Here is a 121,896-nt window from a genome sequence, read left to right as displayed (position 1 = left end):
AGAAATGCATCTTTGATAAACCTACCGTACCGTTCCTCGGATACATAATCTTGGATTCCGGGTTGCAGATGGATCCACAGGGTCTTCGTATTATACAGCGCTTCCTTGGATTTTCTAATTTCTATCGTTAGTTCATCCCGAACTTTTCATCTCTTACATCTCCGATCTCTGCTCTTACTAAGAAAGGGTTGAATGCCAGAGACTGGACTCCTGAGGCGGAGGCCGCCTTCGTCCAATTAAAAAGGTCCTTTGCTTCTGCATCTGTTTTGCGTCATCCCGATGTCTCCTGCCAGTTCTTTTTAGAAGTGGATGCCTCCTTCATAGGAGCCGATGCTGTTTTACTACAAAAAGGTTTCAAGGGCAAGATGTTTACATGTGGATTTGTCTCCCAAGCTCTTCGCCCCTGCTGAGAGGAATTACTGTATAGGAGACAGAGAGCTTCTGGCCATAAATCTTGCCTTGGAGGAGTGGCGTTATCTATTGGAGGGGCCCAGCATCCAGTGATAATCTTTACCGACCACAAGAACCTTACATATCTGCAGATGGCCCAGCATCTGAACCCTCGCCAAGTTTTGATTTTGAGCTTCACTTTCGCCCGGCCGAGAAGAAGATCAAGGCGGATGCTCTTTCTCGGTCATTTGATTTCTCCAACCGGCAGGTGGAGCCCAGGTACATTGTAGATCCTGCTCGCTTGATCACAGTGGCTCCTGTTCTGGTAAAAGACATCACTCCCGGGAAGACATTCGTGCCATATGCCAAGAGAAAACGTATTCTAGCTTGGGGGCACAACTCCAGACTGGCTGGTCACCCAGGGATCTGCAAGACCACAGAACTTTTGTCTCGCCACTACTGGTGGCCCACACTGTCTAAGGATGTGCATGATTATGTGTCTGCCTGCACCATCTATGCTCAGAATAAAGTCTCCAGGACCAAACCACCCAGGCTGTTGTTACCTCTTCCTGTTGCTCCATGGCAACACATTGCAATGGACTTTGTTACAGATCTGCCCTCTTCTGACGGATGTACAACTATCTGGGTGGTCATGGACCGCTTCTCTAAAATAGCGTACTTCATTCCTTTGGCTGGACTGCCCCCCACTGCTGAACCTGCTAAACTGTTCCTGAGACACATATTCCGCTTGCATGGTCTACCTTGCCATATTGTTTCCGATCGCGGAGTCCAGTTTACCTCTAAGCTCTAGAGAGCTCTTTGCCGGTTGCTGAAAATTGAGCTGGACTTCTCTTCCGGTTATCATCCCCAGACCAACATTCAAGTAGAGAGGGTCAATCAAATATTAGAGAACTATCTCCGGCATTTTAATTTAGCCCAACACGACAACTGGGTACAATTGATACCTTGGGCTGAATTCTCCTATAACAACCAACTGGAGTTTACAGGATCCTCTCCACTCTTTGTCATTCATGGACAACACCCTCGTACTTCTCTCCCTGTTCCTACATCTTTTGGGGTACCAGCTGCGGATGCCTCTTGTAGGAATATTTTTAAGATTTGGTGTGACACCAAGGATTGCATCAACAAAGCAGTGATCTGCATGAAAGCGAATGCAGACAAAAGATGAAAACCGCCTCAGTTGTCATCTGGAGATAGGGTATGGCTCTCTTCTAAAAACATCCGCTTAAGTGTTGCCAGTTTCAAATTTGCTCCTAGGTTCCTTGGACCCATTGAAGTATTGAGGATGATCAACAAAGTGACATATAAGTTACGTCTGCCTCTCTCTCTGTGTATTCCTAGTGCCTTCCACGTGTCCTTGCTAAAACCAGTAGTCCTTAATTGCTTCTTGACGGCTCCTTCTACTCCAACTGCGGTATCGGAAGATTCTGATGAGACATTTGAGGTCAAAGACATCCCAGACATCAAGAAGTGTGGTAAGAAGACCTACTATCTTGTGGACTGGAAGGGCTTTGGTCCTGAGGAGAGGTCTTGGGAACCAGAGGAAAACATTCATGCTCTGAGCCTGATTAAAAAGTTTCTGTCTCATTGTGGATGAGTACTGTAACACTACAGATGGGTACTGCTGTGCGCCACTGTTCCCCTGCTTACCGCCACAGTCCCGGGCGCCGTGTTCAGCGGTGATCTGTGGCCGGTGCTTCCCATTCACCACTGCAGTCCTGGGCTCTGACTGTGTGGGTGCTGTTGTTCTGGTATCCGCTCCACAGTTTGCTCTCAGCCTTGGCCACAGCATGCTTGCTGCTTGTTTCCTGCATCACTTCCTGGGCTTTATGGGTTAGGTCATGTGACCTCGCTGACCTATCCTAGCCCTCCTGCGCATATATAAGTGGCTCAGACCCCTTCCCAGATGCCTCAGTGTCAAGATCCTTGTGTCCTGCTAAGGTTCCTGTCTTCCACTAGTGTTCCTGTGTTCCTGACTTGTATCTGTATTCCTGGACTATACTAACTGTTAGATCCCTATCTGCTTACCTTGACTCTCCTGTTGCCAATCCGGATTGCCTGACCTGTACCTGTGCTCAGAAGTGACTGGGCCCCACAGCAAATATTTGTAAGGGCCCCCCTCAGCGCGCTTCGCACCTCCCTCCTCCTGAGTAAACCCCACTCCTTTGGCACAGTGTAGCGGTATACTGTATATTGTAGGGGACAGTGTAGAGGTATACTGTATATTGTGTGGCACAGTGTAGAGGTATACTGTATATTGTGTGGCACAGTGTAGCGGTATACTGTATATTGTGGGGCACAGTGTAGAGGTATACTGTATATTGTGGGCACAGTGTAGAGGTATACTGTATATTGTGGGGCACAGTGTGGAGGTATACTGTATATTGTGTAGCACAGTGTAGAGGTATACTGTATATTGTGGGGCACAGTGTAGAAGTATACTGTATATTGTGGGGCACAGTGTAGAGGTATACTGTATATTGTGTGCACAGTGTAGAGGTATACTGTATATTGTGTGCCACAGTGTAGAGGTATACTGTATATTGTGTGCCACAGTGTAGCGGTATACTGTATATTGTGGGGCACAGTGTAGAGGTATACTGTATATTGTGGGGCACAGTGTAGAGGTATACTGTATATTGTGTGGCACAGTGTAGTGGTATACTGTATATTGTGTGGCACGGTGTAGAGGTATACTGTATATTGTGTGTCACAGTGCAGCGGTATACTGTATATTGTGGGGCACAGTGTAGAGGTATACTGTATATTGTGGGGCACAGTGTAGCAGTATATTGTATATTGTGTGGCACAGTGTAGAGGTATACCGTATGATGTGGGGCACAGTGTAGAGGTATATCGTATATTGTGTGGCACAGTGTAGAGGTATACTGTATATTGTGGGGCACAGTGTAGCGGTATACTGTATATGGTGTGGGCACAGTGTAGAGGTATACTGTATATTGTGTGGCACAGTGTAGAGGTATACTGTATATTGTGGGGCACAGTGTAGCGGTATACTGTATATTGTGGGGCACAGTGTAGAGGTATACTGTATATTGTGGGGCACAGTGTAGAGGTATACTGTATATTGTGGGGCACAGTGTAGAGGTATACTGTATATTGTGGGGCACAGTATAGAGGTATACTGTACATTGTGGGGCACAGTGTAGCGGTATACTGTACATCGTGGGGCACAGTGTAGGCTATATGTGTATAACATAAACATATTTCACATGAAAACTTACAATTACTTGGCTTGGCCCTTGGGGGTCTCGGACACCACTTCAACACTTTGGCCGCGGGCTCGGCGGAGCTGATGTTGTGTTTTATCCTAATGAGAAAGATTTCATAATAAGGATTTGGAGAAGGGGCAGAGGGATAGCAGAGCAGGGAGAGGCTGGTGCTGCTACTAAGGGGTCATACCATGGGGGAGTAATAAAGCCCACTATAATGCTCCTCTCCAGTAGTAATAATTCTCCTTATAATGTGACAGTGCAAAAATACCCCCTTGTAATGCCCCCAGTTGAGCTAATGTCCCCATAGTGGCCCCCCCAGTAGTAATAATTCTCCTTATAATGTGACAGTGCAAAAATACCCCCTTGTAATGCCCCCAGTTGAGCTAATAGTGCCCCCATAATGTGCCAGTATAAAATACCCCTATATAGTGCCCCCAGTAAATTCCCCCATAGTGCTCCTCTCCCCCCTTCCTGCTAGTGCCCCCCATAATGTACCAGTATAAAATGCCCCATATATTTATTTATATATGTATATAAAATATATATATATATTTTTCAATCACTTGTAATGCAGCCTTTATGGCTGTGTAGGTTAATGCTTTGCCTCTGATACACTGATACATTGGAGGTTGTGGGTTCGAATCCCAGACACACCAGGAGACTTTAGCAGACAGTAAGATTAGATAACATTAGCGGCTGCTGCTGTGAAGGGGGCCCTGAACACAATATTTAACTAACTTGAAAATAAACTGTCACACACGCTGCTGGGGCGCCGGGCCCCCTTGGCAGCCCGGGCCCCGAAGCAGCTGCTTCCCCGGTAGTTATGCCACTGCCTGCTCTGACCTTTTGCCTGTCTGACTACACCTCTGCCTCATCCTTCGGTCCTGCACCTCTGATATTTTTCTCAGGTACCTCTGTGAACCGAGAGCAAGGCAGGTGGTATGACTCCGCAACCAGAAAAGAGTGCGTACGCAGAAGTCAAGATTAAGAAAATTGCATTTACTATAAATTAATAAAAGCAGGTTAACAGTGAAGTACAGAGATAAAGACAAGCTTAATATATAAAACAGTATGAACAATTCAAATCAAATACTACAACAATTTCCACCTTTGCTGTGTCCGTGTTCGCAGTGCGGACACTAAGGAATAGCAGTCCCAGGAACTATCCCTAACTGACCCTAACTTTCAAGCGGGTGCGCACCCCCCTTATCCCAGTGGTCCAAGTGGACCTCTTACAGTTTGTGGAAGTGCACGGTGGGGCCCGATGTCGTCCTTTTCCTTTATAACCAGCGCAGGATCCGCAACAAAGAAGTCCTCCTCAGCAGGCCGGAAAACCAGATGGATATAATCCAGAATTTTACAGTGACTGTCGGTACCTCGACAGCACTGTGAGTCTCTTTACTGTTTGGGGCAATCCACTCAGCCCAATGTCGGCTCCACAGGTTAGCTGCTGCACACAGTCCTTTTTAACTTGGCTTCACTAAATGCACGGTCTCTTTATACTCCATCCGTCTCTAGACTGAAGTTCACACAGCTTGGCTGCACAGGAACGTCCTTTAGTATCTCCACACACGTCTTACACAGCACAGAACTTGCTTTCTATCCAGCCAAGATGGCAGCCGTTATAGTTTCAGTCCCTCTTCCTCATTCTTCCTGCTCACACTGAGGCAGGCTGACATCATAAGGGGCGTGTCACTTCAACACTTAACTGCTGTTTTAAAGAGCCACTACCACATTAATACACTTTCTCTATGGCAAACTTCAATGCAAATTGGTCCTATGCTGCCATCTACTGACCAAACGAATACTGCAGGCATTTACATTTATCTGTATTACTAGAATAGCATTATACATTAAATTTTAACACAGTTTACCAGGATAACGAAACTTAGACACATTACATAACTGTTTCTTACATATTCCCCCCCACTTTAAGATTGGCAGTCCCTGCCAATGACTGAATATCCAGAGGGCTGTACTCTTATATGTAGAGTGGTAATGTACCGTTGTATGGCAGGCCAAATAAACTCGTCCTGCGCATACCGAACAGGGGGAATGCCAGCATTTGGTCTAGTGGTGCGTCTGAGAACCACTGGTATACTCTGGGGTACTGTAGCCATAGGCTGAGAAGGACCAGCAGACTCCGCATCATAGGGGGCACAGGCTGGGGGCACACTAGTCACAGGTGGAACATCCTCAGGAGCGGGGATTGGCCAACAATCATCCTCATCATCGTAAGCCCATTCCACACCACCAGTCTCGGACTGTGGGAGCTCGTTGACATTATCAGTTCCATCACAATTTGCTTCTTCAGATTGACACAGGCGCAACATATTTCTGTGAAGTACTCGGACACAATCAGTTCCTTCCTTCTGAACTTCGTACACAGGCCCATTTGCATACTTGCGGGCAACTACACGATATGGCACAGCCTCCCACCTGCTTTCCAATTTTCCTTGAGGCTTCTTGACACGTACCAGCACCAGGTCACCTGGCTGCAATGGTGCCCTTTGCACCGGGGTCTTATCAGGATGAGAATTTTCTTGCAGACGCTGTCGCACCAATCGATGAACTGTCTCAAGTCTCTGCCGGTGTGCTCACACCCAGGAGGCTGGATCTCTTGGAGGGAACCCATCCACATCATTTAACTGTAACTCTCCGACACTTCGCCCAGACCGTCCAAAGAGGAGAGTATAAGGAGAATACCCCGTTGTAGAATGGACCTGATTGTTATAGGCCCACACCATCTCAGACAAGAACTGAGGCCACTGTAACTTCTTGTCCTCCTCCAAAGTCCGCACCATCTGTAGCAAAGTTCTATTAAATCGTTCGCAGGCTCCGTTTCCTTGGGGATGGTATGGAGTCGTGTGCGACTTCTTTATCCCGTAGATACGTTGAACTTCTTTCATTACATGTCCCTCAAAGCAAGCCCCTTGGTCAGAGTGGATGCGTTGTGGACACCCGTACACTCGGATGAAATCTTGGCATAGGGCTCGAGCTGCTGACTCAGCGGTCTGGTCCTTGGTGGCGGTCACCACCGCAAATTTGGTGAAGTGGTCCACCATTACGAGGCAGTACTGGTGCCCACTGTTGGATGGGCCCACCATTAGGTAGTCTATCATGACGATCTCCAAAGGTTCCTGGGTCACTATGGTTTGCAGGGGAGCTCTTTGTTCTATTGCCTTATGGATCTCACAAGTTCGACATCTATGACATACTTGTTCGACCATTTGACGGAGAGCTGGACAGTAAATCAGTCGCTGTAGCCAACGAAAGGTCTTCTCATGACCAAAATGTCCATTCTTATTATGAGCCTCAAGAGCCAATGATTGAGCCAGTTCACTAGGCACTACGATTTGGTAACAAATGTCGATTTCAGAAGGCAGATATACCTTTCGGCATAGCACTCCATTTTTCATCTCTAACTTTTCCCACTGACTCAGGACTAATAGCATTTCACGGGTCAGTCGTTCTCTTTCCTCTTTACAGGGCTTCTTGCCTTTCTCAACACACTTGATCATTTTCGCCAGCCCCTCATGGGCCTGCTGTATTTGCACCCATTCCTGTAGTGAGGGGCCAAAGAAAGGAGCCGTTTCGGTCCCTTCCACTGCACACTGCATAGCAGTGACCAAGGCTTGTGAAAATCTGCTGAAGTCAGGCATCTCCACATGCTCCAACTCATGATCCACGTCTCCGCTGGGGGCCTGGGTAGTTACCCTGGAAAGTCCATCAGCATTTTGGTTCTCCGTCTTGGACCGATACTTAATGCGGTAATTGAACTTAGACATTCGGGCTATCCACCTCTGCTCCAAAGCCCCGAGCTTGGCATTTTCCAGGTGAGCCAATGGGTTGTTGTCAGTCAGTACTAAGACTTCAGCTCCGGTCAAATACTCAGAGAATTTCTCAGTCATGGCCCATACCAGTGCCAACAGTTCTAACTTGAATGAACTATAATTGTCAGGGTTTCTCTCAGAATCTCGCAAGGATCGGCTGGCATACGCTATGACACGCTCTTGGCCATCCTGGAACTGAGATAGCACCGGCTTGCATCGGTATATAGCTGGAAGGGCAAGTGGTAATCAGCATACGCTAAGATTGGGGTCGTTGTAAGAGCATCCTTCAATGCCTGGAAGGCGTGTTCCTGTTCAGGGCCCCATTTCACAGACCAGTTCTTCGGACCCCCGGCGGTGCCTCGTACGAGAGCATTAAGTGGCGCTGCTACTCTAGCAAAGTCCTTAATAAACCGTCGATAGTAGCCGGCTACTCCCAGGAACGCCCTCACTTCTCGCAGGGTAGTTCGGTGTCGGCCAGTCTTGAACAGCCGCTATCTTGTCCCTTGACGGCCTCACCCCTTCTCCTGATACACAATGACCCAAGTAATCAATTTCAGATTGAAACAACCGACATTTACTGGGTTTCAGTTTGAGCCCATGTTCCCGCAATCGTTGAAATACTTGTCCCAACTGGCAGAGATGGTCCTCAAAGGTTGCAGAGTACACTATAATGTCATCCAAGTAGATGAGAGTGAATTCAAAGTTGAAGTCACCAAGACATTTCTCCATCAATCGTTGAAACGTTCCAGGTGCATTTGTCAATCCAAAGGGCATCCGGTTAAATTCGTATAGTCCCATGGGCAAGATAAAGGCTGTCTTTTCCTTATCTTTCTCGGCCATTGGCACCTGCCAATGCCCACTAGCCAGGTCTAGTGAGGAGAAGTAGCGGGCTCTTCCTAGTGCTGAAAGGGACTCCTCAATCCGAGGTAAGGGGTAGGAATCTCGTACGGTGCAGGTATTCAACTTTCGATAGTCTACGCAAAACTGAATGGACCCATCTTTCTTCCTTACTAGTACCACTGGAGCTGCCCAGGGACTTTGGCTTTCTTGAATGATCCCATTCTGCAGCATCTGGGTCAACAGTTCTTTCACCTCCTGATACATCTGTGGAGGAATTTGTCGGTAGCGCTCTCTGATTGGAGGGGTGTCTCCTGTGGGAATCTCATGGTAGATCCCTGTCGTACATCCAAAATCTTCAGCATGACGTGCAAAGGTTGTGCGGTTTTCCCATAACAGTTCATCTACCTTCCGGATCTGTTCCAGAGAACACAAAGAAGTCTCTATCTTCATCTGTTCTCGAATTGCACCGCCATTCCATTTAGGGGTGGGGTTCTCGCCTTCCCCCATAGACACGGTTACGGCCCATTCACCTCGTTCAGCCGGCCTCAACTGCATCGGGGTCGCTTTCCTCACTTCCTCCGGAGTCACATAGAGGTTAGCCAGCAGCCTTCCTGGGGCTAGGTCTACACTCTGATCCTGAGTGTTCACACATCGGAGGGGTACTCTCCCATTGCGGACTACTGCCAAGGAACGGGCTACTAGCGGATCAACACTTCTTCCGACTGTCGGCAGTGGTTCTATCAACACAGCTATGCCCTCTAGTTTCCTACAGGTGCCTACAGGCATGGACACTATCATCTCCCGTCTGGGTGGCAACGTAACTTTTGTATGCAGAGGGACCGAAATTCGAGCAAGAGGACACTGTGCATCTGAACTTTTCTGTAAGCCACATGTTCGGACCAGCCGCTGGAAGGCCGTTTGAGTAGGCCGATGGCTAGTGGTTTCTCTCCAATAACCGTGACCTTTCTTTTCAAAGAGAATCTGATCCAATTCTTTTAACACATTCATCCCCAAGATGACAGGGACCTTTACTTCATGTGACTCCTGTACTACCACAATGCCTTTCTTGCCTAGATCTTGGCCACATAATCTGACATTCATCCAGGCCACTCCCACCACCGGTACTGGTAACTGATTAGCTGCGACCACTCGTATGAATGTATGGGGATCATATTTCACATGTCGCTGAAAATACCGTTCGTAACAGTCTCTACTCAGGGTCGTTACTTGGGAACCCGTGTCAATCATCCCGGTAACCAGAATACCTTCCAATTCCATCTGTATGATGGGACTTGCAGCGATCAGATCCTCTTCAGGGCATTCTCCTCTCATAATCTCCTTCTCAGTTTCCCCTACTGCCCGCCCTACTGCAGCAGGGGATTTCAGTTTAACGGCGGTCTCTCATAAGCTTGTCGCTGCTCTGGACATCTAGCAGCAATGTGGCCCACGCGTCCACACTCCCAGCAGCGTACTTCCCGTCGCTCTGGCCATCGGTTTGCGCCCCTTCGGTAAGCCCCATCGTTCTCTCCTGAGAGTTGTACTACATTATTGGGACCCCTTCGGTAGGTCCTATCCTCATCCCTCCAGTAGGGTTGTGGGTGATGCTGACCTTCTTGGTATGAACGGCCCACCCCTTCGTCTCTAGTTTTCTGGAGGCCTGCAATTCTCATAGAATTCTCATTACAATTGGTTTGTAGGTGTTCCATTTGCTCTTGCAATTTCTGCATTACTGTAAGTATCTCTTTAACTGTCCCTTTTTCCACTGTTTCTGGGCCAGAGCTAGCCCCCTGCGACAATGTAACTCCAACTGCGGTCTGAGGCTTCTGAACCATACTATTGGCACGTGAGATGGCCTCCACCTGTACGTCATGAAATTTAGCATCAGTCTCCCGTCGTATAAAGTCCTGCATAGCAACAGTCAAGCTGCCATCACGGATCCCCAGAACAAACTGGTCACGGAGTGTCCGATCAGGGTTACAGAAGGCTGGTGAGCCCCCTCTTTCCTTCCCTTGAATATCTCGGAGCAGTTCTTGTAGGGCATTTGCATACTGAGGGAGACTTTCATTCTCCTTTTGTACCCTCTGAAAGAACCGTGCCTGCAGGGACCCCAGCAATGCGGTTTCTCCATAAATAGTTTCTAGAATCTGGACAACTTGCTCAAATGTCTGTCTTTGTTCAAATGGCCGCAATATCACTGTAGTCTTAGCATCTCCTTGTAACGTCAATATGGCTAGCTCTACTAGTACTCCTGGTGCGGTCTGGTACATGCGCTGTACCATTCGTATCTGCTCTGCCCACACACTCACAGACATATTATTGCCATCAAACTTTGCTAACTGACTCATTACAGCCCCTGCTGGCATTCTTCCTCTAGCACCATCCCTCCTAACGGGTGCGTCGCCGTCCATTCTGGTAGGCGGATCCTGCCGACTACGCCAATTTGTGAACCGAGAGCAAGGCAGGTGGTATGACTCCGCAACCAGAAAAGAGTGTGTACGCAGAAGTCAAGATTAAGAAAATTGCATTTACTATAAATTAATAAAAGCAGGTTAACAGTGAAGTACAGAGATAAAGACAAGCTTAATATATAAAACAGTATGAACAATTCAAATCAAATACTACAACAATTTCCACCTTTGCTGTGTCCGTGTTCGCAGTGCGGACACTAAGGAATAGCAGTCCCAGGAACTATCCCTAACTGACCCTAACTTTCAAGCGGGTGCGCACCCCCCTTATCCCAGTGGTCCAAGTGGACCTCTTACAGTTTGTGGAAGTGCACGGTGGGGCCCGATGTCGTCCTTTTCCTTTATAACCAGCGCAGGATCCGCAACAAAGAAGTCCTCCTCAGCAGGCCGGAAAACCAGATGGATATAATCCAGAATTTTACAGTGACTGTCCGGTACCTCGACAGCACTGTGAGTCTCTTTACTGTTTGGGGCAATCCACTCAGCCCAATGTCGGACACAGTCCTTTTTAACTTGGCTTCACTAAATGCACGGTCTCTTTATACTCCATCCGTCTCTAGACTAAAGTTCACACAGCTTGGCTGCACAGGAACGTCCTTTAGTATCTCCACACACGTCTTACACAGCACAGAACTTGCTTTCTATCCAGCCAAGATGGCAGCCGTTATAGTTTCAGTCCCTCTTCCTCATTCTTCCTGCTCACACTGAGGCAGGCTGACATCATAAGGGGCGTGTCACTTCAACACTTAACTGCTGTTTTAAAGAGCCACTACCACATTAATACACTTTCTCTATGGCAAACTTCAATGCAAATTGGTCCTATGCTGCCATCTACTGACCAAACGAATACTGCAGGCATTTACATTTATCTGTATTACTAGAATAGCATTATACATTAAATTTTAACACAGTTTACCAGGATAACGAAACTTAGACACATTACATGACTGTTTCTTACACCTCCTTGTCCGCCTGGAACAGCTGCCTCATGTGCCTATCCTCCTCAAGAGGTAGCGACCTGGTGTTCCCCTCGGGAAAGTCTATCCCCACCATCAGGGGTACTGTGAAGATCCAGGGGTTCACTTAGACAACGCCCTTAGAGGAGGTAGGACACGTGACACAGTGGGTTCACACCCGCTGGTTTGAGACACACAGAATACAAAGACCAGTATTAACAATTATACCACTATGCAACTACACTACATAGTGACTGAATAATATCGCCAAACTGCTACTAAATATAATCCACTGGACAAAGACCAATAATACCACCATATAGTGGTAGACATTAGGTTTACAAAGCACTCTGCAGATCATATAAGTGAATAAAGTACAGTAATATCCAATGACTCATTGTTGATGTGTTACCAGATTGAAATTGCTCGTTTTTCCTGTCCATCTGGCACAGATCTCCATGACAATTTCTTACAGTCACGACTTTGCAACAGTGAAATCTTTGGCTTCTTAATTTTCCGACACCCTCCTTACCTTGTTCTAACCTACACAAACTCCACATCCTGCTGATAGCTCTAATTCTGTGCCTGCTGCCCCATCTCCTCTTCTAACTGTATATGCATCATGTCCCCGAATATTGTACTTCAGAATTAATTTTGTTATAATTAGAATTAACTTCCCAAAAAGTTTTGTGAAAACAATAGTAATAGTAAAAAAAAAAAATGTGCCAGATACACAGTGCCCCATATTATGCCCTGCGCAATAAAAGTGCCATCTTCCCCAACTCACAGATTCATGATCTTATTAGTGCCCCATCCAGGAATACTGCCCTCTTTGTGCTCCCACACAGTATAATACCCCCATAGTGTCCTTTACAAAGTACCTATGCCCCTTTGTACCCCAAAGAAAGTAACAATACTTCCCCTTTGCCCACCTTGAATGATCAGTGACCCTTGGGTGTCCTTTAGAAAGTAATAATGCCTCCTGAGTGCACCCTAAAAATAATGCCTTCCTGAGTACTCTCTTAAAAAAATAGTGTCCCCTGAGTGCCTTCTTAAAAAGTGCCAATGCACACAGTGAATCCTGCTGGAGACGGGGCAAATGACAAGTAAAATTAAATCTGTCCTATAAAATTAAAGGATATGTCCAGCCTGCAGTTGTTGAGTTGCTGGGACTTGTAGTTTTACAAAAGTCAGACAGAGCCACTGTTCTGTCTTAATACACGTTCACACAGTGTGCAGTCTGACATTCAGTATAAACCATTCCGGTCTTCCAAATAGGAGGACTGTTTTCTGTAGTTTAACTTGTTTATTGGCAAAACAGGAGCATTTGATGTGATTGATCAATTGTGGTAAAACTATAAGAATACAAATAACATGTATAAGTATAAAGCATAACATGTATCAGCAGAAAGCATAGAACAGCATGTATTATAACAGTACATTAACACTGGGCACATGTCCAAAATGGCTGCCTATACATGGATTGCATGTCTAGCATCTAACAGTTACAACCTCTTTCCCTAAGTAACACTTATACCTAGCTAAACAGCCCTGCATAACACAATATCCCTGAGACAGAGGTAGAATTCTTACCAGATATGCTGGCACAAGAATGGTGGAGTTTAAGAAGAAGATATGCAGCAACTCTGCTGATGTCCTGTAACATGGAGACTGGAGAATGGGCTTCTCCTTCCCAGGATGCATACAGTCCCACAATACTTTGCACTACCCACAAATACAATAATCTTTATTAACAGAAAAAAAAGTGTAGTACATTTTTAAGACCGCTAGATGGTGCTGTTGCCAAACTAATCACTACAGAAATACGAAAATTGCAGTAGAAAAAATTAGAAATTAAATAGATGTGATCTGTAATAAATCTCCCTGTCCTGGGGCAGAACAGCCACAGATTAGCGACCGCGCAGCATTGCCTCCAGAATATTTTTCCTTTTAATAACTTCCTACAACAGTTTTGTCTGCTTTCTGAAAGGTTACAGTGACCCATGAAAGGCAAGTAACTTTTTACATTTTTGATACCAGATACCAGACTAAAGTGAGTGGAATCTACTATAACCTCCATTAACCAGTAATATATGCAGTGTGATTCTGGTGTTGTCACGCAAGACGCGACATCTTATTTTCTGAGCTAATGGACAGGAGAGACCGTTTGTCGTAGAAGGCAGTATTCTGACTGGGTTAGTGTCCCAGTTCTGTTCAGCTTTGTCAACTGCATTATATAGCAATGAATATATATAGACGTCGTCCATTATTATTATGATGATTATTAATATTATGTATCATTAGTCATTGTCTGAAAGGGTACCTCTAGTTATATTGGCGACTGTGTCTTCCACCAAAAGGTCAAGGGCGCATCCACACCAGATATAAATTTAGCATTAAAATAAATCCACCATGAATTTTGCTGCAAATTCACACTTAAAACCCTCCCACAGGTCAAATCCATATCCGTATTTAGGCCGCTTTCCACAGAGATAAGGTATAATGCAAAGATTTGCTCCGGTTCCATATTTGTGACCCGCACCTGGTTTTGGCTATCAGTGATGGAAATAACTTATTCTGTAGAATGCAGAGGAGATTTGTTTAAATCTTAACCACTTGGCTGATACTGTAAGGCCAATTTCAAATCTGTGGCCAGCTGTTCTGGCTGCCTGATCTCTGACGGACCCCACTATAGTCAGTGGGCAGGTGGCAGTATCCGGCAATACAAGATCCGGAGAACTCTACTGGAACAGCTTGCCAGAGGCTCTGGGGCAGATGTAAAACTAGCCTAAGACACTGCTAAATTTCTGCCCACATAATCCAGATAGTAACTCCACAGAAAATACACCCTATGTGAACATACCCTAAAAGTAATGGCATGAGAGCAGTCACCAAGTTGCTTAGGAAAGTTTATAATGCAGGAGCCCTCTCTTGCAATAGCTCCTTTACAGGGGCAACGTTTGGTGTTGTACAGTCTCCTAGGCTGCTGGACTGCTACCATCGAAAATGTTAAACTTCTAGAGGGGGAGATGCACTGATGAGTTCGTTCATTGTGAATGGCAATTGGTAACCACATCATAATACCCAGCATATTCATCATTATTACTGGAGAAGCATTACTGTTGCACTCACACAATGGGAACATACATATGGAGAAAAGTATTGGGACACACCTATAATTTATTGAATTCAGGTTTCTCATTCAGTACCATTGCTACAGGTGTATAAAATCCATTAGGACTTACTGTGAATCTGCTGCCTGTTCTGTCTATACTCCATAGCTGAAGGACCTGCGATGACATCGTAGTCATGTGACCTTTTCAACACTGAAAGTGGTGGAAGGACCTGTGATGAAGTCACTATCATGTGACCAGTGCAGAAAAAGGCGCTCAGCAGTGGAGACCTATGATGCCATGGAATGAATGTGAATGCCAGAGAAATGCTGGGAGATGTGGTTCTCCCCATTATACATCCTCCCTGCTTAGGTGGAGGGAAATATGTTATTTAACTGGGACTGTATGTTAGAAGGGCTGAAGGGAGGGGAGGGTTGTTGGTTACATGGGACTGTATGTTACAGAAGATTGGGCGAGATGACTGGTGTTATTTACATTGGACTGGATATTATAGAAGACTGGAGGGTAAGGAGTGATGTTATTTACATGGGACTATGTGTTGGAGGGGCTGAAGGAGGGGATTTAAGTTATTTACATGGGCCTGTATGTTAAAAAAGACTGTAAAGAAGAGAGGTTATTTACATGGGACTGTATAATATACAGTTGCAAGAAAAAGTATGTGAACCCTTTGGAACGATATAGATTTCTGCACAAATTGGTCATAAAATGTGATCTGATCTTCATCTAAGTCACAACAATAGACAATCACAGTCTGCTTAAACTAATAACACACAAAGAATTAAATGTTACCATGTTTTTATTGATTACACCATGTAAACATTTACAGTGCAGGTGGAAAAAGTATGTGAACCCCCTTGACTAATGACATCTCCAAGAGCTAATTGGAGTGAAGTGTCGGCCAACTGGAATCAATGAGATGAGATTGGAGGTGTTGGTTACAGCTGCCCTGCCCTATAAAAAGAAGAAGAAGACCTACGATTAAGAATTGTTCACTTGCATAAAGCTGAAAAGGGTTATAAAACTATTTCCAAAAGCCTTGCTGTTCATCAGTCCACAGTAAGACAAATTGTCTATAAATGGAGAAAGTTCAGCACTGCTGCTACTCTCCCTAGGAGTGCCGTCCTGTAAAGATGACTGCAAGAGCACAGCGCAGACTGCTCAATGAGGTGAAGAATCCTAGAGTGTCAGCTAAAGACTTACAAAAGTCTCTGGCATATGCTAAAATCCCTGTTAGCGAATCTACGATACGTAAAACACTAAACAAGAATGGATTTCATGGGATGATACCACAGAGGAAGCCACTGCTGTCCAAAAAAAACATTTCTGCACGTTTACAGTTTGCACAAGAGCACCTGGATGTTCCACAGAAGTACTGGCAAAATATTCTGTGGACAGATGAAACCAAAGTTGAGTTGTTTGGAAGAAACACACACTATGTGTGGAGAAAAAGAAGCACAGCACACCAACATCAAAACCTCATCCTGACTGTCAAGTATGGTGGTGGGGGCATCATGGTTTGGGGCTGCTTTGCTGCATCAGGGCCTGGACAGATTGCTATCATTGAAGGAAAAATGAATTCCCAAGTTTATCAAGACATTTTGCAGGAGAACTTAAGGCCATCTGTCCACCAGCTGAAGCTCAACAGAAAATGGGCGTTGCAGCAGGACAACGACCCAAAGCATAGAAGTAAATCAACAACAGAATGGCTTAAGCATAAGAAAATACGCCTTCTGGAGTGGCCCAGAGTCCTGACCTCAACCCGATTGAGATGCTGTGGCATGACCTCAAGATAGCGATTCAACCCAGACAACCCAAGAATATTGCTGAACTGATACGGTTCTGTAAAGAGAAATGGTCAAGAATTACTCCTGACCGTTGTGCACGTCTGATCTGCAACTACAGGAAATGTTTGGTTGAAGTTATTGCTGCCAAAGGAGGTTCAACCAGTTATTAAATCCAAGGGTTCACATACTTTTTCCACCTGCACTGTGAATGTTTACATGGTGTGTTCAATAAAAACATGGTAACATTTCATTCTTTGTGTGTTATTAGTTTAAGCAGACTGTGATTGTCTATTGTTGTGACTTAGATGAAGATCAGATCACATTTTATGACCAATTTGTGCAGAAATCCATATCATTCCAAAGGGTTCACATACTTTTTCTTGCAACTGTAGAAGACTGGTGGGAGAGGACTGGTGTTATTTACATGGGGCTGTATTGTATAGAAGACAGTAGGAGAGGACAGGCATTCTAATTTATGGGGGCACTACAGAGAACATTATAACTATTGTGGGCATTTTAATTACAGGGGGCTCTGCAGGGAACATTATAAATATTGTGGGCAGTGGTGGCGGGCATTACTACTGAGGGCTCCATAGGAGTCTCTTATAGATTGGCCTTATTTCTATTAAGGGTGCCTTATTAGTACTGATGGCACTGTAGGGGTACTATGGGGGAGGTGGGCTTCAGCCTAGCAGTGAGCTTGGTGATGTCACCGGCACTGATGGACGGGCTTTAGCGCTGCCTTAGCCTGTAAACCCACCGATCAGTGCGTCAGCGGGAACACTGCTAGAGCTGTAAACAAAACAGCCCTTGCCCTACGCTTTACAGCGCAGGCCAAGGGAGAGCATTGGAGTATGAAATGTCAGAGGGGCTGAGTGGGGGGAGAATAGCACCTGTCAGCAGTTTTGAACCTATGAAACTGGCTGACCTGTTACATATGCACTTGGCAGCTGAAGACATCTGTGTTGGTCCCACGTTCCCATGTCCCGCATTGCTGAGAAAAATGATGTTTTGATTTATGAAAATGAGCCTCTAGGAGCAAGGTTGCTATTACACCTAGAGCAGCAGTTCTCAACCTAGGGGTCGCGACTCCTTTGGGGGTCGATCGCCCTTTCCGGGGGGTCGCCTGAGGCTTCCTATTGTGGGTCGCCCGCAGAACGGCAGCGGCCCCTTATCCTCGCGCACAGGAAGTGATGTCCTATCACTGCCTGTGCTTGAAGGAGCCTGACGTCTGGGCGGGTAAGTCGGGCCGCCTGTCTGCTGAGGTCTGAGTTTTTTCGTTAATGACTCCGCCGCTGAGCACCACTGCCACCAATGATTTAATTGAGCCTGGCTAATTTTATTTTAATTATTTGGCTGAGCAAGGCTTAATTTATTTGGGGGGACATGAAGCACCGCTGATTTATTTATTTGGGGGACCCTGAGCACTTCTGATTTATTTATTTAAGCAGACCTGAAGCACCGCTGATTTATTTATTTGGGGGACCCTGAGCACTTCTGATTTATTTATTTGGGGGACCCTGAGCACCATTGATTTATTTATTTGGGGGGGGGGGGGACCTGAAGCACCGCTGATTTATTTATTTGGGGGACCCTGAGCACCGCTGATTTATTTATTTGGGGGACCCTGAGCACTTCTGATTTATTTATTTGGGGGACCCTGAGCACCATTGATTTATTTATTTGGGGGGGGGGGGGACCTGAAGCACCGCTGATTTATTTATTTGGGGGACCCTGAGCACCGCTGATTTATTTATTTGGGGGACCCTGAGCACTTCTGATTTATTTATTTGGGGGACCCTGAGCACCATTGATTTATTTATTTGGGGGAGACCTGAAGCCCCGCTGATTTATTTATTTGGGGGACCCTGAGCACTTCTGATTTATTTATTTGGGGGAGACCTGAAGCCCCGCTGATTTATTTATTTGGGGAGGACCCTGAGCACTTCTGATTTATTTATTTGGGGGAAACCTGATGCACCACTGATTTATTTATTTGGGGGTACCCTGAGCACCGCTGATTTATTTATTTGGGGGACCCTGAGCACCATTGATTTATTTATTTGGGGGAAACCTGATGCACCACTGATTTATTTATTTGGGGGTACCCTGAGCACCGCTGATTTATTTATTTGGGGGAGACCTGAAGCCCTGCTGATTTATTTATTTGGGGGACCCTGAGCACTTCTGATTTATTTATTTGGGGGGGACGAAGCACCACTGATTTATTTATTTGAGGGGTACCCAACATTTTGTCTTTGTGATTAATTACTCTGCTTTAATTATGTTCAATTTGTAGCAATAAAAATACATCCTGCATATCAGATATTTACATTACAATTCATAACAGTAGCAAAATTAGTTATGACGTAGCAAGGAAAAAAATTTAATGGTTGGGGGTCACCACAACATGAGGAACTGTATTAAGGGGTCACGGCTTTAGAAAGGTTGAGAACCACTGACCTAGAGGCTCCGGTTTCTTTGCAACTGCCGCTCCCTGCCTACTTTAACAGGGCCTGGCAGTGAAAATGTCATCACAACTGGCCATGTCAAAGTGCAGAGGGTGTGGCAGTTACAGAGAGAGCGGAGCCTCTAATTGTAATGGTAACGCCCCCGTTTGCATATGATAAAACATCATTTTTCTCAGCAATGCGGGCACAAATCTGGGCATAACTACTGTGAAGGGGGCACATATTTGGACATAACTATTGTGAACGGATCACATATCTGGCATATCTACTGTGCAGGGGGCACATATTTGGGCATAAATACTGTGAAGGGGGCACATATCTGGGCATAACTACAGTGAAGGGGGCACATATCTGGGCATAGCTACTGTGAAGGGGGCACGTATCTGGCCATAACTGCTTTGAAAGTGTGCATATCTGGGAGTAAGTGCTATTAAGTGGGCATCTCTGGGCATAACTACTGTGAAGGGGGCACATCTGGGCATAGCTACTGTGAAGGGGGCACAGTGTGGGCAGTACTACTATGTGCAGGTACAAAGGGGAAATAATTACTATGTGGGGGCATTAAGGAGACTGGTTGTGTATAGTTATGCTTTGGGCATAGTTAGAGGCGTGACCTAGTATGAAAAACAAAATAATATATATATTGTAAACGTATTGACCCATATTCACAAGATGTTTTTTATTTGCACGTATATGTTTAAATCTGTATGTGTGGTTTGGGGAAGGTGGGGGCAGGTACATTCCTTGCACAGGGGCCCTCTGCTGTCTGTGTCCGCCCCTGGCCATACTTGTCTGATAGACATGGGTCCAACTTCTGAGACTTGTGCCTATGTGGAGAACACAGGTCCCCTTACTCTCCTGGTTAGCTAAATGCCGCATCCAGGTGGAGAATGAATGGCCATGTAGTCATCACCTTAGAAATTGTGCAGATCATCAGGAAGGTAAGGGGACCTCGTTCTCCACAGAGTTGGGACCGACATGTATCAGACATTAATAGCATATCTTGCTTGTATGCCATACATTTCCAAGGCGGAATACCCTTTTAATATACCATGAATAAATGTATGTTATGTACATTCTAAAATATTAATTCTTTATGCCTTATGTAGATTGGACTCCTTACAGTGAAGTCCACACCTTTAGAAGACCATAGTCTAACGCAATTTTGGCTGTTTATCTCAGAGGTTTCACTGTCAATGAAAATGTTTCTACATAAGTGCCAAAAATGACAGCTTTAAAATAAAAAAGTGCAACCTCTCCTTCAAAAAACAAGGCCTCATACAGCTACGGCGACCTAACAAATAAAAATCTACGACTGCAGGAATGCCAAAAGGCAAAATCGAGGGGTTGGGGTGTCAGGCTTCTTCCATTACATAGACATCTATGAGTAAATCTTTTTTTTATATAAACCCGGAGAGAATATATTCTACCTGCTTCACCCCTCTTTACTGATCTTGATTTTAGGGTTTGGATACAGAAAATAATCAGCATGTTTCCTGTCCAGGAAGCTCTTGAGGTTTGGCAGATAATAGGACAAGAGCCAGTGTGGTATGGGAGGGGGCACAGTCATCATTGGCAGTGAGTAAACCCCTTGTATCTATGAGGTTTTTGCCAGTGAAGCATTATTCTCACCTCATTATTCTCACTATCCCTGTAACTCCACATCTGGCCAGCAGATGGCACTGGTTTTCTAGTGGAAAAAAAAGGGGGGGAGGTGTGGCACAGGAGAGACAGAAGACAGAGGGGAGGGAGAAGCAGGGAATTATAAGCTGTCTGTGTATGTAGAGGAGAAGGAAGAATGGAGGGGTGATGAGTGGGAGGCATGGGGCGAGCTGTGGATTTAGGGATGCCTTCTGGGGGGCTCAGGAATCCTTGGTTGGGCCTGATGATGATGTGCTGCCTAGGCTGCCATGCAAAATCACTGGTGGAGCCCCCAATGCCTCAGGGTAAGTCTGCAGGATGGGAAGACAATGAAATGGGTGGTAGCATGGGTCAGAGGATGTGCATGGAGCTCTGCTAGGAATACACTGCATGCATTTTGTGATGAACGGCTGTGTGCATGATGCCTGCTGGATCTGGGGGTGCTTGACTGCAGGCTCTATTGTTGACATTTCTGGGGTGAGGGCATTTGAGAATTTAGGGAGCCTGATCTTTGATTGGAGGGGTTGGTTCTGATCTGTGATAGGTAAGAGGCTCCTGATTTTTGATTGGCTCTGACAGATCAATTAGAATGACCCCATTCTGTGGATGTTGATTTCAGGAAGACTTCATTCATTTTCTTAGGGCGTCATGTGGATGGAGTAGCTGTGGGCTAGCTGGAATACTGGAGTAAGACAGGGGAGGGGGTTACAGTCTCCAGGGGTATTGTAATGTGTGATGTAATGGGTGGGGAATGGATTTGGGGTGTAGAAACTGCTCGTCTAACCGTGGATGAAGAAAGGAGTGTTTTTTTCGTGACTGATGTTACCTTGTATGCGGCCCTTGGAGAGAAAAATGCTACATTGTAACACTGCTGCTTGTATCTGACGGGAAGGTGGGCATAGAAGGGGCAACATTTTGCCAATCATTGGCTTCATTTGCATAGTGACTCACAGCTTGGTGGCATGTGGATGAGGTCATTCATTCGGAAAGAAGCTAAGGGGTTAATTGCTTTGATATCACATGACGCCTTATCCTGGGGGTGAGGGAGACCCCCCTGGCACACTCACATGCTTAAGAAATGTACTGTAGGTGAATGCGATTCTCCAGGGAAAAGTGTGTATTAGCAGTCTGTATTTGTAGTAACTCCCAATATCAGCTGTCTCAGCTCCCAGCTGTCTTCCTGGCAGACGACTGCTTGCAATTCTCTTTCAAGGGGCATCTGTGCCTGGTGAAAATTAGGATGGTCACCATTTTAGTTATTCACAGGATTACAGCAGTGATGCAAATGTACGAGTGTAAGAAAAAACTGAACAAAAGAAGACACATAAATGCACTGAAGACCTTCCCTTTTAAGTATAGGGTGCCATGGTGCACTGGTACAAATCTGCTAGGCATCATAGCAACCAATCAGGATGCAGCTTATAGCACTCCGGCGTTCATGAGAGCGGGAGCTCAGTGGTTGCTATGCACTGTAGTCACTGTATTTTAATAGTATACATGCAGATGAGGGTAATACATGGTTGGTATATAGCTGCCCTGCCTGCTCACATCACTGCCTGGGCCTAAGTATGATGTAAGGTATATGGCAGAATGTAGGAATATCATGAAAGTACTGTTATAAGGTCTGATCTCTAGACATCCTGGAGACTGTTAATGCACCTCAATTTTATTTAAAAAAATTGGGGTTGTTGTCCACTCGTAGCTTTGACAGTTCTCCAGTTGACTCCTAGGATTGCTTCCAACTCCAATACAGTACTAAAGGTTAATCTCATCACTTTTCAGCTAAAAGCCCAAAAACCTAAAGGGTAACACCATTAAAATGCAGTTTGTCATGTGATTGTAAATATTCATTTGTGAGACTTGCATAACATAGACAAGAGTCTCACTTACGAGGTAGTCCTCACCATAGTTTTGGCTTCTGTTCTTCAGGGGACAGAGGGAATCCCATAACTAAGATCTGATTGGTGCCAGGTTTTGCCAGTCAGAAGGGACTGGTGCTCATTCCAAGACCTCTGGCCTATTCCCAATCCACTTGTTTGCTATCAGTGTCTTCTCCAGGGTAGTTCTCTAGAGGGTCTCACACAGTATCTAAGGAGAAGGAAACAACCAGGTCTGAGCCCCTTCTTTCCAAAGTCCCAATAGTTGCCTTTATGATATGTACACCCTTGAGGCCTGTCGCACATAGGTATCCACTATTGATCCAGCATGGTTACCTTCTACTCTGAATGTAATTACGGTACATGATGAGTATTAGGAGGATTTGAAGTATTGCGTAATGGGGTAAAATCAGTGGCGTAGCTAAAGGCCCACGGGCCCTGGTGAAAGAGTTCAGCTTGGGCCCCCTTCCCTCAGTGCTTTATGGCCGGGGCAGGAAAGCACATAGCCTTCGTGCTGCCTGAGGTAAAAATTGAAACAGCACCCCTCTTCCTGCCAAATTCTTGACCTAACCCCTTCCCTCCAGCCAGTGGTGTACTTTGACCAGCATGCACTTTCTATACCAGTGTCTTCTTATGTGGCACAAGGGTCCTTGGCCCCCCTCAGGCTCCTAGGCCTGGTAGCGACTGCTACCTCTGCACCCCGTATAGCTACATCCCTGGGTAAAAGTATTTGATGAGAAACCTTGTGCCCCCTGTTAACACTACTAACCCTACAGTACCAGTTTCCCACCATGGTGATAATGATCTCTGTGATATGGTCCTGCATTGGTCCTCTCACCTTGGTTCTCAGACAGGCGGAAGTTGCTTCTCTCCTTCACAAAGATTCTGACATTTTTTGTGAGAAGAAAAGAGCTGAAGGCAGAGCTTTTTGCCCTATTTTTTGCAGCAGTGGTTTTCAGACAAATTTTCCAAAGAAAATCCACAGCAGACTTGCTGCATGTGGCCGTATCGTACCCTTTAGTTATGTAGGTGCTTGATTTCCACCCTTGATCTCTATCAGCAGGGAAGAGTAGATCTTACCTTTTTTGGAGGGAGATACTCCAGTCATCTACTGGTAGTGAAGCATCAAGACAGTACAGGCCTAGGTAACTACTAAATTCTCACTATAGTGGGGTAGCTGTGTCATATAAACATGTCTTCCTGGTCTACAGAATAGAGTTCCTGTGATGGTGGCTGTCTTTAGCCTGCAGACAGTCCTGACACAACATGTGACCACAGTTAGGATCTGCGTGAACACTGCTGGAAGTCTCCTGGGGTCTCTGTGTTAGTTGGTATCTGGGGATCAAACAGCGACGTTCTGTGTGTATGAGACGCCTGGGCTCCGGCATTATCTCTGTAAGATTTCCTCTTCTCACACAAAGTATATATTGTGTCTAGTGTTTCTAGCCACATGTTAATCATACTTATCTCCTGCCATCTCATTGCCTATTTCTTTTTATGTCCTTTCCCCCTTTTATATAGTGCTGGCTATATCAATAGTGATGAGCGGCAGGGGCAATATTTGAATTTGCGATATTTTGCGAATAATTTGTAGAATATTCGTCATATGTTCGAGAATTCGAGATTACATTCTTGATTGCGAAAATCGGCATTGTAATATTCGCGTAATGCGTGCAAAATACAGGCGTAGGTCACTTTTGCTACATTTTCCAAGCTGCTCGAAGTTTCCTGAGACTGGAGAAAATGGTTGGCACGGCAGAACATTAGAATAGCTTTATATGCATATAGAGTGCTCCAATATAATTGCGATTGCATTTAATGATGCGCATATTTTTTTTGCAATACGTGCAACTTGTGACATCACAGCACTATGTCTGTAGCATGTATGTATGGACAGCTACACTATAGAGCAATCTGACCTACAATGAGTATCTCCCCCTAACTATCTGAATTATCTATATAAGTTAACTGTCTAATGTAATATAAGAAATCATAGAGCACAGCAATGACATTGCTGTCTCTTTCATAACTGCAATAAACTTTAGAAAATGGCTGCTGGGGAGGTTCTTATATAGTAAGGGGTAGGCAGCTTTTCTATTGGTTGGTAGGGATGTTGCTAAGCTGTGACAAAGCCTTCTCATTGGCCCACAAGCTAGAAGATAGGAGGGATGATCACCTGATGTGTACTGTGGTAAAAAAAAAAAAGAATATTCGTCATTACGAATATATAGCTCTATATTCTAAATATTAGTGAATTCTCAAAATGCCGATATTCGCGATAAAAATTTGCTTTTCGAATATTCGCGCTCAACACTATATATCAACAGGACTTCTGGGAAATTACCAAGATATCTATAGCTTTTAAGCTTTTACTATTATGTCTCTTGTTGTCCACAGGATAGATTTCTATCTTCAATTACAGTAAAGGAACAATATGGCCAAAACAAACTGTTATGCCTAATGCAGGGCCCGAAGGGGCGGGGTGTGACAAAGAAAACCACAGAGGGAAGTCCACACTCCTTCAGGCTCTGCACTAGGTATAACACATTTGGGGAGATTCACTAGTCGTAGGGTATGGCCACATAGGCTATTTTACATGCAAATTTTCAAAGGGTGAAATCTGAGGTGGTAATCTGCAGCAGAATCTGACACACTGCGGATTTAGGGGCACATTTATTAAGGCCGGTGTTTTAGACATTGATCTTAATAAAACCCTAAACTGGCGGTAGATTCACTTAAGTTATGAAGAGGCGCAGGCCTCCCCATAATGTTGGCGCATCCAGCGCCAGTTCTTAACGTAAGACCGCTTCTGAGTGGTCTTACATCTAGACCTTTTTCTACATCTAAAAAAAAGGCGTAGAAAATGTTGAATGAGACGGGCCTGCCAGCCCTTCCCCGTCCACTCCACTCCCACAATTTTAGACCTGGCAGGAGCGGGGCTAAATCGCACATAGCGGCGCAAGTAACCGTTTGTTTTTTTTGCTTGTACTGTAAAACACTGCAGATCTGCCGCATGCAAATCCACAATGTATCAGTTCCTTGTGGATGCACCCAAAATGCAGTACATATTTTGGACCTGGTTTATCAAAGGAAACCTGTCACTATAAGAATGGAGAGTAATCTGTCAGCCGTATGTAATAGAGCAAGAGGAGCTGAGCAGAATGATATATAATTTTATGGGAAAAGGCCTCATGCACACGACCGTTGTGTGCATCCGTGGCCGTTGTGCCGTTTTCCGTTTTTTTTCGCGGACCCATTGACTTTCAATGGGTCCGTGGAAAAATCGGAAAATGCACCGTTTTGCAGCCGAGGCCGTGATCCGTGTATCCTGTCCATCAAAAAAATATGACCTGTCCTATTTTTTTGACGGACAACGGTTCACGGACCCATTCAAGTCAATGGGTCCGTGAAAGAACACGGATGCACACAAGATTGGCATCCGTGTCCGTGATCCGTGGCCGTAGGTTGCTTTCATACAGACGGATCCGAAGATCCGTCTGCATAAAAGCTTTTTCTGATCTAAGTTTTCACTTCTTGAAAACTCATTTCCGACAGTATATTCTAACACAGAAGCGTTCCCATGGTGATGGGGACGCTTCTAGTTAGAATACACTGCAAACTTTGTACAAGACTGCCCCCTGCTGCCTGGCAGCACCCGATCTCTTACAGGGGGATATGATAGCACAATTAACCCCTTCAGGTGCGGCACCTAAAGGGGTTAATTGTACTATCATATTCCCCTGTAAGAGATCAGGGCTGCCAGGCAGCAGGGGGCAGACCCCCCCCCCTCCCCAGTTTGAATATCGTTGGTGGCACAGTGTGCGCCCACCATCGCCCCCCCCTCCCTCCCTCTATTGTAATAAATCGTTGGTGGCACAGTGTGCCCCCACCATCGCCCCCCCTCCCTCCCTCTATTGTATTAAATCGTTGGTGGCACAGTGTGCCAACCACCATCGGCCCCCCTCCCTCCCTCTATTGTATTAAATCGTTGGTGGCACAGTGTGCCAACCACCATCGCCCCCCCCCTCCCTCTATAGCAGTAACATTGGTGGCAGTGTGCGGTCTCCCATTCCCCCCCCCCCATCATTGGTGGCAGCGGAGTTCCGATCGGAGTCCCAGTTTAATCGCTGGGGCTCCGATCGGTAACCATGGCAACCAGGAAGCTACTGCAGCCCTGGTTGCCATGGTTACTTAGCAATAGTACAACAGTAGAAGATTCATACTTACCTGCTTGCTGCTGCGATGTCTGTGTCCGGCCGGGAGCTCCTCCTACTGGTAAGTGACAGTTCTTTAGCAATGCGCCGCACAGACCTTTCACTTACCAGTAGGAGGAGCTCCCGGCCGGTCACAGACATCGCAGCAGCAAGCAGGTAAGTATGAATCTTCTACTGTTGTACTATTGCTAAGTAATCATGGCAACCAGGGCTGCAGTAGCGTCCCGGTTGCCATGGTTACCGATCGGAGCCCCAGCGATTAAACTGGGACTCCGATCGGAACTCCGCTGCCACCAATGATGGGGGGGGGGGGGAATGGGAGGCGGCACACTGCCGCCAATGTTACTGCTATAGGGGGGGGGGCGATGGTGGTTGGCACACTGTGCCACCAACGATTTAATACAATAGAGGGAGGGAGGGGGGCCGATGGTGGTTGGCACACTGTGCCACCAACGATTTAATACAATAGAGGGAGGGAGGGGGGGCGATGGTGGGGGCACACTGTGCCACCAACGATTTATTACAATAGAGGGAGGGAGGGGGGGCGATGGTGGGCGCACACTGTGCCACCAACGATATTCAAACTGGGGAGGGGGGGGGGGTCTGCCCCCTGCTGCCTGGCAGCCCTGATCTCTTACTGGGGAATATGATAGCACAATTAACCCCTTTAGGTGCCGCACCTGAAGGGGTTAATTGTGCTATCATATCCCCCTGTAAGAGATCGGGTGCTACCAGGCAGCAGGGGGCAGTCTTGTACAAAGTTTGTAGTGTATTCTAACCTGAAGCGTCCCCATCACCATGGGAACGCCTCTGTGTTAGAATATACTGTCGGATCTGAGGTTCACGAAGTAGCTCATATCCGACAGTATATTCTAACATAGAGGCGTTCCCATGGTGATGGGGACGCTTCAAGTTAAAATATACCATCGGATTGGAGAAAACTCCAATCCGATGGTATAAAAGAACTCCAGACTTTACATTGAAAGTCAAAAGTCAATGGGGACGGATCCGTTTGAAATGGCACCATATTGTGTCAACATCAAACGGATCCGTCCCCATTGACTTGCATTGTAATTCAGGACGGATCCGTTTGGCTCCGCACGGCCAGGCAGACACCAAAACAACTTTTTTTTTCATGTCCGTGGATCCTCCAAAAATCAAGGAAGACCCACGGACGAAAAAACGGTCACGGATCACGGACCCCGTTTTTGCGGACCGTGAAAAAAAACTGTCGTGTGCATGAGGCCAAAGAGTGAGTATAACTTGTCATTTATACATTTATATTCCTGCTCATATCGGGCTTTGACATCAAGGAGGCGGTCCTATCAGTGATTGACAGCCTTCTCTCTATGACTGTGTATACAGAGAGAGCTGTCAATCACTGACAGGACCGCCTCATTGACTGCAATGTCCAGAACAAGTAGGATTTTTAATGAATGAAATATGGGTTATAATGACATAACTCCTAAAAGTCCCAGATGAGGCAGGACAGTCTCATATTTCAGCAGCTCTCTCGTGGTACGGGGATGGCTGAGCTATGTCCCAAATTCAACTGTATCTATGTTCCAAGGATGCAGATATCGTTGAACGCACAGCTGCCCAGCTGGGGAATCAACCTATCCCCTCTTCAGCTCAGCAGACGCAATGACATCACCACATCACGTTTGCTGCTGGGGAGAACATGATGTTCTTTGTGCATCAGGGGAACAGGTCTAGGTGAGTATTATTATTTTTAATTTTGTTAACATTACTGTGATGGGAGCATAACTACTGTGTAGGGAGAATAATTACTGTGTGGGGGCACTAAGCGGACTGGGTGGGATTGGGTGTGTATAGATTGGGAAGAGTAAGGATACTTTCACACTTGCGTTCAGAGCGGATCCGTCTGAGACGGATCTGCTCATATAATGCAGACGGTGGCTCCGTTCAGAACGGATCCGTCTGCATTATATTGTTAAAAAATTTCTAAGTGTCAAAGTAGCCTCAGACTGTTTGAAAATTGAGCCATAGTGTGTCATATTCAAACGGATCCGTCCCCATTGACTTACATTGTAAGTCTGGACGGATCCGCTTGCCTCCGCACGGCCAGGCGGACACCCGAACGCTGTGTCCGCCTGCTGAGTGGAGCGGAGCCCAAACGCTGCCAGACTGATGCATTCTGAGCGGATCTGCGTCCACTCAGAATGCATTAGGGCTGGACGGATGCGTTCAGGGCGCTTGTGAGCCCCTTCAAACGGAGCTCACAAGCGGACAGCCGAACGCTAGTGTGAAAGTAGCCTTAGAGACATGTTATTTTCCCTTCTTATGTTTTTTAAAAGTTGGAAAGTATGATAATAAATTTTTTCCAACAAACTTTTATATATGAATCTGCTCAGTTCCTCCTGCTCTAAAACCAGCAGTCTGCAGCTCAGACACCATGTTTAATGTGACCGATTCTCTTTAAGTGTTTTACACATTTTTTTTTGTTTGCTTGACATTCGATGTGCCAACGACATGCGCCAAACTTTCAGACATATTTTTCAGCAAAATTCTGGCATAAAGTAAGCCAACTAATATAGTATATACCGTAGTTAGAATAGACAGTGTAATGGTGTGCCAGTCTTTTCATCCAGCATCAGCCACTGTGATAATTACTAAACTGTATTCCTAAATCTCCTCTATTTTATATGGAGTGTTCCTTTAAGGGTACTTTCACACTAGCGTTAGAGGAATCCGGCAGGCAGTTCCGTTGCCTGAACTGCCTGCCAGATTCGGAAATCCGTGTGCAACGGATAACATTTGTTTGCGGATCCGTCCGACAAATGCATTGAAATACCAGATCCGATTCTCCGGTGTCATCCGGAAAAACGGATCCGGTATTAATTTTTTTCACATTTTTAAAGGTCTGTGCATGCGCAGACCGGGAAACCGGATCCATTTTTCCAGAACACTTGGTACCGGATCCGGCATTAATACATTCCAATGGAAATTAATGCCAGATCCAGCATTTCGGCAAGTTTTCCAGAATTTTGGCCGGAGAAAATACTGCAGGATGCTGCGGTATTTTCTCCGGCCAAATACTGTAAAAGTGACTGAACTGAAGACATCCTGATGCATACTTAACGGATTCCTTTCCATTCAGAATGCATTAGGATAAGGCTACTTTCACACTCGCGTTTTGTGCGGATCCGTCTAGTATCTGCACAGACGGATTCGCCCAAATAATGCAAACGCTTGTATCCGTTAATAACTGATCCGTATGCATTATTCATTCAAAAAAAGTCTAAGTCAAAATGGATCCGTCTTGACTTACATTGAAAGTCAATTGGGGACGGATCCGTTTTCAATTGCACCATATTGTGTCAGTGAAAAACGAATCCGTCCCCATTGACTTACATTATTAGTTTAGACGGATCCGTTAGGCTCCGCATAGGCAGACGGTCACAAAAATGCTGCAAGCTGCCTTTTAGTGACCGTCTAAAAAACGCAACGGAGACCAAGCGCAGCCAAATTGATGCATTCTGAACGGATCCTTATCCATTCAGAATGCATTTGGGCTGAACTGATCTGTTTTGGGCATCTTGTGAGAGCCCTGAAACGGATCTCACAGGCGGACCCAGAAACGCCAGTGTGAAAGTAGCCTAAAACTGAAGCTTTTTTTCCAGTATTGAGCCCCTATGACGGAACTCAATACCGGAAAACTTTAACGCTAGTATGAAAGTACCCTAAGACTTTACACCAAGATAGATCCTATGTCACGTTCTGTTTTATGCTTTTGAAATAAGTGATAAGTCGCCTACAGCAGCCTGCTATACACAAGACTTCTGTGATCTGAAGATTGCTTGATTGAGATGCAGAAACTTTAGTTCCCCCTCATCCACCAGGACATATGTAAAAATGTACTGTCTTGGTGTTTTAGTGCAAAATATTTCATTGACTCAGTTTGTCAAGTCACTGTAATGCAACTGGTGTTAAGGGGGTTGTCCAGGTTCAGAGCTGAACCAGGACATCCCTCCATTTTCACCCTGGCAGCCACCTGTGACATGAGCATCATAGTAGTTCATGCTCCGATGCTCTTCTTTGCCCTGCGCTAAATTGCGCAGGGCAAAGCCATTTTCTGGAGTTCTGGTGATGTACCGGGGCTCTCCATGGGGCTGCCAGGAAGCCCGGTGACGTCACCGGCTCTCAGAATATGCACAAATAAAATGATTCAAAAATCAAAAGAAAAAAGTCTCAAACCACAATCTTGTTTGGAGCGCAGCTGGTCTATGGTGAGGTAGGGTCACATTCACACTTAGTCCTGAATTTCATAGAAGAGACTGCGCAGCTCCTAGCCATCCATAGGAAAGATGGTAATGAAAAAGGTATGCAGAGAAAGTTCCTTCAATATGGTCGATCACTGGATCCAAGGTACGGGCTTTTCCCACAGTCAAGGATTCTCTTTTTTCCTAGATGTTATTCAAGAAAACTTGACATAGTGAACCACCGCCAGACTGGTATAATTCACGCTTGTTTTAATATACTTACAAAATAGAAATCACAAATCGCGTTTAAAATCACATAAGTTCACAAGCATGCCCATCTGAGCCGGTGACGTCACCAAATACAATGCCGGGAGGAAGCTTCCGCCCAGCAGTGTGTTATTGTAAACAAAAGAGCCCGTGCCCTGCGCGATGCTGCGCAGGGCAAGGGAGAGCATCGGAGCATGAGATGTTCCGATGCCAACATTAGGGTGCTGCCTGGGTGAAAAGAATGTAACTTTAATGTAACTCAGACCTGTGATGTAGTAGCCAACCAATACTTATAGATACTTATGATATGATACTTGCCTGCTCCTCAGTCCTTGGACAGACTTGCCATGTCTCTGCATCAATGTCAGAACTACTGGTGTTTAGTTTGGCTCTTTTGGTCGTCAATAATGTTGGGTCTCTTCTTCATTTCCTCCTTCTTCATTTCTATGCCCATTTGTTAGCCAAGCGGATGTAAATGAGGTTGTTACCAGGACAACGGAAGCTTGACTGCCATCCCTTTCACAACCACTGAGTACTGGGAGACTGTCCCAAGACCTGTCACCTTGTCACGCTACCCAACAAACAGAAACTAAAAAGAAATAATACATACAGGAAGAAGGCACTAGAGATAAAGATAGCTTCTTATTGCTAGTATCAATATATGGAGCAATAGGGAGAGGCCATATGGAGTAATAGGAGGAGACATAGGGAGAGGCTATATGGAGCAATAGGGGGAGCTATAGGGAGAGATTATATGGAGCAATAGGAGGAGATATAGGGAGAGGTTATATAGAGCAATAGGAGGAGATATAGGGAGAGGTTATATAGAGCAATAGGAGGAGATATAGGGAGAGGTTATATGGAGTAATAGGAGGAGATATAGGGAGAGGATATATAGAGTAATAGGAGGAGATATAGAGAGAGGTTATATGGAGTAATAGGAGGAGATATAAGGCAAGGCTATATGGAGTAATAGGAGGATATATAGAGACAGATTATATTGAGTAATAGGAGGAGATATAGGAGAGGTTATATGGAGTAATAGGAGGAGATATAGGGAGAGGTTATATGGAGTAATAGGAGGAGATATAGGGAGAGGTTATATGGAGTAATAGGAGGAGATATAGGGAGAGGTTATATGGAGTAATAGGAGGAGATATAGGGAGAGGTTATATGGAGTAATAGGAGGAGATATAGGGAGAGGTTGTATGGAGTAATAGGAGGAGATATAGGGAGAGGTGATATGGAGTAATAGGAGGAGATATAGGGAGAGGTTATATGGAGTAATAGGAGGAGATATAGGGAGAGGTTATATGGAGTAATAGGAGGAGAAATAGGGAGAGGTTACGTGGAGTAATAGGAAAAGATATAGGGAGTTTATATTAGGGCTGCAGTAAACAATTATTTTAGTAATTGATTATTCTAACGATTATTTTTTACAATTCATTGAGTAATCTAATAAGAAAATTGATTTAATAGACTGTTTTCCTTTATAAAAACTCATCAGACCCCCTGTCATCAGTCCCCAACACCCTTCGTTCCCCCTGTGCAATCAGCCCAAGTGTATCAGTTCCCCCCAGTGCCAATAGTGCCGTTCCCCCAGTGCCATCAGCTCTCCCCCACCCCAGTGCCTTCAGCTCTCCCCCACCTGTGCCATCAGCTCCGTTCCCCCAGTGCCTTCAGCTCTCCCCCACCCCAGTGCCTTCAGCTCCACTCCCCCTGAGCCATCAGCTCTCTCCCGCTCCTTACAGGCAATGCAAAGCCAATGTTTGCGGCAGCTCTGAAGGGTTGTTAGTGGGGAGAAATGCCCACATACACCTATAGATCTCATCTATAGACCCTGGCGGTTTCATTACAGGACACATCTTAGAGTAACCTTAAAGAATGCAAACACAACCTGTGATCATCTGAGGGAATGCAATCAGTAAGTCCCAGGGTATCAGTACCAATCAGGAGAGAGGGCGACAGGGTGAAAGTATCTACTGTGGGTGTGTGGGGGGGTTCTGTCAGGATGCGAGTCTATTGTCACCGGGCAGGGGGGCTGTCATGGCCGGTTCGCACAGGCAGGGATATGTTATATGGAGTAATAGGAAGAGATATAGGGATACATTACATGGAATTATAGGATGAGATATACAGAGAGGTTATATGGAGTAATAGGAGAAGATATAGGGAGGGGATATATGGAGCAATAGGAGGACATATAGGTAGAGGTTATATGGAGTAATAGGAGGAGATATAGGGATTTGTTTTGAGCTAAGGGATAAGATATAGGTTGAGGTCATATGGAGTAATAGGAGGAGATAGAAGGAGTGGGATATTTAATTATGGACAAGTGATACTGCGAAATAGCATTGTGAATTATTATATGCTGTACTCTCTCACTTGTAGATTTTCAGCTTGCTGCTCATGGTGATTACTGTGAGTATTGCTTTAGGCCATTTGAAGGAAATTGTTTGAGTCCAGATGAGTAATATAGACCACCCCTGTAGAATTGTGTTTAGTTAGCCTTTCACAGACCACTGCTAGATTATATGGGTAATTTTAACTATTGTGACCATAGACTTGCTTTCAGTATTATCATATTTATATGTACTGTGTATGTTACTTATTATTTAGAGAGCTGATTCGTTTCTGTGATGTCCCACAGAACAGCAAATGAAACACTTTGATTCTTGGTCTAATGCAGACCTACATGGTTCAGTCTTTATAGACATTTTTTCCTCACTTTGTGGCAGCACAGACACGGCAAGGATTAGAAGAACATGAGAAGAAAGTTGATGAGTTCAGCATAGACATTATTGTGGCATGCTGGGGAAAGTGAATGAAAGACTTTCTTATTGCTTTTGTGCTTGCTGTCAGTGGTGGTTTACTAGGACGTTATTGGGGCCTCCTCCATTCAAGGACCACAAATTACATTCAACGTCCATCATCTTCTATTTGGAGCAGACGGCTGTAAATATCTGGTCATTAGACTATGGGAGGTACATTAGCAGTAGAGTTGAGCGGACACCTGGATGCTCAGGTTTGGCAGGTTCGGCTGAACTTGAAAAAAAAATTCGGGTTGGGGACCCGAACTTGACCCCGAACCCGAACCCCAGCCCCATTGAAGTCAATGGGGAACCGAACTTTTGAGCACTAAAATGGCTGTAAAAATGTCATGGAAAGAGCTAGAGGGCTGCAAAAGGCAGCAAAATGTGCTTAACAAATGTGGATAGGGAAATGAATAAAAAAAACATAAAAGACCTTAAAAAATAAAAATTAGGAATGGTGTAGGAGGAAGAGGTTGAGGAGGCGGTGAATGGGTCGATGTGGCCGTGTAGGCTCACGTGGTGGTCTAGGTGGAAGCGACGGCGAAGGAGGAATAGGTAGCCAACACAGATCTGTGTTATTTAGCATTTTTACATAGGGGTATCCCCCAAAATATTGGGACATATAAAAAAAAATAAAAAGGAATAAGTGCACTTGAGTACAAGGATGGATGGTTGAGGCTGTTAGAACTGTCTATTCTGCACAAGGTACAGACAAGTCCTGAGGGATCCAAGCCAGGTTCATTTTAATGAACGTGGGCTTGTCCACGTTGGCTGTGGACAGGCGGCTGCGTCTGTCCGTAATGACGCCTCCTGCCGTGCTAAATACACGTTCAGAGAGTACACCGACTGCAGGGCAGGCCAGCACCTCCAAGGCATACAGGGCAAGCTCTGGCCATGTGGACAATTTGGAGACCCAGAAGTTGAATGGGGCAGAACCATCAGTCAGTACGTATAGGCGTGTACACAGGTACTGTTCCACCATGTTTTTCAAATGCTGCCTCCTGCTTACACGCTCCATATCAGCAGTCGGGGCCGGTTGTTGCGGCGAGGTGACAAAGCTTTTCCACATGTCGGCCATGCTAACCCTGCCTTCTGAGGTGCTGGCGCTGACAGAGCTGCGTTGGCGACCTCTTCCTCCTCCCCTGCCTTCTCCATGTGCTTCCACTTGTCCCCCGGCGTCAGTCGGGAATGCTCTCAGAAGCGCGTCTACCAGCGTGCGCCTGTAGTCGCGCATCTTTCGATCACACTCCAGTGAGGGAATTAAGGACGGCACATTGTCTTTGTAATGGGGATCCAGCAGGGTGGCCACCCAGTAGTCAGCACAAGTTAAAATGTGGGCAACTCTGCTGTCGTTGCGCAGGCACTGCAGCATGTAGTCGCTCATGTGTGCCAGGCTGCCCAGAGGTAAGGACAAGCTGTCCTCTGTGGGAGGCGTATTGTCTGTGTCCTCCGTATCCCCCCAGCCTCTGCTTTGAATCTGGCCTCTGCTGTTGCAAAAATCCTCTTTCTGAGCCACTTCTAAAAGACTGGCCTGAAAGTGTTAGAGATGACCCCTCTTCCTCCTCCTCGTCCTGGGCCACATCCTCTTCCATCATTGCCCTAAGTGTTTTCTCAAGGAGACATAGAAGTGGTATAGTAACGCTGATAACGGCGTCATCGCCACTGGCCATGTTGGTGGAGTACTTGAAACAGCGCAACAGGGCACACAGGTCTCGCATGGAGGCCCAGTCATTGGTGGTGAAGTGGTGCTGTTCCACAGTGCGACTGACCCGTGCGTGCTGCAGCTGAAACTCCACTATGGCCTGCTGCTGCTCGCACAGTCTCTCCAGCATGTGCACGGTGGAGTTCCACCTAGTGGGCATGTCGCATATGAGGCAGTGAGCGGGAAGGCCGAAGTTACGCTGTAGAGCAGACAGCCAAGCGGCGGCAGGATGAGAACGCCGGAAGCGCGCACAGACAGCCCGCACTTTACGCAGCAGCTCTGACATGTCAGGGTAGTTGTGAATGAATTTCTGCACCAACAAATTCAGCACATGCGCCAGGCAAGAGATGTGCGTCAAATTGGCTAGTCCCAGAGCTGCAACGAGATTTTGCCCATTATCGCACACAACCAGGCCGGGCTTGAGGCTGACTGGCAGCATCCACTGGTCGGTCTGTTGTTCTTTACCCCGCCAAAACTCCTGCGTGGTGTGGGGTCTGTCCCCCAAACACATCAGTTTCAGAACGGCCTGCTGATGTTTACCCCTGGCTGTGCTGAAGTTGGTGGTGAAGGTCTGTCGCTGACCGGATGAGGAGGTGGTAGAAGAGGAGGAGGAAGCCGAGTAGGAAGAGTAGGCAACAGGAGGCAAAGAATGATGCCCTGCAATCCTTGGCGGCGGAAGGACGTGCGCCAAACAGCTCTCCGCCTGGGGCCCAGCCGCCACTACATTTGCCCAGTGTGCAGTTAGGGAGATATAGCGTCCCTGGCCGTGCTTACTGGTCCACGTATCTGTGGTTAGGTGGACCTTGCCACAGATGGCGTTGCGCAGTGCACACTTGATTTTATCCGATACTTGGTTGTGCAGGGAGGGCATGGTTCTCCTGGAGAAGTAGTGGCGGCTGGGAACAACGTACTGTGGGACAGCAAGCGACATGAGCTGTTTGAAGCTGTCTGTCTCCACCAGCCTGAATGACAGCATTTCAAAGGCCAGTAGTTGAGAAATGCTGGCATTCAGGGCCAGGAATCGAGGGTGGCTAGGTGGGACTTTACACTTTCTCTCAAAGGTTTGTGAGATGGAGAGCTGAACGCTTCCGTGTGACATGGTGGAGATGCTTGGTGACGGAGGTGGTGTTATTGGTGGCACATCCCCTGTTTGCTGGGCGTCAGGTGCCAACATTCCTCCAGAGGCAGAGGAAGAGGCCGAGGCAGCAGCAGAAGAAGGAGCAGGAGAGGCCTGAGCCCTTTCTTGGTTTTGAAGGTGCTTACTCCACTGCAGCCCGTGTCTCGCATGTAGCTGCCTGGTCATGCAGGTTGTGCTAAGGTTCAGAACGTTAATGCCAGGCACAGCGTGAAAACCACTCGGGTCTTGTCGTCAGCACATTGTGTGAAGAAGTGCCATGCCAGGGAACTCCTTGAAGCTGCCTTTGGTGTGCTCGGTCCCTGGTGACGGTGGCCAGTAGCAGGCGAACTGTTTTGCCGACGGCTGCTCTGCTTTTTCACCCTACTCCCGCTTTTGCTACGCTGTTGGCTTGGTCTCACCACTGCCTCTTCCTCCGAACTCTGAAAGTCAGTGGCACGACCTTCATTCCATGTGGGGTCTAGGACCTCATTGTCCCCTGTATCATCTTCCACCCAGTCTTCCTCCCTGACCTCCTTTTCGGTCTGCACACTGGAGAAAGACGCAGCAGTTGGCACCTGTGTTTCGTCATCATCAGAGACGTGCTGAGGTGGTATTCCTATGTCCTCATCAGGAAACATAAGTGGTTGTGCATCAGTGCATTCTATGTCTTCCACCCCTGGGGAAGGGCTAGGTGGATGCCCTTGGGGAACCCTCCCAGCAGAGTCTTCAAACAGCATAAGAGACTGCTGCGTGACTTGAGGCTCAGACAGGTTCCCCGATATGCACGGGGATGATGTGACAGACTGATGGTCACGGGTTTCAGGCGCCACCTGTGCGCTTTCTGCAGAAGACTGGGTGGGAGATAATGTGAACGTGCTGGATCCACTGTGGGCCACCCAATTGACTAGCGCCTGTACTTGTTCAGGCCTTACCATCCTTAGAACGGCATTAGGCCTGACCAAATATCGCTGTAGATTCTGGCGGCTACTGGGACCTGAGGTAGCAGTTTCAGTAGGACGTGTAGCTGTGGCAGAATGGCCACGTCCCTGCACCAGAGGCTCCACCAACACCACCACTGCGTCCCTTATTAGATGTTTGCCTCATAGTTAGCGTTCACAAAGCAAAGTAAAAAGTGGTTAAGTCTGTTAAAAATAATTAACCGCCAATAAAAACCCTGATGTAGGATATTGCACTCAAATGTATTTTTTTAAACTCTATATGACAACGGTATTTGTGGCCTAAATTTCACAGTAACTTATGCACGTCTAATCCCAGATGGTCAGTATATCAGAGGGTTTTTTCACCCCAGTAACCAAAAAGCTGTATTTCTGGCCTAAATGTGACAGTCACTTATGCACGTCTAATCCCAGATGTGCAGTATATTAGAGGGTTTTTTCACCCCAGTAACCAAAAAGCCGTATTTCTGGCCTAAATGTGACACTCACTTATGCACGTCTAATCCCAGATCTGCAGTATATCAGATGATTTTTTTCACCCCAGTAACGAAAAAGCTGTATTTCTGGCCTAAATGTGACAGTCACTTATGCATGTCTAATCCCAGATGTGCAGTATATATCAGAGGGTTTTTTCACCCCGGTAAACAAAAAGCCGTATATCTGGCCTAAATGTGACAGTCACTTATGCATGTCTTATCCCAGATGTGCAGTATATTAGAGGGTTTTTTCACCCCAGTAACCAAAAAGCCGTATTTCTGGCCTAAATGTGACAGTTACTTATGCACGTCTAATCCCAGATGTGCAGTATATATCAGAGGGTTTTTTCACCCCAGTAACCAAAAAGCCGTATTTCTGGCCTAAATGTGACAGTCACTTATGCATGTCTTATCCCAGATGTGCAGTATATTAGAGGTTTCTTTCACCCCAGTAACCAAAAAGCCGTATTTCTGGCCTAAATGTGACAGTCACTTATGCATGTCTAATCCCAGATGTGCAGTATATTAGAGGGTTTTTTCACCCCAGTAAGTAAAAAGCTGTATTTCTGGCCTTAATGTGACAGTCACTTATGCATGTCTTATCCCAGATGTGCAGTATATTAGAGGTTTCTTTCACCCAGTAACCAAAAAGCCGTATTTCTGGCCTAAATGTGACAGTCACTTATGCATGTCTAATCCCAGATGTGCAGTATATTAGAGGGTTTTTTCACCCCAGTAAGTAAAAAGCTGTATTTCTGGCCTAAATGTGACAGTCACTTATGCATGTCTAATCCCAGATGTGCAGTATATTAGAGGGTTTTTTCACCCCAGTAAGCAAAAAGATGTATTTCTGGCCTAAATGAGACAGTCACCTATGCACGTCTAATCCTAGATGTGCACTGTATGAAAAAAAGTTGTTGTTTTTTTTCTAACTCCAGTAAGCAAAAAGCTGTATTTCTGGACTTGCAGACATGCAGATAGCCTGTGCTGGTGCACTATCGTTGCATAAAATGGCTGCCGATTATGTATTGACATTGACAAACTGAAGTAAAAAAAAACTCTTTTACAGCAGTAGTTGGCTCAGGGCAGGCTTAAAAAAATTGTGCACCGCACCCACAAAACACATTTGCTGTAGATCGCTGAGTAAAAAAAAGCAGTTCTTGATAAGATTTCTCCCTGATCTCTCCCTCACAGCAGCTGCAGCCTCTCCCTACACTAATCCAAGCAAAGTGATGGGCGGCGCTACGTGACTCCAGCTTAAATAGAGGCTGGGTCACATGCTGCATTTGGCCAATCACAGCTATGCCAATAGTAGGCATGGCTGGGATAGCCTTTTGGGGCAAGTAGTACGACGCTTGTTGATTGGCTGCTGTGCAGCCTTTCAAAAAGCGTCAAGAAAGCACCTAACACCGAACCCGAACTTTTACGTAAATGTTCGGGTCCAGGTTCCGAAAAACCTAAAGTTCGGGTTTGACAGCTCTGCTTAGCAGCCAAGTGAGGGAGCTTAACAGGGTTAGCCCATGATTGATGAAAGAAATGAAAAGCAGACATCATATAGAACATAATCTCCGTCTAGCAGGGCTAGAACCAGCCCTGTACCTCACATGGTTCCATAGATCTCCATATTCATTGTTTCAAGTTGCTCCGCTAGATTCTTTCTGTAACTGTTTGAGTTTCTCACAGGGGTTTTTTGCCTTCCTCTGGATCAACTTGCAGGATGACAGGCCGAACTGGATGGACAAATGTCTTTTTTCGGCCTTATGTACTATGTTACTATGTTAGATATGGCTGTTGGCAATTAAGGGATGGAACTATCTGTGACCACCTCAGTATTTGTATGTGCTTTCGCGATATTTCGATTGAATATTCGTCGAAATCGAATATTCGTCATTATTCTATTTATCGCGAATAATATGCGATTTAATTATTTGCGTATTGCGATTTTCTTTTAAGTGTATAAGGCAACTTTCCTATTGGTTGGCTATGGCTAATATGTGTATTTTACCAATATTCGCTATATTGCTATAACTTCATTTTTTAGAATATTCGTAATATTCTACAAAACTAAGTTATAGCAATATAGCGAATATTCGGAAAATACACATATAGACTGTAATTTAGCTAATATAGTGCTATAATCTTTTTTTTATAGTCAAATTTTTTTTGTCTCTTCTGAACTTCAGTTTTGGAAAAAATTTAACTATAAAAAAAAATAATATAGCACTATATTAGCTAAATTACAGTCTATATGTGTATTTTACGAATATTCGCTATATTGCTATATATTCTTGTTTTAGAATATGACGAATATGACGAATATTCTGAAAAACAAAGTTATAGCAATATAGCGAATATATTCGTTATTTAGAATATTCTTTTCTTTTTTTTTTATGTGTACTGTTATTCCACTTTGGCATACTGCTCCCCGACAAGCGTCCCCGTCATCATGGGAATGCCTATGGGTTAGACTATATCATCGGATCTGAGTTTTCACGATCTCAGGGTAAACTTAGATCCGATGTTATTTTCGAACCTACAGGCGTTCCCATGGTGACGGGGACACTTGTCGGGGATGAGTATGCGAACAACTGTACAGATTAGAAAAAAAATGTGAATATTCTAAATAACGAATATATTCACTATATTGCTATATATTTGTTTTTTAGAATATTCGTCATTTTTTTTCCATATGAAAACATGATTCCTTTCTGCTTAAGTTGCTTGTGGGCCAATGACTCATTGACCCACAAGAAAGAAGCAGGGAGGAATCATGTTTTCAGATGTTAAAAAATGACGAATATTTGAAATAGCGAATATATAGCACTACAGGGAGTGCAGAATTATTAGGCAAGTTGTATTTTTGAGGATTAATTTTATTATTGAACAACAACCATGTTCTCAATGAACCCAAAAAACTCATTAATATCAAAGCTGAATATTTTTGGAAGTAGTTTTTAGTTTGTTTTTAGCTTTAGCTATTTTAGGGGGATATCTGTGTGTGCAGGTGACTATTACTGTACATAATTATTAGGCAACTTAACAAAAAACAAATATATACCCATTTCAATTATTTATTTTTACCAGTGAAACCAATATAACATCTCAACATTCACAAATATACATTTCTGACATTCAAAAACAAAACAAAAACAAATCAGTGACCAACATAGCCACCTTTCTTTGCAAGGACACTCAAAAGCCTGCCATCCATGGATTCTGTCAGTGTTTTGATCTGTTCACCATCAACATTGCGTGCAGCAGCAACCACAGCCTCCCAGACACTGTTCAGAGAGGTGTACTGTTTTCCCTCCTTGTAAATCTCACATTTGATGGTGGACCACAGGTTCTCAATGGGGTTCAGATCAGGTGAACAAGGAGGCCATGTCATTAGATTTTCTTCTTTTATACCCTTTCTTGCCAGCCACGTTGTGGAGTACTTGGACGCGTGTGATGGAGCATTGTCCTGCATGAAAATCATGTTTTTCTTACCTTGCAGACTTCTTCCTGTACCACTGCTTGAAGAAGGTGTCTTCCAGAAACTGGCAGTAGGACTGGGAGTTGAGCTTGACTCCATCCTCAACCCAAAAAGGCCCCACAAGCTCATCTTTGATGATACCAGCCCAAACCAGTACTCCACCTCCACCTTGCTGGCGTCTGAGTCGGACTGGAGCTCTCTGCCCTTTACCAATCCAGCCATCTGGCCCATCAAGACTCACTCTCATTTCATCAGTCCATAAAACCTTAGAAAAATCAGTCTTGAGATATTTCTTGGCCCAGTCTTGACGTTTCAGCTTGTGTGTCTTGTTCAGTGGTGGTCGTCTTTCAGCCTTTCTTACCTTGGCCATGTCTCTGAGTATTGCACACCTTGTGCTTTTGGGCACTCCAGTGATATTGCAGCTCTGAAATATGGCCAAACTGGTGGCAAGTGGCATCTTGGCAGCTGCACGCTTGACTTTTCTCAGTTCATGGGCAGTTATTTTGCGCCTTGGTTTTTCCACACGCTTCTTGCGACCCTGTTGACTATTTTGAATGAAACGCTTGATTGTTCGATGATCACGCTTCAGAAGCTTTGCAATTTTAAGAGTGCTGCATCCCTCTGCAAGATATCTCACTATTTTTGACTTTTCTGAGCCTGTCAAGTCCTTCTTTTGACCCATTTTGCCAAAGGAAAGGAAGTTGCCTAATAATTATGCACACCTGATATAGGGTGTTGATGCCATTAGACCACACCCCTTCTCATTACAGAGATGCACATCACCTAATATGCTTAATTGGTAGTAGGCTTTCGAGCCTATACAGCTTGGAGTAAGACAACATGCATAAAGAGGATGATGTGGTCAAAATACTCATTTGCCTAATAATTCTGCACGTAGGGTATATTCGAAATATTTGCGAATTAGCAAATTAATAACACTAATGAGATCCTTGTGTCTGTGAAAGCCTCATGAAACTAATTCAATAAATAATAACAGGACAAAGCAGAAGTAGCAAAATTCCTTTAGAATTGTTAATAATGCCCACATAAAAAAGGTCAGGGATTGATCATAAAGTTAGGAATCTGGGGTCTGAAACTGATATATACTAGTACACCAATATTGCACAGCATCATGAGCGTGCTTTGCTGCCTCATGTGCATGCTACAATGTGGGGCCACAGATATTGCACTTACGAGCTGACAGTTGCAACCTCTGCTCTACATTTAGAAAAATGTGATTGAAATATCCATCTGTCTTCTGATACCAATTTCTGCATTATGCTATGTGTCCTCATTATTGGTCTTTCATTTTACAATTCTCATAATATACGACATGCTTTTCTTGGTGTAACCAACTGTGCCCCTATGTGTCTTTGGCAGAAATCAACCTAAAAGTCCAAGTATACGAGAATGGAGACCTGTCACCCCTGGCCTCGGCTGTGGTGGACATATTTGGGAATCAGAGTGGCCTGGCTTCTGGAGTCACCGATCAGGATGGCGTGGCCATGCTGGGCATCAGCTACAGACTGGGGACCTGGGTTCTTGTTACTGCTAGCAAGAGAGGCTACGTGACCAACTCTGTGCCCTGGCGGGTGGATAGACTTCCACGTAAGGATTGTGAGACATACCATATGTATGTGTATATCTGTGTGTTGTGTCTGGTTCTCTGTTATGTGCTCCAATGGAAATTCTTTGGGTAATATATCACCGGGTCACTGATTAAGTAAATCCTTTGCAGATTACTGTAAGCTGGTACCTGTTTGGGTTCAGCATGGTAAATGTCGGGATCACTCTTCATTGTCCCATTTTTTTGAGAAGATTGTTTTATTAACTATTTATCTTAGATCATAAAGTAGGCGATAAGGGTGATCCAGTTACAATTAAGCGTTTGGAGAGGGCACTTGTGGTTATGATTTATTTGAAGCCAATGCTTCATCAGTCATAGAACACCTTCAAAAAGTGGGATCAGCCTCAGTCATCCCCAAGAGCTCCACCTGAGGGACTAGGACTAGTTATTAAAAGTAGGTTCAAGATTTTATGCTGATTAATTTCATAATAATATATGAATAGGGGATCTCTTGTTTCTGACTAGATGAAGTATATTAGTCTGGTTGTATGCAGCCACTACTAGAAGAAGTGTATCGACTGAGAAGCCATTTTTGACCTTAATGGGAGCTGTATAAAGCAGTATGCAGCACAGTGAGCTCTATTGCCATCTGCAGGTACCGTTGAAGTCATAAGTTTACATACACCTTAGCCAGATTCATTAAAAATCAGTTTCTCAATTTAATCCATCTCAAGGCGGTCATGCCCATTTAATAGCTGTTGGCTGAACGATCGTTCAACCATAAGCTATTTCTGCAGACTCTCTCCCGACTTTGTCTTGGCTGAACATGTACAGTATGTTTATTGAGTAGGGAGAGTGAAGAAAGCCATTGACAGACACTTCTGGCAGCAGCCTATCTCCCGGAAGAACAAAAGGATCAGACGAAAATATTCACTTCACCCTATCCTTTTCTCATCTGACATCATCTGTTCGGGGAGAGTTGGGAGCTTCCCACACACATTAGACTTTGGCTGAACTTTCCAGGTTCAGCTGACAATACCCTAATGTGTATGGGGTCTTGTAGAATCACTACTATATTACAACAAGAATGTGAAATGTGAGAATAGTACTAGAGATAAATGATTTCCCAAAAGTTTACATACACTTGGTTATCATTTGTTAGCTTTGCTTTTAAATTGTTTTACATGGGTCAGATGTTTTGGGTAGCCTTCTACAAGCTTTTCTCAGTAAGTTGATGATATTTTATCTGATCCCTCCTGAAATAACTGGTGTAACTGAGTCAGGTTTGTAGTCCTCCTTGATCACACATGTTTTTTCATTTCTCACTACTGTACAGTTGCGCTGCCAAATTGGAACCCCCTCTCCCCTGTAGAATGACACCACTACGTAGGCTACCCACCACGGCCTGTATCAAGAACCCCCACTGCAATAATCTATCACAGTGACAACCTGCGAGCTAAAATCCTAAGGCCGGTTATAACTGTACAGATTGAGGATGTGCAGTGCTGGTTAGTCGACTAACCTGCAGTACACTGTGTTGTGATTGTCCGGTATCCAACCTCCAGGGATCGTGACCATAATGGTGGGTAGCTTATATAGTAGGGTCATTCTACTGGGGGTGTTCCAATTTGGCAGCGCAACAGTGGATTTATGATTGCTTATTTTCATACTTTGCAGTGTACGGGTACCGTTTTGTACTGTCGGCAGTAGTGGGTGTAAGTAATTGAACGTTATATCCTGCTACCCCATTGGTATTATTGCTTATACCCATCATCTTTTTGTTGATGCTTGGTCTATATACCCTTATAATAATGTGCTTTTTCAGCTCTGCCCATAACTTTTCTATGGGATTGAGGTCAGGGCTTTGTGATGGCCTCTACGTTACTTTTACTTAGCTGCCCATTTGTCCACAAGTTTGGAAGTATGGTTGCTGTAATCCTCCATTTAGAAGACCCATTTGCTTGCAACCTTTAAATTCCTGGCTGACGTCTTGAAATGTTGCTTCAATATCTCAAAATAATTTTGCCATCTATTATGTGATGTGCACCAGTCTCTCATGCAGTACAGCACCCCACACAATGATGCTGTGACCCTGTGGTTCACAATTGTAATGGTGATGTGTGGTTGGCAAGACTTCCGCTTTTTCCTCCATATATAACAATAGTCATTATGGCGAAACGGTTCCATTATTGTTTCATACTAAGATCTTCGTCAAGATGTGCAGTTGCAAACTGTATCCTGTTTTTTTTGTGGTGTTTTTTGAGCAGTGGCTTCTTCTTCTTTCTTCATGTCGATATAGTGCACATTTTACTCTTGATGTAGATACTTTTGTACCCCTATTCTCCAGCATATTCACAAGGTCATTTGCTGTTGTTTTTGGATTGATTTATATTTTTCACACCAAAGTACATTCATCTCTAGGAAACGGGTCGCTTTTGCTTCCTGAACGGTATGATGCCTGCACGATTTCATGGTGTTTAAACTTGTATATTATCAATTGAACAAACAAATTGTTACTTTTAGGCATTTGGAACTTACTCTCAAAGATGAACAGTCTTGTAAAGGTCCACAATTCTTTTTCTAATGTCTTTGGTTGATTTCTTTTGAATTTTCCATGATGCCAAGTAAAGAGTCAAGTGGGCGTTGAAGTAGGCCTTAAATTACAACAACAGGTAGACCTCAAATAATGTTAATTAGCCTACCAGAAGCTTCTGGAGCTATGGCATCATTTTCCAAACTATTTAAAGGCACAGTCAACTTGGTATATGTGAACTTCTGAGCCACTGGGAATGTGATGAAATGCATACAAGCTGACATTTTTTTTTTCTCTAGTATTGTTCTGACATTTCACATTCTTGAAATCTAGTAGTTATCCTAAATGAATTAAGAAAGGGAATGTGTACCAGGATTAAGTGTCAGGAATTGTGAAAAACAGTTCTAATGAATGTGGCTATAGTGTATGAAACATATGACTTCACCTGTAGCTTCTATAGTAGTGTAAAAACCTAGTATATGAGGACGTACAATGTCTGACTCCATTCCACCATGAGCTCCATAGCATAGCATATAGAGAAAATGAAATTGGTGGGATTAAGACACCCAATAGTGACGGTTTCTTTACAGTAGGACAAGGCCATTAATATTGTGTCATTTGTAGATTTACGCTTTTGGTGGAAAAGTTAAGAAGACAGGCCTTGACAGTAACGAAATGTATCCCAACTCTCCCTAGACAGACACTTTACCCTAGTCTCCCAGGCTCCTACTTTCTCCACTAGCTCATAAAGCTGTCCTCTGAACTGACCTGTGTGACCCTTTTAGTTCTTGAATACTTTCTCCAGGATCCTGGGTGGACTGGGGGCCTGGCATCTGCTGTTGTTTTCATACTGGAAAACTTATTTTGCCACCTGTCCACACTGGTCAGATATAGTGGAATTCCTGGCAAGCTCATTCACAGCTGTGCCTGGGAGTGGTCACAGTGCTGACTTATGCACTACTTGCCTTTAATATACTTTAGCCTTAATGTAGATGTGGCAAGTACTGTGGAGGCAGTGTGAGCTAAAATTATGTTTAGTGCCTCACTTCGCTGGGGTTTATTGTGCCTCATGCTTCTCAGTCGTTCATTGGTTGTATACATGTTTCAGCTTCCAGTACGCTATTTTATTCATAACAGAGCACATATTAAAATCATAGGACCCTTGCTACTTTATTCCAAACAGCAGAAAAGACGCCGGCAGCACCTAACCTCGTTCAGGAGCTCACATTCTGAGATTAGTAGTTCCACAATTTGTATTTAATGTGAAAAAAGAAGAAACTTCTAAATAGTCCATATGTAGAAAAACACAAGCACACCAGTACTTCAAATTCCAATCTTTATTTGCTTCACAGCAGGTTTACACGGGTGGGTGAAGACACATCGATTGGCCTGGAGAAGGCGTGTGTGTGCGCAAAACGGTTGTAGACCGATCCATATGTCTTCACTCACCTTCTGTCAAGCTAATGAAGGCCGCAATTTGAAGTATTGGCGGTTTCTCTACATATAGAACATTGCTCTTTATATCAACATTTTCTTGCCATATGAGACTTTTTGGACATCCTTTATGTTGAGTATTGTCTCTATACCATTGTTTGCTGCTTTCTCTTCCTCTCCCGGTCTTGCAGGATGTATCTTGTTTCCTGTCTCTTATCCAAGGTCACAAAAAGAAAAAAAAACATATAATTTCTGACACAATTGTCTTTCATCCATCTCCTGGTGTTTTCCTTCTCCTCCAAAAAAATCCTCCTCTTTATATTACTTTTTACATATTTCCCATCTTCCTAAACATCTTGAAATAATAAGCTACTTGGCTGAAGGTTCCTCCAATTAGATGCCTAAAACCCAATGTACAGATTCCATAGACAAACATTAGTTACATAGTGAAGAACTCGGTCACTTTTAGCATGGCATTGTCACTTGTCTGACCACAAGGCACTATTTAACGATGTGACAACACCTGTTGAGGCAAAAAATCTAACAGAATGAGACCACCACAAGCAGAAATCTTGTGTGTTTAGAGAGGCTCAAAGTAAGCTGCATGGATTGGGTTTCCATGACTTAGCTCCACTTGCTCACCATATGGAAGTAGGAGTAGTATCAAGCATACCACCATTGCCTCAGTGGAAACCCATTTATGAATCTGGGTCTGCCAGGTGAACACTTCCTTGGTTTAACCATCCCAAGACCGCCACACGCAGGATTGCGTCCTGGCGGAGGCCCTGTTATTCGCATCTCGCGAGAGGCGGTTCCTGATACCACACATGTGGTATTGCCGTACTCAGCAGAAGTAGGGCAATGTGTTTTGGGGTGTAGTTTTACATATACCCATGCTGGGTGAGAGAAATATCTCTATCAAATGACAACTTTGTATAAAAAAAAATGGGAAAACTTGTCTTTTAGAGAGATATTTCTCTCACCCAGCATATGTATATGTAAAATACACCCCAAAACACATTGCCCTACTTCTTCTGAGTACGGCGATACCACATGTGTGACACTTTTTTGCAGCCAAGATGTGCAAAGGGGCCCAAATTCTAATGAGTACTTTCAGGATTTCACAGGGCATTTTTAAGCATTTGGATTCAAAACTACGTCTCACGCTTTAGGGCCCCTAAAATGCCCGGGCAGTATAAATACCCCACAAGTGACCCCATTTCGGAAAGAAGACACCCCAAGGTATTCCGTGAGGGTTATGGTGAGTTCATGTAAAATTTTATTTTTGGTCACAAGTTAGTGGAATATGAGACTTTGTAAGAAGAAAATAAAAATAAAAAAAATAAATCATTTTCCACTAACTTGTGACAAAAAATAAAAACTTCCATGAACTCACTATACTCATCAGCGAATACCTTAGGGTGTCTACTTTCCGAAATGGGGTCATTTGTAGGGCGTTTCTACTGTCTGGACATTGTAGAATCTCAGGACAGGTTCTCAGAAAGTCAAAATTCACATTTTTGCACCATAGTTTGTAAATTATATATAAAAAATAACTTTTACCCAAACCAATAAATATACACTTATTGCATTTTTTTGAATCAAAGACATGTAGAACAATAAATGTAGAGAAAAATTTATATAGAAATGTAGTTTTAATTTAAAGTGAAAGTGAAAAATGTCCTTTTTTTGCAAAAATTTGGGTCAATTTCGATTAATATCAAAAAAAGTAAAAATGTCAGCAGCAATGAAATACCACCAAATGAAAGCTCTATTAGTGAGAAGAAAAGGAGGTAAAATTCATTTGGGTGGTAAGTTGTATGACCGAGCAATAAACCGTGAAAGTAGTGTAGTGCAGAATTGTAAAAAGTGGTCTGGTCATTAAGGGGGTTTAAGCTAGGGGGGCTGAAGTGGTTAATTGAGAGGAAAATATAATATAATATATGTTATATGTATGTTTTAACTTTGAGGTAAAACCTTAAGAAAAATGTCCTATTTGTGCATGATGATGCCTCCTGTGTTAAAAGTAAGGTCCATAAAATGACTTGTTGGGTTTGAAGCACTTGACTGGTCAGAACAGATTTCAGCCTCACAGACCAGTATGAAAAGTCACTGCTGATGAACCCCAATGGAGAGTAAACATCTTTAGGCTAAACCCTAAGAGAAGTTCCTCTTTACCCATTACATGGAGCCATCTAGACCCATCCATTTCTTTACTTCTCTTCCTCACTTAATATGTTTTTATTGCAGTGTACGCCTCTGTTAGCCTGTACTTGGTTCCTGAGCGACCGGCCACACTCATCCTCTATGAAGATGTTGTGCAGATTCTGCTGGGATCACCAGGTACTACATCTTGCATATCAGTAATCTATAATAATAAACTCCCTGTGTCAGTGCGCTGTGTCTGTGTGTGTGTGTAACCAGTTTTGCCCTGGCATGCGCAGCAGGGCGTCCAATCAGGATACAGCGCTCCATAACTGTTTAACCCCTTCCATGCTGCCAGGGGCGTCGCTAGGCACCTAGATCCGGCAAGCATTTTGCCCCAAACCTCTGGCCAGCACTTTCTCGGTTGCCCTGCACCGAGCCACCAGTGTGGAGCTGCGCGGCAGCTCCGTATGAGTTTAGCAAGAGACACACTAAACATATAATTAGCAGCTCCATTTACTGACAGTCTAGTGTAGGCGAATGAGTCAGCAGCCCCGCACTGGTGGCTCAGTATGGGTCTATGCAGAACGTCCTGTAGTTATCCTGGGCCCTTAGGCTACTTTCACACTAGCGGCAGGACGGATCCGACAGGCTGTTCACCCTGTTGGATCCTTCCTGCCGCTATTTCGCCGTGCCACCGGACTGCCGCCTGACTATAATGGGGACGGGGGGTGGAGCTCCGGCGCAGCACGGCGAGAGGCAGCCGGACTAAAAGTACTGCATGTCCGACTTTCTAGTCCAGCGGCCTATAACCGTGCACTGCCATGCTGCGCCGGAGCTCCGCCCCGTCCGTATTATAGTCAATGGGGACGAAGCGGCAGTCCGGTGGCACGTCGAAATAGCGGCAGGACGGATCCGACAGGGTGAACAGCCTTTCGGATCCGTCCTGCCGCTAGTGTGAAAGTACCCTTAAGCAGGTCTAGCAGCTGAGCACCGCATCCCAAACAGGACAAGCAGATTACAGAGCTGCTGTGTCCTGTCCCCACCAGTGCTGGTACCAGTAAAAGGGATGTGTAAATTGCCCATTGCCAATGTGAAGGAGCACAGAGAAGTGCCAGCAATGCAGGGAAGCTACGTGTAAGTCCACTTTCATCCATGTCTGTTTATGGGCCCATCAGTGTGTTACACTATAAACTGCTTCTAGGAGCTGTGCACATATACTGTATACTGTGGGTGGAGGAGCTGTGCACAAATACTGTATACTGTGGGTGGAGGAGCTGTGCACAAATACTGTATACTGTGGGTGGAGGCGCTGTCCATATACTGTATACTGTGGGTGGAGGAGCTGTGCAGATACTGTATACTGTGGGTGGAGGAGCTGTGCAGATACTCTATACTGTGGGTGGAGGAGCTGTGCATATACTGTATACTGTGGGTGGAGGAGTTGTGCATATACTGTATACTGTGGATGAAGGAGCTGTGCAGATACTGTATACTGTGGGTGGAGGAGCTGTGTATATACTGTATACTGTGGGTGGAGGAGCTGTGTATATACTGTATACTGTGGGTGGAGGAGCTGTGCATATACTGTATACTGTGGGTGGAGGAGCTGTGCAGATACTATATACTGTGGGTGGAGGAGCTGTGCAGATACTGTATACTGTGGGTGGGAGAGCTGTGCAGATACTGTATACTGTGGGTGGAGGAGCTGTGCAGATATTGTATACTGTGGGAGGAGGAGCTGTGCATATACTGTATACTGTGGGTGGAGGAGTTGTGCATATACTGTATACTGTGGATGGAGGAGTTGTGCAGATACTGTATACTGTGGGTGGAGGAGCTGTGTGTATACTGTGGGTGGAGGAGCTGTGCGTATACTGTATACTGTGGGTGGAGGAGTTGTGCGTATACTGTGGGTGGAGGAGCTGTGCAGATACTGTATACTGTGGGTGGAGGAGCTGTGCAGATACTGTATACTGTGGGTGGGGGAGCTGTGCAGATACTGTATACTGTGGGTGGGAGAGCTGTGCAGATACTGTATACTGTGGGTGGGAGAGCTGTGCAGATACTGTATACTGTGGGTGGAGGAGCTGTGCAGATACTGTATACTGTGGGTGGAGGAGCTGTGCAGATACTGTATACTGTGGGAGGAGGAGCTGTGCATATACTGTGGGTGGAGGAGCTGTGCATATACTGTATACTGTGGGTGGAGGAGCTGTGCATATACTGTATACTGTGGGTGGAGGAGCTGTGCAGATACTGTATACTGTGGGTGAAGGAGCTGTGCAGATACTGTATACTGTGGGTGGAGGAGCTGTGCAGATACTGTATACTGTGGGTGGAGGAGCTGTGCAGATACTGTATACTGTGGGTGGAGGAGCTGTGCATATACTGTATACTGTGCATATACTGTATACTGTGGGTGGAGGAGCTGTGCATTTAACTGTGGGTGGGATAGCTGTTTATATACTGTGGGTAGGGGGCGCTGAGCATATAGACTGAATGGGGAGCTCAGTTTTGCGAGGGGGGGGGGGCTTGGGGTAGACATATGCCTTGGGCTCATGCCCCTGATGTTATAAGACCCTTGCAACACCCCTGCATGCCGCGGTCCTTAGGGATGCTTGAAGGGTTAAGCTCCCTCCATCCCCACTGTGTGCAGCTGCAGCTGCCGCTGGCCACCAGTGAGAACAGAGAGGAGTAGAAGGGAGGGACTGTGGCCACTGCGCCACCAATAAATATAGTTAATACTTGAATACAGACGTAGCCTACGTGTGCCGGCCATATCCCATACCCATACCCATACCCAGCCCCCGGCCTCTATGTCGCTGCGATCCGCCTCAATTAACCCCTCAGGTCCTGAGGGGTTAATTGCGGTGGATCGCAGCATGCAGTCATAGAGGCCGGGTATGGGATATGGTCGGCACACTCGGGCTACGTTTGTATTCAAGCATTAACTATATTCATTGGTGGCGCAGTGGCCACAGTCCCTCTCTTCCACTCCCCCTCTTTTCAGTATTATATTAAAAGTTTAACCCCCCTCCCCCAAATATAGAAAATAATATATTGCGATATATATCATTATCGCACATGCTTTAAATTATATTGCGATATAGATTTTAGGCCATATCGCCCAGCCCTAAGTTCAATAGACTGCAGTACACTATACAGGGAGTGCAGAATTATTAGGCAAATGAGTATTTTGACCACATCATCCTCTTTATGCATGTTGTCTTACTCCAAGCTGTATAGGCTCGAAAACCTACTACCAATTAAGCATATTAGGTGATGTGCATCTCTGTAATGAGAAGGGGTGTGGTCTAATGACATCAACACCCTATATCAGGAGTGCATAATTATTAGGCAACTTCCTTTCCTTTGGCAAAATGGGTCAAAAGAAGGACTTGACAGGCTCAGAAAAGTCAAAAATAGTGAGATATCTTGCAGAGGGATGCAGCACTCTTAAAATTGCAAAGCTTCTGAAGCGTGATCATCGAACAATCAAGCGTTTTATTCAAAATAGTCAACAGGGTCGCAAGAAGCGTGTGGAAAAACCAAGGCGCAAAATAACTGCCCATGAACTGAGAAAAGTCAAGCGTGCAGCTGCCAAGATGCCACTTGCCACCAGTTTGGCCATATTTCAGAGCTGCAACATCACTGGAGTGCCCAAAAGCACAAGGTGTGCAATACTCAGAGACATGGCCAAGGTAAGAAAGGCTGAAAGACGACCACCACTGAACAAGACACACAAGCTGAAACGTCAAGACTGGGCCAAGAAATATCTCAAGACTGATTTTTCTAAGGTTTTATGGACTGATGAAATGAAAGTGAGTCTTGATGGGCCAGATGGATGGGCCCGTGGCTGGATTGGTAAAGGGCAGAGAGCTCCAGTCCGACTCAGACGCCAGCAAGGTGGAGGTGGAGTACTGGTTTGGGCTGGTATCATCAAAGATGAGCTTGTGGGGCCTTTTCGGGTTGAGGATGGAGTCAAGCTCAACTCCCAGTCCTACTGCCAGTTTCTGGAAGACACCTTCTTCAAGCAGTGGTACAGGAAGAAGTCTGCATCCATCAAGAAAAACATGATTTTCAGGCAGGACAATGCTCCATCACACGCGTACAAGTACTCCACAGCGTGGCTGGCAAGAAAGGGTATAAAAGAAGAAAATCTAATGACATGGCCTCCTTGTTCACCTGATCTGAACCCCATTGAGAACCTGTGGTCCATCATCAAATGTGAGATTTACAAGGAGAGAAAACAGTACACCTCTCTGAACAGTGTCTGGGAGGCTGTGGTTGCTGCTGCACGCAATGTTGATGGTGAACATTATCAAAACACTGACAGAATCCATGGATGGCAGGCTTTTGAGTGTCCTTGCAAAGAAAGGTGGCTATATTGGTCACTGATTTGTTTTTGTTTTGTTTTTGAATGTCAGAAATGTATATTTGTGAATGTTGAGATGTTATATTGGTTTCACTGGTAAAAATAAATAATTGAAATGGGTATATATTTGTTTTTTGTTAAGTTGCCTAATAATTATGCACAGTAATAGTCACCTGCACACACAGATATCCCCCTAAAATAGCTAAAACTAAAAACAAACTAAAAACTACTTCCAAAAATATTCAGCTTTATATTAATGAGTTTTTTTTGGGTTCATTGAGAACATGGTTGTTGTTCAATAATAAAATTAATCCTCAAAAATACAACTTGCCTAATAATTCTGCACTCCCTGTATAGTGTACTGCAGTGTATTGTAAGCCATCAGACCCACTGGATCTTCAAGAATCAAGTGGGTTTGGGTCCAAAAAATTTATAAAAAAAGTGAAAAAAAATAAATAAATAAAATAAACCTTACTATATACACACATAGTTGGTAAAAAAAATAAAAAATAAAAAACATTAGACATGTTTGGTATCGCCGCGTCTGTAAGGACCTGATCTTTAAAAGGGATCGTGTTACTTTTACCACATGGTGAACACCACAAAAAAAAAACTATGATGGAATTGCAATTTTGCCCACCACACTTCCCAAAAAATGGTATAAAAAGTGATTAAAAAAGTCATATTTATCCAAAATTAGCACCAATCATACCGTGACCTCATCCCACAAAAAATGAGCTCCTACATAAGTCAATCGTACAAAAAAATGATAATATATATATATATATATATATATATATATATATATGTATACAGTACCGACCAAAAGTTTGGACACACCTTCTCATTCAAAGAGTTTTCTTTATTTTCATGACTATGAAAATTGTAGATTCACACTGAAGGCATCAAAACTATGAATTAACACATGTGGAATTATATACTTATCAAAAAAGTATGAAACAACTGAAAATATGTCATATTCTAGGTTCTTCAAAGTAGCCACCTTTTTGCTTTGATTACTGCTTTACACACTCTTGGCATTCTCTTGATGAGTTTCAAGAGGTAGTCACCTGAAATGGTTTTCACTTCACAGGTGTGCCCTGTCAGGTTTAATAAGTGGGATTTCTTGCCTTATAAATGGGGTTGGGACCATCAGTTGCGTTGTGGAGAAGTCAGGTGGTCCTACTGAATAGACTGTTAGAATTTGTATTATGGCAAGAAAAAAGCAGCTAAGTAAAGAAAAACGAGTGGCCATCATTACTTTAAGAAATGAAGGTCAGTCAGTCCGAAAAATTGGGAAAACTATGAAAGTGTCTCCAAGTGCAGTCCCAAAAACCATCAAGCGCTACAAAGAAACTGGCTCACATGCGGACCGCCCCAGGAAAGGAAGACCAAGAGTCACCTCTGCTGCGGAGGATAAGTTCATCCGAGTCACCAGCCTCAGAAATCACAGGTTAACAGCAGCTCAGATTAGAGACCAGGTCAATGCCACACAGAGTTCTAGCAGCAGACACATCTCTAGAACAACTGTTAAGAGGAGACTGTGTGAATCAAGCCTTCATGGTAGAATATCTGCTAGGAAACCTCTGCTAAGGACAGGCAACAAGCAGAAGAGACTTGTTTAGGCTAAAGAACAAAAGGAATGGACATTAGACCAGTGGAAATCTGTGCTTTGGTCTGATGAGTCCAAATTTGAGATCATTGGTTCCAACCACCGTGTCTTTGTGCGACGCACAAAAGGTGAATGGATGGACTCTACATGCCTGGTTCCCACCGTGAAGCATGGAGGAGGAGGTGTGATGGTGTGGGGGTGCTTTGCTGGTGACACTGTTGGGGATTTATTCAAAATTGAAGGCATACTGAACCAGCATGGCTACCACAACATCTTGCAGCAGCATGCTATTCCATCCGGTTTGCGTTTAGTTGGACCATCATTTATTTTTCAACAGGACAATGACCCCAAACACACCTCCAGGCTGTGTAAGGACTATTTGACCATGAAGGAGAGTGATGGGGTGCTGCGCCAGATGACCTGGCCTTCACAGTCACCGGACCTGAACCCAATCGAGATGGTTTGGGGTGAGCTGGACCGCAGAGTGAAGGCAAAAGGGCCAACAAGTGCTAAGCATCTCTGGGAACTCCTTCAAGACTGTTGGAAGATCATTTCAGGTGACTACCTCTTGAAGCTCATCAAGAGAATGCCAAGAGTGTGCAAAGCAGTAATCAAAGCAAAAGGTGGCTACTTTGAAGAACCTAGAATATGACATATTTTCAGTTGTTTCACACTTTTTTGTTATGTATATAATTCCACATGTGTTAATTCATAGTTTTGATGCCTTCAGTGTGAATCTACAATTTTCATGGCCATGGAAATAAAGAAAACTCTTCGAATGAGAAGGTGTGTCCAAACTTTTGGTCTGTACTGTATGTATGTATATATATATATATATATATGTATATACCGTATATGGCTTTCAGAAAATGGAGACACAAAAACATGATTTTTTTCAATCATGCTTTTATTGTATTAAATAAAATTTAAAAATTGCACATATTAGGTATCGTCATGTCTGTAATGACCTGCTCTATAAAAATAGCATGTGATCCAACCCATCTGGTGAACACCATAACAAATTAAAATATGTGGCAAAAAAAAATCCATTTTTTATCACCTTACATCACAAAAAGTGTAATGCCAAGCAATCAAAAAGTCAAATGTGCTCCATAATAGTACCAATCAAACCGTCATCTCACCCCGCAAAAAATGAGAACCTTCCTAAGATAATCGATAAATCGATAACTCTATAAAAATAGTATGTGATCCAACCCATCTGGTGATTGTGTAAATCCAAAATAAAATAAAAAAAATTGACTTATTAGGTATCGCCGCATCGTTACGACCTGCTCTATAAAAATATCACATTATCTACTCTGTCAGGTGAACATTGTAAAAAAATAAAAATAATAAAAACTGTGCCAGAACAGCCATTTTTTGATTACCTCGCCTCATAAAAAGAGTAATATATATATATATACACACACACACACACACACAATGCACAACTTCCTCTAGCAAAATATTTCTATACTGCAGGAATAAACCTAATAATAACACGCTCCCGCACCAGCACGCCGACCAATCAGAACACCACGCTCCACATGCTGCCTGCAGCCACCAGTCAGTGCCAGCAGTCTCAGTCACTAGCCACAGCCAGCAATCTCAGCCACCATCCAGTGCCAGTAGTCTCAGCCACAGCGACCAGTCAGTGCCAGCAGTCTCAGCCACATCCACCAGTCAGTGCCAGCAGTCTCAGCCACATCCACCAGTCAGTGTGGTAAAGTTCCTTTGCCATTTAATCTAGATTGTTCCTACTAATGTTTATGCACTACTGTCCTAGTGCCCGTTATTGTAATGGGCTTAATGTCTAGTAGTTATATAAAACGCAAGAGTAGCTTCCATGTTATGTGATGCAGTCTAGTCTTGTTAATGAACCTCCTGAAATGGTGCTACTCTCCTGCTTACCTGACCGTGTCACCCATCTGGTTCAGTGAGATAGAACTACAAAAAACCCAAACCAACAGCACATCTTTAACCCCTGGCCAACTAAGGCCTATCCTAGCATTGATTGTACGTTCCTATGGAATGTAAACTGCAGCAGGAAAATTTGTTAAAAATACGCATTAAAATCAGAAGGAGTTAGGCTAGGGCTACACAACGACATTTGTCGCGCGACATTTTGTCGTACCAATGTCGTGTGACAATTTTTCTAATTATAACCTATGGTGTCGCACTGCGATATGCTGCGACTGTGACACGGCAGCCACAAAAAACCCATCCAAATGGATCTTTCTGAGACTTTCACAGTCGCAGCATGTCGCAGTGCAACACCATAGACTATGTTGTCGTGTAGCCCTAGCCTTAGGCCTCTTTCAGACGGGCGTTGCGGGAAAAGGTGTGGGTGTGCTGTGGGAATATGAGCGATTTTTCCCGCGCGAGTGCAAAACATTGTAATGTGTTTTGCACTCGCGTGAGAAAAATCAACATGTTTGGTACCCAAACCTTAACTTCTTCACAGAAGTTCGGGCTTGGGATCGGTGTTCTGTAGATTGTATTATTTTCCCTTCTGTCACATGATCTATCACATGAACTATCACCATGGTAAAAGATCATGTGATGGATCATGTGATGACCGGAGTGACGACACCACAAGTCCTGTTCCTGCACACAGCACAGAAGACAGACAGAAGAGATGCCGGACTGCGCGATCAAGTGGACTAAGGTGAGTTAAATTATTTTTTTAACCCCTCCAGCGCTATTTTACTATGCATTCTGTATCCAGAATGCTATTATTTTCCCTTATAACCATGTTATAAGGGAAAATAATAATGATCGGGTCTCCATCCCGATCATCACCTAGCAACCGTGCGTGAAAATCGCACTGCATCCGCACTTGCTTGCGGATGCTTGCGATTTTCACGCAACCCCATTCATTTCTATGGGGCCTGCGTTACGTGAAAAACGCACAAAATAGAGCATGCTGCGATTTTCACGTAACGCACAAGTTATGCGTGAAAATCACCACTCATGTGAACAGCCCCATAGAAATGAATGGGTCGGGATTCAGTGCGGGTGCAATGCTTTCAACTCACGCATTGCACCCGCGCGGAATACTCGCCCGTGTGAAAGGGGCCTTATACTTGCACTTTCTATTAAGTTTACTTAAGATAATTACTGCGGAATTAAAAATCATCACCCAGGATAATTTACTGAACAGATTTTTTCCACTGCATATGGCCTCATGCACACGACCGTTGTGTGTTTTGCGGTCTGCGAATTGCGGATCCGCAAAACACGGATGGCGTATGTGTGCGTTCCGCCATTTGCGGAACGGCACGGACAGCCATTGATATAACTGCCTACAGACAAGAATAGGACAGGTTATATTTTTCTTCCAGACCACGGAACGGAGCAACGGATGCGGACAGCACACGGAGTGCAGTCCGCATCTTTTGAGACCCCATTGAAGTGAATGGGTCCGCATCCAAGCTACAAAAACAGCGACTCGGATGCGGACCACAACAACGGTCGTGTGCATGAGGCCTATGGATGAGATTTCTTACAGTCTCATCCATTTTGCTGCTATTGTAAAGCCTGTGTATTTTCCACTTGCAGTTCCATGCGGTAAATCTCCTGTTTCTCCGTTCTGTGGGAACGTACCCTAAAGCTTCACGGAAAGAGAGAAGCCTGTATACTGCACAAACCAGCTTAAAGCCTTTTCACTCTATGCCATGATCATCATTGTGCCTGTTAAAAACTAGTCTCCAGTGTGCCCTTTACTGGTCTATAGACATAATGGGGCCCTGCTCACACAGGACACTGGAAACCCCGTATTTACTGACACTGTAATGCATAAATGCGATCCCTTTTTATTTGGGGACTCTCTGTGCATTATGTAGAGATCTGGCCGCTCAGGCTAAGTGGATTGACAGCTGGTTTGCTCCTAATGACTTCACTCTTTATATAACTGTCTGGAGCACAGAGACTAGACACTGGAGCAGATCTGAAGGAACTGTTCCTTTGTACATTGCTAAATTAGCATATGCTGTGATTCTGGCAATTTTACATAATCCCCATATGAAAGATGGAAGGTATAATATATGCACAGAATGCAGGGCTCATACCGTGTGCTTGTGAAAAAATACTGTATGCTATTTCATGGTTGCTGTGAACCCAGCCTAAACTAAGGAGAGAACATAGAGACATTGATAGGCAAAAACTCCTGACAGTGCGCTCAGCTCCTCACCCATATTATGTGTGTGACATCATATGAATATATAATTCTGGTCTATCTTTACAGGCGTCCGCAGTCAGCCCTTGGTTCAGTTCCAGAGAAAGTCTGCTCGCTTACCCCGATCCTCCACTTATAACCAACTGTCCTCTTCACTCACCACTGCAAATAACCTCCACCAAATGAGAGGATTCCCAGCATTTATTGGAGCCGATCCTGAATCCAGCAATGGGGGTAGGAATGAAATAGGGTGGCAAGTGCTGCTGTAATGCTGAAGATTAGATTTCCTCTAGCCCAACACACCCTATCGAGAAGATATTAACATGATGGTCTGCTTGAAGCAACTTCATGTCCCATTAAAGAATGGGCCAATTTTGGTTTTGTGTATTCATTTTTGTTTCCCCACAGGACAAGTTGTATATTTTTTATGCCACCATTTCATTTTCCATATCTTGTAGAGAAAAATGTGAAAAAAAAATAATTCTGGGGTTAACTGAAAGTACACTTTCACTATGTATTTTTGTTTTTTGTTTTTATGGCGTTCACTGTTTGCTAAAAATGACATGATGACCCTATTCTTCAGGTGGGTATGATTATGGCAATGCCAAATTTATATTTTATATATTTTTATTATGTTTTGGTACTTTAAAAAAGTAAAACCTTTAAAAAATGTTGTTGTTTTTTACATTGCCATATTCTGTCACCCATAAGGTTTTATTATTTCCATCTACAGAGGGCATGTTTTTAATATTTTACAAAAATATTTTTACTGTAATTGTTATTCCCCTTAGAAGACCTGAACATGTGATCTTGTGATTGGTTGTACCGTAGACTGCAATAGAATACTATTGCAGTCTATGGGATTTTGACAGGCATTTTAATAAGCTCTACTGCAGGCAGGACTTAGTAGGTATTTTACTATGGCAGAACTCGGAGCCTTTACAAGGTCATAGTAATGGATTGAAACCCTGTGATTTGGCTGAGGGGGCTCTTACTGTTGCCTCCCTCTGTCTGAGCCCTCAGATGCGGCAGTCGCTGTTGACCGTGTATTGTGATTGTCCATATATTCTCCTTTGCTGGCTTGATTGATTTTTCCATTACATTATACACTGCTAATTTCCATGGTTATGGCCAACCTGCAATCCATCAGCGGTGGTAGTGCTTGCACACTATAGGAAAAAGCACGGGCCTGTGAAAACTCCTGGGGTCCCGGCCACCAGAAAGGCCAACACTTTTTCCTGTAGTGTGCAAGCACCGCCACCACTGATGGATTGCAGGGTGGTCATAACGAGCCGTGTATAATGTGATGGAAAAATGAATCCAGCCAGCAAAGTAAGTGCCTTGTATTAACTTTCTCTATATGATAAGTGGCATTTGCTAAAGCGAGACAACCCCTTTATGGGATTAACAACCCATGTTGCATAAAATGCGGAATCCACAGTACATTAACTAGTGGGTGCGGATTTTTAATTTAGGCTACTTTTACATTAGCGTTTTTTTGCGGATCTGTCATAGATCTGAAAAAATGTTTCCGTTACAATAATACAACCACATGCATCCGTCATGAACGGATCCGGTTGTATTATGTCTTCTATAGCCATGACGGATCAGTCTTGAACACCATTGAAAGTCAATGGGGGACGGATCCGTTTTCTATTGTGCCAGAAAAAACAGATCCATCCCCATTGACTTACATTGTGTGCCAGGACAGATCCGTCTTGCTCCGCACCACATCGCGGACAGAAAAACGCAGCTTGCAGCGTTTTTCTGTCGACGATGGGGACGCAACCAAATGGAACGCATTTTGGAGCATTCCGTTTCCTTCAGTTCAGTTTTGTCCCCATTGACAATGAATGGGGACAAAACTGAAGCATGATAGATCTCAATAGCGGAATTGAAAACCCTCATGTGCAAGTAGCCTTACAAGGTGTAAATTTATGCTGTGGGTTTTCACAGCAGAGTTCACCCTTTGCAATGCATATGGTGAATTCTGTGGCAAACACGCTGCACACGCCATAACAAATCCACATGTGACACATGCACATTTTGCTTTGGAATCATTGCGGACTGTGCGATGGAATCGTAGAAAATTCTTTGGCAGGAAATCTGCCCTATTTGGCTGTACCCTAAATCTATTGTTTTATCCTTTTTTTAAGGAACGGGGATCCCCAAAATCTAATAGGTTGCCAATTACTGGGAATGTTGAGTATGATATCCTTCATATTGTATGCAATACTAGGATATAGGTTGAACTATAAATGGAAGATGTAAGCTAATTCTTAAGGAATATATTGCGTTCTGCAGGTCTGGAAAGCTACCCGTCATGATGCCTATGGTTAACATCTTTCCATTGAGCTAGTGGAGGTGCCATCATAATCATAGTGGATGTTGTATCCCTTACATAAACCAATATTCTGCTATGGTTGAGCACCATTTGGACATGTCTATGTACAGTCTTCTCCTCTGAAGCCATGTCTGGGAATGCCATTTACAATGCTGCCCATAAGAAGCCTATTGTGAGCCAAGGGAGATGGTTTAATGCTCATATTATTAATTATTTATAGAATCTTCATATCTGCAGCACTTTACAGATTCAAAGTAATAATTGCAGCATAATCTCATCCAGGGCCCAGATACTGAAATCTTTCAGTCTATGGGGAGTCTTATAAGGCATTAAGCAGCAGAAAAGATTGCTCTCTGCTATCTCCGAAGTTATTTTGTGGTCATTGGGCACAGATATTAAGAGTCACATCGATATTAAATTGCCATAAAAGATTGTTTTTTTTTTAAGGGGCTTTCTACACACATTACTTACACCCTCCATTCCCAAGGTTGCCTTTAAATAAGCTTCATTCTACTTGTGTAGCCTGATTCCTTCTCCGCAGTTAAGTTTATATCTACAGAAAAGAGGAACACAATAAACAGTTAAGACCTTCCAATGCTCAACTCCCAGAACCAGAGATTGGTGCCTGGTATCCAGCTTAAAAGGACATGGGGAAGCGAGTTCTGTTGGTCAACAGCCCCAAACAGCATTTCTGAGGACACTCCCTGCAATGCTGATTGGGTGAGAGCAGCTGACTGACGTGCTCACATAGCTCCTCCCAAATGTCCTTTTCATCTGGATGCCAGGCAGTGAAGTATAAACTGAAACCTTCTGGTATTTCCTCCTCTATTCATGCATCTTTTGTAGTCTTTATTCACTACTGATGGCTTAGGTTCTTTCTTCACTCGGCTATTGTCTTCTTCTTTCTCTTGTGCTTACAACCAGGAAACTCCAGCTGGGTGGAGCTACTTCCTGTTGCTGCAGTGAGTGTCCATCTCTTTACGGGGAATGGTTCTGAAGTTCATCTAACTGGCCCTGCTCAGCTGTCTCTTCCCATTCCCTCGGACAGTGGTCTCGCACCTTCCAGCAGTATACCTGCCTGGAAATTTGAGCCAAAGACCGGTATGTGAACTCCTGGGTCACACCCAACAAACTCACCTTATGATGACTATGGCCCAGATTTACTAATCCCATAGATGGTGTAAGCTTAGACAGGCCATCTAGACCTGCACCAGATTTATCACAGGGCCTCAGGCTGGATGATAAATGTGGTGCAGGGACAGACACTTTTCTCTGACTCTATACCAAATATTGGTTGGCTTACCAAGAGACAGATCTTTACACCAGAATTGTGGCAAAATTTTTGTGCAAAATGGCAGATCTTAGGTCCCTTTCACACGAGCGAGTTTTCCGCGCGGGTGCAATGCGTGACGTGAACGCATAGCACCCGCACAGAATCCTGACCCATTCATTTCAATGGGTCTGTGTACATGAGCGTTGTTTTTCACGCATCAGTTCTGCGTTGCGTGAAAATCGCAGCATGTTCTATATTCTGCGTGAAATATGTTCTATATTTTTACGCAGCCCTGGCCCCATAGAAGTGAATGGGGCTGCGTGAAAAACGCCTTGCATCCGCAAGCAAGTGCGGGTGCGATGCGTTTTTCCCTGATGGTTGCTAAGAGATGTTGTTTGTAAACCTTCAGTTTTTTAACACACGCGTGAAAAACGCATCAAAACGCATTGCACCCGCGCGGAAAAAACTGAACGCAATCGCAGACAAAACTGACTGAACTTGCTTGCAAAATAGTGCGAGTTTCACTGAACGCACCCTGAACGCATCCGGCCCCAATCCGCAACGCCCGTGTGAAACCAGCCTTAAGCTCCAACGCTTTTCCACTTTCTGCTCGGTCCCTTCCATCCCCTTTTTGCTCATAAAGGGAAAAATATAGAAACCCTAGATTTTTACAGATTTCTGGCACAGATAGAATAGTACATCTGGGTCTATGTCATTTTTTTTCTTCTTGTTGTATTGACTGGCTACTTTTTTCTGTTTAAGGTCTGTGGGTACGTGCTGGTATGGGTGTGGTGCGAAGAGATGGACAACAGTTGTACTGGTCGTTTTCCTACCCAAAACTGGGTTACTGGGCAGCAGCGATCCCATCTACAGGTCGTGGTAAGACCTTCTTTTTCTCTTTACCTCCTACGTATAATTTCCTATTTGAATCAGTGGTAATTTTCTATCAGGATTTCAGCTGCATCTGATTGGTTATTGATCTCATTTCTGAACCGTTTGTTCTTTTCTCAGGTATGATGTCACTTATGAGTGGTGTGGACATCGCTGGGTACCATACTATCTTCCTGCTCTCTATTCTGGGTGCACTTACACTCCTGGTCCTAATCCTACTTTGCCTGTTAATATATTACTGCAGGTAAAAGCTCTATCTTCTTTATGGCATTTGTTTTTTTCCCAAATAAATATTTATTGAACCTTCTCTAGTCCGGAGATTTGTACAACTGCACAATCATTTACTAGTGTATGCTCCTTTTAATTGCCTCCACGTTTTTGTTACATAATTAGTAAGGGCTCATGCACACGGCCGTGGCCGTATTGCGGCCCGCAAACAGCAGGTCCGCAATACATGGGCACCGGCCGTGTGCACCCCACATCACAGATGCGGACCCAGTCTCTTGAATGGGTCCGCAATCCCGAGGTTTGGTGCGGAACGGAGGAACAGGTTTCTGTCCATGCACTACTTTCTTGCGGTGCGGACCGTTCGATGCGGATTGCGGACCCCTTTCAATTGAATGGGTCCGCGTCCGCAGGCAGCGGCCCTACGGCCGGTGCCTGTGCATTGAAGACTGCAGCACATGCCTGGCCAGCACACGTTCGTGTTCATGAGTCCTAAGATTGAAAAAAGACATACAGGTCCTTCTAAAAAAAAATTAGCATATTGTGATAAAGTTCATTATTTTCTGTAATGTACTGATAAACATTAGACTTTCATATATTTTAGATTCATTACACACAACTGAAGTAGTTCAAGCCTTTTATTGTTTTAATATTGATGATTTTGGCATACAGCTCATGAAAACCCAAATTTCCTATCTAAAAAAATTTGCATATTTCATCCGACCAATAAAAGAAAAGTGTTTTTAATACAAAAAAAGTCAACCTTCAAATAATTATGTTCAGTTCTGCACTCAATACTTGGTCGGGAATCCTTTTGCAGAAATGACTGCTTCAATGCGCCGTGGCATGGAGGCAATCAGCCTGTGGCACTGCTGAGGTGTTATGGAGGCCCAGGATGCTTCGATAGCGGCCTTAAGCTCATCCAGAGTGTTGGGTCTTGCATCTCTCAACTTTCTCTTCCCAATATCCCACAGATTCTCTATGGGGTTCAGGTCAGGAGAGTTGGCAGGCCAATTGAGCACTGTAATACCATGGTCAGTAAACCATTTGCCAGTGGTTTTGGCACTGTGAGCAGGTGCCAGGTCGTGCTGAAAAATGAAATCTTCATCTCCATAAAGCTTTTCAGCAGATGGAAGCATGAAGTGCTCCAAAATCTCCTGATCGCTAGCTGCATTGACCCTGCCCTTGATAAAACACAGTGGACCAACACCAGCAGCTGACATGGCACCCCAGACCATCACTGACTGTGGGTACTTGACACTGGACTTCAGGCATTTTGGCATTTCCTTCTTCCCAGTCTTCCTCCAGACTCTGGCACCTTGATTTCCGAATGACATGCAAAATTTGCTTTCATCCGAAAAAAGTACTTTGGACCACTGAGCAACAGTCCAGTGCTGCTTCTCTGTAGCCCAGGTCAGGCGCTTCTGTCGCTGTTTCTGGTTCAAAAGTGGCTTGACCTGGGGAATGCGGCACCTGTAGCCCATTTCCTGCACACGCCTGTACACGGTGGCTCTGGATGTTTCTACTCCAGACTCAGTCCACTGCTTCCGCAGGTCCCCCAAGGTCTGGAATCGGTCCTTCTCCACAATCTTCCTCAGGGTCCGGTCACCTCTTCTCGTTGTGCAGCGTTTTCTGCCACACTTTTTCCTTCCCACAGACTTCCCACTGAGGTGCCTTGATACAGCACTCTGGGAACAGCCTATTCGTTCAGAAATTTCTTTCTGTGTCTTACCCTCTGGCTTGAGGGTGTCAATGATGGCCTTCTAGACAGCAGTCAGGTCGGCAGTCTTACCCATGATTGCGGTTTTGAGTAATGAACCAGGCTGGGAGTTTTTAAAAGCCTCAGGAATCTTTTGCAGGTGTTTAGAGTTAATTAGTTGATTCAGATGATTAGGTTAATAGCTCGTTTAGAGAACCTTTTCATGATATGCTAATTTTTTTAGATAGGAATTTTGGGTTTTCATGAGCTGTATGCCAAAATCATCAATATTAAAACAATAAAAGGCTTGAACTACTTCAGTTGTGTGTAATGAATCTAAAATATATGAAAGTCTAATGTTTATCAGTACATTACAGAAAATAATGAACTTTATCACAATATGCTAATTTTAGGACCTGTACGTCCATCCTGATTCAGCCAAACATTATGAGGTAGAAGCCAATTTTTCTCAATACCCATCTCCAGTAATTTAGTAACTCTAAGGGAGCCTTCACACAAGGCAAATTAGGTTGAAATTTCTGCGATTAAACATCAGTTCCGTTCACCTAAATGGAGTTTGAAGAAATCCATGTGCTTGTTGCCAAATAACCCCATTCAGATGAATGGAATTGATTTCCAGTCATGTAAATTTTGTAACAAAATCTGACTCATGTGAAGGCACCCTTAATGAGTTCACCATCTCAACCTTCTCTAGCAGACACTCCATAGTTTATCTGCCCTTAGAAACCTTGTCACAGTCCTGGGTATAAATAGATGGGAGAGATCTCCCCTCAGCAGTCTTTAAAAAAAAAACTAAAAACTAAATAACCCTAATTTTGATAATCTTTCTGCGTACTGTAGTCCACCCATTCCAGTTATTACTTTAGTTGCCCTCCTCTGGACCTTCTCCAGCTCTGCTCTGTCTGCCTTGTTTACAGGAGCCCAGAACTGTACACAGTACTCCATGTGTGGTCTGACTAGTGATTTGTAAAGTGGCAGAACTACAGTATTTCCTCTTTTGATGCACCCCATTAATTTATTGGCATTAGCAGCAGCTTCCCGACATTGGTTTCTACAGCTTAGTTTTCGGTTCCCAAAAATTTCTAAGTCCTTTTCCATGTCAGTTTTGCCCAGTGTTTTACCACTTGGTATGTACTGGTGACATGTATTTTTCCTTCCCATGTACATAACCTTACATTTATCAGTATTAAACCTCATCTGCCACTTCTGTGCCCAAGCCTCCAATGGTTCCAGATCCATCTGTAGCAGTATACTGTCCTCTTCTGTGTAAATTATGTTATACATACTGTGCAATTCTTCTACAAGAAGAATAGGAGCCAATACTGCCCATTTTGGTGCCCCAATAGTAACAGTAACCCCTCCGGTACCTCACTAGTAAGATGTCCAAATCTGAGAATGTACTGTTAATAACTACCCTGAGCCACTAACATACACACATTTTCTTCCAGTCCAAGCCTTCTCATTTTATGTACCAACCCTTTTATGCAGCACAGTATTAAATTCTTTGAAAAAAATCAAGATATATGACATCCAACAATTCACTTCGGTCAAGTCTAGAACTTACCTCCTCATAGACAATTTCTATCACTGAGACTTGAGTCCTAGTGCAATATTCTTACAATCTATTCTTTTGGCAGGAGGCGATGTCTCAAACCAAGACAACAGCATCACAAGCTGCAGCTCTCTGGCCTCAATGAGCCCAAACGGGACCAGGCAACCTCGACCTCCCACCTTAACCTTATCAGTACCAGCCACTTGGACAGCACCTCTACTGCTGACAGTGACCTTAGGACTCCAGTTCTGCGCTCTGCTTTTTCTTCTCGAGAGGACTTTTGTAAGCCTGGTGGACGTTCCTCCATTCAACATTCTACAGATACTCTCCCATTAAGACCAGGTCCTCGAGATGATTACCCATTAAAATCTGCCCGCTCTGGTGACTTACTGGATTCAGAAGATATGAAAAGAGGCTATGGCACTGGTGGGAAGGGGCAGCAGAGGAGGAGAGGAGGTAGAGGTGGCACCAGAGACCCTCCGCCATCCCCTCCTCCGCTTCCACCACCTTTCAAGCATGTGATAGGGGACTCAAAGCCACCTGATTATTTGATGACACAGTCTGCAGATCCATTATCACGCCCTACATCTTTGACGCAACCTGGCCAACTAATATTTTGTGGATCCATTGATCACATGAAAGAAGGGGGGTATAGACATGCTATGCCCACACTAGTCATTCCAGCTCATTATGTAAGATTATCATCGGAAGAAAATCCTAGCGGACAAGGTGAAGAGCAGACAGAAAGTGAATCAGGATCCACCCAAGTTTTACATACTCATCATTTTGCTCCTCAAGATCATGCCCAACGTCAACAATTACTTCAGCAAACTCATAACTACCAACAAGGGGCATCTACTGGCTCCTCACAAGACCAAGAAGGAAAAAACTGGGGTAATCATTCTTCACAAATGAGTGGTTCTGTCACCATTCCTGTAGTTTTTAATGAGTCCACAATGGCACAACTGAATGGAGAACTTCAAGCACTGACCGAGAAGAAACTTTTAGAACTTGGAGTCAAACCTCACCCAAGAGCCTGGTTTGTGTCACTAGATGGACGTTCTAATGCACTGGTGCGTCATTCTTATATTGACCTGCAGGCTGGAGACAAGACACGTAGCAATGATGCCAGTCTGGACTCGGGTGTGGATGTCAATGAAATTAAAGTGAAACCCGGGCCAGACGAAGGGAGAGGTGGGAGGTCACAGCATCAGCCTTCTAGCTTGACCTACTCCAAATTGGTCTTTGCTGAAGAAGGTGAACAGAGTCTAAGTGAGAGTCGGACTGCTGGTGGCTGCTCCCCAGAAGACAGCTCACTCACACCACTTCTTGATGAGGCCTCTGACACTTGCCCAGTCATGAACAGGAGAGGGCGCAGCAGAGGCGACAGTTCCCGCAGCAGCACCAGTGAACTAAGAAGGGATTCTATGACCAGCCCAGATGAGGACCTTAATGACCAATCTGAAGGTGGGGATGACCAAGATAAGAAGAGCCCCTGGCAAAAGAGAGAGGAGAGACCACTGATGGTGTTTAATGTAAAATAATGAGGGATTTCTCAATTCTCATTCTGTGTATAGGATATACCCCTCAAAGGACTTCGGGGAGAAAACGCAGGGATATCCCTTGAATCCGAAGCATGGGGCTTGGAGAATGACAACATCCTGCCCCCAACTCTCTCCTATCTTCAAGGCACAGCCCCAGCATTGGAGAGATCCCTGTGTGTAAGGCCAGAGGCACCATGACACAAATATCTACACACCATATATAAACACACATACGGTATATATACAGTACACACATTTACACAGCACAACAAAACAAGAGTTAAGCAGTCCCTCAGTGAACTGGGAGTCTATGACACTGCACAGTGAGACTCTCAGTGGGACTAGTCCCCTCTTGTTGGGAGGGACAATATTTTGGATATGTACCCTTGATTCTTCTCTCCTTTCCTGTTAACATAGTCATACAAGGACAAGAGGTGCAGGTTCGGTCGGCTCCGAATTGCCATTGGCTCAGTCATTATCATCACTGCTATGGAGATGGTCTCAGCACCTGTCCAGCAGGGTAGGCAAAGCTCAGTAGAAACATGACATCTCTTAGTAGCTTGAACATTGTGGTCCTAGTGTTTTGTGTGTGTAAGGTGTGTGAAACATCATAGCTTGCAATGCATTCTGGTCCTTCAAGTTCTCATGTAGGGAGCCATACAAATCCTACAGATTTTTCTTTTCTACTTAAATGGCTCCACTCTTCACTGCATTGTGGTTCCACCCACCCCTTACCATGGAGGCCACAACTACCTGCCATGATGCATTAAGAGCCTTTTAATTCTCAGACCTATAACATGCCTGGCTATACATTGTACTCATTGTAACCCCCACTACATCTCAATATTAGCCAATAACATGTAATGCATTCTGGTCAACATAGTATTAATATATGATAGAAATACCATGTTCCTCCTTTTTTGCAATGCATTATGGTCTTTTGAATCAGACATTCCTAAGGCTATTGAGACTGATTTCATGATGCATTCCGGCACGTGATTAGGTTCCTTGTGGGGAAGCTATTTGTATTGCGAGAAGCCAATCCCTTGAAATTTCCCAAGGTGAACAGCACAAGAGAAAGTGTATTTGTCATGTTACTGCCGTTTCCTACAAACATTACTAATAAAACATGAAAGAAAAGTTTGCAGTGCAAGTTAGTGAAATTTCAATGGCGGTTAGAGACAGCATCGACTAGCACTTTATGTACTTTGATACGCAAAATCGCCAGCTCATCTGTACAGTGGTTTGAGCGCAGTTTTCTCAGACACAGATCTCCAACTCCCTTGCATAGACAAAGATCTGAAGATGGAATGTTTGCTGCCTGCAGCCACCACTAGAGGGAGCTTACTGTATACAGGTTATGAAGTTAACACATCAGTAATACAGTAAGCTCCCTCTAGTGGCACCTGCATTGTACCCTCCGCTTTTGTTGCACATTTCCTAGCAGAATATCCTAACACTGTGCCATGATGAAAAATACAAGCGGTACAGACAGGTGAACAGTACTTACTAGATACATTAGGAAGGATCCCTGCCTAAAAATACATTGGCAGAGCAGAGGCCGCATGTCAGTGAGTTAGGGCAGTGTTCCTCAACTCCAGTCCTCTGGACCCACCTGCCGGTCATGCATGCAAGTCCTTATGCATTGACACCAATTATCACCTGTTCAGTACTAAGGAAATCCTGAAAACATGACTGGTAGGTGGGACCTGAGGAATGGAGTTGAGGAACACCAACAGGAGCTAGTGAGACTGGATAAGTCAGATATTACCCTTAGGGCTCATGCACACGAACGTATTTTCTTTCCATGTCCGTTCCGTTTTTTTTGCGGACCGTATGCGGAACCATTCATTACAATAGGTAAAAAAAAAAACAGAAGTTACATTCCGTTTCAGCACGTCCGTATTTCCGTTCTGCAAAAAAATAGAACATGTCCTATTATTGTCCACATTACGTACAAGGATAGTACTGTTCTATTAGGGGCCAGATGTTCTGTTCTGCAAAATACAGAATGCACAAGGAGGTCATCGTTTTTTTTGCGGACTGCAAAATACATATGGTCGTGCGCATGAGCCCTTAGTCAACGTTTTTCTGTGGGGAAAGGGTAGTAGGCCTGGCAGATTTTTTTTGCACAAGTTTGCATGACTGAAAATCAGTTTTATTCATCTGAATGGGGCTGTTTTGGCAGCAAGCACATGGATTTCTGCAGTTTCTGTACATGATCCGCTGCATGTGATTACTCTCTAATGAATAAGGGTGTGTGTGAACAGATTAAGCTCGTAATAGTTTGCAGAGGCTGTTCCCAATATTCATAAAGTCTGGATAAAAGTCCTGGGCCAGGAATAGGTGGTTTGGGGGCAGGGTTTAAAAGGTCCTAAATTTACTTACTACAGTGTTGTTAAAGGGATTAGGGTCCATTCACACATCCGTAGCGTGTTTTGTGGATCCACGGATCTGCAAACCACACACACCGGCAATGTGCATTCCGCATTTTGCGGACCGCACATCGCCGGCACTAATAGAATATGCCTATTCTTGTCCGCAATTGCGGACAAGAATAGGACATGTTCTATTTTTTTTCGGGAAAGGAATTGTGGACCCGGAAGTGCAGGTCCACAATTCCGTATCTGGGCAGCACATCGTGCAGCCCCATAGAAACAAATGGATCCGCAATTCCGTTCTGCAAAATGCGGAACGAAATTGCAGACGTGTGAATGGGGCCTTATCCTGAGTTTCCTCAGGATAAATCATCAATATCAGATTGGCAGGCGTCCTGGCACCCCCTCAGATCAGCTGTTTGAAGGAAACGCAGTGCTCGTACGACAAGCAGGTGTAAATACTCTCCTCCGTCCCATTCACTTGAATGGGAAGCAGTATAGAATAGGACGAAAGCGCTGTAATTACACTGCCTACAGCTGCAATGTAAACAGCGAGTAGGTAAACCATGTAGAATGTAGCACTTAGATGAGCGCCGCATTCTCTTAAAATAGCTGATCGGCGGGGATGCCGAGAGTCAAACCCCTGCAGATCTGATATTGATGAGTATAGGTCATCAATTTAGGAAACCAGACAATCTCTTTAAAGGGCATCTATCAGCAGATGTCTACCTATGAACCTGACTGACCTGTTACATGTGCACTTGGCAGCGGAAGGGATCTGTGTTGGTCCTATGTTCATGTGTCTGCATTGCTGAGAAAATTAAGCTTTAATATATGCAAATGAGCCTCTAGGAGCAACGAGGGCATAGTCATTACTCCTAGAAAATCTGATTTCTCTGCACTTTGACAGAGTAAGGCGTTATGATGTTTTCACTGCCTGTTCCTGACCAGCTGCAGGGGATGCAGCAGTTGCAGAGACCCGTTGCCCCTAGAGGTTCATTTGCATATATAAAAACATTTTTCTCAGTAATGCCAGCACATATGAACAGATGCCATCAGCTGCCAAGCGCACATGGAACAGGTCAGCCAGTTTCATAGGTACAAATCTGCTGACAGATGCCCTCTATGTATCTATCATGGTAATTTGTTTTACTCTTTACCACAATTCTACTATCCCAGTACAGACCCCTCCTATTCACTTCATCCCAGACTTGCATTGCTCATCTACATTAGTCATGATAGCAACTCATTGGAGGACCAGCCCTGTTATCACCTGTCAGAGTACCTACTTCCCCCACCACCCACTTCATTATGCACCTCCCTACAAAGTGCCGATTGGGCACGAGTCCAGAAAAACTGCTGATGGCATGGTCCAGTTTATTGGACAGTTGCACCTCTGTAGTGGGCGACTTGGCGCTCTCATCTTTCAATGACAGTTCAGAAGGCATGCAATAAGCACCTGGGACCATAACTGACCCTAGAATGAGATTGAGGCTGACCTCACATTAAGGACTTTAAGGTTCTCATTTGACAGACCTGATGTTCTACATAGTAAAGTGTGTCACTTAAAAATCCTTAGATGAGCACGTTACAGCCATTAGACACTGGTCACCTGGCATTCAACCTGATGCAATACAGGCTCTTAATGTGAACGCCCACCTTTTATGTTTGGACTTAAAATTCTGTTTGAATTAGTTTAAAGGGACACTGACAGGCCCTATAAACATTTATATATACACATATGCCATCATAGGTCTTATAATTTATATGCCAATCATATAAGTGTACCCCCTGTCCACATTTCAAACACTGTAAAATCAACTTTATATGTGAATCACTTCCCTTCGTGCCCAAGGGGGCAGTCTCCCTCCTGCATTGGTGCCCTGCCGTGCCCCACCTGCTAGCGCTGCTCAGCTCATTATTATTCACTGTGCTGGATGGCTTTTCCAGTCCCTGATGAGATCCCGCGCATGCCAAATAGAACTGTATGGGCATCGGCCTCGCTTGGCGCTTCTGCGCCAGATACCTTACCCAGCACCCTCACTCGCCAGAATCGTAGTGTGCCTGCGTCCCATAACCTTCAATGCAGCGGCTTCAGCGTCTCCTGTGCAGTGAATGAGCTGGGCGGTGCGGCTGGGCACCAATGCAGGAGAAAGACTGCCCCTTGGGCACAAAGGCAAGTGATTTGCATATGAATATTAAGTTGATTTTACAGTGTTTGAAATGCAGACAGGGGTACACTTATATGATTGTCATACACATTATAAGACCTATCACAGCATATGAATATGTTTATAGGGCCTGTCAGTGTCCCTTTAAGATATCCATTTACAGTGTTTGGTGTTCTGGTTTGATCTCTAGAGGCAAGGGATAAAGACATGGTGGCACTTACTGCATCTAGTGGGAGAGCTGTACAGATCAGAATGTAATTTGTGCCATGTTTAAAGGGGTTGTGTTTTTTATTGATAGGTCATCAATAACAGATCGGGATGGGGGGGTGCTACTCCCAGCACCCCCAGATAATTAGCAGACGAAGAGACCGCAGGGCTCGTATGCAGTGTTAAACAGGTGTAATGACAACACCATCACTACAATGGGACAGGTCCCTCCTATTCACTTGAAGCCGGAGCCATCCCATTGAAGCGAATCCGCTGTAAACACGCCTGCTTGCCGCTGCAGTAAGAGTGCCTTGTCCTACGAGGGGAGACATTGCATGTGACACACCGGTCTTAACATCCCTGCGCTGCTGGAGGATGCGCTTAATTTAAGACGAGGCGCATGGCTTATCATAAATTAAGTGAGTCCTCCTACAGTCTGTTCACCCAGATTGAAATATATGCCAGCTCCAAGTGGGTGTACACTTCAGTCATCATTCCCTCCTGAAAACTGGCATAAAGGATAGCTGTGCCAAGGCTGATAAACCCACACCAATTGCAACTAAATTTAGTGCCAATGGTACACAGTTTATCCCAATTTCTGGTGTAGATGTCATTGTAAATGTCGCCTTCTGCACCAAAGGTTTGGGGCATTTTTTGGCATACACTCAACTGATCACAGGTTGTGTACATTTAAACTGAACAGTCTGTATGTGCACCAGGTTTATCATCTACCTGAGCCATTGTGACAAATCTGGCACAGTTTAAAAGGTGCCCATACACATTCAAAAGCAGCTTGGCCGACAGCCATCTCTCCCAACTCCCCCATACAGGAGTGTAGTCAGTGCACGTTGCTCCAAAAACAGACTGCCAGGCAAACCTGCTGTTAGTGGCCAAATAGACACTAGTGTGTAAGGAGATCTTAAAGTTTACCTTTCTTACCGACAAAGTCTTTTTGTATAGGTCAAAAGCATCCCATCGGCAGGGGTCCAACACCTGGGACCCCTGCAGAACAGCTGTTTGAGAAGGCAGTAGCACTGTGGCCTCGCTGCTTCCTACAGGCCAGCGACATGACCACGTGATTGGCCTGGGTGTAGCTCAACCACATTCACTTCAAACTTTTGCTGCTGCCTTCTCAAAAAGCTAATAGACAGGGATCCTGGGTATAGAACCCTTTTAGGACTGTCCAATCCAAGTTTGCACAGAATTAGTAAATCTGCCCCAATCTGATTCAGTATAGGCAGTGATCTGCATTCACATGACCATATAAATGCATCTGTTCCACAACTTTGCAGACCCATTCATTGCAATGGAGCCACAAAAGACGTGAATAGCACACAGTGGTGCTTTCCTGCATCTGTTCCATGGCCCCGCAAAAAAAAAAAAAAAAAAAAAAAACACATGTCATATTCTTGTCCACACGTGGCCGGTATCCGTTTTGTAAACTGCAAAACACTTATGGTTGTGTGACTGCACCCTTAAAGGGAACCAGTCATGTTGAACATGGTGTGAGCAGAGTTTAGAATGCTTTAGGGCAGGAGGAGCTGAGCTTTAAAAAAGATTTAGCATAACCTGCATCTTCACACCATGGGATAGGAGACAAGCATCTGTTGGTGGAAGGGGGGGGGGGGGGGGGGGTTCTACTGCTTGGACAATAGTGAAGTGTACCCAAAGCAGCAGTCATGTGTACAATTCCATTCATCTCTATGGTACTGCCAAAGAGAAGCCAAGTACAATGCTCAGCTATCTCAGGCAGTCCTGCAGAAACTAATGGAGTGGTGGAGTATGTGTGACTGCTGTTCTGGGCACTCGAGCACTTTATTCGAATGATTGTTGGGGTGTCCCAGAGGTGAGAATTTGAAGATTACCATGAGCAAGTTTTTTTTGAAGTCTACTTTATTAGCCAGAAACAGACCATGGTCAAGAGTGGTGCCGTTTGGTACTGCAGTTCAGTTGAATTGAGATGCTTTTACAGGATAAGGCCCATTGACAAGTGTGTTGCCATTTCTGGGGGAATGGGACCCCTAAAACCACATGCAGAAATCATACAGCTTGAAGGGTTCACAGTGTATTCATCCTCTAAGATATCAGTCTCCTGTGGTTGCCAATCAGATATCCAACAGTGGACATACCCATCAGTTTTTTGTTTAGCGTGTAATAGTCAGGATTTTTTTTTGCATTCAACAATTATTTACATGTCATGTTTCTGTTCTATAGAGCAGTCTAAGGGAAGATGCATGAGGCCAAGTTCACACGAGTCAGCGGCAGAAAGAGCAGTAGCAGATAAGCTGAATAGGTAGTTTTTGGCAGCATATTTTCAATTTGGTGGAGGTTTAGAGAAGTTTTGGTTGAGGTTAGTGCTTCCCCATCAAAGCTGCTTCAAGCATTTTTTAAGTCAGCTACTGAAAAAAACTGCCATTTTACACTGGGTGCACAAGGTGGGGTTTAAAATTAAAGGCAATGGGGAAACTTGGCAGTGGAAACCAGGTGTTTTCAGTTGCCAAAACTTGCCGACTCAAGTTTAGCTGTGTCAACATACCCTGAAAGCCACAAACTAGAGCACAATTCATTCTGGGGGGAAAAAAAACCCAAAAAAAACAAAGTGAAGAAAATGCCACAAAGTGCATTACTTGTGGTGCATTCTAGATTTCCTGACCAACTTCTGGCCAGTTTATTATTATTTTTTTATTGGACATTACACATCTAATCTGTACAGTTCATGCCTTGCATTGAGGCACCAGAATTTCTCCTCTACATCCCAAAAGAAATACATAACCATAGTCATAGGGTTTAAATAGAAAATTTATTCCAGTGTCCTCCACAGTTGATTATATGACTTTGTGCAATGATACAGAGGATTAACACATCTGGTTTCTCACAGACGAGGCTTCAGCTCTTCCCATGCCAGATTCCATTGCAGACTTCCACTACGACTACACTGTGCTCCTTGGTTCAGACACACATGGCCATAAGGACAGCAGTGCACTCTATCAGGACAGCACACACCCTGCCGAGGAAAGCCACTTTGTAAATGCCTACATCATGAATAGCAGGTATTCTAATATTCAAGGTCAGAGACTTCTGAACCAGCATACAAATAACTTACTTGAGTATAAGGGCAACATGTCCAGATTCCTCCAATCCCTAGACAACAAGTCTGACCATCATAGCAGGCATGAGATGAGTCACACCATACGTAGCCCAGTGGTTGGACTGGGGTAGCCTTTTTGAGAGCACCAGATGGTTTATTGCAACTGCCAGCTTCCACATCACAGGTGTAGCCAGAAGGACAACAGTGAAGGTGGTCGGTACAACACACAGCCTTAGAAGGATCAAAGAAGAGTCAAGATAAGCTCAATGGCAGTACAAGGTGGTGGTCAGAACAACCAAGACAAAGATTAAGTGGTAAGTAACCGCTGAACAAACAAGTGGCTTCATTCTCACAATGACAGAGGCAAGTTTAGACAAGTGGCCTCAGTCAACAGAAGCAACTAGACTAGTGCAGAAGCAGAGAAACAGGTAATGAAAGAAACATACTACAAGGCGAAACCATGAACCTGCCCCCGCAGGCCTGTAGTGTTAAAGCTTATAGGAGAAGTCATGGGACATTACAGATGTATAGAAAATTTAATGCAAGAATGTCTGGTAAACTTTTATCTGGTAGCCTTGTTCAATATGTCAGCCTAGGTCTTCAAATAAGTCATACCAGATGGCACATCATGTTGGCCTGCACAATCCTGGACAAGATAAAGTCATAGATCATGTTCTGAGGACATGTTTCTTGCATTGTTGCCAATTTGATGTCACTAAGGAACACAAGTGCTCTTAAATACTTGTAGGTGCAAACTGTTTCTCACCTCCTCCAGGGGGCAGCAAGCCCAGCCTCCACCCTCTGTATGGCAGCACGTGGTACCCTGGGCACAGCTGTGAGACTCATCACACTTGACCTCAGGGGCCTGTGCATTGCTTTTGCTGGACCTTGGGGTTGAGAACTGACCTAACACACAGGTAGTCTGTCCATCACATGTCAACCCACTGGGGCAACAGGTGGCCTATTTAGGGAAAATACACTGGTGAACTACAGAGATGGCAGAAGAGAAACAGAAGCAGAGAAGTTAGTAAGAGCGGGGGGCAGGCTATTGTACAATACATCACAAGATACCTGCTCATGAGGGCAGCAACCCCATTCTCCAGATGGAAGTCGGCAGCAGGTATTCTTATCAGGGCAAGAAACTTCATCATCACATTGGACATTACCTGCAAAGTAAAAATACTTTCTAGTGATAAATGCATCCAATATCAGCCAAATACAACCTGAGTGTTACTAGAGGGGTTTCCCAAGGGTTAGTCTTTCACATCACCACTCCTGACACATTGGGAGGTTTTTTGCCATAAAGAAAATGCTTGAGCCACAGACCATGGCAGTCAAAAGTCAAATACAAGGGCCATTTATAATCAGACAGGAGATTGGGCCCTGGAAGTATTCCATTCAATGTATATTTAACTGGATAGAAAACTTACTCTTCTGCTTTAAAGCTGGAATCTTCTTAGACCAAGGGACAGAGAGAGCCTCCTGCTGACAATCGCCCTCAACACAGGTGAATCCATTGGGACAGCAGTGCTCATGGTCGTCACAGCACACAGCCTAGCAAGAGAAGGTCAAACGTTTCATTGCCATTCCATCAACCTCATGACCTGTAAGTTAAAGATACATACCTTTTCATAGGGACAACATCCCCATTCTCCAGAGGGCAAGCGGCAGCAGGTGGCAGTGCCAGGGCAGGAGGCTGTATCGTCACATTTCACTGTGGCTGCAGAAGAGAAAATTGAGATGTTGTGTCAAATAGAGAAAACGAATAGTTCACCACAGCCAGGCATCTCCAGCATTATCAGGAGTAGGCTGTAACATGTGCCTCATACCAGCATGTGACAGCTGAGCAACTGAAGGGTTAAGCCATCTCCACTCAAACTTGCACTCAGGCTTCAGAGCACACCTCAGATATACAACATGCTGTCCCCATCTATCAAATTCCTAGGCCAGATGGATAGCCATCACAAACTACCAGAGGGTTAACCCCTTCTATCCCATTCTAGTTTTCACCTTCCTGCCCAAGCCTACTTTTGCAGATCTGACGTGTTACTGAGAGGTAATAATTTTGAAATGGTTTTACTTATCTAACAGATTTGGAGACAGTTTTCTTGTGACATGGACCCAAATTTAATGCCAACATGAAGTGCAATTTGTTAAAAATCTAAAATTTGAATCTCTACTTGTAAGGGCCCATTCACACGGCTATCACTGAGGATCCGCAAAAGATAAACACCGGCCATGTGTGTTCTGCAATTTGTGGACTGCACATGGTCGCAACCATAATAGAAAATGCCTATTCTTATCCGCAATCGCAGACAAGAATAGGACATGTTTTATCTTTTCTGCGGAGCCACGGTACAGAATAATGAGGGCCCATAGAAATGAATGGATCCGCAGACCTTCTGCAAAATTGCGTAACGGCTATGGATCTGTACATACGGTCGTGTGGATGGACCAGGACTGATAGTAATACCTCAAAATAGTTAACATTCCCCATATGTCTACTTTATGTTGGCATCATTTTGTAGATATTTTTAGGAAGTTAGAAGGCTTAACATTTTAGAAGCATTTTTTATTTTAAGCACCAGTTCAGTTATAAAGTGATTGAGGGGCTTAGGCTATAGAAACCACCCACAAATGACCATTTTTTTAAAACTAAAACCCTCAAAATTATTCCAAACTGATATTACAAATTGTTAACCCTTGGTGTTCCACAAGTATGAAAGGAAACAAAGGGAGTTCTGCAGTTTGGATAGATTGGCAGGGGTCTGACAGCCGAAATCAGCCGTTTGAGAAAGCAGCAGCGCTCCAACAGCACCATGGCCTTCTCACCGTTTACCACTGGCCCAGTGATGTCACGACTAATATCAACTTGCCTGGGCAGGGCCAAGCTCCATTCAAGTGAATGGAGCTTAGCCCCCGCCCAGGCAAGTTGATACTAGTCGTGATGTCACTGGGCTAGTGGTAAACGGTGAGAAGGCCATGGTGCACCGGTGCCTTCGCAAACAGCTGATTGGCGGGGGCCATGGGTGTCACCCCTGCCGATCAGATGCTGATGATCAGTTTAAACAAACTGCAGAACCCCTTTAAGGTGAAATTTCAAAATTTGGATTAACACAACAAGGGTTAACTACAAAATAAACCTCAATATTTATTACCCCGATTCTGCAGTTTACTTAACCACTTAAAGTGCTCTATGGGCACATGGCAAAAGGTCAGAAGGGAAGGAAAGCAATATGTTTTTGGACAGCAGATTGTTGAAATAGTTGTATTTGAAGAGACCCTGATGTATCGCTACAGTGGAATCTGCAAAAATTGACCCCATTTTGGAAACTGCACCCCTCTTAAGGAATTTAGTAAGCGGCGTGACAAGTATTTTGACCCCAGATGTTTTACAGCAAAATCTAATTTCTTTTAATATTGCTTTAGCCCCAAATTTTTAATTTTCACAAGGGGCAACAGGAGAAAAAGTACCCCATAATTTGTTACTTTTCTCATGAATTTAGCAACACCCCATATCTGGTCGTAAACTGCTGTAAGGTCACACTGCAGGACTCCGAAGTGGAGTGCTTTGTGGCTTTTGCAGTAAAGATTCTGATGGATTGGTTTACGGGCGCCATGTTTGTGAACCGTCTCTGGGGTACCAGTACAGCTATTTTCTGACAACCCTTTCTCTGCGTTAGGACTTTATACTTCATTTTAAATACTATAAAGGCTATGGATTCTTAACATGCAAGGACCAAACAAGCCTGAATACAAAAAGGATCTGCACTGACAAAATACCAAATAGTTGCATATAAAGTAGTAGAACAGTTAGAAAATAAGGGAAGAATACAACAGGAGAGACATTTGAAAGGCTGCTTCCTTAAGGATAGAACTAATGGATTGACACCTCAGTATTGCCCAGGCCTCAAGATGTGAACCCTGTTTTATTGTACTGGTCGTGTTTTATACCTTTCTAATTATCCAAATCCTTTGTATGCAACTGGGCAGTAAATTAGCAAGGGGCAAGTACCATGTATTTTAAACTTGCATTGTCCCTTGAGTCACCTGGGGGTATTCCAGCAAGTAGTTATCCCCAGGATAGAGGATAACTAAGATCAATGGGGACCACTGGGACCCCCACCGATTAGGATAATGGGGGCCCTGTACCACCTGCAAGATAAGTATCTATTTCTTAGCATTGAGGACACCATTAAAGGGGTATTCCAGTTTCAATATATTAGAGACCTATTCTCAGGACAGATCTATCAGATTAGCAGGAGACCAACTCTTGGCACCCCTACTAAACAGACATTTGAAGGGGTAGCTGTGCTAGTGCAAGAGCTGCCTTATCTTTAGTGTTTGGCCAGACTTCTGTGAACAGTAGATGGTGTACCTGGGTCCCACTGGTTTCTGCCAGTCCTGAGCTGATGGACATCTTCCAATTACAAAATAAAGTGTGCATGATGTGTTCACCTGCTGCACCAAGTTTCCTTGGTCAACCACTGCACATCTATGGTCCCCAACATTGTCTGTGGTTCTACAGCACATCTTGAACCCCTGGTCTGCTTTTAAATCCATGTCTAGGAGAGACCTTTCTGATTACGTATAACTACGGTGTCTTGCTGAACCATCTTCAAAATAAAGAACAAGGAGGCCACAAAGTGACTATATGGCCCGCACAGAGCCCTGATCACATCAAGTCTGTGGAATTACATAAAGAGCATTTGAGAGTCTACATCCACAGAAGATCTGGTTAGTTCTCTAAGATTTCAACCTTACAGACACTGAAAACTGTGCAAGTGTACCTAGAAGAACTGATGCCTTTTGAAAGCAAAGGATGGCCACACCAATATATCCAGCAGGCTGAGAATCTCAGCCTGCATTTGTGGGAGGAGCGTAGGGCTCTGTAAACTCCCCGGAGTGCCTTCACCTCTCACGTGCACTTCCAGTGCCCCTCCCTCCTTTCAGCATCTCACCTAGGGTATGCCCCCTTATAGGCCCAACCATGCTCATGGCTAAGGGCACACTGCTAGCCATTTAAAGAGTTAGTTCTGGCCATTCAAGTAAGCTGGTCTCCACCCTTCAGGTCAGGTTGGTGTCTCCACAGCCATGACCACAATTCTATACAGAGTGAGGCAAAAGTTTGGACACCTCCATGTGTATCCAGCAGAATGGTGGACACAGAAGATGGCAAAGCACTGTAGGAGTTAAGCAAGGTCAAAAATTTCCAGGTAAAGATGGTTCAAAACCAACACATTTAAGTCATATTTCAAGACTCCTTTCCCACTAGAAAAACTAGCCAAATTCCATGTAGGTGGATTTCAAAATGGTAGCTGAAAAGGTTTCCTCCAACAAATAATGCAACCTCCGATCTAATACGTTCACACGTTGGAAGTAAATGTTCTACAAGTTACACAACTTAGAGGGTGTCCAGACCCAGATGCACATTCAGGTTTTTAACCACAGACCATGGCAGCATCCCCTAAAATTGGAATTACAAAGGTTGACCAATTGTCAGACAGGAGATTAGGACCTGAAAGTAATCCATTCATTGTATATTTAACTGGACAGAAACTTACTCTTCTGCTTTACAGCTGGAATCTTCTTAGACCAAGGGACAGAGAGCGCCTCCTGCTGACATGAGCCCTCTACACAGGTGAATCCATTGGGACAGCAGTGCTCATGGTCGTCACAGCACACAGCCTAGCAAGAGAAGGTCAAACTTAATTGCCATTCCACCAACCTCTCAAGTTAGGGTTCATGCATAGTGTGCTGCCTGTGCATTGGGGACTGCATGTGTGGCCTGCGCTAATGAATGCAGACCCATTCAACTTTAATGGGCCCACGCAACATATACAATTTTATTTTTTGGTGGTGCGGAGGCACAAAACTGCTCGAGTGCTTCTGTTATGCATCTTCCATATTGCGGACCCATTCCAGTCCGCATTTGTGATATGGTGCGCAGCCAGCCAGTTCCCATATAATGCAGACTTGCCGTATGGGCAGTGACAGCACCAATGCCCTTTAGGTACAAACCTTTTCATAGGGACAACAACCCCACTCTCCAGAGGGCAAACGGCAGCAGGTGGCAGTGCCAGGGCAGGAGGCTGTATCGTCACATTTAACATCGGCTGCAGAAGAAAAAGAAAAAAAAATCAAGACAGTGTTATCCAGTATGTTGCTATATTTGACAGATTGCCTTCAGGCATGATTTGTGATATTGGCCTTGACCATCAGACACCATGATGCATTTCAGTCAGAAGTATCCATCGCAGGTTCCGTAAATAAAATAAAAAGTTCCTTTAATGAAAAGGACAGATGTGAAAGCAGCCTTAACATATTCCTAACAGGGTCTTCTGAGGAAAGTAGCACTACAGTAATAGAATTAGTCATGTTAAATCTCTCTCAAAGCATGGGGGCAGAGGAAAATAAGGGTGGGTAACGGGGTGCAGCACCACTACAAGAGATTTTATGAAACAGTTTTAAGGTGAATCTACTTAGGCTGAGTTCACACGGGCATTGCGGGAAAAGGTGTGGGTGTGTTGCGGGAACATGCGTGATTTTTCCGCGTGAGTGCAAAACATGGTAATGTGTTTTGCACTCATGTGAGAAAAATCGGCATGTTTGGTACCCAAACCCGAACTTCACAGAAGGTTAGGTGCTGGGTAGATTGTATTATTTTCCCTTATAACATGGTTAGAAGGGAAAATGGCATTCTGAATACAGAATGCCATAGTACAATAGCGCTGGAGGGGTTAATTTTTTTAACTCACCTTAATCCACTTGCTCGCACAGCCAGCATCTGTCTTTTTTGCTGTGCGCAGGAAAAGGACCTGTGGTGATGTCACTCCAGTCATCACATGATCCAGCACCATGGTAAAAGATCATGTGACAGACCATGTGATGACCGGAGTGATCTCACCACAGGTTCTTTTCCTGCACACAGCAAAAAAAAAAAAAAAAAAAAAAAAAACAGAAGAGATGCCAGCTGCGTGAGCAAGTGGATTAAGGCGAGTAAACTTTTTTAACCCCTCAAGTGCTATTGTACTATGCATTCAGAATGCCATTTTCCCTTATAACCATGTTATAAGGGAAAATAATGATTGGGTCTCCATCCTGACCGTCTCCTAGAAACCGTGCAAAAAAAAAAAATATATATATATATATATATATATATATATATATATATATATATATATATATATATATAGCTTGTCCTCATACAACCTAGTTGTTTCAGGGCCGATCACTGTTCACAGCACAATGGGACACATTAGTCAGCTACCGAGATACAATGGTTATGTTCAGTCGTCAGGTAATCTGCGGCACCTTTACATGAGCAGACTGTCAGGAGCAAAGGTTTGTAGAAAGTTTTGATCTGATAATCTGCCTGACAATTGCAGGGCTGTGGAGTTGGTAGATAAATGCTCTGACTCCAACTCCTCCGTTTTTGGTACTTCTGACTCATCTGTATTTTATATGTAAATGTATTTTATACATTCCTTGAAAGAAAGGCAACATACAGCTGTTCCACCAAGTTCTTCTAAGCTCTTATAGCAGAGAGGTAGTTGGGCAGAAGCTGCTGCCTTCTCCTTTGTGTGCTGATCTTCTGCTGAAGATGGGCAGTGGGAGGATCCAGGACGGGGCAGGGGAAGGGGAATTTATTGTAAAACATGATTTCCCTAGTAGAATCCCATAGTCATGTTTAAAGTTTAAAGGTAACAATCTGAGTTTATACGTTTTTATAGCCTTAGCTGAATGACAGCAGTTTCAGATTGTTTACAGCTTCAGTCTTGTATAAGTGACAGGAATGGATAGTCAATAGTTCAAGTGTCTAGTCCTGCAAAAAACATTTACCTAGTTATTAGTGAGAGGCTAGGTTAACCATGGGCATTGCATTCCCTGTAACAGCGGAACACAACGGAAAGTATAAGTATTGCCGCTCCTTAACTGTGCGTTGCGTGCCATGTAGTGAAGCATATGAAAAGCATGCTTCATGGTCACTTAACGTGTTTGTTTTGCGGTAACGTGACGCACTGCATGCATTGGCCTTTATTCTTACAGTAGAGAAGTAATAACTTTGTTCCAATTTTAATTTAGTAGAAGTCAGTTCATTTTTTGCCGACTCCAGGTACCCAAAATTGCCTCCGACTCCACAGCCCTGGACAATTGTCCAGTCTAGACGAAGCATTACTCTATTTAGGCAAGGCCCTCATGTGGGGAAGAGCCACAGGTTGCAAAGTGCATTCCATGCACTAAACTAAAGGGTTATTTGGAGATTAATTTTTTATTCTCATCTTGCCCCCACTGGTGCGAGTTAATTTAAAAAAACAAAAAAAAATACTGGGCCAGCGATCTGGTTCCCAGTCACATGGTACACTCCCCTGCCTCAGGATCATGTGCTGTTCCTCAGGAATGTGATCCCGGCTGCCTTGTTCCATCCCACAATGAACATGTCAGTCATCCTTGACACGTTCATTGCCTGCCCCCCCCCCCCATCTCAGCTCCTTCATACAGTGCCGGCAGGAGAGCTCTGTACCGTCACTACCCTGCCTCCTTCTCAAGCTAGGGATGCCTGAAGAGTAAGGAAGCTTCTTTACTTCACAGAAAAGTCTGGTAGTGTGACATCACTAGTGCAGAGAGAACTACCTGGTGTGATGTCACTGACGTACAGCCCTGCTGTCTGCAAGGGGACCACTTATGTGAAGTGGGACCTCTAAGGGGGTCCATGTAATGTAAAAGAATGTCCTCATAGTGCCTCCTATTATAAAGGTGGCACTGTGCAAACAAGGGAGCACTAAGGGGCAGAACTATTGTGAAGGGGACATTCTGCTATGAAGCTGGTGCCATGCTATGCAGGGGAACCTACTGTTAATGGTGCCCTCTACTGTAAGGGTGCTCTAGGGAGTAAAACTACTCATGGGGGCACTACTATAAAGGGCCATTATAATATGAAAAGGGCACAACAGGCAAGATTACTGTAAAAGAGGCATTCTACTATATAGTGGCTGATAGCAGCAGTGCAGAGTACCACAATACTAATGAGGAATATGCAGTCAGCTCACATGCAGGGTCTTGAGAAGCATTACTATGGTCTATGGTGTGCGATTGCTCCTGTGAATCACTGGGATATCATCCAGGAGGCTAATGGGAAGGCGAGATACACAGAAGGCTCTATGCTACACCATGAGAAAGGGGCTAAGCTGTGGGCAGGGAAGTATGAGGTAGAGCAGTAGGGGGCATGGAGCAGCTTCACCACTGCCGACACTCCCACAGCCAGGAAGAGCTCAAAGCTTTAGTGCATCATAATAAGCAACTACAGTGTTTATTTTCAGAGACTCTGAAAACCTCTGAAGTTAGTTTATTATAACTATTGATGACCTATGACCGCTTGCAACTGCAGCGGGTGTTAACAGTAAAGAAAGCAGCGCTTGTATGTGCTGCCTTCCCTCTAGTTGGCACCACACCGATTTGATATTAAGAGCCTATCCTGAAGATAAGCAGACAATACCTTTAACCTCAACGCACACCACGATACGGCTACAGTCTCAATAATCACCATGTAATCTGATCATCAATGTGCAAGTTCACAAGCAATGCAGGTTTTACCTTCCTCATATAAAGCTGGGATCTTGCTGTACATTGGAATCTCAAAGTTGGCATTCACACACTTCTTATGAGAGACATCACAGGTGGTCCCAGAAGGACAGCAGTGGGTGAAGTCATCACAGCAGACCGCCTGCAATGAAGTCAATGACAAAGGGCTCAGACAAACGAACATTAGCCACACTTTATTTTGTGAGCTGCATCAGAGACACTTACGGACAAGAAGGGGCAGCACCCATAACTTTTGTCAACAGTTGGACAGCAGGTAGTTCCATCAGGACAAGAGGATCTGTCAGGACAAGTGACTTTTTGGACAATTTCTGTAAAGTCAAATAGGACTGCTGAAAATTAGTTTGTAATATGGATAGAGGTGCTCCATCATCGGCTCCTTCATACAGAAGCCGTTTAGTGGATGAAAGTTGATAAGTAGATGTAATGCACACAGCTGGACCGTATTGTAAAAGGAAACTTATTTCATGATAGTACTAAATTATGTTTTGATCAAAAGTAGAATATGCAATTAAGATATGGACAGCCCTTTTGTATGCATCATGTGTATATGCACTAGATGCTAAACCTTGGGTGCCATGTACAATTAAAAAATGCCTAAAGTGCCTGGTAGCAGCTTATTACATGAAAGTGCTTGGTGCAAGCCGAGTACACAAAATGCATGTTGTATGCTGAGGACAGGAGGTAATAATTCAATATTGCATATATCAATACATCAAATGCTGGGTATGAGCCGAGTACAAAGTGTGAGATGTTAGCTGAATACACAATTGCTGAGTGCAAGCTGGATATACAAAAGTTGAGTGCACACTCAGTACACAAAAATTTATGTTTCAATATTTGAATGTTAGTTTGATGCACGCTGAATACTCCAAAGTAAAATGCACCGAGTTAGTAGTTCCGTACTTAGCCTGACACAGTAACTTTCTCTCAAATGTTCATGCTGTAGGAGTGTACAGAAATTCTTATGATCATTGATACTTAAAACATTATGTTGCATCACAATTGGGGGGGGGGGGGGGTGTTCAGTACTTTTACCACTCAACGCCTCTTTAATAGTCTGGGTCCTATGTTTTTGTCCCGCAAGGACCTATGTGGCATCCCACATGGTCAACCACCTCCACGTGGCATCCCACGTGACAGAGGTAGGGCAGTACCAAGTTGTGATTAGTCCTTATTTCCAGGCTATTGGAAAATGTGGCAATTTGTTGATAGTCCAGCGATGAATTATAAATCTCTCCAGTGATCTTGACTTTCATATTCCTCACTGTTCCTTCTACCAAACGTGTTTCAGAGCCAATTCCTGTCCTTTCCTCAGTGGCTTATAGTTGTATATTGGAACTAGTGGGGTGTATAAATAGTCTTTATGGTGGTACATTTGTTTAATCAAGTCTTCCTGAAATTCCAGACTGGATGTTTTTTGGTGCTTATAATAGGCATCTAAAACGGTAACTTTTTCATGTTGTAAGTCTTATCAATTCAAAATATAGTACCAATTGTACCTTACATAGCCAGAATAAAAAATAAATGCGTATGTGTTTTGTATGCAATACATGTAAGTTTCTGGTGTTTTGTTCAATAGTCTACAATGGGCACACTGTGATGACTGTGATGTTCATTGTCTAACAGTAATATTTGTTTAACGAACAAGGATGATATTCATAATGCCATTGTCAAACGTACATCGATTTGTAGGAAAGTAATAGTAAAAACCCTACAGCGTTTTGAAGGTTGTATTTCCAGTGTTTTTTTAAATAACTGACAAATATTTTTGGTTGTCTGTAAATTAGTGACAATCTTCTCAATATACTCAGAAAATGATGAGTACTAAAAATCCATAAAAATTTTAATAAAATTCCATTGTGGTCGTGTACATAGAAAAATTATATAATTTACTATAATAGACTCACTTAGAAAAATTACAAAGACGCAGGTGCGTTTTGGATGCAGTTTGATTGGGTTTGTTATATTTTGTTAATTGCCGTCATCATAGTCACCCTACACTGTCTTTGGTGGGTTGCTCCCAAGTTGTGTTCTACATACATGAACTAGATCTTGATTGTGAATTATATGTGAAATATTTAGTTTGGTATATGCAAAATAAAATACTTCCCATATTTGCCCATTGTATGGTTTTTGGAGTGTAGGTTGGAAGGAGATAGGAACCTAGAAAATCAGCGGAAGATGTTAGTTGAAGTGATGAAATTTGTAGATTGTAGATTTACAGCGACCCCATCTAAAAATCCTTTTAGTGAAAGCCAAATTGTTAAAAAAAAAATTAAAAAAAAAATTGGCTTTCACAAAGGATTTTAGATGTGGCCGCTGCAGCAACTTCCAAACTTCCCCAAAAAGACAATACAAGTCCATTCAATGCAAAACTCACAATATGTCAAGGGCTGAATCAAGCCGAATATGCAAATTCAACACCATATCCCCACAGGCCTCAATGCAGAATTCATTTTTTTATTTATTTTTTATAATAAGACTTACAACATGAAAAAAAGTTACCGTTTTAGATGCCTGTTATAGGTGCAGAAATCCAAACAAAATACAGTCTGGAATTTCAAGACTTAACTAAACATACGTACCACCATCTTGAAGACTATAAACCCCCACTAGTTCTAGTATACAACTATAAGCCACTGAGGAAGGAGCAGGAATTGGCTCTGAAATGCGTTTGGTAGAAGGAACAGTAAGGAATATACAAGTCAAGATCACTGGAGATATTTATAATCTATTGCTGGACTAACAAATTGCCGCATTTCCCACGGCGCAGAACTAAGGACGAATCACGACTCTGAGTGACGTACCGCCCTGCCTCTGTCACGTGGAATGCCACGTAGGTCCTTGCAGGACAAGGACATACGATCTGGATGATTCAAGTAGCGGAGTGGTAAAAGTACTGAACCCCTAATTGTGATACAACATTATGTTGCAAGTATCAATGATCATAAGAATTTCTGTACACTCCAACTGTATACTCCTACAGCATGAACATTTGAGAGACACGCACAGTAACCAAGTACTGAACTACTAACTGATGCACGCTAAATGCTCTAAAGTAAAATGCACTAACTGTAATGATCAAATATTGAAACCTCAATTTGTGTACTTAACATGCACTCAGCTTTTGCATATTCAGCAAGCACCTGATACTTTGTATTCAGCTCATATCCAGCATTTGATGTATTGATATATGCAATATTGAATTACCTCCTGTGTACAAAATACCTTTGTGTACTCAGCTTGCACGCAGTTTGTCGTCAGCTGGCACCAGGCACTTGATGCATAGCACCCAAGGTTTAGCATCTAGTGCATATACACATGATGCATACAAAGGAGGGCCCTCCATATCTTAATTGTGTACTTATATATTTTATTACTTTTGTTCAAAAGGTATTTTAGTAGTACAATTTTACAACCGGTTTACATCTATTTTTATTCTGCGCAACACCAAATGTAAGCGTGCCTTCATACATCTATTTAGTCAAATAGGATTGCCTTGAACCATAACTATAAAGTACAGTCTGGAAGATTCAGCAAAGGTCACTTTTTTTTGAAGGGGCAGAACAAAATTTGCAATCAGGGATTCAAATAGGCAGTAGCTGCATATAGTCAATATTTCAATGAAGGCACGATGAGGGCAAGTGTGACCTTAGATGACCAGCCGCCTCTGACATGCAATATTCTGGAGCATATATGCTCATCACTGTTACGGCAATACTTAATTCTTCCCACTAGAAGTTATGAATGAATTACTAGTAGTTTGCAATGAAGGCCCACCCAAATGTTACCAGTTAGTAATGTGTCCCTGTACAGTGACATTGTCAGCATTAACTGGATGATGTCCCACTGTATACAGGGACACATTCCTAAATATTAATTCTTAGATGGACCTTCATTGCAAACTGCTAGCAATTCTGTCAAATTTATAGTAGGAATAACAGGAATGGTTTCTAGCAGGAACTGCACAACAGTCATAAGAATAGATGATCCAGAACTGTTATTGCATGGGGAAATGCAGCAGACCTGTCAGAAGAGGACACTGGTCTTTAGAGGAGGTGCTGCTGGCCATGAACTAAGTACATCCACCTTTCAGTCTGGACACTTTCCATTTACAATGCCAATTAGGGCAGACCAATTGACTCACCGTACTCACTGGCACGGAACAGCTTCACCCTTGCTGGAACCTTCTTAGAAAGAGGAACCTCGCCATTCTCAGAGACACATTTGCCATGTTCCAAGTCACACACAGAGGCATGTGGGCAGCAGTGGAGGTGGTCATTACAGCATGTTGCCTACAAACAGACATAGCTAAACCATTACCAGTTAGAAAGGGGCTTTCACATTTACCACTGCTATGGACAAATCAACCGCAGAATTAGCATGTCTTACACAAGGACTTTGAGGAGAATGTTCTGCAGAGTTCACCCTTTGCACTACATTGCAGGCACTTTTACACAAAGCAATTTTCGGAACGATAAAAGCGGTTAACAAGTAATGTCAGTGAATGATTTAACAATTACCTTTTAGGCATTACTATTATCGTTCTAAACATTGTAGTTGCAATCACACAATCCATCATTGGTAAACGAGACTGCAGCATTTGCAAAGAGATTGTGCACAAATGTGCTGTGAGGGCAGTGTTAAGGTGTGCACTCATATTTCACACCCTCATTCCCAGCTTGTTTAAGTGTACAAGACTGTTCTGTCTTTAATGAGCCGAGACCACATTTTGGATCAAACTCTTTGCAAGCAACTTTGTTCAAGTCCATATTCGCAATGCCTTCCAAGCTGAAAAGTTTAACTGGAACGTCCCCGTGCTTCCTTCCCACATACTGCGATTGGTTGATAAAGGAACCAGTGGGCAAAAATTCGAATTGTAAATATTAGGACATACATCCGCCTAACCAAATTTGGAGTGGCGCGGAATAGTCATGTGAACGATTGCCGTTTACAGGACAAATCTTTAACCATCATTGATAATTTGGGCCTACACAAACAGTTGGACCAGCAAGAATTCTACAGACTGTCACTAGCTTAAATGTTCAGTTTTGCACGATTGAATGAGAATTGACATTAGCTTGTGTAAAAGGTACCTTCAGGAGGGTTTGCCTGGGATTAGTTTGCACATGTTATATCTCTTGTAGCTCAGCCTCATTCACTTCAATGGAGTCGAGTTGCAATACCAGACAAACTATAGATCGTGTTGCGCCCTTTGTTTTTCAAATCCTTGACAAACCCTTTAACTGCACAGGTCACCTGAACATGCAGTCTTATCGAGGGCAGCATATTCAGGTAACATCCACTTGGAACACAAGTTAATCTTAACTTGACACCCTGATGGGGCATCACAGGGAGAAAAAGCCCTTTTTGCCAACACTAGTCTTCTGCATTTTTAGCAAATGAACGTTATATGCTGCATAATGAAAAACTATACAAAGACTTGCCTGTAGGCAACTACAGGGAAGACTTCAATCCTGGGCTATGCTACCGATTCAGCTCAAGTCAAGCCTATGAAACTGAACGCCCCTGAACGCTGTCAACCTGGACCATATGGTCTTCACCGATGTGGACAGGTAGCTTCTCACTATCCATTATCTCAAAACAAGTCACCTGTCCCCTCACCTGCGGGAAAGGACAGCAGCCCCAGCTTTGGTCGGCCATCTGACAACAGGTTGCATCATTTGGACACTCCGAGCTTCCATCAGGGCAGATTATGGCAGATATGTTTGAAGCTAAACGAACAAGCAGATTGATTAGCTGATGTAGAGAAGCTGTGCATGGAGTTGTAATAAAAAAATAAAATAATGTTTTTCACCTGGGAAACAAGAATGACCATCTTCAGAGCAATGGCTGCCTGAGGGACAGCAGTGATGTCCATCCTGGCAAGATGTTCCCTGGTCACACAGAAATAATGTCAGTTAAGATGGCATCAGGTCTCCAGTTAGTAAGAATTAAATGGACACGCCAGGAAAAACTGATACACAGTGCAACACTAGTGCAAAGCCCAAATGGGTGGTGCAGGACTACTTTGTGTTCTTCATAACAGTCACGCACCAAGCACAATTTTTTCCCTGGGGAGTCCTTTCACATGTTGCATTGTAGCCAAAGGGTTTATCCCTCTAAAGCATGTGTGTCTGATATACACAAGACAGGTGATAATACCAGATCACTGTGGGACCCAACTGCAGGGACACCTCCCATGCTCCAGAGAATGGAGGACCCCTACATCAGTTCACTACAATTCACTTTAATAGGATTGATGGAGTGCACCATCTACACCAGTACCATGGAAGTGATGTTAACTGCCCTTCAATTCAAAGAGGGGACTCTTAGGATTGTTCTGCCCATCCTCCCGTTATCTGACAATCACCACCCAAATGCAGTAAATATTAATGCTCCACAGCTACAGGCCTACACAGAACCTGCAAAATGTCTTACCTGGGTAAAAGGACAGCAGGCAGATCCTCCCTGTGGGGTGCCAACACAGGAATATTCCTCAGGACAACCCTTGTCCGCAGAGCAGAAAACCCCAGAAGTAATCATTGGGAGGGAATGAGACATGACCTGATGCAGTGAAAAATATAACTGGATCATTATGGATAGAACTGGTTGGGTTGCTGCTGATCATTTACCCATAACAATGATGACGTTCAGTCATGCTAAATGTTCCAGTTATCAGGCCAGAAGAACAGGCTAGACAGTCCTGGAAGGATGGCAATCGTCAGAAAGTTGGTTTTATTAGGTGCACAGACAAGGTGTTACTTGATAAAGGGGTTGGTACAACCCTGAAACGTTTTCAGTGCACCTAATAAAACCAACTTTCTGAAAAATATCTGACGATTACACAGAGCTGGAAGGATTTTTTTTTTTTTACTTATGAGGCATCCATGTCAAGTGCCAGTGTACACCACTCCTGCAGAGGCTGCATGCAGCAGGGCATCCTGTTGTACACTCACCACAAATGCATCTGGGAAGTACCCCCTTTTCATTTGGGGCACTTCACTTGCCTTTGCAGCCCTGCATATCATCTGTTCTACCTCCCTAAATTTTCCAGTTACCAGGCCAAGCAGTCATACTACAGAGCCACAAGAATTTCCTGTCCAAAATGCCCACCGTGATCTGTGGTTTACATCATCATTTGAGGTAGGGGACCACAACCTGCATTTTACCATACTTTAGCCCCAACTACTTCCACAGGAAGTTCCCAACAGGTGGCGGCTCTATCGCTTCTAAAAATGATAGGTGGTGGCGTTCAAGCAAAGAAACTGTCAATGTGCCGTAACTGTCTCAGATAAGATTCTTTACATCTTATTGTAGTGCGGTCTGACTACATGGCCCTCAGAATAGAAAGTGTTGTGTACTCCTGTGAGTTTTCCTGACCTTTGAACTCTAGGTCCTCCTTAAAGAGAAGTTCTATCAAGACCAAGCCATAGTTTCCACTCAGCATGTAGCCTTAGTGGTTTCTTCTGACCTTTTACTATATCTAGCAGAAAATGCAGACTATGAAATTACAGCAGTCCATGCTTGAACTACATGTATATCTACAGCTATTGCCATATGGTCATGTCAAGAAGGTTTTGCTCAGAAGAGATCCATCTTACCTCATTCTCTGGACAGCACCCATAGCCTTTCCCATCGGGCAGCTCACAGCACAGAGTTTTCTCACCACACGTGGTCCCATCAGGGCATTGTAGAGCAGCGGCCGAGGCAACCAACAGCAGGAGTGACCACGGAGGAACCATTCTGCAGTAAAAGAAAGGCATCTCCATCAGGAGTGGTTTCCATTCAGATAAAAGATCTGTGGCATATACTTCTACATGGCACCAACACTGCCACTCCAGGGCAGGAAAGGAAGCAAGACATGCTGTGACAGGACAGGGTTTAAGTAGGTGCTCATTACTAGGGAGCTTCTGGATGAAGCAGAATAGTCATCTTCCTACCCGAGATCCCAATGCTGCACCAAATATAAAAGATTAGGACCAGACTGGCGATTGTTAGCGAGATATCAGATGTGGCTTTGCTGCTATATCTGTCATCTGCTATCTCCAGCTGCACTCTGCTTCATCTACTTCCTCATTTTCACTTTCACCACTTGTCATTTCCCCTCCTTGTGCTAAACCACTGCCACCGCTATCAGCACAATCCATCCCCTATTACATTACTATCGCAGCTCATCTGCTGCACTGATTTTCAGACTAGTACACACGCAAGCATGGCAGCAACAGGCACAGCGGTGCCCATGCCACCACTGTCCAGAAAGACTGACTCCAGGAGGAAACTGGAGGAGTCGTCTTCTGTAAAGTTAATTGTCCTTAGTTACCAGTGTCTGGGAAAGTTGTGTGATCTTAAGGGCCTAGCCTACAAAACTGGTGTCAAAGTAGGCATACTGCCATGTAGTACACCTTTCTTATATGGTACTCTGATCCATGCGAGTTTGTTATGCAAATTATGTTTTTCAGCGCACCGTGGGCAGGGCCAATCTATTTGGTGCAGATGATTAAGGCCTCATGCACACAGCCGTTCGCATTTCTCGGTCCACAAGTTGTGGATCCACAGAATACAGATACTGTTTGTCGCATCAGCATTTTTGGCAGACCCTTTGACTTCAATGGGTTGCGATCCATATTTTTGCAGCCAAGTATAGGACACATCCCATGTCTATTGGATCATCTATGTGTCTCTGTATCCATACATCTAGAAAGATGCAATTTGTGGACATATTGTGGCCCGGGGACCCAGTGAAGTTAATGGGTAACCCCCCCCCCACACACAAAAAAAAAAAAAAAAAAAACACAAAAACACTGCCTGCTTCTGTATTTTTGCAGTTCAGCGATTTGCGAACCACAAATAGATATGGTTGTGTGCATGGGACCAACAGTTCCTGAGACTTTGCTGCCCAAAGTGCACTGAAAACCTTATAAAATTAAAAAGCAGCATTTCTCAGGATCAGAGGACTGAATTTTCACAAGAGGAGTTTGTTATGTTTCAGAGCATCTACCTTACATGGAAGTATGCCTACTTTGAATAGATTTAAAGGGAGTCTTCAATCAGCGATACCACATAGCTAGATCTGCTGCTTTGATGGGAAACTGGAGTTTGTCCCCCACTGTATTAATGGTCACCCAGCTATTCTAGAAACCATTAAAAAAGCCTCATTACAGAAACAGCTGTTCACTACGGTAAAGCTATGTTTGTACCCCTTATTTCTTGCAGATTACAAGCATGAGGCAGATGATTCTATGGGATATGTTGGTGCTACTGGTGACTTATTACATGAGCAGTACAGGAATCTCACATGACTGCACAGATTCATTGCCTAAAGCAGGCATCCTCAAACTGCGGCCCTCCAGCTGTTGCAAAACTACAACTCCCAGCATGCCTGAACAGCCTACAGATATCAGCCTACAGCAGGGCATTGTGGGAGTTGTAGTTTTACAACAGCTGGAGGGCCGCAGTTTGAGGATGCCTGGCCTAAAGCATTACATAGGCAGTGTTCACACCACCAGTGCTGCGCAACGCAGCTACACAGCATGCAAAAGCCAATGGGCTTCATTTATTAAAACTGTCTACTAGGAAAACCTGTGAGGTCATTTATCAGATTGGTGTTAAGGGGTTGTCAGGGTTCAGGGCTGAACCCAGACATACCCATATTTTCACCCAGGCAGCCCTCTGATATTAGCACCGGGACATTTTATGCTCAGATGCTCTCCCTTGCACAGGGCAAGGGCTTTTTTTTATTCATAGTAACACTGCCGGGGGAAGGCTTCCGCCCAGCAGCCCTAAGGAGAGCCCGGTACATCACTGGATCTCCTAAAAACCCTTTGGCCCAAGTGTTTCAGTGCAGGGCAAAGGAGAGCAGTGGAGCATGAAACGCTACGATGCTTGTCAGGGAGGCTGCCTGGGTGAAAATATGGGCATGTCTGGGTTCAGCTCTGAAAACGGACACCCCTTTAAGTAAAACTGGCTTAGTTGCCCATAGCAACTAGTTTCCAAAGGAGCTGTCAAAAATAGGAATATGATTTGTTGCTATGAGCAACTAATCCAGTTGTACTTTACACCAGTTTAATAAAAGGCCTTACTACCCATAGAAAGTCAAAGTTCTAGAGGCTCTGTCAACAGGCTCAACCCCTATACAAGGCATATAGCAGAGCAAGGTGATACCTTTTACAGTGTAGGTGCTGGAGTTTAGGAGAAATTAGCACTTATGCAAGAGGGCTATTGAAGCACCAGGAGACAGGCTTACAGTTTTAGCATCACTAGTGACGCCCCTGGTGCTCCATCCTAACGCCCCCTCCCCTTAGACAGCACCGGTTCCCTAGCATGGCATGCCTTCTGCTACGTGCCAAGCAGTGATTACTGTGCATGAGCCAGTGATTTCACTGGTACTTGCTTTTGGTTCCCTACATTGCTTGAGCCCCAAAATGTAGCACTTTACAAGAGTTAAAATGAGCAGAGTTACCACACCCCATTACACAAGAAATACCCCACACATGCTCACGTTTGGGGAAACAGCACCATTGGGATTTTGCTGAAAAATATGGTAGTCATTTCAGACCAAGACGCACCTAGGATTTAGAGAAAAATATATATATCCCCCCTCAGACCCTCAAACTGTTGCAACTCTTCAATTCCACTCACAGCTCCCTTCTCTACTTCATGCACACAATGCAATGTGACCGGATGTCACACATAGTCAGGTTAGTGTGCCCCTATGTACACTACATCCAGATGCTGTATGCTCCCTGCACACTAAATGACTAGGGTCGTTGCAATGCCAAAATTTTGATTTGATACCAGAAAAAAAATAATGTATTGCAATACTTGATACCATGCAAACAAAATACCCAAAAAGCCATTTTATGGAACGTCCAGCCCATAATCGAACTGTCCAATCCTATTTTTTTGGGGGGACAAGGTGACAAAAAAAAAAAAACCAATTGCGGTTAATTTTTTTCTGTTAGTGTTCACTGCATAGGAGACTTACATTTTAATAAATTGCACTTTGGGGCATGGTGATATGTAATATTTATATATTATATGTAAAATTGGCAAAGGGGGTGATTTAAACGTTTAACAGAACTATTAGCCCACTTAGGGGCTAAAACCTGGGATATTTTCATCCCTTGTCCTAGTCACCCTAAGGGCTTGTTCATACAACAGTGCCGTGTTTTGCAGTCCACAAATTGCAGATCCGCAAGACACAGAAGAGACTCCTCCTCCCCTGTGCTGCTGAGAACATGGAGCGTGCACCATGTTTTCTGATACCAGGCTGCGCAGTCTAGCATTGTAAATGTCAAATCTCAGTATCAAATCGATAGCGGTACAAAAGTATCGATAATTCAATACCTGCTAAAACCCTACTAATGACCGGTCCCATATTTGTATTTCAATGCTATGGAAGCCTTGGGGCACTTATACTGTACTCATTTTTTAGCCAAAAGCTATTTTGTCAATTGAGCCATAAAAAAAAAAATATATATATATATATATATATATATATATATATATATATATATATATATATATATATATATATATCCCTTTCCCTGTACAGTGTTGTGTATTTGCACAAAAGCCGGTACTCAGTTTAGGCTACTTTCACACTAGCGTTTGAACGGATCCGATCATAATAATGCAGACGGAGGCTCCGTTCAGAACGGATCCGTCTGCATTATTTTGGCATATAAAAGCTAAGTGTGAAAATAGCCTCGGACGGATCCGTCCAGACTTTCAATGTAAAGTCAATGGGGGACGGATCCGCTTGAAGATTGAGCCATATTGTGGCATCTTCAAACGGATCCATCCCCATTGACTTACATTGTAAGTCTGGACGGATCCGCACGGCCAGGCGGACACCCGAACGCTGCAAGCAGCGTTCAGCTGTCCGTGCGGAGGCGAGCGGAGCGGAGGCTGAACACCGCCAGACTGATGCAGTCTGAGCGGATCCGCATCCATTCAGACTGCATCAGGGCTGGACGGAAGCGTTCGGGTCCGCTTGTGAGCCCCTTCAAACGGAGCTCACGAGCGGACAGCCGAACGCTAGTGTGAAAGTAGCCTTACACTGTCAGCTGAGCCTCATGTGAAGCCTGAACAACTTATAGCTGTCAGAAAATGGTGATGCAAAAGAAATTAACTTTCGCAAAGATTTTTTTTAATTAGTAAAAAAATAAACAAATCTGGTATTGCCATAATGGTATTGACCCGCAGAATAATGACAGTCATTTTTAGTGCACAGTTAACAGCATAATATCAGAACCCCAAAACATGGCAGGATTGTAGATATTTTCCATTTCAATCCACAAAATCTGCCCCCCTTGCATTCTCCAATATAACAAATAAGTGGTGCCAAAAAAAAAAACAAAAAAAACTGTAATTAATGGGGGGGGGGGGGGGGGACAAAAAATTCATTTATAAATTAGATAAATATCTTTTTTAAAATAACACTATAGAAATTTGGAAAGACACTGAGGAATGGTGGGAGGGGGCAATCTTCATATCTATGCCATCATGGTGGCGTCAAGAAAACAATTACTGGTAAGACCAATTCAGATTTTCCATTTCACCACCATGGCCTGATTTCTGGGTTTAGTGAACTTCTGTCTGCTGAGGAAGTCTTCCATTTGGTTGAGATCCTTGAGGTGAACTGACGTTATTGATTCCACCTTGCCTTCTGCCCTAGAGAAGATTTTTCCCCCCAACAGATTTAATAATCTCACCGATTTTGTTCCCTGGAGGTAAACCACTGTTGTAATGTTTGAGAATCTTTATATGATCTTCCAGGGTTTGATGTTTTTAAAGCTTTCCAAACTGCTTAGTTCTTGGTAGTTTGAGGACTGACTGTTTACTTCTGTTGACTATGTACTCTGGTCAGCAGTGGTGCCTTGCAGCACTGGTGTTCTAGGTTCAAATCCAACCAAGGACAACATCTGCATGAAGTTTGTATGTTCTCCCTGTGTTTGCAAGAGTTTCCACCGCTTTCTCACACTCCAAAGACATACTGATAGAAGTTAGATTGTGAGTTCCATTGAGGACAGCTTGATGCTAATGTCCATTAAGCACTGCAGAATGTCAGGGCTATACAAGTGCGTAAAAGAAATTGAAGACGAAAGTGTTTGGCTCCATGTTATCAACGGTATGAATGAGGTCAGTAATCCCAGTAAACTCATTGCCTCTCTAAACATCCTCCTCCCCTGAAATCTTCAGATTTTCCACTTCTTGTGGTAGAAATTATGTATACACCTCAATCTAGATCTACCCCTAGTTTTTTTTGGTTGGGTGAAGACTGGACTTTAGATTTGGGGTGGGTAATAAATCTGATGAGGTATAAATAGTCAGTTCATAATGTACAATGTGTCCTAGGATTAGGAAATAGTATAGATTGGGTATAATTGATGTACCTTCTTTCTTTAGATGTGCTACCATCTCTACAATTAGTTTGGTGAACACCCTTAGAACGGAAGAAAGGCCAAAAGGGAGTGCCACAAATTGGAAACATTTTCCCTGTTAGATCTCAAAGGGAGAGAGTCTGATATTTGTGACAGTTGTTGTATTGAGACATAAGCGTCTATAAAGTTGACTGCACATATTGAGGCATCATTTTCTGTACGTTACGCATTTGTTCAAGGCTCTCAGGTTTATTACTGCACAGAACAAACTGTCTGGTTTGTCTACAAAAAACAGGTTGGAATAATAGCCCTATCCCCTCAGAGCATGGAACCTCAACTACTCACAAGTCATGAACCCCAGATCCTTAGGGAGGAATCAGACATGTGTACGGTGACTAAGAATCTGCTTGGGGGCACTTAAGAAAATTATATATTTTTATAATTTTTCCATGACACCCATGGATTTGAAGTTATGACTTTCCACTGGGCTTGAACTCTTCAGCCTCCCTCTATCATGGCGTCATTGTTTGTCGCCTATTTTAATCTGAGTGTTAAGGAGAAACACTCTTCCTTTCCCCTTTTGAATAGCTCCAGCGGCCCGTTTTTTCCCAAAAATGTATCCTGCTGAGAAGGCTTTGGAACATAATTTTGGATGTTTTGTCACCGACCACGATTTCATCCATAGCACCATCCTAGCAGCATTTGAAAGTCCTTGCAAGGAAGGCTGTGGCCGATTTTAGTAAGGGAACTTAACAGATTCTTTTCTCCCATGGAGAGTTAGGTGGTTCTCCAGCTCATTTTTTCAATTGGTCTTTATTAAAAAAATATATATGGCGTCCTTTTTCTGTACAGAGCCGAAATGCTGTAGTAGCAGCCTGTGGATTTTCAGTCAGTCTGCTCCTCAGATGACCATCTCTGCTCTGACATTATAAACACCCATTAGAGCCCAGTCCTCATCTTATTCATAAGAATGTGGCTTAAAGGGGTTGTCCCATCTCAGACAATGTGGGTATATCACTAGGATATGCCCCCATTGTCTGGCTGGTGCAAGTCCCACCGCTGAGACTTGCCTATATCGAGAATGGGGCCCAGCAAGTGAAGGGCACACAGAGCCACCCTCCATTTCTACAGGGCCGCCAAAAATAGCAGAGCCCTGGCTTGGCTGTTTCATTCAGCCTCATAGAAATGAATGGAAGTGTGGGCCGTGCATGCACAGTACACTCATTCACTTCTATGAGAGCAGCGCTTGCTAGTAGATGGACCGTGGGAAATCTCGGGTCCTCCAGCCACAGAGCTCCCCGCTCCATTCTCATTATAGGTGCGGGTCCCACACCTATCAGACAATGGTGGCATATCCTAGCAATATGTCCCTATTGTCCAAGATGGGAACACCCCTTTAAATGAGCATGCATGACCCCTCAGTAGATTAAAGATTATTATTATTATTTTTTTAGATAATGTGAAAGTGAAAGTACCATCCAGTTAGAAAGACCGTTAACCCTTTTGACAACAGCTCAATATTAAGGCAAATTGAAAATATGATTAGCCAAAAAAAAAAAAAGTGTAAAATGAATTCAAGCAAAAATTGCCTCTGAAGGTGTACATAGCCTTTAACCTCTTCTTGGATCATTGTTCTAAATTCCTCCTTACAATGTTTGAAACACTCTTTACACAATTTCTTTGTATATAGATTTGGTAATCTTTTAAAGCAGGATATACAATTTAACCCCTTAGTGACCACCCAGATGCCTTTTTACAGCGTTCACTAAAGGACCGCCGCTTTTTTTTTTTAACAGCAGTCCAGTCTAAGCGCTGCACAGGTCCCCAGACTCCCTCTGTCTCCCAGCAGCACCCCACAAATGCAATTGCGAGGTGCCCGTGTGTGAAGGCTGGCAGAGGTCTGAGGTAGGCCCCAGAGCAGCCTTCAATCCACGCCTGCTTGTCAATGCTAGGATGGCATAGGGATAGTGCATTGCTTTTTAAAAGCAATCAAAATACTGTCTGTTCTAGACTATTAAGTGGTAAAAAAAAAAAAAAGTTCCATAAAACATTTTTTCCATTGAAAGTGTGCTTTTCAATGAATCCCCCACCATATGTTTGGTATTGCTGCATCCGTAATGACCCGGACTACATAAATATCACAAATTATCCCCTACGGTGAACGCTGTAAAAAAAATTAGCAATTGTCTTTATGCTTAGTTTACAGGAAAAAAAATAAATAAATATATAAGTGATCAAAAAGCACCATTTACACCAAAATGATACCAATAAAAAAAAAAAAATATATATATATATATATATTATACAAGTTGTCCCACAAACATCAAGCCCTCAACTCCATAGGAAAGTTATGGGTCTTGGGAAGCAGCAATGCAAAAAACTCAATAAAAAGGGGTTTTCTTGCAAAATAGTAGTAAAACAAAAACATGTTTGTCATCACTGTAGTCGTACTGACCCAAAGAATAAAGCTTTTGTTAAACCAAAAAATGGCGTAAAATTTAGTGTAAAAATGCAGTGGCAGTATTGCTGTTTTTGCACCCCATCTCCCTCCCAGAAAGAGTTAATAAAAGTTAATCAGAAAGTTGTGTACCCCAAAATGGCACCATTAAAAACTACTACTTGTCCCACAAAAAAACAAGCCCTCAAACAGAAAAATAGAAAAGTTATAGCTCTTGGAATGCGACAATTAAAGAAACGCTTGGTCAGCAAGGCCCAAAACAAGCTGTCACTAAGGGGTTAAGTGTCTAGTTTTCTTCTGTGTCTCCTTAGGCTACTTTCACACTTGCAGTGGAGTCATCCGGCAAGCAGTTCTGTTGCCAGGAGTGCCGGATCAGGCAGTCTGGATGCAAACTGACAGCATTTGTAGACGGAGCCAGATCAGTCTCACAAATGTATAGCAAGAACGGATACGTCTCTCTATTTGTCATACGGACAAGTGTATCAGTTTCTCTCCCCCCCCCCCACATTTTTACCAAAGGACGGATCCGGCATTCTGGTATTTCTAATGCCGGATCCAGCACCAATACATCAGTGTAAATTAATGCCGGCATTCCAGCAACTGATCTGGAATTTTGGACAGAAAGAATACTGCAGCATTTCCTCCGTCCTAAACGTGACTGAACGGAAGACATCCTGAACAGATTGCTCTCTATTCAGAATGCATGGGGATAAAACTGATTAGTTCTTTTCCGTATTGAGCCCCTAGGACGAAACCCTCTGCTGGAAAAGAAAAAAGCTAGTGTGGAAGTAGGAGAGCTCTGAACCCAGACCTGACATGGCCACCCACACAGACCTCAGATCAGATGCACCATGGCAGATTCCCACGGGTTTTTAAACATAGCCGCCGAGAGTCATCTCCGTGTCCATGTTTCTAGGCATTGCCACTCCATTCCACCCCGAATGTGATGCCAGCTTTGTTTGAAGGCAGAAGTAAATGTGCGCTGCTACTAGCGTATCCCACTCAGGGAAAGGCACAACGTTGAAGCATATGGACCAGGCACAAGACCATAGATTCGCCACAGCTCAGCTTTGGTACAAAGACCGCCGGCAAGCAGGGGACTCTGAGTGTTAAATTAAGCATCTGTGTAAGGGAGCCCTGACTCAGATATACCAGTGGCCATTTTTAAAATAAAAACTGAACGAACTTTGATTTCACCTTCCTGACTGCTCAGGGAAGCCTCTCTACCCTGGCCACTGTAGGGACAAGTAACTGTGGCACTCAACCTCTGTTCCTGATCCTACAGAGGTCAATCTCCATATCTATGCCATCATGGTGGTGAAATGGAAAAAAGGCCTTGGTTGCTATTGGATCATGCAAGGGGGGGGGGGGGGAATTGTATACTGAGAGAACGAGATCACTCTGAACCACTAAGATGACACGGTCACTATTGACTGCAGTATCTAAAAGGTGTTAAGCTGGGATCAGAGCCAAAGTTGGCTATGGCAGCAGGAGCCTGGCTATATTACAGCTGGCTCCCTCTGGATGGTGTGGCTCAACTCCCGAAATCCATGTAGGGAAGGGTTCCCCAACTCCAGTCCTCAGGGCCCACTTGCCAGTCGGGATTTAGGAGTATCCCACAGAATGAATACCTGTGGTAAATCCTGACGGATGGACACTACATCAGCTGCCCAATACTAAGGAAATCCTAAAAACCTGACTAGCAGGTGGGCCCTGAGGACCACTGATGTAGGGTACTGGATGTTCAGTACCAGTCCTCCGCACCATATAACACTGGTGCGTGTGGTTTTTCTAGTACTGAAAAATAAATGGATGTCTGGGGGAAGGGGGGACAGAAAATATGCTGCTGTGCCTTAAGGCACTGTGCCCACCCCCTTAGGCAGGTTAGAATTAGTATCACCAATGCCATGGTGTCAGGTTTATTAGTACAGTACTCAGTGGCTCCGATGTGGTCTCAGTCCAGCAGACTGCAGTGAGTCATTTTGATATACCCTGTAAAGTTGCACATGGACTCTGAACAGCAGCCTGTATTCTGCAGATTAATGAGGCTACAGGATTGTGACATTTCCGGCTGCTGAAATTCAGTGTTCAAAACTTGTAGTCTCAACCTTGCTGGGGACAGCGCCCATCCAATATGGGTTCCCCTACAAGTCTCTAGAATTTAGTTACGCCTTACAGCACCATGTCTCTAATACGGTCCCATTACACTGCTCACCGATCACCATCTTGGACACATGTCAAGTTTTAAAATTCCACTTTCATCTAAACAAGCACGTCTACAGCTCGTTTTTATGACCATGGACAAGCACAATTGAGACAAGGCAGACTCCTGCAAAACACCATCAACCAATGACAGTCTACATGTCATGGGCAAGGCGCCAGAAAGCAGCCATGATGAGGAAGTGAAAGAAAACCGGGAACTGAGTCACACTGCACCTCGCCTGCTGGAAATCCCCACCAACACCCAGACCTACCATAGCTACACACAACCTATTCTAATCAGTGGCACTACAGGTCCCAGCATGATTCCTGGGACCATCACCCTTCTCTCCCAGCCTCCTGAACAGCAAATCTACTGCTCTACACAGGGATGGTAGACTGCATAACTAGTAAAGTCAGGACCAAGAACCAAGGGGGGGGGGGGGGGTCCAGGTCTTGAAAGGGGCCCTACTAAACTAGTGGATGCAATTACACTCACTAAATGCACAATGCTCCAGGAGGGCGAGGACAAACCTTACCACAGATCTGGTAGTTTTCAGACCATACGCTGCACACGGCAGGGATTATTCCCACCATAGAAATAAGTGGCAGGCAAGTTAATTTGGGTGGAGTAGGGAATTAGCCACTGAATGGAGGCAGCTCAAACCACAGCAGAAATCAAGGTCAGCATCACCATAGAAAACACGTGAACACAGCCTTAGTATCCTAGCCATTTCAGAACCTATCACTAGGAAAGCTTGGCACCCAGCACTGCCCACCTATTGCCCAGTTCCTGCTAGTACTACTCCCAAACAAGGCACCACCAAGCTTTCCCAGGTACCTGAACAGCAAAGCCACCCTGGACATTATTGTACAAGAAGGAAAGCAGGGTGCCAACCCCTACTGTCACCCAGACATCAGAAGTCACCTGTGCAGACATCTCAGAAAGTGCAGCACATGTATGAGACACATGTAGCAGAGCTGGAACCCAGGCATTCATTAACAAGCACTGCTTGATAACTGAGGCATGCCACTGACTAACTGCAGGTAAACAGCACTGTAGCAGATTTACCTGCAGCCCTAAGATGTGCCAAGTGACAAACCCAGCTCAACTGAACCTGTGGGCGAGAAGGAGACACATCTGAACAGAGCGCTAAAGGGTAGACGGCTGCTGCACAGCGCACTGACACACAACGCAGCGATGCTGCAGCGGCTCCTCACCTGTCTGCAGCCTCAGGGTCTCTGCCGAACCTTCCGCCAGTTGACCTCTTATCCTCAAACGCTCCGCCCACCCCGCAATCCTATTGGCTGACAGTCCTGTTGTTCTCGGAGAGACTTTCTCAGTCACAAGCTTCAGTCAGCACGTGATCAAGCACATCACGTGACCAAGCTAAAGGGGAAGGGTGAGGGGGCTTATTACTCAGCGGTCTGCAGCCTGTGGCTCCCGGGCCATCATGGGAACTGCAGGTGGGGAGCCACAGACGGCAGACTGCAAGGCTGCACAATTTACTGTAACTGCTGTGTGCAAAGGTTATGAGAGACTGCCTGGTCATCTGCTTAAAGGGGTTTTCCAAGATTTTTCTACTAATAACCAATGCTCAGAATAAATCATCAGTATTAGGTGGGGGCCAGACATCTGGGACCACCGCTGATCGGCTGTTTGAGAAGGCAGAGTCACTCCTCTGAGGACACAGGGGTTGGCACTCCTCTTAGCTTTTCCTAGGCCAGTGACAACGTTAGTCTTCCACATGGCCTAGGAGCCACTCATCCTCATAGAAGTGAATGGGGCCGATATGCAAGGTACAGCACTGTGCTTGGTAAGCTGCGAGAAGGCAGGAGCGCCGGTGCCTTCACAAATCAGCGGGGGTCCCGGTAGTTCAGTAATATGGAGGTTGTTGATTACTGAAAATGGCCAAAATGGGATAACCCCATGGGCTACCATTGTTCTTAAAGTGGACGTGTGAGGGCCATTGAAAAAAAAACAGCCGTCATGTGGTGGGAATGTAGCCCAGGCAGCCATAACTTTTTTGTTTTGTCACTAGGCTGTACAAGGTCCAGTTTTATGTGACTAGGGTTGGCACCCGGCCGGTATTTTAGTGGCCTTGCCAGTGCTGGTAATTTAACAGGACTGCCACTAATTAGCGCTTCCATTGCGGAGCGTTCATTAGTGCAGCCTTTACCCCCTCCCCTGTGATTATAAAAAAATAAATCACTCACCTCCTCCATTCCTCCATTTGCTCGTGCTGCTGACTGGAGATCTGCTGGACAGGACCTGAGCGACATCATCACGCTGGAGTGCAGGTCATTATTCTAATAGGGGGCATTATTTTAACTGGGCAGTAATGGGGGCATTATTCTTGCAGGGGGCACTAATGGGGGCATTAATTCTGGGGTGCACTGATGGGGGCATTACTATTACTGGGATGCACTAATAGGGGCATTAATATTACTGGAGGGCAGTAATGTGGACAGTATTAATTCTGGGGGGGCATTAATATTATTGGGAGCCACAGTATGATAGCGACACCCCATGTTAAGCCATGCCCCCATAGCCTCACCCCTTTGGGGGGCTGGCCAAGGCTACATGCACGCGAAAGTTGTTTTTCTCTGCGTCCGTTCCGTTTTTTTTGGGGGGCTGATCGGATGGTTACCCATGCATTTCTATGGAGCCATTAAAATTGCGGTGTAGTCAACCATTTCTTTTCCGCGTCCGCGGTCCGTGTTTCCCGTCTGCAAAAAAAAGTATTGCATGTCCTGTTCTTGTCCACAATAAACGTTTTGCCGACCCATTGGAGTCAATGGGTCAGCAAAAAAATGCGGATGACCAACGGAAGCCATCCGTATGTCATCCGCATCCTTTTTTTTCTTGCTTTTTTCTATAATCCCATTAATGAATTACTCTTACAAAATTAGGATACTCCTGTATTCTAACATATTGGGGGGCTATATATCAGAACTGGTGGAAAGTAGAACTGGCTTAGTTGCCCATAGCAACCAATCAGATTCCACTTTTCATTTTTCACAGCTCCTTTGGAAAGGTGGAATCTGTCTAGTTGCTATGGGCAACTAAGCCATTTTTTCCTCTCCAGCAGTTTTGATAAATCTCCCCGGTTATGCTGTGTCTGTATGGCACAGGCTGTGGTTAGGGCTAGAGACGTGTGAATCAATTTGCCTCATCAACAAGACTTGATGGTGAAGATGCTCCCACTGCCCGACAAACGTACAGTGAGGGGCAGAGTGTTGCTTGAAAGGAGGGCTGAGTAACAAAAGGCCATGTTGGTGAACGAAAATGTTTAGGCTACTTTCACACTAGCGTTTTTGCTGGATCCGACAGGGTTCAGCTAAAACACTTCCGTTACTGATAATACAACCATCTGCATCCGTTATGAACGGATCCGGTTGTTTTATCTTTAACATTGCCAAGACGGATCCGTCATGAACTCCATTGAAAGGCAATGGAGGACGATCCGTTTTCTATTCTGTCAGATTGTGTCTGAGAAAACGGATCCGTCCCCATTGACTTGCATTATGGGTCATGAAGTATCCGTCTTGCTCCGCATCCTATGACGGAAAAAAAAACGTAGCTTGCTGCGGTTTGCTCTCTGGTATGGGAATGCAACCAAACGGAACGGAATGCATTTTGGAGTGTTCCGTTCAGTTACGTTTTGTCCCCATTGACAATGAATGGGGACAAAAAGGAAGCGTTTTTTCCCGGTATTAAGACCCTATGACGGATCTCAATACCGGAAAATAGAAAATCTAGTGTGATAGTAGCCTTAGGCTACTTTCACACTAGCATTTTTTGCGGATCTGTCATGGATCTGCAAAAACGCTTCTGTTACAATAATACAACTGCATGCATCCGTCATGAACGGATCCGGTTATATTATGTCTTATATAGCCATGACGGATCCGTCATGAACACCATTGAAAGTCAATGGAGGAACGGATCAATTTTCTATTGTGTCAGAGAAAACGGATCTGTCCCCATTGACTTACATTGTGTGTCTTGCTCCGGACCACATCGCGGACAGAAAAACGCTGCTTGCAGCATTGTTCTGTCCGGAATGGGGACGCAACCAAATGGGACGGAATGCATTTTGGTGCATTCCGTTTCGTTCAGTTCAGTTTTGTCCCCATTGACAATGAATGGGGACAAAACTGAAGCGTTTTCTTCCGCTATTGAGATCCTGTGACGGATCTCAGTAGTGGAAATGAAAACGCAGATGTGAAAGTAGCCTTAGTTGGTGTGCTACCAACTAAGTGTGCTACCAATATTCTATGACACAACTCATGTGCTACCAATATTCTATGACACAACTCATAGAATAGTATGGTGGTGGTTGGAAGAAAACCTTTAGGCCTCATGCACACAACCGTTTTTTTTTTTGCAGTCCGCAAAAACGGGTTCCGTTGGTCCGTGATCCGTGTCTGTTTTTTCTTCCGTGGGTCTTCCTTGATTTTTGGAGGATCCACGGACATGAAGGAAAAAGTCGTTTTGGTGTCCGCCTGGCCATGCGGAGCCAAACGGATCCGTCCTGACTTACAATGCAAGTCAATAGGGACGGATCCGTTTGACGTTGACACAATATGGTGCAATTGCAAACGGATCCGTCCCCCATTGACTTTCAATGTAAAGTCAGGAGTCCCTATTATACCATCGGATCAGAGTTTTCTCCAATCCGATGGTATATTTTAACTTGAAGCATCCCCATCACCATGGGAACGCCTCTATGTTAGAATATACCATCGGATTTGAGTTAGATCGTGGAAACTCAGATCCGACAGTATATTCTAACACAGAGGCGTTCCCATAGTGATGGGGACGCTTCAAGTTAGAATATACTACGAACTGTGTACATGACTGCCCCCTGCTGCCTGGCAGCACCCGATCTCTTACAGGGGGCTGTGATCCGTACAATTAACCCCTTAGGTTAGCGTGAACCGTTGTCCGCCCAAAAAATAGGACAGGTCATATTTTTTTGACGGACAGGAAACACGGATCACGGACGCGGATGAACAACGGTGCATTTTCCGAGTTTTTAACAGGCCCATTGAAAGTCAATGGGTCCGCAGAAAATCACGGAAAGCGGAACAACGGACACGGATGCACACAACGGTCGTGTGCATGAGGCCTAACAATGATGTCATGGTGCACTAGAAAGTGTTTAATACACTTAAATATAAAAATTCTGATCTTTCACCAAAAAAATAAAAATAAATCCATATCATGGATATTGCTCTGTGCGAAAACGCCCATATTATAAAAATATTTTCCCTGTATGGCAAACGGCGAAACTGAAAAATGTTTTTGGTCGCTTCATTTACCACAGAAAATTAAAAAGTGATCAAAAAGTCGTACACGGGGCGGAGCCTGCCCGCAGAAGCAGATGGCAGCATGAAGCTGTAGCTCCTCTGCACCCAAGCATTGAAAACCCATTTTACAGCAAACGACCGGACCTAACAATGGTGAAGTATGAGAGAGAAAGGGGTCCTGACCTGTCGGACACCAACAGAGCCCGAAAAAGCCAGTAGGACAAGCAGAATAAAAAAAAATAATAGACTAGCAGGCACCAGGAGCAAGACCCAAGATGGCGGAGGTATCATTACCTGCGTCACACAGCGCTGATGACTCTGAGCCAGAGAGCATGCCTTAGACGGAGAGAGAAGACACTGAAAACACCAATATTTCAAGAGCTTTTCTCACAAAGACACTAGAGAAAGCGCTAAAACCGATCATAGCCAAACTTTCAGATATAAAGGCAGAAATATCACAAATAGGCAACCGGGTAGAATCTCTGGAGAATACGGCTACAGACCTCTTTAGCATTAGCAAATCAACTAGCTGCCCACACGGTAGAAATCAACAGGGCCCTATTCATGATAGAGGACCAAGAAAATCTGAGCAAAAGACGAAATATTCGGATCAAGGGGCTCCCGGAGTTATGGGCCACAGAAGCCTTTCATAAGGTGGCGATGAAACTGTTTGCCGGCCTGGTGCGCCAGGAAAGAGCACAATCTATAGTAATTGAGCGCATCCACGGGCGCTGATACCACCATCGGAGAGACCACGGGATGTGATTTGCAGCCTCTTATAATACGTGGATACGGCAAGCATATTATCTGCATCCAGGGAGAGAAACAGAATCTCCTACGAAGGTGCTGACCTAGCGTTCTATCAAGATGTGGCCCCGTCCACGCTGGCAAAAAGACGTTTGATTAAACCGCCCCTGGACACTCTCCGAAACGCCAAGCTGCCCTACTTGTGGCTTTACCCATTTGGCCTGTCCATACTTAAAAGCGGCAGACGCATCATCATTCACACGCCAGAGGATCTGGCGAAAGCATGGCAGCTACTCAATATACCCCCGGTGGAGGTGCCGTCGTGGCTGCCGGTCCCGCTCAACACTTACCTGCCGGTTCTTCCACGTCTTGAACGATGGAACAGAGCCACCAAATACAAGCCTCAAAAGCATAACAAGCTGACAGAAAAAACAGCACCGCAATCAACCTGAGACTTCCATGGAAATGATCTAGCTTTGTGAGGGCAGCTGTTGGCGGAGGGAAGGCCGTGGGCGCATGATGCCTCAGAGGTATACGGGGGGCCTCCATGAACTGTGTGGTAGGCATTGCCAAGATGGGAAGGTTAATGCCCTAAGGAGATGGTCTGATCTCGTGGGGTCCCCCCGCTGACTTTGCAGAGCCTGGCCACCTGAGTTGAAAATCTTAGGCGCCATTTCTTTCATGCGCTTTACATTGGGCAACTGTTAAATGTGTTTTTGGTGCTCTATCTTTCCCTTCCATACCCTGCTTTTCTATTTGTTTTCTTCCTATTTCTATGTTTTCATTAAACACAAAAAGGTATTTCATCTATAGAGGCCCAGGAGGCAAATAGTCTGCTAGGTGATATATAGAAGCAGACGTTAGATCTCAACACATGGAAATTGTTACCATAGGCTATATCTCAGATGCATTTTATGTAGATTAGTATGTGACAACCAAGTTTTTCCCGGTTCGTTGGTCATTTTACTGTTCTTTCTCTCATTGTTAATTTGCTCACCCTAGACCACAACTCCTCCTCCCCCACCGCCGATATAATTAGTGGAGTTGACATATATTAACTAATCACTCAAGGGTTTATTCTGCCCTAGGCCTTTGGGGAGTTCTGGGAACTGGACAGAGGTCTTTTCAGCCCGCTCTCGACTTCCCGTAAAAACTCCACTTTGATTTAGCTTAATCCAAAGACTTACTGTTTTTCCTCTCTCCATCCTTCACCCTTACATCCTTCACTACCCCCTCCTCTTCTTTAGTTCTTGTATCTCTCAAGATGCCAGATTTTCTGACCCTGCCAGATTATATCTAAGCCCAGAGCGAGTGTTGCTGTGTTTGTGTGGGAGAGAGCATATTGTTAAAGACGCACATGGCGGACATATCGATCGCCACTTTTAATGTAAAGTGCATGAATTCCCCTAATCAAAGGCCTCAATTAGCACTCCTGTTACATAAACTCAACTCCCATATAATCTTTGTTCAAGTGACTCACTTTAAACAAGGGAGGATCCCAAAGGTTTCTCTGTATCCATTTAAACAATGGTACCATAGCTGTCATCCCTCATCTGCGTCCAAGGGAGTGTCCATAGGTTTTCATCATAAGGTTCCTTTCACTCTCCATCAACAGCTATCAGACGCAGAGGGCAGGCTTATATTATTAAGGGCTCATCCACACGACCGTATGCCCTCTGAGACACACACTTATATGATCTTCTGAGTGCAGGACAATAGACCCACGGGCGGCCCGATGCGCCCAGCATCATAGTAACCTATGATGCTGTGCACTCCCGTGCGCACGATGTATGCCGCTCCGGGACATATGGCCCGCTCACGGACTGTATGTCTCGGAGGGCATACCGTCGTGTGCATGAGCCCTAAATGGGACAATAGCCTTACAGAAAATTACCCTAGCAAACTTTTACGCTTCCAAGGTGACCTGGCTATTAAAGGCTTTTGATACCCTAAAGTCTTTTGCCGACAGCCCGGTAGTGTTGGGCACGAACCTTAACCTAGTCCTCAACCCACAAATTGACTCCTCATCAGGAAAATCCCACATCTCCCAAAGACATTTGAATAGGTTACATAGGAATTTACAAGAAATGTACCTCAACGACCTTTGGCGCTATCTATTACTCCTTCTATTCCAACCCGCATGCCTCTTTTCAGAGGCTAGACTACATTTTTGTCTCTACATCCCTCTTACCGAACTGCAATAAGGCCAAGATAGGGGTTATCACGATTTCGGACCACGCTCCCTGTGTGGCCTCTCTTGCCTTGGCCTCCCTATCCTGCAGGTGCTGGAATTGGAGACTAAACGAATCATTGCTACATGACCCCAGACACTGTGAGCAGATCAAAGACACCTTAGCCACTTTCTTCTTCACTAACATCACTCCTGATTGTAATTATCCAATTGTGTGGGAAACGCACAAAGCAGTAGTGAGGGGGAGCTTCATAGCACTGGGATCCAGGATCAAGAAGGTATAAGGAAAAAGCTATAGATTCACTTTTAGCACAAATATCAACACTGGAAAGAATCTATAAAAGATCCACAACCGTAAACGTACAAATGGACTTAACAGCTCTGAGGGTAGAGTTGAAAAAATCTTATTCCAAAGGGTAACAAAAAATGTGCTTTATTTTCAGCATAAACTATACACACATGGAAATAAAGGTACTAAAATTATGACGTCTCTATTGAAAAAAGCCAAAAAAACATCTTGCATATCTAAAATCAATGGACGTGATTGTACCCCTCAGCTAGACACTCCTTCTATAGCTAAATCTTTTCAGGAGTTCTACTGAGAACTCTATACCTTAAATAAAGATAGCAAACAAGAAGAAACACTTAGGAAAGCTAATCTAGGATAAACTTTAAACTTACCTTCACGCTCCGTGGAATTAGGCGCTCATCTTATACGGCCAGGCACACAGGCGGAGGTACGGGCGGTAATCCATAGTTTCACCCCTGGTAAGAGCCCAGGACCAGATGGGTTCCCCTTGATATATTTTAAAAAGTTCCAGGAAAGCCTACTTCCCCATTTCACAGAAGTTTGTAATAGACTGTTAGGTGTTTGAATCCTTTTCCAGGCAGTCACAGGAATCATGTGTAGTACTTATACCCAAGGAAGGGAAGGATCCGATGAGCTGCGGTAGTTACAGACCGATATCATTATTGAACATTGATCTTAAGATCTTGGCTAAACTCTTGGCCTTAAGATTTAGCTCTGTGCTACCAATGCTCATAGGTTGTGAACAATCAGGGTTTGTGAGGGGCAGAGAAGGAAGGCACAATGCTCACTGTATTTTCCATTCTATCCATGTAGCTCATAATCAGAAGTTTCCCTTAGTCCTGTTGAGTAGCGATGCTGAAAAAGCATTTGACAGGGTCAATTGGCATTTCATGAGAATGGCGCTCCTTAGATTTAACATTCCGGATGTATTTATACAAGCAATCTTCTCGCTATATAGTCAGCCACATGCTAAATTGAGAGCTAACGGGACTATGTCACCCACATTTGAGATATCAAATGGAACGAGGCTGGGATGCCCCCTGTCCCCCTCCCTCATTGTCATGGTGATTGAGACATCCTTGATTTAAGGTATCCAGTATGGCGAGAGAGATCTTAAGTGTACAGCATTCACAGACTACCTTCTTTTCCTGGTCACCAACCCAGAGGTGGGGATCCAGGCTTTCGATAATAAACTGAATGAGTTCAGTTTGTTCTCGGACTTCAAGGTTAATACTACTACATCTGAACTCCTCAATATAACGCTGTCCAAGGACGAACTTCTCAGCTTGAGCAATATCTCTCCTTTTCCCATATCAAAGAGACAATTGACATACTTGGGTATAAAGATCCCTAGAGATCTTAGTGATCTTTATGAGGTGAACTATGTCCTTCTGTCAGTAACTGTTAAGGAGCTTTTAAAGAAATATGACATCCCATTCTTATCGTGGATGGGCCGCAAGAACGCGGTGAAAGCATATGTTTTCCCCAAAATCCTATACACACCCCAATTAGTCTACTTAAGAGCTTTTCACCGCTTAGAAGAGCTTAGATATTAAACGCACCTTCTTAAGTATTCTTTGGAACAAGAAGAAAGCCAGAATTCCGTATCATGTTTTAACCAGGAGGAGGGAGGATTGGGGATGCCTTATATACACTTATATAATCAGGCTATACAGTTGAACAGATGGATCGAAATGGTAAGACCAAGGAGACAGACTGACGTAACCAGACTAGCGGAATACGCCACAGGCCCATTATTCCAGCGACTTGCTCTAAACTCGAGAGGTGTGACCCTATATTAAGGGGTTTGTGGGAAACATGGCATGACTTGTGGACTGTTCATATAAAGGATCTTTCCCCATCGATGCCAGCTAGTCTCCTACCCGACCTTATGGGAACACCTCTAGGGACGTACCGGGAACTCTGGAGGCTTTTCTCTTCTACTACCCTTGAGGAATTTTTTAAGAAACCTCAATTCCCACCCTGTGACACTCTCCCTACACACTTAACACAACCAGCTTCTCTGTCCCTTTTTCAATCTCACTTTAGAGCGATCTGCAACAGTGCTGTAATGACCGGTGTCACGCACAGGGAGGAAAACAGGGAAAGCCCTCCCTAAGGGAGAGGGAAAGGTGGTGACCCCTAACTCACCTTGCGGCTGGCACCTGACTGCCCTGACGTCCCTAAACGGGTTTCTCACCCGTGCGGCGATCACGTGCCTAAACCCTGGCTTTCCCTGAAATGAGCCCTAGATAGTGAACGGGCCGGTGGGATCGCTAGTCCGCACCACTGCACTAAGAGGGAAACACCAGGGAGAGGACAGACAAACACAGACAAACACAAACACCCAGGTGGACGACAATAAATGTCCACAAAGGTCCAACAGGGATCCGGAGGGTAGCGTTCTGAATCAACAGTCAGAGAACGCAGCAACACAGCTCCAGTGGGTCAGGATAGATGTCCAGGCAGGAAGCTCTATCTCTGGCAACCAGAGAAGTGTGAGAGAGGAATATAAGGAGGTTTGGGAGTGCTGGACAAGGAACAGCTGAGGAGAAGGAGCTACGGATCCCTGAGTGAGCCAAAAGGGTTTGCAAAGCAAACCCAGAAAGCTACCATAAGGAAAACAGCCCTATCTTAAATAGAGCGTGCAGCCAACTGCTGCGACTTCCTGACCCCTGGTATAACGGAGTCAGGCGTGGTTCTCGATACCCTCGTGACAGTACCCCCCTCTCTACGAGGGGCCTCCGGACACTCAGGACCAGGTCTCTCAGGATGAGAGGCATGAAAAACCCGAACTAACCTGTCGGCGTTTACCTCAGACGCAGGAACCCACATTCTTTCCTCGGGACCGTAACCTCTCCAATGCACCAGATATTGAAGAGAGCGGCGGACCCGACGAGAATTAACAATTTTGGATATCTGAAATTCTAGATTACCATCCACGACAACAGGAGGGGGTGGCAGCGGTGATGGTTCTAGAGGTGGAACATATTTTTTGAGTAACGACTTATGAAAAACATTATGAATTTTAAATGTCTGAGGTAACTCCAGGCGAAAAGCCACGGGGTTGATGATGGCTACAATTTTGTAAGGGCCAATAAACCTAGGACCCAGTTTCCAAGAGGGAACCTTCAATTTAATATTCCTAGTAGACAACCACACATAGTCATTCACTCCTAGGTCCGGACCTGGCGACCGTCTCTTATCAGCCATGCATTTGTATTTACCTCCCATATTTTTCAAGTTAGCTTGCACCTTCTGCCATACCGATGAAAGAGATGACGAAAACCGTTCCTCTTCGGGAACCCCAGAAGACCCCCCCTCTTTGAAAGTACAGAATTGGGGATGAAAACCATATGCACCAAGAAATGGTGACTTGCCAGTGGATTCCTGACGACGATTATTTATGGCAAACTCAGCTAACGGTAAATATGATGACCACAACTCTTGGTTTTCAGACACAAAACATCTTAGATATGTCTCAAGGTTTTGGTTGGTACGCTCAGTCTGTCCATTCGACTGAGGATGGAAAGCTGAGGAAAAGGACAAGTGTACCCCCAAACGGGAACAAAAAGCTTTCCAAAATTTAGAAATAAACTGGGTACCCCGATCCGAAACAACATCGGAGGGGACCCCGTGAAGCTTCACGATTTCACTGACGAATACCTGAGCAAGAGTCTTAGCATTAGGTAGTGCGGGTAACGCAATGAAGTGTACCATTTTGCTAAACCTGTCCACTACTACCAAAATAACTGTTTTACCCGCAGACAAAGGTAAGTCAGTGATAAAATCCATTGACAGATGTGTCCACGGTCTATTGGTAATGACGAGTGGTAATAGAGACCCTGCAGGACGTGTATGTGAAACTTTTGCGCGCGCACAGGTAGAACAAGAAGACACAAAATCCAATACATCCTGACGCAACCTTGGCCACCAAAAACGACGAGACAATAGCTCCAAGGTTGCTTTACTACCCGGGTGCCCAGCAAGTGCCGAATTATGATGTTCCTTTAATAATTCGAAACGTAGGTTCAACGGTACAAACAATTTCTCTGAGGGGCAAGAGACCGGGGCGTCCCCCTGGGCCTCTAACACCTTCCCCTCCAAAACAGAGTGTACCGCAGAGACAACCACTCCTCTTTGTAGAATGGGCACCGGATCACTCACATTACCCCCTCCAGGGAAACAACGAGATAGTGCATCAGCCTTGGTGTTCTTTGCCCCAGGACGATAGGTAATAACAAAGTTAAACCTGGTAAAAAAATAGCGACCACCTAGCCTGTCTAGGGGTGAGACGCTTAGCTGATTCGAGGTACAGGAGATTTTTGTGGTCCGTAATCACAGTGACGGGGTGGACTGCCCCCTCTAAGAAGTGACGCCACTCCTCAAACGCAAGTTTAATAGCTAATAGTTCCCTATTGCCAATATCGTAGTTCTTTTCTGCTGCAGATAGTTTTTTCGAAAAGAAAGCACAAGGACGCCATTTGCCAGGAGACGGACCCTGAGACAGCACCGCCCCCACTCCCACCTCTGACGCATCGACTTCTACAATAAAAGGCTGAGAGACATCAGGTTGGACTAGTACAGGTGCTGAGGTAAACCTCTCTTTTAGAGAGGAAAAAGCAACTTTAGCGGCGTCAGACCATTTAGAAAAATCAGTCCCCTTCCTAGTCATGTCAGTAAGCGGTTTTACAATAAGTGAATAATTTTTAATGAATTTCCTATAGAAATTTGCGAAGCCCAAGAACCGTTGTAGTGCTTTGAGGTTCTCAGGAAGATCCCAATCTAAAATTGCCTGGACCTTCCTAGGATCCATACGGAAACCTGAAGCAGATAAAAAATAACCCAGGAATTGTATTTCCTGAACGGCGAAGACACATTTTTCAATCTTAGCATATAATTCATTCGTCCGTAGGACCTGCAGTACTTGTCTGACATGCTCCTCATGTGTTCTCAGATCAGACGAATAAATTAAAATATCATCTAGGTATATTACCACAAACCTGCCGATTAGATGACTAAAAATGTCATTAACGAAATGTTGAAAGACGGCAGGAGCATTGGTCAGACCGAAAGGCATAACTAGATTTTCATAATGCCCCTCAGGGGTGTTAAACGCTGTCTTCCACTCATCCCCCTTCTTAATACGAATCAGATTGTAGGCCCCCCTAAGATCAAGTTTGGAGAACCACCTAGCACCCGCAATCTGATTAAACAGGTCAGGAATGAGAGGAAGAGGGTATGGGTCTCGGATGGTTATCCGATTTAATTCGCGAAAATCTAAGCAAGGACGCAGGCCCCCATCTTTCTTTTTAACGAAGAAAAACCCTGCAGCCACGGGTGAAGAAGAGGGCCTGATGTGTCCCTTAGCCAAGCTCTCGGAGATATAATCTTTCATGGCTTGTCTCTCTGGACCCGAAAGATTATATAACCTGGTCTTGGGTAATTTTGCGCCGGGAATAAGGTTAACCGGGCAATCATAAGGACGATGAGGTGGTAACTTCTGACAACCCTTTTCAGAAAAAACATCCTCAAAATCCGAAATAAATGTAGGTAGGGTAGTTATGGAGGCGACTAAGCAATTGCTATTTAAGCAATTTTCTCTGCACTGCTCACTCCACTCCAATATCTCCCTGGCTTGCCAATCCACTACTGGATTGTGCGCTACCAACCAGGGAAGACCCAGCACCACAGGAGTGGGAAGCCCCTCCAGAACATAACCTGAAAGCATCTCGTTATGGTGGTCCCCTACCCGAAGGTGTAAATTATGAACAATGTGGGTGAGGTTTCTCTGAGACAGGGGAGCAGAATCAATAGCGAATATGGGAATGGGTCTCTGTAACGTACAGAGAGACAAACCCAAAGTGCGGGCAAAATGGGCATCTATCAAATTTACCCCTGCTCCACTGTCTAAAAAGAAAGAAATAGTCTCCGTCTTATCACCAAAAATAATAACCGCTGGCAACACAAATTGCGATGTACGTATGGAGGAAACGTATACCCCCTGGCTGACATCCTCCACACAGCCTGGGGTTAGTAGTTTTTCCGACGGTCTTTTGTTTCTGAGGAAAGAAGGACAGACATTAATGAAATGACCCCTCTCCCCACAAAAAAAACAAACCCCACGCCTACGGTGAGCCTCAGGAGGACGGACCTGACGAGTAGTTCCTCCTAGCTGCATAGGCTCGTCTAAGTCCGTACAGACTAACTGCTGCTTGAGAGGAGTTACCAATTTCTCCGGTTCTTTCAACCTGTCCCTAAGGCGTCTCTCTATACGGATAGAAAGGGACATAACCGCATCAAGGGAAAAGGGGGTCTCATATAATGCAAGCGCATCCTTAACCCTTTCGGATAACCCAGAGCAGAACTGACTCCTGAGAGCCGGGTCGTTCCATTGGGTATCCGTAGCCCACCTACGGAATTCAGAGCAATACTCCTCTACCGGCCGTTCTCCTTGTAAGAGTCTCCGTAATCTTGATTCAGCCAGTGCTACTCGGTCAGGGTCGTCATATATGAGACCCAAGGCCCCGAAAAACTCATCCACTGACCGAAGAGCCTGGGAATCAGTAGGTAAAGAGAACGCCCAGGACTGCGGGTCCCCCTGCAGCAGGGAAATAACAACCCCCACCCGCTGATCTTCATTACCAGAGGAGTGAGGACGCAGTTTAAAATATAACTTACAGGCCTCACGGAATGTCAAAAACTTGTCCCTTCCCCCAGAAAATCTGTCAGGGAGAGGGACCTTGGGTTCCGCAACAACCTGGTTACCAGTAGCAACCGCTGGGCTTGCGGTCAGTTGTAATTGCTGCTGTTGCTGGAGGACCGACGCCTTCAATCCTACCACCTCCAAAGACAGGCCATAAAATTGTTTGGACAGAGCAGCAATTTGATCCATACTGGGTTCTAAGTAGGTAAAAAAAAAAATTTTTTTTTTTTTTACCTACACAAAATAAGGGCCAGAGATAATGTAATGACCGGTGTCACGCACAGGGAGGAAAACAGGGAAAGCCCTGCCTAAGGCAGAGGGAAAGGTGGTGACCCCTAACTCACCTTGCGGCTGGCACCTGACTGCCCTGACGTCCCTAAACGGGTTCCTCACCCGTGCGGCGATCACGTGCCTAAACCCTGGCTTTCCCTGAAATGAGCCCTAGATAGTGAACGGGCCGGTGGGATCGCTAGTCCGCACCACTGCACTAAGAGGGAAACACCAGGGAGAGGACAGACAAACACAGACAAACACAAACACCCAGGTGGACGACAACAACTGTCCACAAAGGTCCAACAGGGATCCGGGGGGTAGCGTTCTGAATCAACAGTCAGAGAACGCAGCAACACAGCTCCAGTGGGTCAGGATAGATGTCCAGGCAGGAAGCTCTATCTCTGGCAACCAGAGAAGTGTGAGAGAGGAATATAAGGAGGTTTGGGAGTGCTGGACAAGGAACAGCTGAGGAGAAGGAGCTACGGATCCCTGAGTGAGCCAAAAGGGTTTGCAAAGCAAACCCAGAAAGCTACCATAAGGAAAACAGCCCTATCTTAAATAGAGCGTGCAGCCAACTGCTGCGACTTCCTGACCCCTGGTATAACGGAGTCAGGCGTGGTTCTCGATACCCTCGTGACAAGTGCTCTGAAGAAATATAACATAAGGGACTCATTAACTCCTTTTGAAAAGGTAACGTTAATTGCCTCCCCACTTTTGAAAACTAAGAAAGTCTCTTCCATGTATGCGTTGTTGGGGAGCCAGAGGAGAGAGGTCAAACCTCCTTTTCTGGTAGAGTGGGAGAAGGAGTTGGGTCTGTCATTATTAGATGAGGAAGCTAGGAGAGTTCTAACAACATCACATGGCTTTTCATCATATATCTGTATGCAGGAAGGCCATTACAAATTGTTATCCAGATGGTATAGAACTCCTGAATTCCTGTTTAAAAGAGGGTTATCTGGGACAGCATATAGTTGGTGCTGCCGAAATAGAGTGGGATCCTTCTCCCACATATGGTGGGAATGTACAAGACTGAGCCCTTTTTGGGACGAGGTCCAGGAAGTCGAACGGAAGTTTACACACAAAGATTTTGAGATATCAATGGAGATCCTAGTTATGCCTTGACTTAATAAGATGTATTCACCTTCCAAGAAGGACATCACTACACATCTATTAGCGATTGTGAGATCGCTGATACTCTTACACTGGCTTGATGAGAACCCCCCCACGATTCAGGAGTGGAAGCAGAAAGTAGATCAAATATATCAATTTGAGGAAATGTCTAGATGGTTAAGTAGGACACACGACCCGTTTTTAAAGATATGGCAGCTATGGCGCGACTACAGGAATTCCCTATAATGGGGAGGAACTGTTCATCTTTATAGTGGTTGCATGTTGATGTAGGAATGTGTAGCGCTCTCTCGGCAGGGTTACTGGAGATCGCTGATACAAAAAGAGAAATCTATGCTCCCCCCCCCCTTCTCCCAGCCCCAGCTTTTCCCTCCTTGTCCCCCCCCCCCTGTCCCACTCACCAATATAAGATCTGTTATCGTTAGGACTCAGTTACTCTAGGTATGT

General features: G+C 44.4%; 2 protein-coding genes across 6 annotated transcripts; one reads left to right on the top strand and one right to left on the bottom strand.

Annotated features, from left to right (window-relative positions):
- Window positions 1–20,879: 20,879 nt before the first annotated feature.
- FAM171A2 (family with sequence similarity 171 member A2) lies at window positions 20,880–70,429 on the top strand. 3 transcript variants are annotated; one of them, XM_044298640.1, is made up of 9 exons: window positions 20,880–21,076; window positions 43,272–43,508; window positions 49,676–49,768; window positions 59,807–59,971; window positions 63,006–63,182; window positions 64,117–64,233; window positions 64,366–64,489; window positions 67,828–69,209; window positions 69,320–70,429. In XM_044298640.1, exons 1-9 carry the CDS (start codon window positions 20,953–20,955, stop codon window positions 69,367–69,369), a joined length of 2,469 nt encoding a protein of 822 aa, XP_044154575.1. In that variant the 5' UTR covers window positions 20,880–20,952; the 3' UTR covers window positions 69,370–70,429. The 3 variants fall into 3 exon arrangements, with proteins under 3 accessions (XP_044154575.1, XP_044154573.1, XP_044154572.1); XM_044298638.1 differs by having other exon boundaries at window positions 43,272–43,499; window positions 67,828–70,429; XM_044298637.1 differs by having other exon boundaries at window positions 67,828–70,429.
- Window positions 70,430–76,823: 6,394 nt separating this feature from the next.
- On the bottom strand, window positions 76,824–106,135 carry GRN (granulin precursor). Of its 3 annotated transcripts, XM_044296288.1 has the most exons (16): window positions 106,000–106,132; window positions 94,338–94,479; window positions 93,175–93,300; window positions 92,552–92,630; window positions 92,359–92,468; window positions 90,881–91,028; window positions 86,938–87,041; window positions 86,725–86,854; window positions 83,152–83,246; window positions 82,695–82,818; window positions 78,756–78,850; window positions 78,561–78,684; window positions 78,202–78,296; window positions 77,897–78,091; window positions 77,146–77,361; window positions 76,824–77,046 (listed from the first exon to the last, which is right to left on the bottom strand). In XM_044296288.1, the coding sequence occupies exons 2-16, from the start codon at window positions 94,476–94,478 to the stop codon at window positions 76,915–76,917; spliced, it is 1,914 nt and encodes a 637-aa protein (XP_044152223.1). In that variant the 5' UTR covers window position 94,479; window positions 106,000–106,132; the 3' UTR covers window positions 76,824–76,914. The 3 variants fall into 3 exon arrangements, with proteins under 3 accessions (XP_044152223.1, XP_044152224.1, XP_044152225.1); XM_044296289.1 differs by lacking the exon at window positions 77,897–78,091 and having other exon boundaries at window positions 106,000–106,126; XM_044296290.1 differs by lacking the exons at window positions 78,756–78,850; window positions 82,695–82,818 and having other exon boundaries at window positions 106,000–106,135.
- Between the last annotated feature and the right edge of the window lie 15,761 nt (window positions 106,136–121,896).

This window comes from Bufo gargarizans, chromosome 6 (assembly GCF_014858855.1).
Source record: "Bufo gargarizans isolate SCDJY-AF-19 chromosome 6, ASM1485885v1, whole genome shotgun sequence".
Taxonomy (NCBI): Eukaryota; Metazoa; Chordata; class Amphibia; order Anura; family Bufonidae; genus Bufo; species Bufo gargarizans.
The sequence above is the reverse complement of the archived record's forward strand: the minus strand, read 5'-3'. Positions and strand labels throughout refer to the sequence as shown.

Bases quoted from the DNA above. Each gene is read 5' to 3' on its own strand.
- FAM171A2 (XM_044298637.1), top strand. From the start codon at position 20,953: ATGGGGCGAGCTGTGGATTTAGGGATGCCTTCTGGGGGGCTCAGGAAT. The intron at 21,077-43,271 runs GTAAGTCTGCAG...TGTCTTTGGCAG, and splicing joins GGAGCCCCCAATGCCTCAGG to AAATCAACCTAAAAGTCCAA. The intron at 63,183-64,116 runs GTATGTGAACTC...TTTCTGTTTAAG, and splicing joins GAAATTTGAGCCAAAGACCG to GTCTGTGGGTACGTGCTGGT.
- GRN (XM_044296288.1), bottom strand. From the start codon at position 94,478: ATGGTTCCTCCGTGGTCACTCCTGCTGTTGGTTGCCTCGGCCGCTGCT. The intron at 86,855-86,937 runs GTAAGTGTCTCT...ACTTCATTGCAG, and splicing joins GGTGCTGCCCCTTCTTGTCC to GCGGTCTGCTGTGATGACTT. The intron at 78,297-78,560 runs GTAAGTTTTCTA...TTTACTTTGCAG, and splicing joins TCCAGCTTTAAAGCAGAAGA to GTAATGTCCAATGTGATGAT.